The sequence below is a fragment of the Cynocephalus volans genome, chromosome 4 (assembly GCF_027409185.1).
Source record: "Cynocephalus volans isolate mCynVol1 chromosome 4, mCynVol1.pri, whole genome shotgun sequence".
Lineage (NCBI taxonomy): Eukaryota > Metazoa > Chordata > Mammalia > Dermoptera > Cynocephalidae > Cynocephalus > Cynocephalus volans.
The window spans coordinates 53,304,928-53,449,106 of record NC_084463.1 but is presented as its reverse complement, the minus strand read 5'-3'; the positions used below and the strand labels follow the sequence as shown (position 1 = coordinate 53,449,106).

At 39.9% G+C, this 144,179-nt stretch overlaps 2 protein-coding genes across 2 annotated transcripts; one reads left to right on the top strand and one right to left on the bottom strand.

The window, feature by feature from the left end:
- Nucleotides 1-44,564: 44,564 nt before the first annotated feature.
- On the top strand, nucleotides 44,565-96,176 carry LOC134374932 (zinc finger protein 420-like). Its single transcript, XM_063093090.1, has 5 exons — nucleotides 44,565-44,643; nucleotides 48,984-49,129; nucleotides 90,151-90,277; nucleotides 90,522-90,614; nucleotides 92,313-96,176. Exons 2-5 carry the CDS (start codon nucleotides 49,115-49,117, stop codon nucleotides 94,976-94,978), a joined length of 2,901 nt encoding a protein of 966 aa, XP_062949160.1. The 5' UTR covers nucleotides 44,565-44,643; nucleotides 48,984-49,114; the 3' UTR covers nucleotides 94,979-96,176.
- LOC134377118 (protein S100-A10) lies at nucleotides 52,313-52,956 on the bottom strand. The gene has a single exon (XM_063095734.1). The coding sequence runs from the start codon at nucleotides 52,855-52,857 to the stop codon at nucleotides 52,564-52,566; it is 294 nt and encodes a 97-aa protein (XP_062951804.1). The 5' UTR covers nucleotides 52,858-52,956; the 3' UTR covers nucleotides 52,313-52,563.
- Nucleotides 96,177-144,179: the final 48,003 nt, after the last annotated feature.

Below are 144,179 nucleotides of genomic sequence, written 5' to 3'. Positions count from 1 at the left end.
GAAGATACTGTAAGTTTAAAAATGCATGAAACACACCTCACATACCAAACACCACAGGTTAGCCTGGCCTACCTCAAACATGCTCAGAAATCTTATGTTAGCCTACAGTTAGGAAAAATCATATAACACCATGCCTATTTTATAACAAAGTGTTGAATAATTCACGTAATTTATTGAGTATTGCATTTAAAATAAAATACAGAATGGCTATATGGCTACTTCAAGCATACTTTCTACTCAACGTGTATCACTTTCTCAGCATCATAAAATAAAAATTAAAAAATTCAGTGTGAATTCAGTGTGAATTGTGACAGATCAATGTCACAATTTCCTCCCCAAGTTTTGCTGCCCCATTGAGTCTCCAGCAACTGTTGTCAGTCCATGCATCTGGGTGTTTTGTGAAATCCTCTTGGAAGGTGAATGAGAAAGGCAAAAAGCACGTTAAATGTTAAACCTCCTGCCAGGTGTGTGACTGTAAAGCCTTTACCCACTGGTCTTTATTTCTGCTCAGTACAGGAGGTTTTATGTCCCTCGAGTGTCACCGTCACTATACAGGGCCACTGCCCCCACTATAAAACAGTCTGATGAGCTGAAAATTTAATCTCATGCTGCTGGTGAAGTCGATTAACATTTTAAATCAATATACTAGCTAATTTGGTGAACTTAAAATTGAAAAGCTTCCTTAGCACACTGGTGGTCACAGTAGGTGCTTAAGAAAAGGGGCATTTATGAATATATCATTTTTTACTTAGCGTTTATTTTTAACTGAGGGCTGTCATTGAGTGCAACACCCTGCTCCAAGCAAGCTTTCTATGCTAAGCTTATTTCAGTATTCAAACGTTCATTTTGTAAAACCATTACAGAGCACCATTGTATACCAAGTGCATTACGTAGGAAGGTCTACAGGAAGCAGCCAACACATGTGTTGACTGTTGAATTTTAATGAAGGGGATAGATGAGCCAACGAGCATGGGTATGTGCAAATTCATTGTACAATTCTCTCCACTTTTGCTTTATTCTTGTAAATCCCCACAAAACACCCAGGAACATATTTTCTAAGAGTTGGATATGGACAGGAAAGAATTTTTTATTTTTCTTGTGTTCGAGCCTGCAATTTCCTGAACATCTGTGCAATAAAGCAGCTGCCTTTTCCCTCTTTTTCTGGTGTAAGATGGAGCCACCCCCCCCCTCCTCAGGTCAGGGTCCAGAAGAGATGACAGGGATCCTGGGGAGGGGTCTCGTGGAGGACAGATGGGTCCTCCTTGAAGCCTCTGGACCTTGTTTTTCAGGTTCCCATGACATCCAAAGGAAGAGGCAGAGCCTTTTGTGGTCACAGGTGTCATGGGACCTGCCTACTCTGCCTCTCCTTCTCCTTCTGTCCTCAGAATGGGCCCCTCACCTCTCCATCCTCCTCACTATCTTCTCACCCCAAATGCTTGCCTGTCTTGGACCTTTCCTAGTGTCTCTGCAGGGATGAGCCTTTCTGCAGATGTCCACCTGCCCTCATATCCTCTTCTTCTTTCGGTCTGTGTTACATGACACCTTCTCATGGGAACCTCCCTGACTACCTAATCCAGAGCAGCAGACCACTGCTCAGTCTTCCACCCTCACTTTAGGTTTCTCATGGGCACGGACTGTTCTCTAGCATGTTCTATACTTTATTATTATTTTCTGTGGGGTGGGGTGGTCTGTATTTCACACTAGAATGCATATTCAAAGATGAAAAAGTTCTTGCTGTTCTCTGTTTTGTCCCCAGCTCTAAATCTCAAAGAAACACCTAATAGACACTCAAAAACTTTGTTGAAGGCTTAATAAATACTTTTATAAACTTCAAATAGAGAACTTAAAAGAAAATCAGATAAGAACTGTGACATGAACATAAAAAGAGCTTCATATACTAGGCCATGTTCTCCAAGTCACCCATCCAAGTCTCAGGAATTTGCAGTTCTGCATTCTCACTCAGTTCTTTGCACCAAGGTTGGGACATGTGGCAAAATGATGACCAGACAGTTGGGACTGGTTAAGGGAGTGGTTTTTCATCTCTAATGTGTGCTCTGGAATCCACAAAGAGGGGTGTGTGTGGCTCAGCTGCCCTTTGCCTCTTTCCCCAGCTGGCTGAAGAGTCCAGCCCTGTGTTGTCACTTTATCTGCACTCCCATCATGTCATCATATTACATGGGCACTAAACCACAAAGGACATTCTCTGCAGTCAGGCAGTCAATATTGGAGGTAGTGGGGGAATGTCCAATCATGCATAACTATTCCAAGAATATCATATTCTCCAGTGAATCAGGCCTGAAACTTGTTCATTTTGCTGTTGTTGTTGCAAATAGCCCTTTATCCCTGGCTGGATTCTGCAGTGTGCTAGACACCAGCTTCAGATACCAGAATCACATTCCACCATCGCAGCTCCACCCCAGCCACTGTCACTGTGTCCACACTCTCTCAAATCTACCTACTTTTCTTCTCCAGTTTTCTAAAATTTTTATTCCAAAAAAGTCAATTTACCTGGCATTCTGAGGGTGAAAGATGATGTCAGCAAGCAAGCACGAGTGTGCTTTTGATGAAGAATGAAAGAGAGCCTAATATGGTACCACACAGGCAAGTTGAGTTTCAGCTTTCCTCATTCACATGTATGATCTGTGCAAGTTATTCAAAATTTCTGAGTGCTATTTCTGTCTTTAAAATGAGGATTGATATGTCAACTACTTGGAGGTTCATATGTTCACTCTTTGAGCTAAGGGAATGTAGATTGCCATGTTGGTCTGGGTGCAAACAACGTGTGTTGCATTGGTTCGAAAACATCACTTTGTCTCATCAAGAAAGACCCCTACAGTGGACAGTCACAGAAGGGTGTGGACACCTGGGCACACTCTCTCTGAGCCCCTCTTTTTATATTATAAAGCCTTAAGTTTTATATAGGGGAGAGTGTGGGTATTTTCCTGGTCACCCAAGCACAAATGTACAGGCACACCTCAAAGAAAATTGTAGTTTCAGTTCCAGACCACCGCAATAAAGTGAGTAATGCAATACTTGAGTCACACATTATGTTTACACTATACTACAGTCTATTAAGAATGCAGTAGCAGTATGTTTTTAAAATGCACATACTATAATTAAAAATACTTTATGACTAAAAAATAGTAACGATCACCTGAGTCTTTAGCAATTGTTAATCTCATTTCTAGGGGAGGGTCTTGGCTTGATGTTGAGGGCTGCTAACTAATCAGGGTGGTGGGTGCTGAAGTTTTGAGTGTCTGTGCAATTTCTTAAACTGATACAAAGATAACTTTGTATTTTGCCATCTCAATTGGGTCTTCCTTTCAATGATTTCCCCGCAGCTGGCGATGCTGTTCGATAGCAATATACTTAGAGTAGAACTTCTTTCAAATTTGGAGTCAGTTCTCTCAAACCCTGTCACTGCTTTAACAACTATTTTTATATAATATTCTAAATAATTTCTTTTGATTTCAGCAACATGAGCACATCACCTTCACCAGGAGTAGATTCTACCTCAAGCAATCACTTTCTATGCTCTTCCTTAAGAAGCTACATCACATCTTTGAAAGTTTTATCATGAGATTGCAGCAATTCAGTCACATCTTTAGGCTTTGTTTTTAATTTAAGTTCTCCTGTGATTTTCTCCACATCTGTAGTTATTTTCTCCACTGAAGTCTTGAACCACTCAAAGTAGTTCATGAGAATTAAAATCTAATTCTTCCAAATTTCTGTTTTTGTTTATATTGTCACCTTCTCCCATGAATCACAAATGTTCTTAATGGCATCTTGAATGGTGTATTTTTTTTCCAGAAAGTTTTCTATTTACTTTGCCCAGATCTGTCAGAGAAATCACTGTGTGTTGCATCTATAGCCTTACAAAATATATTTCTTAAAAAATAACATTGAAATTTGAGATGACTTCTTGATCCATGGGCTGCAGAATACATGTTGTGTTCGAAGGCATAAAAACAATACATATCTCTTCCTATCTCCATCAGAAGTCTTGGGTGATGAGGTGCATTGACAAAGACCAGTGATATTTTGAAAAAAAATCTTCTTTTATGAGCAGTAGGTCTTAATGGTGGGCTTAAAATATTCTGTAAACCTTGCTACAAACAGATGTTTTGTCATCAAGGATTTCCATTTGTAGAGTACAAGCAACATAGATTTAGCTTAATTTTAAGGGTCTTAGGATTTTCAGAATGGTATAATATCACTGCCTTCGATTTAAAGTCACCAGTTGCATTAACCCCTAACAAGAATGTCAGCCTGTTCTATGAAGCTTTGAAAACAGGCATGGAATTCTCTATGTGAGAGTCCAAGATAAAATATTCTTCCAATAGAAGGCCGTTTCATCCACATTGAAATTCTGTTGTTTAGTGTAGCCACCTTTATCAATTATCTTAGCTAGATCTTCTGGATAATTTGCAGTTGTTTCCACATCAGCACTTGCTGCTTCACGTTGCAGGTTTATTTACGGAGATAGCTTCTTTTTTAAAACCTCATGATACAGCTTCTGCTAGCTTCAAACTTTTCTTCTGCTGCTTCTTGACCTCTGTCAGTCTTCAGAGATTAGAAGAAAGTTAGGGACTTGTTCTGCATTAGGCTTTGTCTTAAGGAAATTTTGTGGCTGGTTTGATCTTTTATTCAGATCATTGAAACTTTCTCCATATAAGAAATAAATCTCCTTCATATTCTTATCATTTCCTTCTTCACAGGTGTAACACTTCTAATTTTCCTCAAGAACATTTTCTTTGCATTCACAACATCTGTAACTATTTGGCTAAAGAGGCTTAGGTTTGGCCTCTCTTGGCTTCTGACATGCCTTTCTCAAAGCTTAATCGTTTCTAGCATTAGATTTAAAGTGAGAGAAAAGCCTACTTCAATGATGGAGCTGCAGATCAATCCAGTGTCTCTCTTGGGAGTGCAGAGTATTGTTCATGATCCCAGAAATCTCACCTAAAGTGGCTCACTCTAGCTGAGGAACTGCAGAATGTCCCCATGTCTCTCTCTGAAGAACAATATCCCAGCAGTGTTCTCAACAACCTCACCCAGGGATACCAACTCTAGTTGAGGAGCCACAGAGTACACAAGTGCCTCTCCTGAAGGCACATGATCCTGCTTGAAGCCCCAGTGATCCCACCCAGAGTCACCAACTTCAGCTCAGGAGCTTCTACCCATCTTACCATATCTCTTGAAGTACAAGTTCCTTGCCATGGCACTCACAAGCCTGCCCATTGTCACCCACTCCAGCTGAGAAGACACTGAGTACTCCAGCACTTTTCTCAGGAACCCAAGATCTTTCCCATGATTTCAGGGATCCCACCCAGTGTTGTCTATTTTATCTGAGTAGGTGCACAGCATCCCAATGCCACTTGCAGAAGTCTGAAGTTCCAACTGCAACCCCAGTGACCTCAAATTAGGGTTGCCACTCCAGCTCAGGAGTTGCATAGTGCCCCACTGCTTCTCCCAAGGGTCTGCAGCCCCACCCATTACTTCTGCAACTCTATCCACTTTAGCAGTGGAACAGCCAAAAGCCACAGAACCTCTCTCAAAACCATGAAGCTCTGATGGTGCCCCAAATGACCCCATCCAGGGTTGCTCATTTAAGCTGAGGAAACACCAAGCACACCAGTGCATCTCCCAGTAGCTCAAAATTCTGCCTGTAGCCCCAGAAATTCTGCCTAGTATCAGCTCCTTCAGCCAGGAGATGTCAGGCACCCCAGATCCCAGGCCACAGAGACACTCACAGACAAGTATAACATTAAGTACAGCTGAAGAAATCACACAGAGACTACACTATTGCACTCACTCAGAAATAAACCTAAAACACTACACAACTGACAGTATAAAATACATCTACAGAAAAGAGTCTATCCCTTTAAAAGCCTCTCCAGAACATTAGAAGAAGTGACCGTTCCATCAGATGCTTAGATATCAATTAGGTATACAAGAGACATATTTTTAAAAAGATAGTATGACACCCTAAAGGAATACAAGAATTCTCCAGTGATAGACCAATGAATAAGAAATCTATGAAATGCCTGTAAAGAAACTCTAAATAATAATCTGAGGGAAACTCAGCAAGATGAAAGAAAATACAAATAAATAACATAACAAAACCAAAAAAGAATTCATAATCTAAAGAAGAAATTCAAAAAAGAGATCTGTGTGATTAAAAAGATCCAAGTAGAAGTCTTGGAACTGAAGAATTTATTAAATGAAATAAAAAAATACAATCAAGAGCTTAAGCAATAGCCTTATAAAGCAAAAGAAAGAATTTCTTTTTTTTTTTTTTTTTTTAAAAGATGACCGGTAAGGGGATCTTAACCCTTGACTTGGTGTTGTCAGCACCACGCTCAGCCAGTGAGCGAACCGGCCATCCCTGTATGGGATCCGAACCCGGGGCCTTGGTGTTGTCAGCACCGCACTCTCCCGAGTGAGCCACAGGCCGGCCCAAAAGAAAGAATTTCTTCATTTGAAGACAGGCCTTTTGAAATAACCCTGTGAAGCATAAATTCACACACACATACACACACACAACACACAGAGAGAGAGAGAGAGAGAGAGAGAGAGAGAGGAAAGCCTGTGCATTCAATGCTACCACTTTGTGTACTAACATTTGCATTATAGGTATTCCAGAGGAAAGGTAAGAGAGAAGTCATCGAAAACTTACTTAATGAAATAATAGTTAAAAACTTTCTAATATTGAGAGACATAAACTTCCTGATCCAATGGGCTCAAAGATCCCTAAACAGATATAACTCAAAAAGGTCCTCTCTGAGACACTTGGTAGTTAAAATATCAAAGGTCAAAGACAAAGAAAGAATTCTAAAGACAGCAAAGGGAAAGTGTCAAGTGACCTATAAGGGAATCCGGATCAGAAACCCTACAGGCCAGGAGAGAGTAAGGTGATGTATTTAAAGTGCTGAAACAAACAAGCAAAAAAAATCTCTTCTAGCTGAGAATAATATGCCCAGGAGAACTATCCTCAGAAATGAAGGAGAAATACTGCTATTCCCACTCAAACAAACAGTAAGAAAATTCATTACCACTAGACTGGCCCTACAAGCAATCCTAAATGGGGTTCTACATCTGGCAGAAAAGCACAACAACTGCTATTATGATGACACATGAAAGAACGAAACTCACTGGCAGAACACATTTGCAAATGAGAAAGATAAAGAAAATATATCTTATCACTACAGAAGGTGCAAAGACAAAGAATAATAAAGAAAGGTACAAAGGATATATAAAACTACCATAAAACAATTAATAAAATGTCATGAGTAAGGCAACACTACTCAAGAACAACCTTGAATGTAAATGGATTAAATTCCCCATTAAATAATATAGACTGCTGAATGACTTAAAAACAAGACTCAAGTCTATGCTTCCTACAACAGACGCACTTTACATGTAGAGACACATATAGACTAACAGTGAGTGGATGAAAAAAGATATTCCACCAAAATGAAAACCAAAAATGAGCAGGAGTTGCTATACTTAGATAAAATAGACTTTAAACCAAAATTTATAAAAACAGACAAAGAAGGATATTATATTATGATACAGTAATCAATTCAGCAAGAGGACACAACATTATAAATACGCATGCACCCAACTGTGGAGTACCCAGATATATAAAGCAAATATTATTAAATCTAAAGGAAGAGATCATCACCCCTTTCTAGGCATTGCAGAAATCATCTAGATAAAATGTTAAGAAAAAAGACATTGGATTTAAAATGCAGTATAAAGAAAACAGACTTGACATATATTTATAGAACTTTTTATTAAACCACTGCAGAATACACATTCTTCTCTTCAGCACATGGATTATTCTCCAGGATCAACCACGTTTGGCCACAAATCAGGGTCCAACAAATTTGAAAAATTTAAAATTATACCATGTATCTATTCAGAACACACTGATATAAAACTAGATATCAATGACAAGCAAAACTTTAGAAACTGCACATACACATGAAAACTAAATGACATGCTTGAGAACATCCAGTGAGTCAAAAAAGTTAGCAAGATATTAGAAAATATTTTTGAAACAAATAAAAAGTGAAGCACAATATACCAAAAGGTATGGGACACTTCAAACACAGCAAGAAGTAAGTTTATGGAAACAATTGCTTAAATCAAAAAAGTAGATCGATTTCATATAAACAAACTAAAAAAGAAAAAGCAATTCAATCTAAACATTAGGACATGTGAAGAAATAATAACTATTTGAGCAAAATTCAATGAAATAGAGATAGAAAATAATAGAAAAGATCAATGAAACAAAGAAGAAAAGAAAAAAATTGACAAACCGTTAGCCAGACTGAGAAAAAATAGAGAAGGCTCAAATCAGTTTAGGGATCTCAATCTTTGCCCATGAGTTTATTTTTATAATCTATTTTTTTTGTCAGGGCACTGTGGTATTATCTGTTTCAATGCCTGCTGTATCAGTCAGGGTTCTCCAGAGAGACAGAATAAATAAGATATGGTATAAATATATGAGAGAGGATTTATTAGGGGAATTAGCTCACATGATTGTGAATAAAAGTCCCACAATAGGCCATCTGCAAACTGGATCCTGATAGTGTGGCTCAGTCCAAGTCTGAAGGCCTCAAAACCAGGGAAGACGATGGTGTCTTGGTGTAAGTCCTGGACCCAAGAGCTGAAGAGTCTTGAGCTCTGATGTCCACAGACAGGAGAGAACAGTGTATCCCAGCTCCAGTGGATAGAAAGAAAGCTTTGCCTTTTTTCTCTACTTTTTATTCTGTCACAGCCTCCAGCTGATTGGATGACTCCTGCCCATATTGACAGCTAATCTTTCCCATCCAGCCCGCTCAGGCTGTCATGCTAATCTCTTCTGGAAACAGCCTCATCTAAAAAGATAGCTTTACCAGTTTGCTCGGCATTCCTTAACCTAATCAAGTTGACACCTAGAATTAACCTTCAGACTTGCTAATATTAGATTAGCTTTTAGATATATTGTCTTAAAATTAACAGATATAATTTGAGGCTTTAACAATGTTATTTACTTACAGAGAGAATTTGTTTTCTTCTGGCAGCTTAGAAAGCCTGCAATCTCTGATCACCTTAGTTGTTCAAAGACTGAGAGGGTTTGAAGCTGGGCTCAGTGCCTTTGGAGGCTGATTTATTTACAGTCACCCTTACTCCTAGGGTGTAACCCTGAGCATTTATCAGAGACCCCATTGTATGGCAGCCACTGAATCCTGTGTTTGTGTGCCGAGCCCTGTGAAACTGTTCACAGATCTGCTCAATTTCTGTCTCTTATCAGTGTTTTGTGTATGTTCTTATATTGAAACAGCAGATGCTTCTGCGGAAAGAGAGTCCCCACAGTTACTTGTTCCCTTGTTAGCACTACAACGCTTTCAACAGGTTCCTTTTATTTAATTCCATCATTACACAAGGTGAACATTTTTCTTGTCCTTTACCAATTTCTCCCTAATCCCCTCTTCCCCTCTCCCTTTCCCACCCCTGGTGGCCTCGCTTTTGTTCTCTCCTTCTGGATGTCAAACAGGTTCTTACATCAGTTTTATGTACATATTATACCTCATCTCAGCAGAAAGGATTGATCTGAATCACCTAGTCTATCATTGCCAAAAACATAAGAGGAGCAATCATTCTTTAATTTTTACAAAAAATTTTGTTCTGATCGCATCTTTTTATAACTACTTATTATTTTGCTTATACTCCTAAAATTCCGTCATATTTATCTGAAGACATTTACTTGAAATCTCTACGTTTTCTGAATGACCTCTTTTTCCTCTGTTGATTATCATGAGCTGCTAATATGAGATCTGTCTTCAGTTGCCCAGTTCTGTTTTTCAAGTATTCTCTAGTGAGACTGCAGACCCGGCTTCTGATGTGTTTAGTTGCACGGGGGGCCTCTCCCCATCAGTGTCACTCTGTAGGACTCATGTGGGGAACAGGACTTCCTGCCTGAGAGGCCCTCGGGACAAGCGGGGCTGTGTGTGAGGTGGAGACCGTCAGTCCAGCTCTCTCCAGGCAGAACCGCCCTTCCCCGCATCTGCCTTGAGTTAACGTGGAAGTTTCAGATTCCTTCAGCGGCTCCTGTCAGCTGCAACACTTCCAACGAGCCCGCTCTGCCAATGCGAGTGTAAGCTTTTAAAATGAACTTTTCTGCTTTACTCTGTGGGAAAATGCTGTTTTTAGTATAGAAGAGAAAACTCGTATAGTTCTGAACACGGTTCTTCAGGCAGCCCCTGTTGCGTCCACTGCCCCATCAAATTCCTGTGTCTCTCTTTCTCCACCCTCTTGTGCCTCGATGTTGTTAACTAGATGGCAGAGCTCCTGGCCCTGGCTTCCTTGCCCAGGACTTGTGTTCAGCTGTGTAGAGCGGTAGAAGCAAATACAACACTTTCCTCCTCTGACCCTATGCAACGTTGGGGTGGGGAGAAGGAGCATTGAGGGGCTTGTAGTAAAAAAAAAAAAATTCTTGACACTTGTGAGAGCGCAGTAGGACAGGCTTTATTCAGGACCATTATGAATGGATTCCTGCAGTGACACACAGAGACTGGGCTCAACTCCACATGCTACATTGACAAGTGAGAGTTTGTAGCCAGAAAGCAGGGTGGGAGTCAGTGGATGCAAAATTACTAAGAGGGCACTTCAGGGGTCAGGGGGAATCTCACTAAACTGACCTAAGGATAGTCTTTCTACAGACAGGCCAGGACAGTCAGACATCACCTGGGGGACCATAGAGGATTAGGAGCCTGAACAGATCTAGAGGGTGGTCAGATACTAAAGGTGGGGGCTTCTTGCTAAACTGAGTAAACATGGTTCTTGCTGAAGCTCTCTATTCCAAGAAAGTGCACAGATGGGCCCAGTATAAGCTTCAGAAGCCTGGCTAATGTGTGGTCAAGCAAAGAATCTTTGTCAGTTCTAAGTAAGAGAAAGTAAAAGCTGAGGGCCCATCCGCAGAGCTTCTGTGTATCTCCGCAGACTTTTAAGTATAATAGTTGTTGTCTTTTCACAACTTTCAGTCATTTGTCTCTGAAAGTTTTGTTGACCCAAAGCAGTGTGTGGTTAGAGACAAGCAGTCCTGAGTTATAATCCTGGCTCTGCACTGGATAGCCTCCATCAGGTTAACAATGTCTCTAAATCGCAGGTCCATCCTCTTAAAAATAAGAAGGTTAATACCTACCATATAGGGTTGTTCAGAGAATTTAATGCTAAGTCATATAAACAAATTTTAGCAGATTTCCTGTTACAAAATAGGTGTATTAAAAGCACATCTTTTCTTTCATTTGCAATAAATGTTCAGAATAATGGTTGCTGATAACATCTTAAATAGTCTTTTGAAGAGAGGATTTTCTAAATTATTATTTTCCAAGAAACTGTGTGAAGGTGAACAGACATTATTCCTGTCCCCACAGTTCTCATTAAACATCATGGGGAAAATTCAGGCATTAGCAGAGTCACCTCATAGTGAAAACAAAATTTATTTAAAATAAAGCCATCAGAAGTAATCTAAATAAAAAAGCTATGCAAGACATATAGGTAGAAAATTAACTATTAAAAGACATTTTAAAAACAATAAATGGAAAGATTTAATATGGTAGAAGAAGAATCAACACAGAGATAAAGAAAATCTCACATTAATGAATAAATTCACATAATGTATTCAATTTACATAAAAGTTCCAACTGTGTTTTTAATGAAACTTGAGAAGGAGATTCTTAAATTTATATAGAAGAGAAAAGGTATATAATTTTTTTAAAAGATCACTGTGATAATAAGTAAATGTCTTTGTCACATGTCATGATTGACTGGACAATAACGTTATTAAATAGCAGTGCTTCACACGTGGAGCAGAACAGAGAGACTAGAAGTAGCCGCAGAGATATAAATATGATTGAAAAACCTTAAAGTTAGCAGGAAAAAGACTGTTCAGTAAACCTTTCTTTAAAAGATGTAAAATTAGAGTTTCAAGATGGCGGCGGCTGCGGCGGCTGGCGCGGAGTAGCTGAGGTGGAAAAGGTGGCCACTGGGCCTCAGGCAGCCGGGAAACTTGTGGACCTTCCTCTGGCCATCTCTTAAGGGAGGACTGCTGCTGCTGGCCGGTCGTAGGGGCTCAACGCCACTTTGCCCCCGGCAGGAGAGGCTGCCTCATTTACAGGCAACAGCTTTGAAGTGTGGAGCAGGAAAAGAACTGATTCTTAGCTGCAAAAGTGAGTCTTGAAACAGGGAACACGGCGCCAGGGCTGCTGTGGATGCAGCCAGGTTCCCGGAGGCTGGGGCCGCGCTGAAGGCGGCCAGCTGCCCTATCCAGGATTCGAGGTTTCAGGCCGGCATTAAAGAAGACACCTGGGAGCGCCCGAGCGGCGCCACGACTGAACAGCCCGAGGCGGCAGAGCCGAGAACACGGAAGGCAACAAACCAGAGACAGAGCGAGCGCCCGACCTGGCACAGCACTGTGAGTGATCCCTGGCACAGCTCTGTTCGGGGGGTGGATGCCCACGCGGCTCCTGCCTGCACCACCAGGCCACTCATTGCCACTGTGCTGCCTCCATTTTCCCAGGTGCGGGCAGCTCCGCCCTGCTCGGCCATCACTGAGCCCATTTGCTTGGCCTGGCGCGGGGCTTTCCGGACCCTGCGGGCCGACCTCCTCTCCCACTCCCTCCGCGGTTCTCTGGCAGGGCTGGGGGTGTGGGGCGTCCTGACCAGTTTTGGGAGGGCTAGGAAGTACGGGCGGGCCGACTGTCACTCCACCACACCCTGGACTCCGGCCCCGGTAAACTTCCTGTTACTGGGAGGCAGATACCATCTCTGTGACCACCAGTTTGGAAAAAAGCCTAACGAATTTCTGGTTGGGAATAGTGTGGTAGGAGAGTTCCCAGGTGCGCTTGAACCTGCCGGAGAGCAGGCTGCAGGCGGGCACTAGACTCGGTTTATACCGGGGGGATACAAAGGTGAACAAGACCCGAGAAAGATCTACACAGTGCTACAAAGGCACCCAGAGAGACCGGTCGTCTGTGCCTAGCAGAAACCTGGTAGACTTCCTGGGCGAGGCGGTGCTGAGCAGGGTCTTGAAGGCCCAGCTGATAGATGAGGGGTGCAGAAGACACGCCCCAGCCCAGCACAGTGTGCACAGAGGGGGGAGACGTGCGGCCAGGGAGGCGGAGACTCGACAGAAACCACACACCCGGTGGGGTCGCCACTGCACGATCTAACAGCCTGGGCCAGAGCACACGGAACGGGGAGAAGTACTGTACAGAAAGTGAAAGCTCAACAGAGATCACACACCCTGTGGTACGTGATCCACCAGCCCAGCAGAGTACAAGCTGACTAGAAAGGTGGATCCCCGGAGAAGCCCAGGACCCGAGGCAACCACACACACAAGACACTAGAGGCCAACTGAGCAGTCACGGCGGGAGCCATACCAAATTGGCAACCACAGCAACATCCTAGTTAGTCATTAGTCTTAAACCGGTGGACTGTGAAACCCCCTGCCACAATGAATAAACACCAAAAAAAAGACACCAGAAATACAAAAAATCAAGAAAGTACACCACCAAAAGTTAATAAATCTCATACTCTAGATCCTATAGAACAAGAAGCCCTTGAAATAACTGACAAGGAATTTCGAGTGATAATTCTAAGGAAACTGAATGAGATACAAGAAAACTCAGCTAGACATCATGATGAAATGAGGAAAAGTATACAGGATCTGAAAGAGGAAATATACAAGGAAATCAATGTCCTGAAAAAAAATGTAGCAGAACTTGCTGAACTGAAGAAGTTATTCAGCGAAATAAAAAACACAACGGAGAGTTTAACCAGCAGGCTTGTCGAAGTTGAAGAGAGAACCTCTGAACTTGAAGATGGGCTGTTTGAAATAACACAAGCAGACAAAAAGAAAGAAAAAAGAATCAAGGACATGGAAGAAAATCTGAGAGAGATATCAGACAACCTCAAGCGCTCAAATATCCGAGTCATGGGTATTCCAGAAGGGGAGGAAAATGGAGATTCCATTGAAAACATATTCAAAAAAATAGTGGCAGAAAACTTCCCAGGTATAGGAAAAATCACAGATCTTCAGATCCAGGAAGCTCAACGATCTCCAAACGTATTCAACCCAAAAAGGCCTTCTCCAAGACATGTCATAGTCAAATTGGCAAAACTCAGAGACAAAGAGAGAATCTTAAAAGCTGCAAGAGAGAAGCGTCAAATCACCTATAAGGGAGCCCCAATCAGGTTAACATCAGACTTTTCATCACAAACCCTAAAAGCTAGAAAGGAATGGGATGATATTTTCAAAATACTAAAAGACAAAGATTGCCAGCCAAGAATACTCTACCCTGCAAGGCTATCCTTCCGTAATGAGGGGCAAATAGTATATTTCTCAGACAAACAAAAACTGCGGGAGTTCACTACCACAAGACCACCCTTACAAGAAATCCTCAAGGGAGTACTGGGTTTGGTTCCTGAAAAATAACTACCACTGCCATAAAAACCTAAGAAAAATCTAAACCCGCTAGTACAATAAAAATGGCATTCGTGAAGAGAAAACAAGCTAACAAAAACACTATCTACAACCTAAGGAACCAACAAACAAAGAAACCAAACAGTAAATCAGAAAGCAAGGAACAAAAGACACCTAAGACAACCAAACAACCAATAAAATGCTAGGAATAAATCAACACCTTTCAATAACAACTCTTAATGTTAAAGGCTTAAATTCCCCAATTAAAAGACACAGACTGGCTGACTGGATCAAAAAGCAGGACCCAACTATATGCTGCCTACAAGAGACCCACCTCACCCATAAAGATTCACACAGACTAAGAGTGAAAGGATGGAAAAAGATTTACCATGCAAACAGAAAAGAAAAACGAGCTGGAGTGGCTATTCTTATATCTGACAAAATAGACTTTAAACTAAAAACCATAAAAAGAGACAATGAGGGACACTACTTAATGATAAAAGGACTGATCCATCAAGAAGACATAACAATCATAAATATGTACGCACCCAATGTTGGAGCAGCCAGATTTATAAAACAAACTCTATTAGACCTAAAGAAGGAAATAGACACTAATACCATAATAGCAGGGGACCTGAACACCCCACTGTCAATATTAGACAGATCATCTAGGCAAAGAATCAGTAGAGAAACACAAGATCTAAACAAGACTCTAGACCAATTGGAATTGGCAGATATCTACAGAACATTCCACCCAACAACCTCAGAATATTCATTCTTCTCATCAGCACATGGATCATTCTCCAGGATAGATCACATATTAGGTCACAAATCAAGTCTCAATAAATTCAAAAAAATTGGAATTATCCCATGTATCTTCTCAGACCACAATGGATTAAAACTAGAAATTAATAACAAACGAAACTCTGGAAACTATACAAACACATGGAAATTAAACAGCATTCTACTTAATGACATATGGGTCCAAGAAGAAATCAAGCAGGAAATCAAAAAGTTTATTGAAACTAATGAAAACAATGATACATCATACCAAAACCTGTGGGATACTGCAAAAGCAGTATTGAGGGGAAAATGTATTGCATTAAATGCTCACTTCAGAAGAATGGAAAGATGGCAAGTGAACAACCTAACACTTCACCTTAAAGAACTAGAAAAACAAGAACAATCCAATCCTAAAGTTAGCAGACGGAAAGAAATCATTAAGATCAGAGCAGAACTGAATGAAATTGAAAACCAAAAAACAATTCAAAAGATCAACGAATCAAAAAGTTGGTTTTTTGAAAAGATAAATAAAATTGACAAACCATTAGCATGGCTAACAAAAAAAAGAAGAGAGAAGACTCAAATAACAAAAATTAGAAATGAAAAAGGCGATATTACAACTGATTCATCTGAAATACAAGGAATCGTTCGAGACTACTATAAACAACTATACGCCAACAAATTTGAAAATCTGGAGGAAATAGATAAATTTCTGGACACACACAAGCTCCCAAAACTGAACCGTGAAGACATAGAAAATTTGAACAGACCAATAACAATAAAGGAGATTGAAGCTGTTATCAGAAGGCTCCCAACAAAGAAAAGCCCAGGACCAGATGGATTCACAGCAGAATTTTACCAAACATTCAAACAGGAATTGACACCGATTCTTTACAAACTATTCCAAAAGATTGAAACGGACGCAAATCTCCCAAACTCATTCTATGAAGCAAACATCATCCTGATACCAAAACCAGGTAAAGATATAACCAAAAAAGAAAACTACAGGCCGATATCCTTGATGAATATAGATGCAAAAATCCTCACTAAAATACTAGCGAACAGAATACAGCAACACATACGTAAAATTATTCATCACGATCAAGTGGGATTCATCCCAGGGATGCAAGGTTGGTTCAACATACGCAAATCAATAAATGTGATACACCATATTAATAAACTCAAACACAAGGACCATATGATCATCTCTATAGATGCTGAAAAAGCATTTGATAAAGTTCAGCACTCATTCATGACAAAGACCCTCTATAAGTTAGGTATAGAGGGAAAGTATCTCAACATAATTAAAGCCATATATGACAAACCCACTGCCAATATCATCCTGAATGGGGAAAAGCTGAAAGCTTTTCCTTTAAGAACAGGCACTAGACAAGGATGCCCACTCTCACCACTCTTATTCAACATAGTGTTGGAAGTACTAGCCAGAGCAATCAGAGAAGAGAAGGAAATAAAGGGCATCCAGATTGGAAAAGATGAAGTCAAACTGTCCCTGTTTGCAGATGACATGATCCTATATATCGAACAGCCTAAAACCTCTACAAAAAAACTGTTGGAATTGATAAATGATTTCAGCAGAGTAGCAGGATACAAAATCAACACACAAAAATCAGTAGCATTTCTTTTCTCCAATAGTGAACATGCAGAAGGAGAAATCAAGAAAGCCTGCCCATTTACAATAGCCACCAAAAAAATAAAATACTTAGGAATTGAGTTAACCAAGGAGGTGAAAAATCTCTATAATGAGAACTACAAACCACTGCTGAGAGAAATTAGAGAGGATACAAGAAGATGGAAAGATATTCCATGCTCTTGGATTGGAAGAATCAACATAGTGAAAATGTCCATACTACCCAAAGTGATCTACAAATTCAATGCAATCCCCATCAAAATTCCAAAGACATTTTTCTCAGAAATGGAAAAAACTATTCAGACATTTATATGGAACAATAAAAGACCACGAATAGCCAAAGCAATGCTCAGCAAAAAAAATAAAGCTGGAGGCATAACACTACCTGACTTTAAGCTATACTACAAAGCTATAATAACCAAAACAGTATGGTACTGGCATAAAAACAGACACACTGACCAATGGAATAGAATAGAGAATCCAGAAATCAACCCACACACTTACTGCCATCTGATCTTTGACAAAGGCACCAAGCCTATTCACTGGGGAAGGGACTGCCTCTTCAGCAAGTGGTGCTGGGATAACTGGATATCCATATGCAGGAGAATGAAACTAGATCCATACCTCTCACCGTATACTAAAATCAACTCAAAATGGATTAAGGATTTAAATATACACCCTGAGACAATAAAACTTCTTAAAGAAAACATAGGGGAAACACTTCAGGAAATAGGACTGGGCACAGACTTCATGAATATGACCCCAAAAGCACGGGCAACCAAAGGAAAAATAAACAAATGGGATTATATCAAACTAAAAAGCTTCTGCACAGCAAAAGAAACAATTAAAAGAGTTAAAAGACAACCAACAGAGTGGGAGAAAATATTTGCAAAATATACATCTGACAAAGGATTAATATCCAGAATATATAAGGAACTCAAACAACTTTACAAGAAGAAAACAAGCAACCCAATTAAAAAATGGGCAAAAGAGCTAAGTAGGCATTTCTCTAAGGAAGATATACAAATGGCCAACAGACATATGAAAAAATGCTCAACATCACTCAGCATCCGGGAAATGCAAATCAAAACCACATTGAGATACCATCTAACCCCAGTTAGGATGGCTAAAATCCAAAAGACTATGAACGATAAATGCTGGCGAGGCTGCGGAGAAAAAGGAACTCTCATACATTGTTGGTGGGATTGCAAAATGGTGCAGCCTCTATGGAAAATGGTATGGAGGTTCCTTAAACAATTGCACATAGATCTACCATACGACCCAGTCATCCCACTGTTGGGAATATACCCAGAGGAATGGAAATCATCAAGTCGAAGGTATACCTGTTCCCCAATGTTCATCGCAGCACTCTTTACAATAGCCAAGAGTTGGAACCAGCCCAAATGCCCATCATCAGATGAGTGGATACGGAAAATGTGGTACATCTACACAATGGAATACTACTCAGCTATAAAAACGAATGAAATACTGCCATTTGCAACAACATGGATGGACCTCGAGAGAATTATATTAAGTGAAACAAGTCAGGCACAGAAAGAGAAATACCACATGTTCTCACTTATTGGAGGGAGCTAAAAATTAATATATAAATTCACACACACATACACAGATACACACACAAACCGGGGGGGGGGGGAAGAAGATATAACAACCACAATTATTTGAAGTCGATACAACAAACAAACAGAAAGGACATGGTTGGGGGGGAGAGGGGGAGGGAGAAGGGAGGGAGGTTTTGGTGATGGGGAGCATTAATCAGCTACAATGTATATCGACAAAATAAAATTTAAAAAAAAAATAAATAAATAAAAATAAAAAATAAAAAAATAAAAAAAATAAAAGATGTAAAATTAAATTCCTACCTCACATTATAAAAAAATATAGATTTCTTTAATAGTTAAGTGTAAGAAGCAAATTTTAATTTTTAATTTTTTCTTGATTATATAGATTTGTGGATTACAGAATCGAATATCAATACACGTGTACAATATGTGGTTTTCAAATCAGGATAATTAGTACACTCATGTTTACAAAATGTAATCAATCTTTGTGACCCTTAACTCATTCCTCACCAATCCCTCTCCTGCTCTTCCTTTCCCAACTCTAATAACCACATTTTTGTTCTCTTTTTTCTTTTGAAAGTTGAATTTATTATTGTGATTCTTTCTTTCTTTGTTTCTGTCTTTCTATCTGTCATTCTCTCTCTCTCTCTCTCTCTCTCTCTCTCTCTCTCTCTCTTTCTTTCTCTCTGCTCTCACGTATGAGTGAGGACATACAGAATTTCTCCTTCTGTGCCTGGTTTATTTCACTTACAATTTTCTCTTAATTCATCCAAGTTGCTGCAAATGGCAGAATCTCATTCTTTTTTCATGGCACAGTAGTATTCCATTGAGTCAACATGCCACATTTTCTTTATCCAGTCATCTGTCAGTGGACATTGAAATTGATTCCAATGCTTGGATATTGCAAATAGAGCTGCGACAAACATGGGAGTGCCAGGTATTCCTTCAACATGATGATTTCCATTCCTTTGGGTACATACCCAGCAACGGGATTGCTGGGTCATATGGCAGTTCTATCTGTACTGGTTTGAGAAACCTCCATACTATTTTCCATGATGGCTGCACTAATTTACAACCCCACCAACAGTGTAGGAGGGTTCCCGTTTCTGCACATCCACCCCAGCATTTGTTATTCTCGGTATTTTGATAATAGCCAGTCTAACTGGGGTGACGTGACATCTCAGTGTGGTTTTGATTTGAATTTCCATGATGTTGAGCATTTTTTCATGTGTCTGTTGACCATCTGTATATCTTCATATGAGAAGTGTTCTATTCAGCTCCTTTGCCCATTTTTAATTGGGTTACTTGTATTCCTACTGTTGAGCTGTTTGAATTCTTTGGGTATTAATCCCTTGCTGAATGCATAGTTTGCAAATATTTTCTCCCATTCTGTAGGTTGTATTTTCTCTGTGTTAATTGTTTCTTCTGCTGTCTGGAAGCTTTGTAGTTTGATATAATCCCATTTGTTTATTTTTTATTTTGTTGCCTGTGCTTTTGGTGTCTTGTTCATAAAGTCTTTGCCCAGTCCTATATTCTGAAGTGTTTCCCCTATGTTTTCCTTTAGGACTTTTATAGTTCCAGGTCTTGTATTTGAGCCTTTAATCCATTTTTAGTTGATTCTGGTATATGGTGAGAGGTACGGGTCTAGTTTCACTTTTCCACATGTGGATTTCTAGTTTCCCCAGCACCATTTACTGAAGCAGCAGTCTTTTCCCCAGTGTATGTTCTTGGTGTCTTTGTCAAAGATCAGTTGGCTGTAAGTATGTGGGTTGATTTCTGGGTTATCTACTCTGTTCCATTTGTTTGAGTGTCTGTTTTTATGCCAGTACAATGCTGTTGTGGTTCCTGTAGCCTTGCAGTATAGTTTCAAGTCAGATAGTGTTATGCCTCTGGATTTTGGGGCTTTTTGCTCAGGATCGCTTTGGCTATTTGGGTCTTTTGTTGTTCCATATGAATGTTAGTATCCTTTTTTCTATGTATGTGAGGTAAGTCATTGGTATTTTGAGGGGGATAGCATTGAACCTGTAAATCACTTTGGGGACTGTAGACATGTTCACAATGTTAATTCTTCCAATACAAAAGCATGGGATATCTTTCCATCTTTTTGTGTCCACTTGATTTTTTTCAACAGAGATTTATATTTCTCATTGTAGAGATCTTTCATCTCCCTGGTGAAGTTGATTCCTAGCTCTTTCATTTTTTTTTTTTTTTTTTTTTGGAGACTATTTTATATGGGCTTGTTTTCTTGATTTCTTTTTCTGCTAGTTCACTGTTGCAGTATAAAAATGCTACTGATTTTTGCATGTTGATTTTTTATGCGGCAAGTTTACTGAAATCATTTATCAGCTCTAAGAGTTTTTTTAGGATTTTGTATATATATATATATATATATATATATATATATATATATATATAGGATCATGTCATCTGCAGACAGGAACAATTTGACATCATCTTTTCCAATCTAGATGCCCTTTATTTATTTCTCTTTCCTGACTGATCTGGCTAGTACTTCCAATACTATGTTAAAAAGGACTGGTGAGAGTGGGCATCCTTGTCTTGTTCCTGTCCTTAAAGGAAAAGCTTTCATCCTGTAAGCGTTTCCCCATTCAGGATGATATTGGCAGTGGGTTTGTCCTATATGGCTTTTATTTTGTTGAAATACTTTCCTTCTATACCTAATTTTCTAAGAGGCTTTATCACGAAAGGAGGTTGAGTTGTGTCAAATGCTTTCTCTGTGTCTATTGAGTTTGGGTCCTTGGTTTGGTTGATGTGGGGTATCACGTTTATTGACTTGCATATGTTAAACCATTCTTGCATCCCTGGGATGAATCCCACTTGATCATGGGGTGTGTGTGTGTGTGTGTGTGTGTGTGTGTGTGTGTGTATTTTTTTTTTTTTTTTTTGCTGTGTTGCTGCATTCTGATTGCTAATATTTTGTGGAGGATTTTTGCATCTATGCTCATCAAAGATATTGATCTGTAGTTTTAATTTTTCTATTGAATCTTTGTCTGGTTTGTGTATCAGGGTGATGCTGGCCTCATAGTTTGGGAGAATTGCTTCTCTTTTAATTTTTTGGAATAGTTTGAAGAGAATTGGTATTAATTCCTCTTCAAAGGTGTGGTAGAATTCAGCAGTAAAGCCATCTGGTCCTGGGCTTTTCTTTGTTGGCAGACTGCTGATCACTGCTTCAATCTCATTACTTGCTATTGGTCTGTTTAGGTTTTCTGTGTCTTCATGGTTCAGTCTTGGTGATTTGTATGTGTCGAGAAATGTATCCATTTCTTCCAGGCTTTCAAATTTGTTTTCATATAGTTATTTGTAATAGTCTCTAATGATTCTTTCTATTTCTGTGGTATCAATTGTAATTTTTATTATTTGGTCTTTTCTTTTTTATTTAGCCTTCCTAACGGTTTGTCTATTTTGTTTATCTTCTGAAAAAGAACAACTTTTCCTTTCATTGAACTTTTGCATTTTTGGGGGGATCTCTATTTCATTTAGTTCTGCTATGATCTTAATTATTTCTTTCCATCTACTAATTTTGGGATTACATTGTTCTTGTTTTTCTAGTTTGTAGAGGTTTAGTGTTAGGCTGTTCATTTGAAAATTTTTATTCTTTTGATGTAAGCATTTATTGCAATAAACTTCCCTCTTAGTACTGCTTTTTCTGTGTCCCACAAGTTTTGATTTGATGTCTTTATTTTCATTAGTGTCATGAAGTATTTTTATTTCTTGGTTTATTCCTTCTTGGCCCCATGGTTCATTCAGGGGCATGCTGTTCAATTTCCATCTATTTGTATAGTTTCCAGAGTTTTGTTTGTTATTGATTTCTGCTTTCAATCCATTGTGGTTTGAAAAGATACTTGGAATGATTTGAATTATTGAAAATTTTTTGAGACTTCATTTGTGACCTAACATGTAGTCTATCCTGGAGAATGTTCCAGGTGCAGGTGAGAATAATGTATATTCTGTAGTGGCTAGATGAAACGTTCTGTGCTAGCTTACCTCTTTCTAGTGTTTCCATTTCTGACCCTTCTTGTATTAACGCATGGTGACAGTGGTGGGTCCTGCCCTCAGCCAGGCTGAGTGGTGTGGTGGTGGTGGTAATGGTGTGACTGTCAGCAGTGACAGTGGCAGAAGGAGGGGTGCAGTTGATAGCAGCTGGGGTCTTTTATGCAGCTAGTTTGGCTGCTTCTTCAGCATAGGCAGGGAGTCACGCCAACAGCCAGCCTGGCTGATACGGTGGCCTGGATGGGGGTTCTATACACATTTGATCTTGCTGGTGCATTGACTATGGTAGCAGCAGCCACACTGCATGCAACTGTGGCGTGGGTCCCACATACAGCAGGGTCAGCTGGTGAGGCTGCTTGGGTAAGAGTGCAGCTGGTCTGGCTGGTGTGGCAGTGTGGAGTGTCCCTGGCAATGGCTGATGTACTGTAGGTGGTGGCAGTGTGTCCAACATCCACACACGGTGGATACTGCTTCAGCATTAGTAGAGGGTCCCTCACCCAGTGGTCCTACTGGTACAATAGTGCGGACAGCAGCCACACTACATGCAAACTATGGGAAGGGGACCTGTAACAAGCTGAGCTGGCTGTTGAGGCTGCTTGGGTGGGGATCCCACACGTGGTTGCTCTGGCTAGTGCAAAGGCTGCAGCTCTGTAGATGGCTATAGCAGGGGTCCCACGCACAGCCATGCTGGCTGGTGCAGCAGTGCAGGCAGGGATCCTGTGCACAGCAGGCCTGGTCAGAGCTGTAAAGCCAGTTTGCATTGCTTCCAGTTACAGCGGTAGGTGGAGCCATGCATCAGGTGACAGCAACGTGAGATGGGGCAAAACTCACAGTGGGAAAGCAGGTGACAGTCCCAGGTCCTGACAATGTCAACAACGAGTGCAGCGCTGGTACTGGTGGGCCTGCTCTGGTTTTCTACTTTGGGAGAAATGCATCCTACGTCTCTCTAGTCCACCATCTTTTCAAAAATTTTAATTTTTTTACAATAATATACAGGGTAATATTTTAATGATGTCATTGTAGGAAAAATTCTTAAACAACATTTAAAAAGCATAAATATTTATTTAAAAGCATGGGTGAATGTTATTACAATAAGAGGAAAATTTTATGTATAATAATAGTTAACATACATTAGTCTGATTTCAATGGTGTTTAGAACTAATTTTTCACAAGCATTTACAAATTTCTCTGTCCTTTCTCCACTCACACTGCTTCCATTGACTAGCCTTTCGTGAAAAATGTTAACACAAAGGGAAAAGCCAAGCTACAGACCATGAAAATATAGCTGTACTGCCTACAACTGACAAATAATTAATAACTCAATTATATAAAACTGCAACCTTACTCAGGAAGTAAAAAAAAGAAGAGACAAAGGAGCAAAAGATTAAAACAAGGTATTTACAGAATAGAACAAGTGTATAGTCAAAAGGTGTATAGAAAGATATTCAGTCTAACTAAATAATGTCATACAATATTGACAGTTCATAATGCACCCATCAAATTAAATGAAAATTAAGCCTAAAAAAACCAAGTATTGGTAGAAACACAGGTGGCTGACTCATCCATAGTTGGGCCTGAAGAGACCCTACCACTAGAAGCCAGAGATTCAACAACCCCATGGACACAGTGTAAAATTTTGTTCATTCTGTGGGAGGGGCTAGAACTAGACTCCAGTGTAAAGAAAGTGTGTTTTACAACAATCAGAACTTCTCTCAACAAGCAGAATGAGTAACCACTGCCAAAGAGTCAAGGTGAGAAAATAGTGCAATCCCATACTTAGCTTTGGATGCAAAAATTTCACTGCTATTGGGGTGTGGTACTCCAAACTCAAAGAAAAAATGCACAAACACAAACCTTTATACAAGTGTTCATAGCACCATTATTCATAAGAGACTAAAAATCCAAACAACCCAAAGGTCTTCAACTCATAAATGGACACAGTGAGGCGGTATATCCATACAGTAGCCTATTATTAAGTCATAGAAAGAAATGAAGTACTGATTCATGTTATCACAAGCATAAACCTTGAAAACATTTTACCAAGTAAAAAAAGCCAGACCAAATGCCACAAATTGCATAAATATATTTAAATGATATGCCCAGAATAGTTAAATCCATAGAGATAAAAAGCAAATTAGTGCTTCACAAAATCAGGGTGGGTAGAATTGGAAGTAATTGCTAATGGCTACGGGGTTTCCATTTGGAGGTGAAAAAATATTTTGGAACTAGATAGAGGTGAGGGTTTTGCAATCTTGTACACATATTAAATGGCATTGAATAGTGTATTTAAAAGTTACTTTTATACTATGTGAATTAAATCTCAATAAAGCATATATATGTATATATATATAAACACACACACATATATAATCATTTATAATTTTCAAAAAATATCTAGATTAAACAGAATAGTCAATTGAGTAGACACAGTTGAGGAAAACAACTATGTATTGAAAGACAGATCTGAAGAAAATTATCCAAAATAAACAATAGAGAAATAAAATGAAAGAAAATGTGAGAGAAAGTTTATGAGGAAAGGAGACTAGAAAGACAAGTTTCAGCATAATGGTAAGAATTAAAAAATAATAGCATAAAAAGAGTGTAGAATAGAAAATATTTTGAAAGACTACATTTTTGTGATTTAAGTTTGTTTCAAAAGACAAAACTAAGCCTAATTTTCACTTGCATAATTCATCAATTTTTTTTTATCACTTTGTACTTCAGGTATAGGCTGCTTCTCATCTAATGTTCTTTGCAGTTGTCATATATTTATACATACAGTATGTAGCATTATTTTATATTTACTTACACCTTAAGTATCATCATATATATATATCTTCATTCAGTAAAATGGAAGTACTTTCTGCTCAACATTAATTATTGTATATTTATGGACAAATATCTGTCTTCTCTTTCAGTTTCATAGTAATTGTTTTGGTTCTATTTGTAACCTTTATAAGACATCACTTTGCTTGTCATACAAAAGGATGAGACGTACAATGTTTTGTAATTAGCTCTTGTGTATGTGGGTCTCACAAAATTTTATTCTTTCAGCAACTGCTGTGGTTCATCTTTTATCACCTTCTCCAGGTTTGCCATGGCTCTGGGTCCAGGCTCCTGTGAGGGTGTGAAGGGAGTTCCAGGGGTGAGTCTCAGCGTCCCTGATTACATAGTGTGAAAGCCAGTGAACCCTGAGCATCTATTTCAGATTTATCCCTTGGACCAGAGCTCTACACATTTGCTCAGAAACTTCACATCAGCTGTCTCCTGATTGCCAAAAAGTGCCATTCCTTTCAGAACGATTTCTGCAAAAGACACAGTGAATGTGTTGATTCAAAGGGTCAGAATAAAGCCCATTCCACTCAGAGTCATAATGCGTCACTTATTTTATCACCTAACAATTGATTCTGGGCTTTGTGGAAAGGGGCCCCCTTGTTAACTATTTGATTTTCTTGGTTTTAGGGCACAAATATGTTTATATTTCTCTCCTGTATCTTGAATGACAGTAAAGAGTTTTTGAACCCACACAGGTTCACTCTTAAGTCTTTTTTCAGTAAAAATAACAGCTTTAAGATGAGCCACTTCTTCATGTCCTTCTCAATCAGAAAGCAAATCTCCACTTTTCTGACCACCTATCAGTGTAATCAACTAAAATATAATCACATATCCATAAATTAAATATGTTTTAAAATCTCTTTAGTAATTGCTATTTTTATTCATCCCTGTGCTACATGGCAATCTAGAATTGCAACAGTTAAAAGAACAAAAATATCTCTACACACATGATGTTAATCTCCAGATTATGAAAAACACTGCCCTTCTAGCCTTTCCCCCTTTGATTGCTCCAGCTGAATGTGAAGTTTTAGAATACAACATTTAGCTGACTCCCCTCTGGTACTTGGAGATAATCACCTGGTTTCCTTTCTGTTCTGCTGGACCACATGACGACCACCTCAGTGTTGTCATCAAGCGCCCAGGCACAGCCATCCCTGGTGACTGAAAACCAGAACTCTGTATGTGATGAACACATTTTATTTCTTTTATCAACTTTAATAAAAATCAATTACTACTATGTTTTTCTTTCTGGAAAAAATAGGGATGTCTTCACAAACGTCTTGCTAGAATGAATATATTTTTATTCCTGAATACCATCCTACAGAGTTTTGCCTTAAAGCCTGTCATAGGTCCAAGGGAATTGAACACTGACACAACATTAAATGGATTTTTGAATATTCTTCAGCATTGTAACCCCTGCTTTATACCCAGATAAAACAAAAACAAACAAAAAAATCCATCAAAAAATATCTTTCTCTCATCCATTAAGGAGTCAGCCTAAGTAGTTTTTAAAAATCAATATATATTTGATTAATACACATTACCTCAACTTAATCAGAGATAGCACACAGTAGGAGTTCATTAAATATTAAGTAATTGAGGTTGTAAACAACTTCAATTTTATTTGTGTCAAAAGAAAACTTGGTATAAACCACATTCACAAGAATCTTCATAACATGGAAGATATTTTCAGGCATGGGAAAATTTTAACATGGGTAAATAGGGCACTGTGACTTCCACCTTCACCTTGGATACAGAAAACAAAGAGAGTGTTGTTCTAACAACAATGAAAACAACAAATACACAGGTAAACCACAAGTCAAATGGTTTTGGACATATCAGAATGCAGATGACATCAAAAAATCCAGAAGCCTGAAATCTCAGGAGGAGCAGACCTTTCTAAGGAGAAACTAGACAAGAAAATAGGCTCACATGTGGCAGAGAATGTGCAGATGTGGAGTTAGTCAAAGAAACAGGTAAAAAGATATCAGCAAAAATATTCATAAATTTTTGGAGGCCAATTTTGTCCTGATGTGTCAGTTATAACACCTGGGGACCCTGGACATGATGGAAAGAAAGTTTGCATTCATTTGCCAGATGCTTGAAAGAAAGCTGAGGGATGAACAGAAAAGGCAGAGATTGTCAAAAGTACAGGCAAGCAGCGGGGACTGAGATATGTGGGCCATGCATAACCCTCCTCATCCCCCCACCTAGACCCATCTCCCTCCCAATACAGAAACCTTAAGCCCAGGAGCAAGGGGCAGGCAAAGACCTGCTGCAGCTGGAAAAGGGTAGCTGGAAAAGAAGCAAAACCCGGAAAAGAAGCAAAGCCCTGTACCACTGAGGGGAGGGCAAGAAGCCATCCTGGGACCAGGATCGATTACTAAAAGCATGGAGAGTTCTGCTGCCCCTTGGGTGTAGAGGATAGGACAGGAATCTTCAGAACAGGTAGTGTTTGGGCACCAAGAGCATTTACAAGAACAAAGCTGGACCACGACAACTGAGAGTTCCCCGGCTCCTCACCTGGAGCCTAGAACAAAGTCACCAGCAACACCATCTACCCCTGGGGAGGGACAGGAGCATTGAAAAGATCTCATCTTTGGCCCAAATATCCAGCAAGAGTGTGGAGGGAACTAACATTAATAAAGCACATGTATTTCAAAGGGCCTTAACCTTTAGCCTAGTAGGACCAAAGTCCTTAGATTAGTAGGACCACAGTCCTTAGCTTTTAGAAGGGCCAAAGCCCTTTAGTTTAGGATGTACCATAGTGGGGCCACTGCCCTGTAGTTTTAGCAAGGCCAAAGCCTTGTAGCTTAGGAATAGACTAACCTTTTAGTATTGCACATAGAAATGCTAAGCTTAGGGGAAAAAAGAAAACTTTCATAGGACTAAAAAGTCTCTGGTTTGAATATGAAAATTGTAACACAGCAAAAGTACTTGCTCTAAGGGCAGATGTCCTTGGTGCAGCTAAACCTAATTATTGGAAAATATGTGTGCTAAAAGCTTCAAGCCTACTCTGCCAATTAGTGGTTGGTTCTACATTTCACCTTCAGCTGTTTCTTTAAGTTTCCTAGGAAACTCAGTGCGGCCTTGACAATTATCTCATTGATTCTTTTGTATGTCACATAGCTTAGTTTTATGACTCCTTTGATGGTAAATTGCTTAAATTATTTTTAAGTTGCACCTGCTTTATGAAAATTGTCATGTATCCAGTTTGTTTATGTTTTCACTATGACTGATTAACCACCTGTGTTCTTTGCTGTAACTTTCTTGCCTGGATAATAAGAATTGAGAGAAAACCTAGTTAAGGGTTATTTCCCAGGAATTCCTTCTCTCTTGAAGAAGTTGTCTCCTGGAATTAACCCCTTCTGGGCCTCTCACTGCTCTGGAAAAGTGGGCTTTGAGTAATCTTTTGCATCTCTGTCACCCTGGGGGAGATGTGACACAAGAGCTGAAAGCTGGGCATGGAGCCCTACATCTGAAGAAGACTTTCCCACAGCCCCACTCCTGTCCTACACTTGAGGCGATGGCAGACTGATGTGGAGGAACTGAAAGCCATGATAACAGCCACAAATCCCAAAATCAGCTTTTATCTTGTCTTGATTTTATCAACTCTTCACGTTAGTGGTCTCACAGTGTAAGAGGCATGCCCATTTCTAGAGATCATTACTATTTACCTCAGTTTATTTTTTCCCCAAATGATATTCAGCATTAAACAAAAAGTTTATGCACAAAAAAAGGAAAAAAAGAAAACAAAAAGAACCTACACTCAAGACACAAAGAAATCAATAGAACCAGATGACCCAGATCTTGAAAAGCTAAGGACATTAAAATCATTTTGAGTAATCTGGTGAAAAATCTAGACAAAAAGGCAGCCAGCATCCTCGAGCTCATGCACATTTTCAGCAGAGCGATGAAAGGCAGCCTCTGTGTCAGGTCGTCACCAGGCCCTGCTGCAGAACCGCTCATTTTCTCACATGTAAAGCTCGATGCTTCTGGCCATAGCTCCTTCAGGAACCCAAAATATTCCTCAAGATGGGAACGGGCACAGATGCGATGCCAGGCCTTCTACTGTGGTCATTTTCCTGCACAACTCCAGTGTTTCTGACATACAAACAATTCTTGCTTTTTTGTTCATGATCTAAAGGGGGATGAGATATCTCATTTAGGAACTGAGTAGAAGCAGTGTCAGCAACAACAATCATGTCACTTTATCAAAGGTGGGAGGCAACCTAGGACCACCAAGTGTGAAATGATCCCAATGAAAGTAGCAGATGCTGCAGGGAAGTCCAGTCAGTGAGGACAGGAAGATGTTGCTTTATCAGTGTGGGGACATCAGTGATCTTTGCCAGAGCAGGCTCAGTGGAGTAAAGGTGGTGACAGAATACAGTAGACCAAGGAACACATGGGGGTGAAGAAGAAACAGCCACTCTGGGCAGCTCTTTCACCAAGTTTTAGGAATAGAATAAAATAAAACTCTAGAAAATATATTTAACTGTCCCAGACATGACAGACACAGGTATAAATGGTACTTACTCTCCATATTTATATCCATGTAAAGAGAGAACTCATTTAAATGTACAATAAAAACACTCACCACCTCCTCTAACAAAAAGGCCAATGGTGTAAGAAAGGGAATCAGCACTCACATAAGTGGATCACCTGCCACATGTCAGAAGATGTATGTACACATCTCATTCTATCTTCATAAGATTGTCAAGTACAAGTGCTTATTTCTAATTTAGAAATGAGGAAAATGAGATTTCAATAACTAAGTGTGTTGCTCAGCATTAACAATTACTAATCCAAAGAGCTTGCCACCTCATTGCAGACATTGAGATCAGCTTTTTACCCCTGGGGATTTTGCCTCAATGGTGAAGGGTAGCATTTAGTGAGCAAGAATTATGCAAGAAGTGAAGTACAAATACTTTACATAACCCCAGCAGCAGATATTTATATACTACTTAAATAGATGTAAAATGAGGCACAACAGACAGCTACCTCCCTGGAGCTCAAAAATAACATCGGCCTCAGAATGGAATTCACAAATGGACCAGGAGCAATTTTGTTGTAATGTGGAATAGTCACTCCCAGGCCAGCAAGATTAAACTGCCATAGGATTCAAGGGATGTGTTTTGAAAACAAAGTGGTGGATGCTGAAATATGGGAATGTGTCAGAGGAAAATATCACACTGCCCATCCCTACACATTCCAGGGGAGAAGGTGGCTTGGCTCGGTGAGATCACTGTCAACTACCATGGCAGGCAAGGGTGCAGGAGGCAGCACCCCAGCCATTAAATACATTATTCCTCCATCTCTATATTTTCAAAATTGCAGGCACAGTCAATTCTGAAGAGCTTGATGATTTTTTTTCAATTGAAATAGAATATAATGTAAAATAATACATCACAGAGTATCACACCTCATTAAGATAAGCTTTTTCCCCTGCAAACGTGCTTCAATTTTTGAAGGTTGCATAGGTGTTTACTGGGCTGAATTTCAGAAATATCTTAAATGTACAATTACTCTTAGACACTCTTCTAACCTTTGAAATGTGTTCTCCAAGTTGAATCTTGTATAATTTGACCATCACACACCTCTTGTTACTGGCCCCAGGCTTGGCTTACCTTCTCACAGTAAACAAGTGACCCAAAAGTCCAAAAGTTGGTGATAGGATTGTAAGTTTTATTCCAATAACTGGAATCAGGGGGATGACCAGACTAAAATCATTCCACCTTCTGATGCCTGTTCTGGGGGTTATAAAGAGAAAGAAGCAGGAAGATGAGGTAAGGCTTTTGTCCTGCAGGCAAAGGAGGAGTCTGGTTATGGCAGCAGAATGTTTGAGTTAGATGTCATGGTCCCATGATGGACTCGGTGCTTTGGTGTCATGGAATCTGCATTTGGTGGACTGGTCATCTTCAAACTCTTGATGTTACCTTGAGGTCAAAGTCCTTTTGCCCAGGGACAACGCAAAGACAATAGCCTCAATCAAGAATCACTGGGACATAAAAATACCTGACTCGTATCTCTAACTAATGTGGATGCAATTTTTCTTTAAGCAAGAAGGTGAGTTAATAATCAGCCTTTCTCTTGGAATTCCTTTGTCTGCATTTGATTAGGAAGGTAAGAAAAACAAGAAAATTTAATTTCAATTCTTAATTTTAGGGGTGTAACATCTAAAGAAAATCAGCATGAGAGGGTGTAATGGGAGATAAACGGAAATAAAGTTTTGAGAAAGATTCTTCTGGGGCATGATTTCATTCTGGGCTGTCTCAGCCATATGGTCAGTTCCACAATTCCTCTGCTAACCACAAGGGATTGATGATTATCAATTAACGGCTAAATAAAATTTTCTGCTTGGTCTTAATTACCTCAAAGATGGCCATTTTCTGGATAAGGTCCCTTTCAATCTGCCTAGCAAAAGAGAAGGTCTCATTTTCTACTGTGCCTGTGCAGATTAATGCAGTACCCGCCCCCCACCCCACCCCCCCAGGAATTGCAAAGCCGTGCATGCATGCAAAGGGTAAAGACAGCAGTAACTCGGAAGATTCAGGTCTCCACAGGGTTTGAAAACATTCCAGGGGCCTAGCTGAAGACAGTGCTTCTGGGCGTGGCTCTCTCTGCTCAGCTCTGTCTGGGTTGGGTGGTCTACACGTTTTCTCTATTTGGGATGCTGGAGGCAGCGCACTCTGCTGTCCTCTCTCCATCTCTCTTCCTCACACAGAGAGTTCACATATCACACAGCATGCAATCTTTAAAATTATATCATTCCTAGAAGGCCTGGCAGGATGACAGTGTAAAGAGCTCCATGAAATTATTCCACTTCAAAACTAGTAACAAGTACCAAAAAATAAAAATAAAAAATAGAAAACCAAAAACAACTACTTAAAGTCACTGAAGGCTGGCTGATTAGCCAACTTGGTTAGAGCGTGGTGCTGATAACATCAAGGTCTAGAGTTCAAGCCCTGTACCGTCCAGCTGGGAAAAAAGCAAAAACCAAACCAAAACAAAAATAATCACTGAAAGTGGCCACAAGGACATACAGCTGATGAAATTTTACTTACATCCAGGATCTCAATGCAGTTCAAATAGGATAAACTCAAAGAGATACACAGACACATTATAGTGAAGGTGCTGGAAGCTAATGACATGAAAGAAGTCATGAAAGCAGGAGAGAGAGAAAGAAAAGGAACCCTGTGAACTTAAAAAGTATCCTTTTTATGCCTTAAATTGAAACCCCACTTAGGCTACCAGTTGAGTCCTCAGCAGAAACAACAGAGGCCAGGAAGAAGTGGAATAAAATAATGTGTCTACAGAATAAAACTGTCAACAAAGAATTCTATAGTCAGCACAGGTATGTTCTAAAATGAAGGTTTAATAAAGACATACCCAGGTCAACAAGAAAGAGAATTTGTTGCAGGAAGATCTGCCGCATAAGAAATATAAAAAGAATTTCTTCTGATTGGATGCAAGTGATCCCAGACAGTAGTTAAAGTTCACATACACAAAAGACAGGAAACCAGTAAAGATGAATATGAAACTATAAGACTACTTATAAAACTCTAAAAGGGTGGTGGTGGTGGGGTGTCTGCAGACAGCGTGAGAATAGGAGGTGTATGGTGAGGTCACATTCGAGCTCTGCCATAAAGGAGCCTGTTACTAACCTATGTGACATGCAGTTTACCCACGAGCAAGATAAGTATATTGACAATACTAGTGGAATGTCCCCAAATTCCCAGGGAAATAACTGTGAAGTGTGTGCAGACTGAGTGTTACTCTGTAGCAGTTGTGTTGTGAGGTTTCTTGGTGTGTCTTCAGCTCATCGAGTTTCTGTCACCTTCTACACTGTGCAGCCTGCCTACCACTCCTGGATTGAGTTTACAGAAGTTTATTCACAACCTTGTTTCCAGAAACAGTGACCAGGAGGGAGATTGGGGTACTGGATGAGGGTCTGGTTTTCTTTGGAGTGAAGGAGGTGTGACAATGTTTGAAGGAGAGTGCCCTATGAAGGGAAATCCTGCCTGAAAGAACACCCCTCTGGCCTGGTCCTCTCAGTAGTGCTACAGAGTAGAGGCAAAAGTGTCCAAGGACAGTGACGGTCCTAGATTTTCACAGCCCAGGCAGTTATCAATCCTATCCTACTGCCCAGAGTGCACAAGAGTTGGTGGATTGAATAAGGTGTTCTCATTCAAGAGCTATCAGAGACTGGGTGGTATTGGAAGGTTTGGATCAATTTTCAGGAGGGAGGGTAGAGACTGACTGAGAATAGGGAAGGGCCTCAGAAAAGTTACTTATTGGAAGGGGCTTGAAGGTGTGGTCTGGGGTGCAGGAATAACCTGTCATAGCTGAGGGGATCTGTCTCCAGTGCTCTCTAAACACACTCCCATTCCTACAATCTTCCCTCTTTGTTTCCAGTGGCTGAGCTCTCTCAAACCCAGCCTATGATGCAATTTGACATCTACAGACATGCTGATGCTCCTGCTATCCTGATAGATTTTCCTGGTAGTTCAGGAATGGTTTGCCAAGTTATTTCTACATTGTACCAAATAATGCACTTCTAGATCTTTTTCAATGGAGTCTTCGTTGGCCCTTACTGAGGCATAAAGGACTATTAACAGGAAAGCTTTTTCTTTTTCTTTCTTTCTCCTCCTTTTTTGGTCTCTTCCAGGTAATGTGTAGAGAGTTTTGGACAGGAGAATCTAAGCTCAAGCCAAACCAGTTCCCTTCTTAATCCACCTTCTTTCCCATCCATGTTGTCAGAGGGCTCTAAGTTTTTCCAAGAGCAACAAAAAGATGAATAAATCTTTGGTAAGTCATTCATTTATTTATACCTCATTTTGATTTACACTGTGTTTTATGAGATTTATGGGGTCCATGATTTAAAATGAAAAAGTAGAAATAAGTAAAACTCCACTTGTAGGAAATGGACATAAGTCAGATAACACTGACATGTAGATACAGGCAGGATGACCTTAGAGTCAACCAAGTTGAGGGCACATTTGTCTCTGGTCTCTCAGATGTCATGACAAAAGGCCAGTTACATCTGTCACATGACTATAATGAAACCCCTTTGGGCAGCGACTTCGGTTTGATTAGGGCCCAGTCTCAATCCCTGGGAAAGGTGCCTCCTGCCTCTTTCCACTGTCCTCTGGATCTCCCTGCTCTGTCAATACCCTTTTTCCTTCAGTGCCTGGTTTGACATTGAATAACCTTCTCTGCCTATTTCTTGCTTCTAGCAAGTTGGAGTTTATTGAGAGGCCCTTATTTCTTTGGTTTCCCCTTCTCTCCAAGGCTGGTATATAGAAGTCCTATTGTTTACTAGGTACTATATGTGTCAGGTGATAAGGTCTTTAAAATGCTGAAAATATTTTTAATCTTTTGTCTTTTTTTTTACAAAACACTGGGTTTGATTCTTGTCACAAACTGGTTTTTTTTTTTTTTTCTTAGAAAATATTTTGTTTGATAAACTGGGGTTGGATGATAGTTTTAGTTCAAGCCCATTGAGTCCTGGCTTGTTTATATTTTCTCTAAATTCTGTTTAAAAATTGAACGTTCTTCTTTATTTCATTGTTCTCCTCTCATATTGCCTTAACAACAGGGAGAGGAGGCCAGGTAGCACTTTCCCCCTTCTTCCCAAAAATCTCCTTAGGCAGACCCCTGTGTTTTCCCTGTTATGGCAGGGAACAGCGTGGCCCACGGTCCTCCAGTATATAATGCACATGCCTTTTTCTGCATTTTCCAATGACATTTTTCTCACTGTCCCTCAGCTCTCATCAAGAGTCTTGATGCCCCTCCAGCTGGCATGATGGTCTCCTTGAAGCTCAGTTTCTGCTGTCTCACAGCCAGTGCCACATGTTGTAGCTTTATATTACCACAGCATCCCATTTCATTATTTATTCTGCCTAAAAATCCACCCCTCAAACTGGGCAGATTAAAACAATTTATTATTATTGCTCCTGGTTCTCTGGCTTAACACATCAGATATAGAGGGTGGTCAGATATCCAGGGTGTGGGGACTTCTTGCTGAACTGACTTAACAAGGTTCTTCTAAATCTGGATTTTACAAGGAAGTGTTCACATGGGCCCAGAAGTTTCAGGACGCTGACTGAAGTTTGGCTGGCAAAGAGTCTCTGTCATCCCCATGATAAGATGTGCGCCACATGCTTGAGGATGTGTCTGTTGGTCTTGTTCCTCTCCACTGGGGACCCACTGCCCACCAAAGCCCTTGGAAAATGCTTTGTCCTTCCTGGAGCACCTTCTGAGAAGAGCAGCCTGGGGGGGGGGGCTTGTGGAACTGAAGAACTAGGGTGAGGCAGAACATGGCACAGAACCAGGATCTGGCCTGGATCCAGGGACAAGATCACCCGTGTTGGAGCTATGAGTTCCTCATATGTGAGTGTGGCTAGAGAAATTGCCCTGGATGCAGGGAGGCCCTGTGAGAGAACTGGTTACCCCAAGGCCAGTGGAGAAATAGAGGGGAGCATGGGAAGCTTCTGAGGTCCCTCTCATCGTCCCTGGAGTCTGCTGGACTGCCCTTTGCCCCACTACATTGGACTGAAAGCCCCACTACATTGAGGACCCCCAAAGGCAATTGTTTGGTCTTCTGTTTCCTCACAGGGGCTCCTGAGCTAGCACTGACCACTAGGGGGTGGCAGTTCGCAATGGAGCAATTGGAGCCAAGAGGGTCATTCTGGACACCCACACCCCAACACCATGTACTCCTATTACTAGCCTCCATCCCCGTAACGTGAGCTGCTCAGAGGCAGGGAGTGGGCTCCGAGATCCTCTCATTGATTCGTTCAGCGGCTGTGCCCAAGCACTCGCCCTGAGCAGGGGCCATGTGAGGCCTGGGTGTGGCTCTCTTCGGGGTCCCTGCCCCCAAGAGCTCCGTGTTCACAGGGGAGATGGACAGAAGTTAGAAAATGAATGTACCTGGAGGACAGGAGTCACATCACAGTTCCTCACCACGGCCTTCACCTGACAGCTTCCCCTTAATGCCCAGCAGGGGTGTCCCCACCTGCACATCCCACCACAGTGAGGAAGGCACAGTCTCAGACCCCACCCTGCATGCCCACCCTGCCCTCATGGGATCCCAGCAACAGAGCAGGGAGGACCTGGTCTATGTTCCTGTCTAAACTCCTGAGTAGGGGTGTCTGAGAGTCTCTGGTGGCCACTGCAGGAAGCTGGCAGGGCTTAAGGGCGGCCCTGAGACCCCAACCCCAGATGAGACAGAGGTGGGAGTGGAATTGGGAGAGGCTGCAGCCCCTCATTCTGTGAGCGGGGCCAGAGCCATGAAAGCCTGGTTTTGTCATTTGCCTGCAGCAGCATGACCTGGGACGGGTGGCTTTTCTCTCAGCCTCCACAGAAGTGCCTGCCAAATGGACCAAGAGCATTTTCATGGCCCAAGTTGTGGCTGGAGCAGTGGCTGGGCAAGCCCTGGGTGGTGCCATCAGCCCCATCTTACTCACCAGCCCTGCATCACCCTGTTTCCTCCCAGGCTCTGTTCTGTGGAGATACAGGGTCTGCCTGATGTGGAGCTGAAGGTTGCCTGTGGACGTCCCCCTGCAGGGTTCTAAGTCCTCCCACCTGGCTGCTGGGCACTGTGTGCAGAGCCCAACACAGGAGATGGGCGAGGACCTGGTGATGGGGTGTCAACTCCCTTTCCCCTGTGGGGGGGGACAGCAGTTGCCAGAGTGTGACAGCCCAGGCCCTGAGATGGCAGATAGCCAGGGGACAGAGGCTGCCCTTCCAGGGCCTTCCTGATGAGGGTCCAGCACTCCCACTCCCACAGGAATCCAGGCCATCCCACCCAGCACCCAGCCCCAGCCTTGGCCAGGGCACTGCCACTTTTCCTGTACTTGTGGGACTCTCAGTGTCTTTGCACTTTCACCTGACATTAGGTCACAGGCATCTTTGCGTTTGCTGCTGTTTTTGTATTTCCACCTGCAGGGTACCAAGCAGCTGTGGACCTGACTCTCTTTCCACATCTCATCACACTCAGGGTTTTGACACAAAAAAGGCGGGGGCTTATCCACGTGTCTCTGTGACTTCCTGTGTCATAGAACACATCACCTAGACCCTTCCACATCAGGGGAGGGGACCTGACCCTACCAAATCCATCGTATTTCAGGAGTGAGGCTGGTTACCATGGTGATGGTTGGGTGGGATTCCTTTCCTGAAGGCCTTATTAGTATCTTGAAACCCTTCCCTGGAAGACTCCCAGGATGAGATGGTTGGGCTGAAGGCAACACATTTTTTTTTTCTTTTTCCTTTTTTTGGTGGCTGCCCAGGACAGGGATCCAAACCTTTGAACTTGGTGTTATCATCACTGCACTCTAGCCAAGCTAATCAGCCAGCTCAAATCTAACATTTGAAACTACTTTCTACACACTGTCTCTACAGGACCTGCTTCCCTGCACCCCACCTGGCCCTCGGGGATACCCTTCTCTTTAACGTTTGCCGATCTGGTGTCAGGCAGGTGAATGAAATCTCACTGTTGCTCTGCTTTGGAGTCACCCCACTAGGCAGCTGGGCCCCTTCAGTTGTTGACTGGCTAATGGCTGTGCTCGCCTGACTCTGCTGCTCAGATCCTTGGCCCTGTGGGGTTTTTCTCCCACCTGGAACCTCCAGGCATTTAGTTCCTTCTTCATTGCACCTGTGACTACCTTAGTCTGAGGTTGTCAATACAACCTTTAAAGGGAAGATAAGCATCTTTTGAGACCAAAAGGACTCTCATCAGGTGTGTCTGTAAACTGTGACAAAACTGGGCACAATAGAGGGTTTCCAGGCCCCTCCCCAGGACAGGAGCAGAGGGAAGACCACACAAGCCTGGTGTTGGAAGGTTCTGGGTGTGAACTTGCATGACCTTGAGCTGCCTCTTGACATCACAAAGCTGTGTCTCCATCTCTCCCATGGGGATGTTCTGTGAGGACTTCTTGGGACGACGCTCTTAGACAGTGAGGTGCTATCATCACTCAGCTAACAAATGACTGGAAAGTACAAGTATTTTAGATTATTCTTCCATCTTAAATTCTACTTTTGACACAGAGCACCTTTCTGCTGGGGCACTAATGTCCCAAATCTAGCCAGTTACTGATGGACTGGTCTGAGCTCCAGCCCCAGCCCCTGCTGGCCCACGATGCTGCCCTGACCCACCCCTGAGAGAAACCTGCTACATAAGCTTGGCGCAGGCAGACACGCAGAACCTGCAGGAACACTGGGTGTGGGCACCTGGGCAGCGACCGCTCCCACACCCCCACCTTCCTGTGCTCCTGCTGAGCCCTCACCTCCACCCAACGGGTGCTAGACCTAATTTTGGGTGAGCCCCACCTCCATAGCACAGAGGTGACCTGGCACCAACTAGCTTGAGATTGTCACTTCACCCAGATGTTTGCTCCTCTGAAAAGTGGGGTGTCAAAGGGATCAAACCCAGAGGGTCAGGGAGGGACCACATGAGACAAGCCATGTAAAGTGCCTGCCCAGTTTCTGGCCCTGTGGAAAGGGCCCCTGGAAGGGCTGCGGTTGCTCATGCTGATTATTTCCCTCTCTCCCATGAAGCAGCCCCCACCTCCGCCCTCATTTGCCCCTGGGTTTGGGCAATGCTGTTTTTGCATTTGTAAGAGGTTTGAGATTCCATGTAGTGTTCCCTTGGGGCTGACAAAGGGACTCAGGCCCACTCAGGTATTTGGGGAGGTGCTGGTTCATTCATTCAACAGACATACATGAAGTGCTGACTCTTCAGTCACTTTTCTAGGCACTTAGCATAATCCATAAAACAGAATAAATTCCTGTCCTCCTGGGCTTCTACTCTAGTGGGGAATCAGCCAGTCCCAGTAGGGGTCACTGCAGGTTGTGTCCAGAGCACAGATGTGCCACCCTCCTGCAGATATGGATGCAGCCTCCCCTGTTGTGACAGGGATGGCAGACCCCAGAACCAGCTGCAAATGTGAGTGGACTGTGGGCCAAAAGTGAGAGTACCTGACCCAACATACCTTGTCATTCCCACTGGAGGGCTGAGGTCTGGAGCTCCCCCTGCAGGAAAAAAGGAGTCCCAGAGCTGAGGATGGGGTCATGGGCTTCTGGGGAAAGAGCCAGACCCTGTGAGAACCCATCCCCACTTGTTCCTATATGTGAGGCCCAAGACAGGGGGGTGGTGATCCACCTGCTCTCACATCATCCATGCCCCTCAGTCCCCTTGCCCAGCTGCATATGGGGCTGTGGTAGCTGCAGCCACCAGTCCTGAGAATCACCTCAGTGGGTAGAAGAGAATCCACAGAATAGGAAGCACATTAGTGCTTCAGCTATAGGTGAAGATGCCTTGGGGAGGGAATGCTTTTTTTCTCCTTCAGGGAGTGACAAAGTACCTACTGTGTGCAGCCAGTGTACGAAATAGAGCAGGCACCACCCCACCCTGCCCAGGAGACAGACAGGAACATGGCAGGCTTCCCTGATGATAGGGAGAGGTGGCCACTGACAGAGCGCTCCCTCAACAGAGGTTTTCTGCCAGCCCCTGGCCGGTGGCCAGCCCTGCCAATGCCAGGACAGCCCCCAAGCTAGGGTGGGGGGCTGGCCTTGGATAGTCATGGCAGGCTCAGACCTTGTATGGGTGTCATGGGGGGCTGCAAGAAGGAGAGCCCAGGCCAGTGACTCTGCCATCCACCCACCTCCCCCAGCACCAACTCCTCTGTCTTGGGTTCCTGGCTGAACCAGGACCTGGAAAGTGTCTGTCTGTTCCCAGCTCCCCTGCCTCCAGGTGCAGGTCACTACACTAGTTCAACATGCCCAGCATGGACCTGCAGCACCGTGCCCACCTTCTCCTTTCCTCACTGCAGCCTCAGGGCCCACGGAGGCAGAGCCAAATGGGCAGGAGGGCTGGGGAGGGTGCATGTGAGCATGTGATGAGGGGACAGGGCTGGGCCACACAAAGGAGCCTCCAGAGTCAGGCAGATTGGACCCTGTGGACTCAGGTGTCCTGGCCGTGACATGAGAGAAGATTGGCAGGGTCTAAAGAACCAGGTCTCAACACCACCACCCAGCTCCTGGTCCCCGACAGGTGTGCACTGGTCAAATGGACCAAAATGCTCCCACCTGGGCACCCTCTCAGTGGATCCAGAGTCTCTGTCCTTGCTGGGCCTCACCAAAGAACAGGGATCTGGAAAATGGCCATGGGTGGCCAGGACCCCATCAGGTCCCCACAGAAGGAGCCATCCCTTGGGATATCGAGGCCATGAGGCTGAGCACAGGAATGTCCCAGGTCACAGGGGTGAGGACCAGCTTCACTTCTGGATGGTGCCTGGAGCAGCGAGTCTGCCTTCTGGCTGGTGTCTTCAGGGTGCCCCATCTTTCTGCAGTGATAAATGGATGCTGTGAAGGCCTCCTCTTCCCACAGGAGCTCCTTTGGCCTCAGCAAGAAAGCACTGGGGCCTTGCTGGGTAGTGCCTTTGGTTAGAACGTGGTGTAACAAGGTCAAGGGCTCAAAACCAGTACATGCCAGCCACCAAATAAATAAAAAGAAAGCGCTGGTGTCCTCTCTCTGGATGTTGCGGTGCTCAATCACAGTTACCAGCACCTCTGTGCTGATGTCCAAAGCAGCCTGTTGGGAGCCCACTCCAGTCCTTACCCAGGATGAGGAGCCTCCCATCAGTGATGACCATGGGGAAATGGTAAAATTCTTCAAATTGATCCCTGAGTACAAACCATGATGACCTGGGCCACAGAGGAGATGCCAGTGAGCCACCAGGTGTTCACTGCATGGCAGGTTTCTGATGGCCAAGGACAGAGCCCAGGCTGCAAAGTGCCCCAACCACGGGTTACTCCGTGTGGATGAAGCTTGGTAGACCAGTAAGAGATAGGTACCAAGTGACCAAACGGCAACCAGAAGTGTCTGAGTCACATAGCCTGGAAGTCCCCACCTCCAGAAAAGGCAACTTGGCCCTGGTGACCTGCCCTGGCCCCCAAACTGATACCTCCACACACCAAATTGGTGACCATCCACAGCTCAGTCCTTACAGGCCACACCCTCCCTGAGACTGCAATTTCCCTGCCCCCACCTGCCCCAGCACTGGTGAGCCTCTCCCTTGCCTCCACCTGTGTCCCAGGCAGCTGACCCACCTGGCCGTGGTAGTGCCAGCTGGGCATGGAGCACCTCCCCTCGTCAACCTCCTGCTGCATGGCATGGAGCTCTTGCTGCAAGAAGTACCACATGTTGGCCAGGTTACAGCCATTGACTCAGTTATGGTTGATGATGGTGTCACCTGGAAGGGACAGGATGCAGGCTGGCCCAGGAGTCCACAGTGGGCACTGCCTCCTGCCCAATGTGCAAGCACCAACCAGGGCCTCATGTGCCAAGCCCAGTGCCCTCGGTGAGTGACATGGGACACGATATGGAACCCCTGCCCTCTCCCACCTCCTGACTGCGCCAGCTCAGCAGGGAAGAGGGTGCGAGGCTAGGGTCCTCACAGTCCACAGCTGACTCAGAGCATGTGGGCCCAGGAGAGAAACATGGCAGGGAGTGACACAGAGGGACTGGGCCTCAGCAATGCTGCAGGAAGTGTCTTCCCAGGCCTGCATCTCCCAGAGTGATGGTCAAGAGAGGAGCACTGCCCTCCTTCTGTAGGAGACAGGGATTGTGGACAATCAGGGGCCTGGGTGGCCTCAGGTGTGTCACAGGTGGAGTGTACCCACCTCACCAGGTTGTGGACTGAGCGGTACCACCCACTGGGCACCAAGACCATCTCTCAAGCCTCAGGAGTGACCTTCAAGGGACTGACCTCCAGTGGTGGGCTGCCATGAAGGCATAGTAGGTGCAGGCCGGTGTCAAGGAGAATGGGGGAGGCCATGTCATAGGGCAGGCAACCAGGACTATCTGCCTCTTCCTCCTGTGGATGTTGATGAACCAGCTGAAGAAGTGAAAGATGTCGGTGTGGAATGGCCACCAGTGGAAAGAGCTCCTGGTTCCTGCCTGGCAGGGGCCAGTGTGGGCGCTGCTGCTTCTGAGTGGGCCGATCAAGCTCAGTACCCCACAGTCCTGAGTGAAGGAGGCCCTTACTCACATAGGACAAGCCCCTAGCTCCAACAGTGCTGCCCAACAGCCTCTTTATCTGATGACCTGTGCATGACAGCCTGGGGAGCAGCCACACCTCCCACCCCTCCCAATTACCAGGCACCTGTGGGCCCCATGCAGACTGAGCAGTAGTCCTCCATGTCCAGGGCGTCCCAGAACACGTCCTCTGCTGAGAAGTCCCTGTGGAGTGACACAAGGCTATGGCAGGAGCGGCGGGAGCCACCTCCCTGCACCCCACCCTCACTGATGCCCCAGGTGAGATATCCAGCTTTGGAATGATGAGAATGTGGCCACTTTAAACCCCCAGTCCTTGTGGAGATAAACGATGATGCAGCCCTTCAAGGGATGCAAGCTGAGCCCCACCCAAATTGCTGATCACAGAATCGCAAGCAAACAAGACGACTTTGGGGTAGCTTGTGACAGCACAGATGAACCTTATGGGTGGTGGCACCCCTCACACTATCCCAGGGTTTGCTTCTGGTTGAGCTGGGGCCCTCAATACATTGTCGGCATCATCTTGGCTTCAAACTGTGGGCCTCTTTTCGGGCTGCAGACCCAGCCATGAGGGCCGCCCCTTACCCTCTCACCCCTCGTTCTCCGCAGCTCCATTTCTACAACCCCACTAATGGGCCCCCAAACACGGGAGCCTATTAAACCAGCCCCAGGGATGGCACAGCTCTGTCTTCCCTGGAAAAGCTTCTGGATTCAACCGCATATAACTGCTGGTCAGAGACAACGACAGGGGAGAGCCCCAGGGGCAACAAACCACTTTTTCCCCCACACACCGCGCCAACCCCTCTGCCTGGCAAGCCTTGTACACCCGGCAAACTTTTATTAGCCCATCGAAATTCTGCTCAGGTATAACCTGCCCTCTAGCCTCCACTGACTGCCTGACCCCAGGCTCCTCTGTCCTTATTTTATAAGATTGCCTGATAAAATACTGGACACCAGTCAAAATTCAAGTTTCAAATAAAGAAGGAACAATTTTCTAATATAAGTATGTCCCAAGCAATATTTGGAATATACTTATACCAAAAAAGCTGTTGTTACTAAAACCCAAATCCACAGTGCACGTCAGTGTTCGAGTCTCTGAGCATCTCTGCTAGTGGGACAGGAGGTCCCTGAGGGCCAGGACCAGTGTCTGGTCATTCCTGACCCACCATCTACCAGAGCCAGTGATCTGTGCCAAACAAGCGGCAGTGTGAGGAAGATGAGTCGTGGTGCTGGTGCTAGGTGCTTCTCATGCCCCTGGACTGCTCGCGGGAACCTCAGGGGCCTGAATTCCTTCTCCTACATTTTAGCTTTACTTTCCACACAGGTGAGAAAGGGACTGCACTGTTCACTCGTCCCCTCAGCACCCGCGCTGTGCCAACTGGTGGGTCTGACCGCGATGTTTCTGCTGTGAAAAGCTCACCCCTGGTGGGGAAACAGACAGAACACCGGAGAATCACCATGGGGAGGGGACACCGGACAGGAGGGGGCGGGTGTGCCTTCCAGGTGGGTATCATTGAGCTGGGTCTCTGGGGCAGGTGAATCTCCCGGGATCATGGGGTAGGTGAGGACAGACCGGGAGGGCTCTGGATGCCACGTTGAACACCTGAGATCTTAAACGTGAGGCGGGACACAGCCGTGCTCGGACGCTCATCTGGACGGCTGTAGAGACCTGGCAGGGGAGCAGGTGCTCCCGACCCCGCAGTCTGCAGCGGTCCCGGCACGGGAGGGTCAGGCGCGGCCTCTGCTGCGTCCTCCCCGCCGAGCTCCCGCAAACCTCCTGCAGACGGTCTCCAGGGGCCACTCCCACCCGACCCGCTCCGCAGCCCCTCTGCAGCCGCCCGGCCGGCGGCCTCATCTGCTTCCCGAGCAGCCCTGGGGGAGGCGCCGGAGCACACGGGGCGCGCGGGAACAGGTGGCCTTGGAAGAAGGCAGCGTGCGAGGCTGCGGCTCCTCCGTGAACGCCGCCCCGCCAACGCCGGGACGCCCAGGCCGCGTCCTCTCTTCAAGCCTGAGCGGAAACGGCCGCGCACAGGCCCGGAACCAGGACCCGGAGGGCGCCGCGTCCCCGCCGGACCCTATTGTTAGCGCGCAGGCCCTGCACGCATGCGCGCTCAGTGCGCACCGCCCCTCTTCCTCCCTCCCCTCGGCGCCCGAGCGCTGGACTTGCCTGTGACCCCTCCGGGTGGCGTCTGGCGTCTGCGCTTCTTTCCCCGCGTCCGTGTCTAGCCGTCCCGTAGCCTCTCCGGCGCCTCAGGTGAGCAGCCGCTGTCGCCTGTGCCCAGCCCTTCCCGCTGTGCCTTGGCACCGTTCGCCCGCCGAGGCCGAGGCGGGGATAAGCCGTACCCTCTCCAGACCCCGAGGGCTGGGGACGTGGGTGGGACGAGGGTGGGACGAGGGTGGGCTGAGGAAGGGGCAGGAGAACCAGAGCGGGATCCTTAGGGGACGGTGGGGTCTCTAAGGGCGGCTGGGAGCGGTGGGGTGTGGAGGGTATGGTGGGGGTGCCTAGAACTGTTGGTGGGAGGCATGTGGGGTTGATGAGTCCTAGAGGGGCTGGGGGCAGGCCTAGGGGAATGGCGGGGCTTGTGTGATAGAACAAAGCTTGGGTCCACTCACTCCACGAGCAGCAAAGTCCAAAACACTGACCCTGAGTTCCAGCCAGAGAAATTAAGCTTTACTTACAAGACCGAGTAATGGCCATCGGGTGGGGGATGCTCAGAGAAGCCCTGATCTCACTGAGGGCTGGCATGCAGGGGGTTAAAAGAAAAAGGTCGGGAGTTGGGAAGGGCCTGTGTGGGCAGCTGGTGGACAGTTCTGATGGACTGAGTCTCGAGGACAAAGAAGCAGGGGCGTGGAACAAAGAAGCAACTTTTGGTTCTTACCCTCACTCTTCACGCTCTACTTCTTCTGACCGTTTACCTCTGATCAGCACACTCCAAGGGCCGGGAAAATTCTGGGCTTTATCCTTGTATGGCAGGAGCCCCAAATCCGACAGGGCACTCGCGTAGTGTTTCCATGTTCCAAAGAACTCACCCAGGCCAATAGTAGAGACATCGGTTTAGTAGACTTAGGGGAGGTCGCCGGCCAGCTGGAAATCCGCGCTGCCACTGGGTGCACACAACAGTTATATAGTGAACAGATCAAACTTGAGGTGTAGATTATTTGCAAGCTTACGTGCCCCTCATCCAGCTCACATAACCCAAAGCAGGAGGAGATCTGGCTGAGCAGATTTGTTTCCTCCCTACTCTCTTGATGCCAGAGTACTTTAACAACAGCATGCTAATTTACTTAGGGTCCCTGCTTCCTCTGGTTTTCCATTTCTCTTAAATTGGACGTTTGTCTTAAAGGAGATGTTCTTTTCCTTGGATAACTACCTTGGCCAGGGGTAGTTTCCCAGGGGGAGGGCACTCGTGTTCAGGGGAAGGGATAATAGGTCTATGTCTACCATTTACACTACAGTCTTGTAAAGACTTCTCACAGATGCATATTGAGACAGTGTCTCTTATCCTGACAACTTAGTGACTGTTTTATGGTTATTTTCCCACTTAAGTAACATCCCGTTCTGCTCGGCTTTCTCCCTTTACTCTCTTCCTCAATTGCTGATTTAAAATCCTAACACGCTATTTGGATGGTCCTGTTCCCAGAGCCTAAATCAGTATCAGCTTGAGGGATCAAGGCCATGGCTCACTTTTATAAAACTGGGGGGGCGGTGGGTGGAGGGGCGGTTATTTGAAAGGTGTACCCACTCAGTTTCACTCAGTGGTGATAATGGAATTCCTGGAGGGCTGGTGGGGCCTAGAGGAGATGGTGGAGGGATTTGGGGGATGGTAAGGCCTAGAGGGGATAGTAAGAGAACTAGGAGGATAGTGGAGTTTTGAGGAGATGGTGCAGGCTTAGGGGAATGGTAGGGTTCAGACTAGATGGTGGGTGCATAAGTGTATGGCGAGGGTCATGGGGGATGGTGCGGGGCAAAGGGGGTTGGTGGGTCCTAGAGGAGATGGTGGGGGGCATAAGGTGATGGTGTTACTGAAGACAAATTTGTCTGCCTGCTGCTCAAACAGGAAAAAAACAACTCAAAAGTGAAATTGTTGGTGGGATAGGAAGGCAGTTTTATTTAGCCAAAGGAAATGATAGGCTATCCCATCTCAAAGACATAGATTTACTGAGGGGTTTTTACAGGTGGGGTTGAGGAAATGGAATGTGGGAAATAAAAAGCAAGAGAGAAAGGGACATGAGCTTTCAGGGCTTTGTGCAAGGAACCAGGTACAAAGCTTCACCATTCTTCATCAAGTTTCTGTTCTTATCCTTGCTGTTATCTCAGGGCCCTGCAGGACTTTGATGTGCTATGGAGTGGAATCAACTTCTTTGCAAAGTTTCCTACAGCTTTGCAGATCTCTGGCTGACTTGGCTGCTGCCCAGGGTCAGCTTCCACACATTTGACCTTGATCGCTTCTCAAAACATTGCAAGTCTCAAACAAGCACTGTTCGTTTTGCAAAGTACTGATTAGCTTTTCAACTGCCTTGTTTTTCTATTCAGCAAGATAAGAAGGTCAGGGGATGGGAAGAAAGAGAGGAGAAAAAAACTCCCTTTTAAAATCCCTCTGCCACCCCTGCAGTCCAGGTGGTATTAGGCCCAACATGGCTTCAGTCCCACTCCAACAGTGATGGGGGGCATAAGGGGATGGTGGGGGGCATAGAGGGATGGTGGCACCTACAGTGGATGTTGGGGGGCATAGTGGCATGGTGGGTGGCCAAGGGGATGGTGAGACCTAGAAGGGATTGTGGGAGGCATATGGGGATGGTGGGCAGCCTCGGGGTGGATGAGGTCACGTGATTTGCAGATGTCAAACATCAGGACATTTTGACTAGTGTTATCTGTTTGCCACAATCAAGTCAAAACTTATGTTTGTTTCTAAAATAAATGTGAGGAACAATTGCAGCCAACTTAGAACAAATGTTGTTTTAGAAAACTTGGCCTTGAACATGCCTATTTTTTTCTCCCAACATCATGTGGAGATTCTGTGAGCTCATGGGGATAATAATACAAGTTTTTTTCCCACCTAATGTCAGTAATATGTTCTTATGAATCATAAATTTTATAGCAAATTAATAGGAGCCTATTTCTGTTCCTTAAAATGGAAAAATTAGGGCTGGCTGGTTAGCTCACTTGGTTAGAGCATGGTGTTGATAACACCAGGGTCAAGGGTTAGGATCCCCATACCTGCTAGCTACCAAAAGAGAAAGCGAAAGTAAATGAAATGAGAAAATTAGACTGAATCACACTTTTACTCATAAATAGTTTCTAAAAGTATGAATAAAACACTACCATGCCTACGTATATGTAACAGATTCATAACAAAAACGTATAAAACATAGTCTTAGGATCTTAAGACAAATTTCTTTGTATAATTCACATGGACTCTGTCAGCGACCTTGCGGAAGTCCTTCTCATTGGCATTTATTTTCCTTCTGGAAACTTCTACGTATGATTTGAAGTTCTGTTCGTTGTGATTGGCACGTAGTTAATTATTTTTCAGTATGTTAAAAACATAATGAATTCTGGGGGATTAGAGGTATCAACAAAAATTTGAGGAATCAGCAAAAACTTCCTGGTTTAAGAAACAACCATAATATTTGTTCATGATTCTATGAGTCAGCTTTTCAGGCTGGTCTCAGCTGACCAGTACCTATGCTGGTGTCACCTGGGAGCACAGGTGAGGCTGTAGTCTTCTGGTGCCTTGACTGAATCTGGTTTCTTGAAGAGGACTTCACTCACATGTCTGGTGGGTTGTGCTGGCTCTTGGCTAGGTCCTGTGTATCCAATGGCAAGGCCCAGGCTTCTTCACAACATGACAGTCTTCCAGGAAGGCAAACTCTGTTGGGCCTATACTCTTAAAATCTATGTTTGTATACCATTTACTGATTTCCCGTTGGCCAAAGCAAGTGAAATGCAAAGCCCAGGGTCATTTTGAGAGGGAAGTATGTGAAGGCATGGATACAGGGAAGCGTGTCATTGGGAACCATTACTGGCAAAGTGTACTACAATCAACAGACATTATATACATTTTCCCCTATACATTGTCAGCAAAAGTGTTAGGTTGCAAGATGCATACTTTCCATGAGGTTTAGGTCTAAAAGTGAAGAGATGTTCTAGGGAAAATATTACTGTGGAGTCCTTTGTGGTGTGCCCGTACTAGTAGGAAAATATGACGACACCAAGGTCAAGGGCTCAGATTCCCGAATCAGCCAGCAACCAAAAAAAAAGAAAAAAAACAGGAAAATAGGAAAATAGTTAACACCACCTAAGCATTTCTCTAAATCTGATTTTAGTGAGGGTATAATCTTTCATTTTTTTAATTGTGATTTACTGAAACAACCATCCTTAAAATTTTAAATTATTTCTTCACAGTGACATTGTTACTGGATCACTAGCAAATAAATGGTGTTATCAACCAAAGGATAAATCATGGGTTTAATCTCTACCAATGAATAGAATTGTGAGTGCTCCTTCAACAACATCTTTCCTGCCCATTCTCTTATAAAGGACTACTGTCCCACAGGGAGGCTTGTTTTTTGTTGTTGTTTTGTTTTTTCCAGCTATTGTGTAGAGAGCTTTGCCCAGAAGAATCTAGGAGCAAGCCTCACCATTTCTCTCAAGACTGCCTCCATCTACCTTCTCTTCCAGCTATAATTCCAGAGTCCTGCTTGTGTTTCTAAGAGTAAAGAAAATGAATACCTCTCTGGTAAGTTGTTTATTTATTCCTCAGCTTATTTATTACATTGTATTTTGGAGCTTTATAAGGGTTCATTAATTAAAGTGGAGAAATAAAAATAAACAAAATTCAGCATCGGAGAAATATACATAAACGAGATAAAGTTGGCATGTTGATATAAGCACATTACAAGACCTTAGAGCCATCTAAGTTGAGTGCAAGTTGGTCTCTGGTCTTTCCATCACTACAGCAAAAAGACACACTGTTACATGATTCGAAGTGACCCTAAGAGGAGAATGTGCTGCATTCTCATGGGATATGAAGTCTGAAGCAGTCTTTTCTGGTGACATGCATGGTGTAGTGGACAGCGTTTCACTACCGACCTGGAAATACACTCAGCATTCTGCAGTGGTAATGGTTACCTAGGATTAAATCACACATCAGTTTCTCTGGAGTTACTAAAATAGTGTGGTTCCAGACAGACTGAAAGTCCCCACTTAATGCATGGATACAGCCTGGGATGTGTGGAGGACAGAATCTACTGCAGGTTCTTACATAACTCTCCACACCTTTCAGCTGGTCTGCATATGTGGGTTGTAGCACAATCTAAAGTTACACTTTCTGATGAACATTTTCATTGCTGATTTGCACTTTACCCCCCTCAATATAGTCTTAATTCAGTTCTTCATAAGTTCACTAATATCTTAAATTATCTCCCAGTCCAAAGGCTTTTTATTTGCTTTACCTCACTTGAATCTTCTGCCGCATTTGGAACTCCTGTCCATGATCTTCCTCTGGAAATTCTTCTTTGTTAGTTTCTTACGTGACCTTGCTGATGGTTTCTTCTCTTTATCCACTGAATTCCATTTTCTTTTTATCCTTAACACAGCTCATCCACGTGTCCCGTCCTGTTCCCCATTCCTCCCACTCCGCAGCTCAGCTGTCTGTGGTTTGACACTCCTGACTGTATGTCTCTAGCTTGGAGCTCTTTCCCAGCCTTGAGATAATAGTTGAATTATTCTTTGTATCTTCCAAAAGCCACCTCAAGCTCAACAAATCCAAAATGAAAACCACATTCTCTATTCTTCCACTATAATGAGAGTTCTTCAAACATTCAGGGAAAGATTTGTATTGTCTTTTAGTTCTATTTTTCCACAAACTTTTTGAGGTCTGCTCATATACGGTATTACTACTACACAGCGGCCTAGACCAAACAACCCAAAGGGGATCTTTCCTGGACTCCTCCTTCTCTCTCAGTTCTAGTCTCCTCTGGTGTCATGTCCTGGTGATTTTGTTTCTCTGTTTTTAAATTTTTATTCTAATGCCTACGTACATTGCTTATAAAGGGGGAGGAACTGTTGATGCTCACAAACAAATACAGTAACTTTCTTTTTACATTGGAAATGTCACTCAGCAAACACTGAAGAGCATGTCTGCTCAGTGATGAGGTTTGATCCCTCCTGATCTGTGTGTGCTAGCAGCCAGCAGCTGTGGTGACAGTCACAGGAGTCAGTGGGAGAAACGTGCAGGAGTTAGTGGGATACATTTGAACAAGAGTCAAGAGAAAGATACAGAACAAAAACAGGGAACACAGGTTTTAATCATTTGTACCTTTTACTGATATTTATTTCAGTGATTTTGTCAATAGTTTATACTAATAGGAAATGGTATGTTTCTAGCTCAGAAATGGCTTATCATGTTTTCAAACACTTTTAAAGATTGTATTTAATTCTATCAGATAATCACTTAAAATTAGGGAAATATAGATTTTAGCATTAATCATACTTATTATGTAATAAAACAGGTTAATGGTTAAAAACAAACTTTTAAAAATATGATAAAACATACATAACATACAATTTGACACTGTAATCATTTTTAAGGTTATCGTTTAGTGACATAAAGTATATTCTCACTAATTTGCAACCCTCACCACCATCCATCTACAGAATTTTTTATCATCTGCAAAGCAAACTCTACTCATGAAACACTGAATCCCTGTTCCCCTCTGATCCTGGACCTGGCAAGCATGATTCTGCTTTCTGTCTCTAAATTTGTCTATTCTAGGAACCTCATATAAGTGGAATCATACCATAGTTGTCTCCTTGTGACTGGCTTATTTCGTTTAGTATAATGTCTCCATAGATGGTCCATCTATGTTATAGCATTTGCCAATATATATTTTTTTAATTTTTAAAGCTCAGTGATATTTCATCATATGTATAGATCACATTTGTTTATCTAATTCACCCTTCTGTGGATGCTTGGGTTACTTCCTCATTTGGGCCACAATGAATAATCCTGTTGTGGACATCCAGGTGCTAAGGTCTGTTTTAATCCCTGCTTTCACTTCTTTTGGGTTCATACCTAGAGGTGGAATCGATGGATCATATGATAATTCTATGCTTATTAGACTTTTCAAGAATTTCTGTAACATCTTCCACACTTTATATTCCCCCCCCAGCAATGCGTTAGGGTTGCAGTTTCTCCACATCCTTGCCAACACCTGCTGTTTTTTTTCTTTATAATGGTGTGATGTGACATTTTATTGTGTTTTTGATATGCATTTCTTTAATAACTAGTGAAGTTGAGCCTTTTCATGTGTTTATCAGCAATTTGTATACACACACACACACACACAGGCATACATTCTGGATGTTTATCTCTCATGAGATACATGGTTTGCAAATATTTTCCCCAATTTGGTGGGTTATCTTTTCACCCTGTTGATAGTGTTATTTAAATTGGGAAAGATTTGAATTTTATACAGTTCATCTTATTTTTATTGTTATTCTTGTTTATGACTTTGGTGTCATATTAAATACTCTTGCCAACCCCAATGTTATACAGTTTCCCACTTGTTTTTTCTTAACTGAACATGTTAAGTTCTCCCTTATAGTTTTGTATAATAACATAAAATATGAGATGATTGTTATTCATTTATTTAGAAACTAATGTTCAATCTAAATTTCAACATTCCATGTTTCCAATTAATGTTCTATCTTGGATTGTAATGAGTTTATTAGTGTTCCAAATATGCCAGATTCTATTGGTTAAGAAAGTTGCTAAGACCAGCCTGCATTTGAGGGAATTAGTCTTCACCTCACAAGTGAGAGTGGGAAAGAATTTGTGGCTGCCTTTAATGTATCACAAGTGTCATTGTTACAATACTTTTGGATCAACATTTATTCTCTCTCTCTCTTTTTTTTTTTTTTTGGAACTAAAAAAGGACTTTATTTATTGAGAGCAGGAGGATGCAAACAATATAAAAATCAAAAGCTTATCTGGCATTTAGCTAACTTTTCTTTCTCTGCTTGTCAAATGGGAGCTGGATTTTATCTGTACATTTTCTAAGGATCCTGATCTACCCATGAAATCCTTATGCAGGGGAAGGTGTGGGCAGATTCCTTAAGCGACCCTTTCAAAGAACTCCTGTCAGGGCGGGAGTCACTGCTTGATTCTGCCTACTTCTTTCCCTTCTGCTTCATGTGTACTACAAAATAGTCGTTGCACGCAATGGTGAGGCCTGCAATTAGTGAAAAGAAGCTCTGGAAGCCCACTTTGCCATCTCGGCACTGGTCCAGGTCCTTCATTATTTTGTCCACTGCCAGAGGGTCTTTTTGATTTTCTAAAAATCCAGGGAACTCCTTTTCCATGAGTACTCTCAGATCCTCCTTTGTTAAGTAGCCTTTATCCCCGGCAAATTTATGAAACGTAAACATCATGGTTTCCATGGCATGTTCCATTTGAGAGGGCATTTTGGTGAAGTCTTGGCCGGAGGCGCGGCGCGGACGCTGGGCGAGCTGGACGCGGGGCGGTGAGGAGAGCTCTGCAGCCCGTGCGCCTTAGTACGTGGGGCGGCTGTGGAGAGCTCTCTCTTTTTTTTTTTTTACATTTTTTCTATACTCACAGATTATTTACAAAAGTATTCTTAGTTTTTTAAAAAATATATTTAAGGCTGTGTATTAGTTTGTTTTGTGTTACTATGAGAATACCTGAAACTGGGTGATTTCTAAAGAAGAGAGGATTATTTGGCTTATGATTCTGAGACAGCTGTATCTGGCATGGGCCTCAGGCTGCTTCTACTCATGGTGGAGAAGTGGCAGGCAGCTGGCAGGTACAAGAAGATCACATGGCAAGAGAGGAAGCAAGAGAGAGAGAGAGGAGGTGCCAGGGTCCTATAAACAACAAGTTCTCACAGGAGCTAATAGAGTGAGAACTCACTCATTACTCCCCCCTCACCCAGGGAGAACATTAATCCATTCATAAGGGATCTGCCCCCAAGACTCAATCAGTTTCCATCACTGCTACATTGGTGATCAAATTTCCACATGAGTTTTGGAGGAGACAACACATTCAAACTCCATCATTCCACCCCAGGCCCCCCCAAAACTCATGCTCCTCTCACGTACAAAATACAGTCATTCCGTCCCAACAGTCCCAAAAGTCTTAGCTTGTTCCAGCACCAACTTAAAAGTCCAAAGTCTCCTCTGAGACCAAGAGCAAAAGGCCTTCCAGCTTTGAACCTGTAAAAGTCAAAACCAAATTTATCTACTGCCAAGATACAGTGGTGGAACAGGCATTGGGTACACATTCCCATTCCAAAAGGGAGGAGTAGGCCAGAAGAAAGGAAAAACAGACCCCAAACAAATCTAAAACTGAGCAGGGCAGACATTACGTCTTAAAGCTCCAAAATAAAGTTCTTTGACTCCAAGTCCTGCATCCTGGGCACAATTGTGCATCTGGGCCCCCAAAGCATCAGGCAGCCTTGTTCCCACAGCTCTGCCAGGCACAACACAGTGGGCCACCCTGGTGCCTGTGGCTTTTCCAGGCCTGCATTGCACATTACCAGTGGCCCTGGAGTTCTGGGGTCCTGGCAGCAGCCCTGCTTCATTGACTATACTAGACATTTCTCTGGTGGGGGCTGTCTGTGGGGGCTCTGACCCCACTTTCCTGCTCAGCATTGCTGTAGTAGATGACCTCTGCAGTGGTTCTGCCCCTGAAGCAGGTCTCTGCATGGGCCCCCAGGCTTTTCCACACATCCTCTGGAATCTGGGTGGAGGCTGCTATGACTCCACTGCTCTCATGTCCTGCTGGCCTGCAGACTTAAGACGATGTGGACGTCACCAAGGTTTTGGGCCTCTACTCTCCAGGGCTGCTGCATGAGCCACACTTGGGGCCACTCCACTGGAGCAGATGGGATGCAGGGAGCAGGATCCTAAGGGCAGCTGCATCCCAGGTCTGTCCTCCAGGATAACTCAGTCCTTCTAGGCCTGAGGGTCTATGATGGGTTGGGCATCCTTCCAGACTTCTGAAATGCCTGCAGGGCTTTCCTCTCATTTTCTCTGCTATTAGCATCTGGCTGCCTCACTGCCAAGATAATGTCTTTAGCAACCAGTTTATCTGCTTCACCCTTGCATTCTTCTCCAGCTTTCTACTTCTTTACCACGTGGCCAGGCTGCAAATGTTCCAAATCTTTACACTTTGCTTCCCTTTTAAATTCTGGATTCACATGATTTTGTTGCCATAACTAAGAGTAGGCTCTTAAAAGCAACCATGCAGCTTCCTTAATGCTTTGCTGCTTAGAAATTTCTTTGGCCAAATGAGCTGGTTCACAACTCTTAATTCCAACTTCCATGAAGTCCAAGGGCATGGACACAATGCAGCCAGGTTCCTTGCTTTGGTGTATCAAGGGTTATCTTTTTTCTAATTCCCAATAAGTTCCTCATTTCTGTGTGAGACCTCATCATCCACATGGCCTTTACTGTCCACATTTCTATCAGCATTCTCACCACCACATAAGTTTCTAAAACATTCCAAACTTTCCCTCATCTTTTTCTCTTCTAAGGCCTCCAAACTCCTCCAACCTTTGCCCATTACCCAGTACCAAAGTGCATCCACATTTTCAAGTATCTATATAGCAACACCCCACTCCTCGGTACCAATTTTCTGTTTTAGTCCATTTTGTGTTGCTATAACAGAAATACCTGAGACTGGGTAATTTATAAAGGAAAAAGGTTTATTTGGCTAATGATTCTGGGACAGCTGCATCTGGCATGGGCCTCAGTCTGCTTCTACACATGGCAGAAAAGTGGCAGGCAGCTGGCAAGTACAAGAAGATCACATGGCAAGAGTGGAAGCAAGAGAGAGAGAGGAGGTGCCAGGGTCCTATAAGTAACAAGCTCTCATGGGAATAGAGCAAGAACTCACTCATTACTCCCCCCTCCCCCAGGGAGAGCATTAATCCATTCATAAGGGATCCACCCCCATGATTCAATCAATTTCCAACACTGCCACATTGGGGATCAAATTTCCAAGTGAGTTTTGCAGGGGACAGCACATCCAAACTCCATCAGGCTGTTATAGATTTCTTTTCTTTTTCTTGATTTCTCATTTAATTTTATTGTGGTCAGAGAACACACATTATAAGATTTCAGTCTTGAGACTTGTTTTATCAGTCAGCCTATGTTCTGTTTGGGTGAGTGTCCACACAGTGCTTTATAAATTTCAGTCAGGTTAGGAGAGTGTCATCCGTGTTTATATTCTTTTTGATGTATCTGTTTGTCCCATCTATTCATTAATTGCCCAACTGTAATTGTGGATTTTTGAGTTTCTTGTTTAGTTGTGTGGGTTTTGTTTTATATATTTTTAGGCACATATATATTTATAAATATTATAACATCCTGGTATATGATCCATTTATTGTTGTGAAAGGCCTTTCTTTATCTGTGGTAATACATTCTGTGTTGCATTTTATTTTGTCTAGTGTAAAACCTCCACCTGAGCTCTTTATTGTTAGAGTTTATGTACATCTTTTTTCTTTTTTTATCATTTTACTTTCAGTCAGTGTCTTTGTATTCAAAGTATGTCTCTGGATAGCATAGTGTTGAGTTTGTTTTTCTTCTTTTTTTTTTTTAAATGGATCTGACAATTTCTGCCTTTACATTAGTATTTATTCAATTTACATTAAACTATTAATATGGTTGGATTTAGAACACAAAGAGAAGCTCATGTTCAAAAACTTGGTGAATTCTACCAAACATTTGGAGAAGATATAGTATCAATTCTTCCCATACTCTCCAAAAAGTAGAAATAGATACACTTCTAAACTCGTTTAATGAGGTATTATTATGATAACAAAACCATACAAAGTCATCACAAGAAAAGAAACATTCTGACCAATGTATCTTGTGAATATAAATGCAAAAGTCTTCAACAAAATACAAGCAAACATAATCCAGCAACATATAAAAATAATCATACTGTATGACCAAGTTGGATTCATCTCAGTAATACAAGGTTAGTTAATAGCCAAAAATATTTAATATACCATATCAATACAATAACAAAACCACATGACCATCTCAATAGGTACAAAAAATGTTTTGACAAAATTCAACTTTCTTTCATGATGAAAACATTCAACGAAGTAGGAATAGAATGTATCAGGCTCAAACTGATAAACAGCATATGAAAAACCCACAGCTAACATCATCCTTAATGGTGAAAAGCTGTATACTTATTTACTGAGATCACTATCAAGATAAATATATCCATTCTCACCACATCTGTTCATTATTGTACTAGAGGTGTTAGCCAGGACTATTCAGCAACAGATATAAATAAAAGGCATCTTGATTGAAAAGAAAAAAGTTCAATTATTTTTGAGGCAAGATGGCTCTGGGAAGATCAAGGCTGAGTTCCCCGAATCTGCAGAATAATCACAGAGGGGCTGTTGTAGGATCAGAGAAGACACAGGAATTTGAACAAGGCAGGGCATATTTTAGGAAAAGAGAGAACCCAGCGATAGGTCTTGGTGAAGAGTCCAGCCTCTCCACCCACCCCCATACTCCCACCCCAAAACATAACATTTTTTTTTTGGCACAAAAAACACATTCTACACTTGAGTTCAAATCAATCTGAATGACTCAATTGAGGCATTTTCCTGTTTGGGGAGGAACAGTGGTGATAGTGGCAACTCTCAGAAGCCCCTGTGCTTTTGCCCCCAAAACTTAATCCCCATTGTAACTGTTGAGAGTGGGAAATCTGATTATGGTAATTGAAACTTGGGGTTTTGAAGAGGTGATTGTAGGACCATACCACAGTGAACTGATTAATAATGGTGGTCAGGAGCATGGTTCGGAGGGCTTTAAGAGAAGAGCACATGAGAGATTCTCTCTTTCTGCTCCACCATTTTCTGCCGTGTGAGACTCCTGCATTGACATAAAGCCAACACCAAAGAAGACCCTCACCAGATATGTTCCCTAGACTTTGGATTTCCCAGCCTCTGAAATTGTAAGCAATAATTTCATTTTCTTATGTTACCCAGTTCCAGGTATTTTGTTGTAAGTAATGCAAAAAACTGATACCAGGAGTAGGGTGTTGCTTAAAACAAATACTTCAAAATCTGGAAGCATATTTGGAACTGGTTGTTGAGGAGAGGCTGGAAGAATTTGAAGGAACAGCCTAGAAAAAGCCTAAGTTGGAGTTTAGAAGACAAAATCAGGGAAGGTTTGGAATGTTTTAGAGACTGGTTAAATGGTGGTGACCTAACCATTGTAAGGAGATCTCAGATAGAAATAAGAAGGGGTTTTTTTGGAAACAGGCAAAAATCAACCTTACTATGAACTGTCAAGGAATTTGGCTGCGTATTGTTTATGCCCCAAAGTTTTATGGAATGTGGAACTTCAAGGTGCTGAACTAGGGTATTTGGCAGAAGAAATTTCTAAGCAGAAAAGCCTTAAGGAAGCTGCATGGCTACTTGTAACAGCCTACACTGAGTTATGGTGGCAAAGTCATGACCTAAAGCCAGAATTTAAGAGAAGCACATCATGAAGATTTGGAAAATTTGCAGCCTAGCCCTGTGGTAGAGAAAACAGAGCATTTTCAAGAAAACAATGAAATGGTATAGCCCAGTGACTGTTTGCTAACGAGATTAGAACAGAAGAAAGGGATTATCAGAAGAAGGAAAAAAAAGACCTTGAAGGCATTTCTGAGATCTCAGAGGCTGCATGTTCCATTACAGGCCCAGAGAACTAGGAAGGCAGAATGGTATTGGGGAACAGGCCCAAGGTGCCCTCCTCAGGCTCACTGCCCAGGGCCATCTCAGGGTGCTGCTGTGGGAGACAGCTGCTTCTGCTGCTCCAAGCATGGCTAAATTGTCCCCAGGCATGGTTGGACCCACAACTTTGGAAGATACAAGCCAGAAGCCACATGGTGTTAGGTCTTCAGGTTCTTGGAATGCCAGAGTTGTGAGGGCTTCCATCCTGATTTCCAAGGATGTATGGAAAAGCCTGGGGGCTCAGGAAGAGATCTGTCATGGTGCAGACTCATTGCATAGAGCCTTTGGTAGAGCTATGCTGATGGAGTTTGGATGTGTTGTCCCCTCCAAAACTCATGTGAAAATTTGATCTCCAATGTGGCAGTGTTGGAAACTGATTTAGTCTTGGGGGAGGATCCCTCATAAATGGATTAATGCTCTCCCTGGGGGAGGAGGGGTAGTGAGTGAGTCCTTGCTCTATTAGTTCCCATGAGAGCTGATTGTTTAAAGGACCCTGACACCTCTCTCTCTCTCTCTCTTGCCATGTGATCTGCTTGTACCCACCAGCTGCCTGCTGCTTTTCCACCGTGAGTAGCCTGAGACCCATGCCAGAAGCACCTGTCCCAGAATCATAAGCCAAATAAACTTTTTTCCTTTATAAATTACCCAGTCTCAGGTATTTCTGTTATAGCAACACAAAACCAACTAATGCCAAGAGGAAATGTGAGGTCAGAGTAGCAGCAGCAGAGTCCCACCAAGGCCAACCCTACTGGAGCCATGGCACTGGGAATACCATGGAGACCCCAGACTTGTGAAGAGTTCAGCCTGCAGCCACAGCCTGTGAGAGCTGAAGCGTGGCCACAGACCAGGAACGTAATAGAAGAGGAGCGACTTGAGGACCCAGCCCTCACATCAGCATACAGGGGACGCTGAACATGGATTCAAGGTATGATTCACCAGCTCTAAGATTTAATGCCTACCCTGCTGGGTTTTGGACTTGCTTAGTACCTGTTACACCTTTCTTCTGGTCTGTTTCTCCGTTTTTGAATTTGAATATGTACCCTATGCCTGTCCCACTATTGTATCTTGACATTAGATAACTTGTTTTGATTTCACAGATGGGACCTTGAGACTTTGGACTTTTGGGTTGAACAAATTACAACTTTGGGGCTATGGGGATGAAATGAAGGTATTTGTATGTGAAGAGCACATGAGTTTTGGGAGCCAGGAGTGGAATGCCTTGGGTTGAGTGTCCCCCCAAACCTTAATCCCCACTGTAACTGTTGAGAGTGGAAAATCCAATTATGGTAATTGGAAGGTGGGGCATTGATGAGGTGGTTAGGTTGTCAGACCATGCTGTAGTGAATGGATTAATAATGGTGGTCAGAGACATGGTTTGAGGGCTTTAAAAGGAGAGCACATTAGAGACTCTCTGCTCCACCATTTTCTGCCATGTGAGACCCCTGCTTTGCTGTAAAGCCACCACCAAAGAAGGTCATCACAAAGATCAGAAACAAACTAATACACCCTGTGTGAAACTCCTTGCTTGGTTTGTGTCAGAAATTAGGGAAGAAAAAGCAAAGTTAATGTCTGTATTAGTCAGTTTGTGTTGCTTATAATAAAATACTTGGAACTGGGTAATGTATAAGAAAATGAAATTTATTGCTTACAGATTCAGAGGCTGGGAAGTCCAAAGTCCAGGGAACACAACTATTGAGGGTCTTGGTGGTGGCAACAGTGACACGGAGATCTCACATGGTAGAAAATGGTGGAGCAGAGAGAGACTAACCTCTCATGTGCTCTTCTTTTAAAGCCCTCAGAACAACACCCTTGACCACTTATTAATCCACTCACTGTGGCATGGATCCTATCGTCTAATCACATCTTTAAGGCCCCACCTTCAATTACCGTAATAGAATTTCCCACCCTCAACAGTTACAGTGGAAATTAAGCTTCTAATATATGAACATTGTGGGACACAATTCAATCAATCCACAGCATTCCACCCATGGCCCCCAAAGTTCATGTCTTTCTCACAGGTAAGTACATTCATTTCATCCCCAAAGTACTAACTTGTTTCAACTCAAAAGTCCAAAGATCAAAGTCCCACCTATGAATTCAAAACAAGTTATCTATTTCCAAGATACAATAGTGAAACAAACATAGGGTACATATTCCCATTCAAAAAGGGAGAAATAGACCCCCCAAAAGTGGGTAACTGATCCCAAACAAGTCTGTAATCTTGCAGGGCAGGCATTAAATCTCAAAGCTGGTGAATAACGTACCTTCACTCCATGTTCGACATCCTCTGCATTCTGGTGGGGGGGTTGGGTCCCTAAGTCCTCATGCAGCTCTGTGTCTATGGCTTTTCTGGTATGAGGCCATGCTTCAGCTTTCGCAGGGTGATATTGCACACTGGTAGCTCCACAATTCTGGGGTCTCCATAGTGATCCCACTCTCATGACTCCACTAGGCATGGCACTGATGGGGTTTCTCTGCTGCAACCCCATGTTTCCACTTGGCATTGCCCTAGCAAAGACTATGCAGTGACTCTGCCCCTGTGACAGATCTCTTCCTGGGCCCCCAGGCTTTTCCAGGCATCCTTTGAAATCTGGGTGTAAGCTCCTAAGCCTTCACAGTTATGGCATTCTGCAAGCTTGCAGATTAACACCACATGGATGCCACAAATGCTCTGGCTTGTGTTTTCTAAAGCTGCAGGTCCAACCACTCCAGGGGCCAATTTAGCCACAGCTGGAGCAGCCAAAGCAGCTGGGGTGCTGTTGTGGGGAGCGGCATCCTGAGGTGGTCCTTGGCAGTGAGCCCCTGGAGGGCCCTTGGGCCTGTTCTCCAAAACCATTCTGTCTCCTTAGGCCTTTAGGCCTTTAATGGAAGGGTTGGCTGCAGAGACTTCTGCAATGCCTTTAGGGCCTTTTTCTCCTCCTCTTGATAACCCCTTTCTTCTGTACTCATCTTTTTAGCAGAGGACCCGAGGACTATATGCTAGCTTTTCTGGCCAGGCTTAAAGTTTTCCAACTTCTCACCCTCTGCTTTCTTTTGAATTATAAATTCTGGCTTTACCTTATGCCTTTTCTGCCATAACTCAGGGGAGGGAGTTACAAGTAGCCATTCAGCTTCCTTAATGCTTTTCTGCTTACAAATTTCTGCCAAATACTCTGGCTCACAACTCTTCTGTTCCAACTTCCACAAATTCCTGGGGGTATAAACACAATCCAGCCAAGTTCCTCACCAGTTTATAGCAGGGGTGATCTTTACCCCAGTTTCCAAAAAGTCCCTTCTTATTTACATCTGAGACCTCCTTAGAATGGTCTTTATAGTCCATGTTTCCATAAGCATTCTGGTAGGTCACCACCATTTAAACAGTCTCTAAAACATTCCACACTTCCCTTGGTTTTCTTACCTTCATCTAAGTCTTCTAAACTCCAACCTTTGCCCAACTCCCAGTTCCAAAGCTGCTTTCACATTTTCAAGTATTTGTTGTAAGAAACACCCCACTTCTCTGTTACCAATTATCTGTATCATTCCATTTCTGTTGATTATAACAAAATACTTGGAACTGGGTAATTTATACAAAAATGAAATTTATTGCTTACAGTTTTGTAGGCTTGGAAATCTAAAGTCCAAACACATCTATTTAGGATCTTGGTGGTAGCAACAGTGACCAGGGGTTTCACATAGTGGAAAATGGTAAAGAAGAGAGAGTAACTTCTCGTGTGCTCTTCTTTTGAAGCCCTCAGAACAATGCCCCTGACCACCATTATTAGTCCATTCACTGTGGCATGGTCTTACAATCCAGTCACCTCTTCAGGGCCCCACCTTTCAATTACCATAATAGAATTTCCCACTTTCCACAGGTACTTTGGGAATTAAACTTTGAATATATGATCTCAGGAGGACACAATTCAATCAATACACAGCAATGTCTTATCTCACAAAAAAACAAGTAAGGATTTGATAGGTAGATGGATGAATGAATAGAACTTGGGACTTTGGGTAAATAGTTATTAGACACTGGCATGTAAATTAGAATAAAAATTATGGAATTCATCTACTGTATGCCCCTGCTATTTTATTCCAGTATACACTAGAGCAGTTTCCCTCTGAGTAATGTAATTCATTGAAGACTCACAAATTAGTTCACTGGGTGAGAACAAACATCTATTTAATAGATTTGAAGAGAGTTACTGTGTTTATTTTATTTATTTATCTCTTATTTTGTGGATGGCCTGTATGGGGATCTGAACCCTTGACTTTGGTTTTATAACATAGTGCTCTAACTACCTGAGCTACCTGGCCAGCGCCCATGTTAATTTCTTGATTGGTAACAAACTTAAAGTAAAACAGAGACTTGATTGTTCATGCTTTAGAATACTTCATAAAAAATATGTGTGGGTTCTATAACTACAACACTCTTTGTAAACTTAAAAGGTTAAGGCTAATTGTTAGTATCATCAACTGCTTCACCCACACTTGTATTTCCCCATTCATTCCAGATGTGTCAGCTCCTCAAACCAGGCTTTAATAGAGAAGCAGACTGTCACACACTGTCACATGGGTAGGGGCCAGTACTGGCCATCAGATCATTGTCTACAGGCAGCAGGACTGACTCGCTTGAAACAAAGGAAACTTCCTCAGTTGGTTCCTAGTGGACTTTGCAGAGGCTTGTGGGAAATGTAGGCTAGACCTCCAATGACATCATTTAGATTGTGAAGAATTTTTCACGTTCCTTCTGCATATGTGCCACTCCTCAGACTTCCTTCAGCTTCACCCAGAAATCTAGACACTGCTGGCTCTGCTGATGCTGCTCCAGACTCTGGGATTGGATTCTGCATCCTAGTAGTAATGCAGGGGGAAGGGAGGAGACTTGGGGGACAATGGAGGCAAGACAGGAGTCCCAGGACTTGATGGAGCAGAAACCCCAGTGGGTCTCAAGCAGGCAGGGCCTGATGTTAGACTAGGGCAGTGCTTTCCATGGCTGCTCTGTCAGGAGATGGTGAACTTTCTTGATGAAGCTCAGTCCCTACTGAGCTGTGCTTCTGGCCCACACATGTGGTGATGGCCTTAGGAGTCCAGGGAGAAAGCATTGGGAGAAAGCATTGGGAGAAAGTATTTGGGGCACATTTGAACAAGAGTTAATAGAAAGAGATGAATGCAAAGAATAAAAACAGTATAGATTATCATAATTTGTACATTTTGCTTCTTTAAACTATGTCACTGATTCTATCTCTAGTTTCCATTAATATGTAGTTGTACACAGTTTAAAAAGCCTATCATGTTTTTAACTATTTTTTATTGAAATGTAATTTGTGGGGTACACAGTTGAATGTCAGTACTGTGTACAGAATTGATTATCAATTCAGGGTAATTAGTATATCATTGTTACAAGACAAAATCGTTCTTCATGACCCTTAACCAATTCTCACTGATCCCCTCCCCCTCTCCCATGCATTATTTCTGTTTCTGTGCCTGGCTTATATCACTTAACATAGTTTTCTCCAAGCTCATTCATGTTGCTGTGAATGGCAGAATTCCATTCTCTTTTTTATGGCCGAATAGTAGTCAATTGTGTATATATACCACATTTTCCTTGTCCAGTGTCCATGTTTTGGCTATTATAAATAGAGCTGTGATAAACATGAGAGTTCAGGAGTTCCTTTGGTATGATGACTTTCATTCCTTTGGGTATATACTCAGTAGTGGGATTGCTGGATCGTATGACAATTTTATCTGTAGTTGTTTGAGGAACCTCCATACTGTTTTTCATAATGGCTGTGCTAATTTAAAGTCCCACCAACAGTATAGAAGAGTTCCCCTTTCTCTGCATTCTTGCCAGCATTTTTGTTTTCTGTCTTTTTGATAATAGCCATTCTAACTGGGGTGATATGATATCTCAGTGTGGTTTTGATTTGCATTTCCCTGATGGTAAGTGATGTGCAATAAAAGATGGGTAAATCTGTGGTGAGTTGTTTCTTAATTCCTCATTTTTTTCACTGTATTACTTGGATATTATGAGGAGCGTGAATTAAAATGGAAAAGTAGAAATGAGTAAACCTCAGTTTGAAGGAAATGTACATATTAAAAAAAAAGTCTGCATATAGATATAGCAAAATATAAGACTTCACAGTCATCTCAGTTGAGTAAAAATTTGTCTCTGGTCTTTCTGATGCCATGTCAAAAAGGCAGACACTTTCTTACATGATTGGAATGGAACCCAAGAAGAGAATATGCCAAATTCTCATGGGATAATGAGGATTTATGGGCACTAAATTCTGAAATACCCTCTCAGAAAGTTTTTGACTGCCAACCTGGAAATAAACACCTAGCTTTCCACAGTGGAAATCGTTAGCAAGTGCTAAGGCTCATGTTGCAGAATAAGCAGTCTGTAAGGTTTCATGTAATTTAAGACTTTCTCACCCACATAATTTGTTAAAAATATACTGAGTTCTGGGGTTTTACATGTATCATTTAGCATTTGATGTGTAAGAAGAAATCAAAACGCAATGGTTTAAAATATCAGGGCATTTTATTTTCTTGAAGTTCTGTGGATCCACATGTTGGGTGTACTCAGTTGGGCAGTTCTCCTGCTAGCATAGCCTGGATGCAGCTTTCATCACCTGGTGCTGTGATTGGAGCTGTTGGTTCAAAATGGCTTCACTCACATGCCCTATGGTTTGTGTACAGGTTTGGAGGACTGTTCTTGATTCATGGGTAAAATGTGAAATTATCACTTAAATTACAGTGAAATCCAGTGCCTATTCTCTAGTCTTTTTCTAACTTGAATCTTCTGCCACATTTGAAACTGCTGTTCGTGATCTTCTCCTGGAAATTCTTCTGTGTTAGGTAGTTTCTCTCATGCCCTTACTGATGGTTTTCTCTCTTTCCCCTGAATTCTTCTCCTTTCTTCTTCTTAACATAGCTCATCACAGTGCTTCATTCTGGGTGCTGTTCTTCTCACTGTGCTCTTCTTCTGGACTGATTCGTTCCTCTGTTGTTTGCACACTTGGTTCTCTTTAACTTCTTCCCTTTTCTCCTTCTTCCCTTTTCCTTGGATCACAGATTGAACTCACTGTTGACTGCTTTTTGTAGCTATTAAAAATGACCTTAAGGTCAATGAATCCAAAATGAGAATGACGTCTACTTCTTTTCTCTTACATGTGGTATCACTACCATCCAGGCAGTGACCCAAGCCAGTGAAATGGGATGTTTCCTGGACACTTCCCTGTTTCTTGTGTCTAATCCTTTGTGGTGTCCATTTTGTTTGCTTGTTCTTTTCATTTCATTCTAATTTCTATATACACTGCCTGTATAGGGGGAAGAGGTGTTGGTACTTATAAGGACAATAACTTTGTTCCATTGGAAATATTCTTGTAAAAACCTGAAGGGCGTATATCCTGGGTGATGAGGTTCAGTCCCTGGTGACCTGTGCTTCTAACCAGCACCTGTGGTGACATGCTTAAACCTCTGAGGTGAGAAAACCTTCCAGAGTCAGTGATCCCATGAAGAGCCAATAAAAAGACATGCAAAGAATAAAAACAAATTGCAGATTTACATAATTTGTACATTTTGCTTCTGTAAATTTATATCAGTGATTCTATGTATAGTTTCTCTACTGTACACTTGTCTTTCTAATTCAGGAAGACTTGTCATGTTTTTAAACTTTCTTACAGATTGTATTTTATACTCCTATTTCAGGTAATCACTTAGAAATGAATGAAAAAAATGATTATCTGTGGAAGTCATTAGTATTACACTAGGACCATAGCTAACACTTGGTTAAGAAATAAGTGACAAAGTAGTTATCTGAAAGTTGACATTCTCAATTAGAGTTTGAGATGTAACATAAGATGTGAAATGCTGGCTTTATTTATTTTGAACCTAACATTCAATGTGAACCTGCATACTTCCTGTTGCATATCAGAATACTATCTATGGTCTCTAATAACTTATTTGGTTTTCCAATGATCAGATGTGTAACAAAGTGGAACAAATCTTAGTTGCTTAGAATAAGAATTTCTTCCTTACTCCATATTGGAATGTTGTGGGTAAGCCTATAAAAGGGCAGTGTGGTTTGCCTGTTGCATGATGTATCTGGTCTCACATGGAAGAACACTAGTGGCTGGGAACATTGGGCAGACCTCTATCCCTCTATTTGTGGCCAGCTGGGCTTCCTCAGAATCTGGAAGCCTCAGAGTAGTCAATTCTGTCTGGCTTCTCCAAGGACAATTGTCCTAGAGGCTCAGGCAGAGGCTCTGAGGCTTCTGGTTATCACTACTCAGATCCAAACCATGTCTCCCACCACATTATCTTAGTCAAGCACATCACTAAAAGCATCCCTGATTCAAGAGGAAGGTAATTATATTACACCTCTCAATAAAAGGAATAGTAAGGCTTTGCAGTAGTCTTTAATAGACCACAGTTTTCTCTCTGGCCAGAAATTTCTACCACATGCAAAATATACTTTGCCCCTCTCAAGAGCCCTAGAAATCTACTGTTATACAGTTGGCTGAAAACCCAACTCAGTCATGTCCAGTGGCCTGTTATCTTCATCTCCTCAACATGTGGCCAGCTCAAAGTGAGGCAAATGGCATAAATGTGGGCACTTCCCTTTAGACAACATGGGTGGTAAGGGGTGGTACCCCATAGGCACTGGCCTGAGCAGTTAGTTATGCCCATTGGGCACCTGGTTTAGTTCTTTGATTAGGGCCCATGTTGGTCTCTGGGAAAAATTCCACCTGCTTCTGCACTGCATTTTTTTAAATGCCTGAGTGTACAGTGGAACAGTTTGCCTAATGTTAGATTATAGTACTTGAAAATGCAATGACCCTTTCAAAAATTTTTTCTAATTCTGCCCTTTTGATACAAGAAATTACCCTGTGTACATCTTTAAAAAGCATGGGCTTCCTTTGTACTATAATCCGTTATACCAATGCTACCTCTGTTTTAGGTCCTTTTTTCTGTGGCCTTCCCTTCTCTCTGAGGCAGCTATTTTAAGAAGTTTTATTGTTTATCTGGCACTGTCTATGTATCACTCTCTGTGGTACTTTGAATACTGGTAATATTTTTGGTTTTTTTGTTTTGTTTTATAAAACACTGTGATTTTGCCAGAAAGTAGTTTGTGTCTTTGAAAATATTTTGTTGGAAAAAATTTGGATTGAAAAGTAGTTTTATTTCCAACTCAGCAAGTTCTGGCTCCTTTACATTTTCTTTAAATTTTGTTTGGAAATTGAACATCTTTCTTTGTTTTATTGTTATTTACTTATTGATGGGTCTGTGTGGAGATCCAAACCCTTAATGTTGGTGTTATTAAAACCGTGCTCCAAGCATCTTAATGATCTGGCTAGCAAGCCATCTTTAATTTATCTCTCTTCTCATATTTTCTCAGTGACAGAGAGAGGAAAACAGGTAGCACTTTTCCCATTGTTCACAAAAGTCTCCTTCAGCAGACCCCTGAGAGGGTGAGATATCCTTTCCATTTACCATGCTATGGGAGGAAATAGTGTGGCCCACATCCTTCAGTGCTCCATTTATTTCTGGTAATATATTTTGTGCTGAAGCTTCTTTTGTCTAGTATTAATATTTCCATTTAAGCTTTTCATAATTAGTGTTGTGTAGTATTTTTAATACAATTTTATTTTTTAGCTTTCAGTCTGTTTGTGTCTTTGTATTTAAAGTGTATGTCTCTGGATAGCATATTGTTGGGTCTTACTTTCCTATCACATCTGATAGTTTTTGCCTTAAGTAGGATATTTTGACTAACTCCATTTCATCTAATTATTATGAAGGATAGATTCAGGTCTGCCATGTTGCTATTTTTAGTTGTAGTTGTTGTCTCATCTGCCTTTTAATCCTTTGCTTTTCCTCATATTCTCCTAAATTTTTTTCAGTTAACCAAATAATTTAAAGTATTTTAGCTTGTTCCATCTATTATTTTTTTAAGTAATTTATTTTAATTTTAGTTTTAGTAAATAAAAATACACATAACAAAAAATTTAGCATTTGAACCTTTTTTTACTTTTAAGTAGTGTTATGTATATTTCCAGTGTTCTGCAGGAGATGTCCAAAACTTTCTTATCTTGGAATACTGAAGCTCTATATCCATTAAATGACAACCCTCCATTTCCCCCTTTTTGTACCTTCTCTCATCTGACATCCTAATTTGGTTTCTCAGAATTTGACTCATATCAGTGGGACCATACAATACTTGTGATTTTGTGAGAGGCTTATTTCACTTTGCATAATGTCCTCGTCATTCCTTGTTATAGCATATGTCAAGATTTCAATTTTTTTTTATGGCTAAATAATATTCCTTTCTGAGTACATACTGCAGTTTATCCATTCATTCATGAACAGACATTTGGGTTGCTTGCATCACTTCACTATATGACTAATGCTGCTATGAACACTGGTGTGGAAATATATTTTGGAGATTCAACTATTAATTATTTTGGATATATACATTGAACTTGGACTTCTGAATCACATGATAATACCACTTTAATTTTTTGAGAAGCAAGTGGTTGTTTTTTTTTTTAAGTGGTACAGGGGCTGCACTATTTTACATTGCCACCCATAGCATACTAAATTCCAATTTCACTGAAACCTGTTATTCTCTATTGAGTGTGAAGCAATATTTCATTATGGTTTTTGCATTTTCTAATGTTTAATGATGTCACACATCTTATCATGTGTTTGTTAGACAATGGTATGTCATCTTTGGAGAAATGTCTATTCAGTTTCTTTGCTATTTTTTTGGTGGGGGTGGGGTCAGGGTGGCTTCCTGGTATTGGGAACTGAACCTTTGAACTTAGTGTTACAATGCTGCTCTCTAACCAGCTGAGCTAACCAGCTAGTCCCCTCCTTTTCTTGTTTTTTAAACAGGTTATTTGTTTTGTTATATATCCATGGAAGGTTTCTTTTGTTATATATTCTTGATGATAATTGCTATTGACATAGATGATTTTCAACTATTTTATTTTTTGAGGTTCTGACAAATAGTGTTGTGTTTTTTATTTTTGATTCCACTTGGTCATTGCTGGTGTGTTGAAATGTGATAAGATTTGGTTTATTAACCATGTGTCCTGCAATTCTGCTGCAATCATTAATTAATTCCAAAAGTTTTTTCATTTGTTTATTAGAATTTTTTACACACTCATGTCACCTGCAACCACAGGCAATTTTATTGATTTCTTTTTCCCAGTCTGTAATCTTTTATTTAATTTTCTTCTGTTATTGCAGTATAAAGTACTTTTAGTGCAATGTTGCAAGTGGCGAGAGGGTCCATTCTTGCTTTGTTCCTAATTTTCTGGAAAAACCTCAAATATTTCACCTTGAATACTAATGTTAACTACAGTTTCCTGTAGATAGTCTTTATCAAGTTGTGAAGTTTCCCTCTATTTCTATTTTACTGAGAGTTTTTAGGATGAATTGGTGCTGCATTTTGTCAAAGGCTTTTTCTGAATCTGTTGATAGGACCCTCTAGTTTATTTGGTTTTAGTGTTTTGATGTGAAGGATTAAATTGATTCATGGTCAAGTATTGAACAAACCTTGCCTGCTTGGGATAAATACCACTTGGTTGTGGTGCATAATTCTTTTTAAACATCGTTTGGCTAGGTTTTTGAATATATTCTTGAAGGTATTTGTATGTTCATGTGAGATAATTGTTTGTAGTTTTCTATTGTAATATCTTTGTCTGGTTTTGGTATTGACTTAATTCTGTCCTTGCAGAATGAGTTTGAGGTATCTTATCTTCTGTTCTCTGAAACAGAGAGTAGAGAGTTGGTATAATTTCTTCCTTTTAAATGCTTTGATGAATTCCCCAGTAAACATATTGCACCCAGGTGCTTTCTGTTTTGTATTTTTTTTTATACTCAATTTTCATAGTAGATATACTCCTATTCTAATACTACATTTTAGTGTGTGTGAGTATTGGGAAATTGTGTCTTTCAAGGAATTGGCCCATTTCATCTAGGTTATCAAATTTGTCCCCAGTGTTGTTCATGATATTTATTTTTTTAATGTCCACAGGCTCTGTAGTGATGTCCTCTTTTTCATTTCTGATATTAGTAGTTTCTGTTCTGTGTCATTATCATTTTAGTGCTTAGCTGTTGGTTTATCAATTTTACTGATCTTTTTGAAGATCAACTTTTTTGTTGAAAATTTCCTTTCTTAATTTTATTTTTCCTGTAATTTTTATTTTTCTGCTTCCTTTTAATTTAATTTGCTCTCTCTTTTTGTAGTTACCAAAGATAAAAACCTAGCTTATTGATTTCAGGTGTTTCTATTTTTTAAATATATGCATTCAATACTGTAAATTTTATAAAAGCATTACTATTTCTGCATCCCACAAATTTAGATATATCACCTTTTCTCTTTTATTTACTTCAGAATATTTTAAAGTTTTTTCCTGAGGTTTTTTGTTTTTTTATCTTTATATTTTGTACCCATATACAATTCCAACACTGAATTTTGCCAAAATGCCTACATGGAGACTACACTACTGCATCTACCTGAAACCAGTACTAAAATACCCATTCAGTCGTCAGTATAAAACACACCTACAAAAGGAAATTCTTCTCTGCAAAGCCCATTCTGGAGTATTAGGAAAAAACAACTGCTCTGTTGGGTGATTAGAGACCAATGTAGAGATACTAGAAATATGAAAAATAAAACTTATGACACTACCAAAGTAATATAATTCTCATGAACCATAGTACATATAGCAAGAAGTCCATGAAATGACTGAAAAGGAATTTCAAGCAACAATCCCAGGGAAACTCAGTGAGGTAGAAGATGACTCAAAAGTCACAACAAAATGAGAAAAGTATCCAGGATCTGAAGGATGAAATTTAGAAAGAGACTTTCCCTAAAAAAAGAATGTAGCAGAAGTCATGGAACTGTAAGTGTCATTAAATGAAATTTGAAACACAACTGAGAAATTTAATAGCACTTTCAAAATGACAGATGGATAAAAAAAGAAAAAAGAAAAGAAAAGGAGAAAGAAGAGAATTTTTTTAAAAAGAAGAAAGCCAAAGAACAAGCAGACAACCTGAAGCACACAAACATCCCAATGATAGGTTTTCCAGAAGGGGAGGTAAAAGGAAAAGGCATTGAATATATGTTCAGTTAAATAAAAACAGAAAACTTCCCAGATATATGGAGAGAATGGATTTTTAGGTCAAGGAGGCTCATAGATCCCAGAACTAATTCAATTCAAGAAGATCCCCTCCAAGGTACATTATAATCAAATTGAGAAAGCTCAGAGACAAAGAGAATCTTGTAAGCAATAAGGCAAAAACACTAAGTCACCTGTAAGGGAGCCACCATCAGACTAACAAGATATTTTTCATCAGAAACCCTAAAGGCAAGAAGAGAATAGGATGATATATTCAAACTACTGAAGGACAAAAATTGCCAGCAAATACTTCTGTACCCAGCAAGTCTATCCTTTAGAAATGAGGGAGAAAGAGTATATTTCCCACAAAAACAATGTTATGGGAGATCACCACCACATGACCAACTCTACAAGATATTCTCAAGTGAATGCTGCATCTCATATCTGAGCAACACTAATCATTACCATGAGCACAAAAGAAAGAATAAAACAAATTAATAGAACAAAGGTGCCAGTGTTAAAGAGAAAAAAACTTCTATCTAACCACCTCAAAAACAACAAACACAGAGCGCGTACAGAGCAGAGACACGTCCAGCAGGGGAGGCGAAACTCCATAGAGACCACACACTCTATGGGTTCATGCCATACGATCCAGCAGGTAGGCTTCATCACTGCCACCTGGCTCCATCCTCAGCCCGGCCCAGTGCACACGGAGCAGGGAGATGTACAGCAGGGGAAGTGAAAGCTCTGCAGAGACCACACACCCTGTGGTACCACCCCATTACCCAGCAGCCCGGCTGAGTGCATGCTGACCAGAGAGGTGGCTCTGCAGAGAGGCCCAAGACCCAAGCAAACACACACGTAAGGCACTAGTGGCCAACTGAGCAGACACTGAAATAGCCATACCAAATTGGCAACCCCAGCAACATCTTAGTCAGACAATAATGTCAAACCTGTGGACTGTGAAACCCACTGCCACACTGAATAAACATCAAGGAGAAGATATCAGAAATTTGAAAAATCAAGAAAGTACACCACCAGAGGGTAATAACTCTCAAGCTGTAGATCCTATAGAACAAGAAGCCCTTGAAATGTCTGAGAAAGAATTTTGAGTGATAACTCTAAGGAAACTGAATGACATACAGGAAAACTCAGCTAGACAACATGATGAAATGAGGAAAAGTATACAGGACCTGAAAAGAAGAAATGAATAAAGAAATCAATGCCCTGAAAAAGAATGTAGCAGAGCTTGCTGAACTGAAGAATTCATTCACTGAAATAAAAAACACAACGGAGAGTTTAACCAGCAGGCTTGCAGAAGTTGAAGAGAGAACCTCTGAACTTGAAGATGGGCTATTTGGAATAACAAAGGCAAACCAAAAAAAAAAAAAGAAAGAAAGAAAGAAAAGAAAAAAGAATCAAAGGCATTGAAGAAAATCTGAGAGAGATATCAGACAACATTAAGCACCCAAATATCCGAGTCATGGGTATTCCAGAAGGGGAGGAAGAAGGAGATTGCATTGAAAACATATTCAACAAAATAGTGGCAGAAAACTTCCCAGGTATAGGAAAAGCCACATATCTTCAGATTCAGTAAACTCACAGATACCCAAACGTATTCAACCAAAAATGGTCTACTCCAAGACATGCTGTAGTCAAATTGGCAAAACTCAAAGACAAAGAGAGAATCTTAAAAGCTGCAAGTGAGAAGCGTCATATCACCTATAAGGGAGCCCCAGTCAGGCTAACATCAGACTTTTCATCACAAACACTAAAAGCCAGAAAGGAATGGGATGATATATTCAAAATACTAAAAGACAGAGACTGCCAGCCAAGAATACTCTACCCTGCAAGGCTATCCTTCCGAAATGAAGGGCAAATAGTATATTTCTCAGACAAACAAAAACTATGGGAGTTCACCACCACACTAATACCATAATAGCAGGGGACCTGAACACTCCACCGTCAATATTGGACAGATCATCTAGTCAAAGAATCAGCAGAGAAAAACAAGATGTAAGCAATACTCTAGACCAATTATACTTGGCAGATATCTACAGAACATTCCATCCAACAACCTCAGAAGATTCATTCTTCTCATCAGCACATGGATCATTCTCCAGGATAGATCACATATTAGGTCACAAATCAAGTCTCAACAAATTGAAAAAAAAATGGAATTATCCCATGTATTTTCTCATACCACAATGGATAAAAATTAGAAATCAATAACAAATGAAATTCTGGAAACTATACAAACACATGGAAATTAAATAGCATTCTACTTAATGACATATGGGTCCAAGAAGAAATCAAGCAGGAAATCAAAAAATTTATTGAAACTAATGAAAATAATGAAACATCATACCAAAACCTGTGGAATACTGCAAAAGCAATACGAAGGGGGAAATTTATCACATTAAATGCCCACTTCAGAAGAAAGGAAAGATGGCAAGTGAACAACCTGATACTTCACCTTAAATAACTAGAAAAATAAGAACAATCTAAACCTAAAGTTAGCAGACGGAAAGAAATCATTAAGGTCAGAGTAGAACTTAATGAAACTGAAACCCAAAAAACAATACAAAAGATCAACGAATCAAAAAGTTGGTTTTTTGAAAAGATAAATAAAATTGACAACCCATTAGCATGGTTAACTAAAGAAAGAAGAGAGAATATTCAAATAACAAAAATTAGAAATGAAAAGTGATATTACAACTGATTCATCTGAAATACAAGGAATCATTCGAGACTACCATAAACAACTATATGCCAACAAATTTCAAAATGTGGAGGAAATGGATAAATTTCTGGACACACACAAGCTCCCACAACTGAGCCATGAAGACGTAGAAAATCTGAACTGACCAATAACAATAAAGGAGATTGAAGTTATTATCAGAAGGCTCTCAACAAAGAAAAGCCCAGGACCAGATGGATTCACAGCAGAATTTTACCAAACATTGAAAGAGGAATTGACACCAATTCTTTACAAACTATTCCAAAAGATTGAAACGGAAGCAAATCTCCCAAACTCATTCTATGAAGCAAACATCATCCTGATACCAAAACCAGGTAAAGATACAACGAAAGAAGAAAACTACAGGCTGATATCCTTGATGAATATAGATACAAAAATCCTCACTAAAATACTAGCAAACAGAATACAACACATATGTAAAATTATTCACCATGATCAAGTGGGATTCATCCCAGGGATGCAAGGTTGGTTCAACATCTGCAAATCAATAAATGTGATACACCATATTAATAAAATCAAACACAAGGACCATATGTTCAACTGCATAAATGCTGAAAAAGCATTTGATGAAATTCCACATTCATTCATGAAAAAGACCCTCTATAAGTTAGGTATAGAGGGAAATTATCTCAACATAATTAAAGCCATGTATGATAAACCCACTGCCAGTATCATCCTGAATGGGGGAAAAGCTGAAAGCTATTCCTTTAAGAACAGGAACTAGACAAGGATGCCCACTCTCACCACTCCTATTCAACATAGTGTTGGAAGTACTAGCCAGAGCAAACAGAGAAGAGAAGGAAATAAAGGGCATCCAAATTGGGAAGGATGAAGTCAAACTGTCTCTGTTTGCAGATGACATGATCCTATATATCGAACAGCCTAAAGCCTCTACAAATAACCTCTTGGAGTTGATAAAGGATTTCAGCAAAGTAGTAGGATACAAAATCAACACACAAAAATCAGTAGCATTTCTATTCTCCAATAGTGAACATGTAGAAAGAGAAATCAAGAAAGCTTACCTATTTACAATAGCCACCAAAAAAAATATATATATATTAGTAATTGAGTTAACCAAGGATGTGAAAAATCTCTATAATGAGAACTACAAACCACTGCTGAGAGAAATTAGAGAGGATACAACATGGAAAGATATCCCATGCTCTTGGATTGGAATCAACATAGTGAAAATGTCCATACTACCCAAAGTGATATACAAATTCAATGTGATCCCCATCAAAATTCCAAAGACATTTTTCTCAGAAATGGAAAGAACTATCCAGACATTTATATGGAATAACAAAAGACCACACATAGCCACAGCAATGCTGAGCAAAAAAAAAATGAAGCTGGAGGCATAACACCACCTGATTTTAAACTATATTACAAAGCTATAATAACCAAAACAGTATGGTCCTGGCATAAAAACAGACACACTGACCAATGGAATAGAATAGAGAATCCAGAAATCAAACCACACACCTACAGCCATCTGATCTTTGACAAAGGCACCAAGCCTATACACTGGGGAAGAGACTGCCTCTTCAGTAAATGGTGCTGGGAGAACTGGATATCAATGTGCAGGAGAATGAAACTAGACCCATACCTTTCACCCTACGCTAAAGTCAAATTAAATATACACCCTGAAACAATAAATCTTCTTCAAGAAAACATAGGAGAAACACTTCAGGAAGTAAGACTGGACACAGACTTCATGAATATGACCCCAAAAGCACAGGCAACCAAAGGAAAAATAAACAAATGTGATTATATCAAACTCAAAAGCTTCTGCACAGCATAAGAAACAATTAACAGTTAAAAGACAACCAACAGAAGGAGAAAATATTTACAAAATATACATCTGACAAAGGACTAATATCCAGAATAGACAAGGAACTCAATCAACTTTACAAGAGAAAAACAAGCAACCCAATTAAAAAATGGGCTAAAGAGCTAAATAGGCATTTCTCAAAGGAGGATATATGAATGGCCAAGAGACATATGAAAAAATGCTCAACATCACTCAGCATTCAGGAAATGCAAATCAAAACCACATCTCACCACAGTGAGGATGGCTAAAATCCAAAAGTCTCTGAATGATAAATGCTGGCAAGGTTGTCGAGGAAAAGATACTCTCATACATTGTTGGTGGGACTGCAAAATGGTGCAGTCTCTATGGAAAATGGTATGGAGGTTCCTCAAACAATTGCAGATAGATCTACCGTATGACCCAGCTATCCCACTGCTGGGAATATACCCAGAAGAATGGAAATCATCAAGCCGAACATATACCTGTTCCCCAGTGTTCATCACAGCACTCTTTACAATAGCCAAGAGTTGGAGCCAGCCCAAATGTCCATCATCAGATGAGTGGATACAGAAAATGTGGTATATCTACACAATGGAATACTACTCAGCTATAAAAAAGAATGAAATACTGCCATTTGCAATGACATGGATGGACCTAGAGGGAATTATATTAAGTGAAACAAGTCAGGCACAGAAAGAGAAATATCACATGTTCTCACCTATGTGTGCGAGCTAAAAATAAGTAAATACACATAAAAATAACCCCGGGGTGGGTTTAGAAGACAATAATTGCACTTCCTTGAGGTTGACGTGACAAGCAAACAGAAAGGACATTGTTGGGATGGAGGGGGCAAAGGGAGGAGGGAGGGAGGGTTCCATAATCGGCCACAATAATCAACCACATTCTATGTTGTGAAAATAAAATAAAATGTTTTTTTAAAAAGATAAAAATAATATCAAAGCACCAAAAACAGTAAAAAAAAAAAAAAAATAATGAAATAAAAAACAAACAGAAGAGAAAGTATAAAATGGAAATAAAGGAACAAACAGTATTTAAAACATTCAAGCAAAAGTCAAAATGACAGAAATCAACATATTTAAGTAGTAACTCAATGTAAATGGATAGGGAACAAAACGTGTTTAAAACATTCAAACAAAAATCAAAATGAGAAGGGTAAGTCAACATATTTAAATAGTAACAACGTAAATCCGTTAAATACCCCACTCAAAAGACACAGACTGACTGATTAGATTAATGATAAAGGAATTTGTTCAGTACGAAGATATACTAATCCTAAATGTATATTCACCCAACATTGGAGTACCCAGATAACTAAGACAAATGCTATTAGACCTAAAGAAAGAGATAGACTCTAGTACCATAATACTTGGGGACCTGAATTCCCATCTCTCATCATTGGACAGATCATCTAGGTGAAAAATCAACCAAAATACATGATTAAAACTGCACTTTAGACCAATTGGACTTGGCAAACATCTTCAGAACATTTTATCGAGCAAACACAGAATATATATATTTCTCATCAGGACAAGGAGCATGCTCAAGGACACACCACGTGTTAGGTCACAAATCAAGTCTCAAATTTTTATTAAATTGAAATTATTTCATTTATATTTTCTGATGACAATGGATTAAAACTAGAAATTAATAACAAAGAAAACTCTGGAAAGTTTACAAATGCATTAAAATTAAACAACATTCTTCTGTGTGATGTATGTGTCCAAGAAGAAATCAAACAGGAGATCAAAAAATTTCTTGAGAAATCATACACGTGGGATACAGGGAAAGCAGTACTGAGGGAAATTGTTTGTGATAAATGCTTATATTGGTACAATAGAAGGGCTGCAAATAAACCATTGAACACTACACCTCAAAGAACTAGAAAAAGGAAAACAACCAAACCCCAAAACTAGTAGATGGAAAAAAATTAAGATCAGATTAATACTAAATGAAGTAGAACCCTCCAAAATGATACAAATGATCAATGAAAGAAAAAGCTGTTTTTAAGATGATCAAAATAAACACACCTATAAATAGGCTAACTAAAGAAAGAATAGAGATGATACAAATAACAATTATCAGAAGTGAAGTGGAAGACATCAAAACCTATACCACAGAAACACAAACTGTCATTGGACAATATTATAAACAACTGCACACCAATAAATTTGAAAACCTGGAGGAAATAGAGAAATGTCTGGACACATACAAACTACAAAGACTGAATCAGGAAGACATAGAAAACTTGAACAGACCAATAACAAGCAATGAGATATAAGGAGTAATCAGCAATCTCCCAACAAAGAAAATGCTAGGACTAGATGGCTTCACTGCTTACTTTACTAAACCTTTAAAGAGGAATTAATGCCTATTCTTTTGAAACTATCCCAAAAAATTGAAACAGAGGTCATTCTCCCAAACTCATTCTATGAGGCAAACGTCACCTTGATCCCCAAAGCAGATAATGACACCACCGAAAAAGAAAACTGTAGGCCAATATGTTTGATGAATATAGATGGGAAAATCCTCAATAAGATATTAGCAAATAGAATACAGCAACACATCTAAAAAATTATACATCACAATCAAGTAGGGTGCATCCCAGGGATGCAAGCATCATTCAACATATGCAAGTCAATAAATTGATACACTACATCAACAAAATCGAGGAAAAAATCCATATGATTATCTCAACAGACTTTGAAGAAGCACTTGACAAAATTCAACATCACTTCATAGTACAGTGTCAGCAAATTAGGTATAGAAGGAAAGTATCTCAACATGATAAAAGCTATATGTGACAAACCTAATGTCATTGTCATCATGAATGGGGAAAAATTGAAAGCTTTCCCTTAAGAATGGGAACAAGACCTGGGTATCTCCCCTCAGTTGTTATTTAACATAGTATAGGAAGTTCTAACCAGAGCAATCAGGCAGGAGAAAGTAAGGGAATCCAGAATGGAAAAGAGAAAGTCAAATTGTCCGTGTTTACAGATGTCATAATCCTGTACACAAAGAAGCCTAAAAAGTCTCCAAAAACAATTTCAGTAAAGTAGCAAGATACATGAACATGCAAAAATCAGTAGTGTTTTTGAACTAGCAGAAAAAAATCAAGAAAGCTATATTCCATTTACCATAGTCACCTCAAAAATAAAATACCTTGGAATACAGTTAATGACTTATGTGAAAGATCTCTATAGTGGTATCTACAAATCCCTGTTGAAAGAAATTAAAGAAGACCAATAAAAGTTAGAAAGATATTCCATGCTCTTGGATTGGAAGAAATGGATTAAAAGCTTAAATATAAGATCTGAAAGTATAAAACTCCTAGAGGAAATACTTCAGAAAGTAGGACTGGGCAAAGACTTTATGAATATGACCCCCACAGGATAGGCAATAAAAGAAAAAACAAATGGGATTATATCAAATTAAAAAGCTTCTGCACAGCACAAGAAAGAACAGAGGAAAGAAAACCTACAGAGTGGGAGAAAATATTTGTAAACTATGCATCTGATGAAGGATTAATATCTAGAATGTACAAGTAACTCAAACAACTTAAAAGTAGAATAACAAATAGTCTGATTTTAAAAATGGGCAAAGGAGCTCAATAGGCATTTTCAAAAGGAAGATCTACAAATAACCAACAGATACAGGAGAAAATGCTCAACATCCCTCAGTATCCAAAAAGTATAAATCAAAGCCACATTGAAATATCATCTCATTCCAGTTAGACTGACTCCTATCAAAAAGGTAAAGAATAAAAAATGCTGGTGAAAATGCAGCGAAAGAGGAACCTTCCTATACTGTAGGTGGGACTGTAAATTGATGCAGCCATGATCTAAAATCATATGGAGGTTCCTCAAGCATCTACAGATAGAACTGCCATATGACTCAGCAGTCCCACTACAGGGTAAATATTCAAAGGATTGGAAATAATCATGTAGGAGGGACACCTGTACTCCCATGTTTATTGCAGGTTTATTTACAGTAGGCAAGAGTTGGAATCAATCTAAATGTCCATGATCAGATGACTGGATAAGGAAAACGTGGTGTATTTATAGAATGGGATAGTACTCTGCCTTTAAAGAGAATGAAATATTGCCATTCACAGCAAAATGGATGAACTTAGAAAAAGTTATGTTGAGTAAAATAAGCCAATCACAGAAAGAAAAATTTCACGTGTCCTCACTTATATGTGGCAGCTAAAAAAATAATTAAAATTAATAAGAGAAATATACAATAATCACAATATTGCATTGAACTTCAAGAGTAGAAAATAGAACTGAGGTTACTAGAGGAAGGGAATGCTTAGGGGGATTGTGGATGGGAGGTATTTGTAAGTGGCCAGAAAAATCGATTACACTGTATAATGAAGAATATATTAATTATCCTGGTTTGAACATCACATATTGCACACACATTGATATTCAACGCTTTACCTCAGATATGTACAGTCAACTTGGTTGCAATGAAAAAAACTTAATTAAAAAGATTTTTTATTGAACCTTCACTTATTTCTTTAGTTCTTTTTATGTATATCCAGATTCTAACCTATATCTTTTTTCTTCTGCTTTTTCTTTTTTTCCACATTGCTTCCAATACAAGTGTACAGGCAAAAAATTCTCTCAATTTTTGTTTACCTGAGAAAGGCTTTATTTTTTCTTTTTTACAGATTGTTTTGAAAGTGCACAGGACTCTAGGTTTGTACGATTCTTTAATCAACCATTTGAATATTTCAGTATACTCTCTCCTTACATGGATTCTCAGGAGATGATGGGTATAATTCCTATCTTGTTTCTTTTTAGGCAAGATGTTTTTTCTTCCCTCTAGGTTTAGTCAGACTTTTCATTATTTTTGATTTTTTTTTTTTTTTTTTTTGTCTTTTTCGTGACCGGCACTCAGCCAGTGAGTGCACCGGCCTTTCCTACATAGGATCCGAACCCGCGGCGGGAGCGTCGCTGTGCTCCCAGCACCGCACTCTCCCGAGTGCGCCACGGGCTCGGCCCTTATTTTTGATTTTTTGAAGTTTGACAACTACATGCCTAGATGTAGATTTTTGGCATGTAGATTTTTATCTGGTTCTGTGTTATCTTAACTCCCTTGAGCTTTAGTTTGGTGAATGATATTAATTTATGGAAGTTCTCAGACATTATTGTTTTAAGTGTTTCTTCTATTTTTTTTTCTCCTTCTCTCCTCTCCTGCTGGTTTTCTTATTACTCTATGTTACAACTTTTGACATTGTCCAAAACTCTTTAGATATTACATTCTCTTCTTTTTTGTCTTTTTCTTGTGTGTTTGTGCTTTTTGGTTCTTAATTTCTCATTCTATCTTCAAGCCCAGAGTTTTTTATATCAGCTGTGTTCAGTCTACCAAATTGGTGAAGGTGTGGTGCCAATAATGTCAAGGACCACAATTTGATCCGTATTCTGGCCATTTGACCACCCCCTCATGAATCTTTCTAACATCTATATAATTATTCAAGGGATTTTTACTCATTGAACTATGAATATATTGGATTTGAAAACAGACCATATATATTTGTATATGAGTTATATTGTTAGACTTCTTAATACTGAACTTTCCTTTAACTGCAATAAATTTAGAAAATTTCTTTCTGTTCTTCACATTCTACTTCTTTTCCTCTATCTTATGTTTAAAGAAAAGTGCTTCTGAAGACACTATCCTTGTTCTTTTTTTTTGTTTTGTTTTTACTTGAAATCTCTTAGGTTTGTTCAGTCATTCTTATGACTTCAGGTAACATTGAAATTTTGATGTTTCCCTGCCTTGGACTGACTGTCCCCTGAAAACTTGTCCCCCACTATGACAGTGTTAAGATGGTGGAAAATCCTATTATGGTATTTGAAAAATGGGACCTTGATGATGTGATTAGATTGTAGGACCATGCCATCATGAATGGGTTAATAATGGTGGCAGATCTGAGGTCTTTAAAAGAGGAACACAAGAGAAGTTGACCTCTCTCTGGCCTGCCATTTTCAGCTGTGTGAGACCCCTGGGTCTCCATCAAGGCCTTCCCCAGCTGTGTTCCCTGGACTTTTCACTCCCCAGCTTTTGAATGTGTAAGCAGTAAAATTCATTTTCTAACAAATCACCCAGTTCCAGGTATTTGGTATAAGCAACAGAAATTGACTAATACATTTCCACATGTTTATCTTCAGCTTAGATCTCTCTCTTGAACTCTGGAATCACATATCCAATTGCCATTTGTACATTCCCACAGATATTTCAAGTATAATGTTTTCAAATCTGTTTTATTTCTGCCCATTAGGTTTTTCTGTCATTCTTCAAACTACACTTTACAGTGCCAGTACCTAACTAGTTTTAATTATGGAGAGAGACTAAGAGTAAAACTATTTAATTTTCTGCACAGGAATTTGGTACTATGGTGTCTTCGTGCTTCTTATTTCTGTATTACTTTCCACTTTTCTATGCATCTTGCTGTTCTTTTTTTTCCCCCTATGGGTTGGTAAGTATGCGGTTCTGAATCTGCAACCTTAGTGTTACCAGAAGCACTCTCTCCCAAGCGAACTAGCTAACCAGCCTTGCTCTATGTTTTTTTTTTTTTTTAAGTTTTATTTTGTCGATATACATTGTGGCTGATTATTGCTCCCCATCACCAAAACCTCCCTCCCTTCTCCCTCCACCCTCCCCCCAACCCCCAACAATGTCCTTTCTGTTTGCTTGTCGTATCAACTTCAAGTAGTTGTGGTTGTTATATCTTCTTCCCCCCCCCCGGTTTGTGTGTGTGTGTGTGTGTGTGTGTGTGTGTGTGTGTGTGTGTGTGTGTGTGTGTGTGTCTGTGAATTTATATATTAATTTTTAGCTCCCACCAATAAGTGAGAACATGTGGTATTTCTCTTTCTGTGCCTGACTTGTTTCACTTAATATAATTCTCTCAAGGTCCATCCATGTTGTTGCAAATGGCAGTATTTCATTCATTTTTATAGCTGAGTAGTATTCCATTGTGTAGATGTACCACATTTTCCATATCCACTCCTCTGATGATGAACATTTGGGCTGGTTCCAACTCTTGGCTATTGTAAAGAGTGCTGCGATGAACATTGGGAAACAGGTATACATACGACTTGATGATTTCCATTCCTCTGGGTATATTCCCAACAGTGGGATAGCTGGGTCGTATGGTAGATCTATCTGCAATTGTTTGAGGAACCTCCATACCATTTTCCATAGAGGCTGCACCATTTTACAGTCCCACCAACAATGTATGAGAGTTCCTTTTTCTCCGCAGCCTCGCCAGCATTTATCGTTCATAGTCTTTTGGATTTTAGCCATCCTAACTGGGGTTAGATGGTATCTCAATGTAGTTTTGATTTGCATTTCCCGGATGCTGAGTGATGTTGAGCAGTTTTTCATATGTCTGTTGGCCATTTGTATATCTTCCTTAGAGAAATGCCTACTTAGCTCTTTTGCTGATTTTTTAATTGGGTTGCTTGTTTTCTTCTTGTAAAGTTGCTTGAGTTCCTTATATATTCTGGATATTAATCCTTTGTCAGATGTATATTTTGCAAATATTTTCTCCCACTCTGTTGGTTGTCTTTTAACTCTGTTAATTGTTTCTTTTGCTCTGCAGAGGCTTTTTAGTTTGATATAATCCCATTTGTTTATTTTTTCCTTTGGTTGCCCGTGCTTTTGGGGTCGTATTCATGAAGTCTGTGCACAGTCCATTTCCTGAAGTGTTTCTCCTATGTTTTCTTTAAGAAGTTTTATTGTTTCAGGGTGTATATTTAAATCCTTAATCCATTTTGAGTTGATTTTAGTATACGGTGAGAGGTATGGATCTAGTTTCATTCTCCTGCATATGGATATCCAGTTATCCCAGCACCATTTGCTGAAGAGGCAGTCCTTTCCCCAGTGAATAGGCCTCCTGCCTTTGTCAAAGATCAGATGGCAGAAAGTGTGTGGGTTGATTTCTGGATTCTCTATTTTATTCCATTGGTCAGTGTGTCTGTTTTTATGCCAGTACCATACTGTTTTGGTTATTATAGCGTTGTAGTATAGCTTAAAGGCAGGTAGTGTTATGCCTCCAGCTTTATTTTTTTTGCTCAGGATTGCTTTGGCTATGCGTAGTCTTTTATTGTTCCATATAAATGTCTGAATAGTTTTTTCCATTTCTGAGAAAAATGTCTTTGGAATTTTGATGGGGATTGTATTGAATTTGTATATCACTTTGGGTAGTATGGACATTTTCACTATGTTGATTCTTCCAATCCAAGAGCATGGGATATCTTTCCATCTTCTTGTATCCTAATTTCTCTCAGCAGTGGTTTGTAGTTCTCATTATAGAGATTTTTCACATCCTTGGTTAACTCAATTCCTAAGTATTTTATTTTTTTGGTGGCTATTGTAAATGGGCCGGCTTTCTTGATTTCTCGTTCTGCATGTTCACTATTGGAGAAAAGAAATGCTACTGATTTTTGTGTGTTGATTTTGTATCCTGCTACTGTGCTGAAATCATTTATCAATTCCAAGAGTTTTTTTGTAGGGGTTTTAGGCTGTTCGATATATAGGATCATGTCATCTGCAAACAGGGACAGTTTGACTTCCTCTTTTCCAATCTGGATGCCCTTTATTTCCTTCTCTTCTCTGATTGCTCTGGCTAGTACTTCCAACACTATGTTGAATAGGAGTGGTGAAAGTGGGCATCCTTGTCTAGTTCCTGTTCTTAAAGGAAAAGCTTTCAGCTTTTCCCCATTCAGGATGATATTGGCAGTGGGTTTGGCATATATGGCTTTAATTATGTTGAGATACTTTCCCTCTATACCTAACTTATAGAGGGTCTTTGTCATGAATGAGTACTGAACTTTATCAGATGCTTTTTCAGCATCCATAGATATGATCATATGGTCCTTGTGTTTCGGTTTATTAATATGGTGTATCAAATTTATTGATTTGCGTATGTTGAACCAACCTTGCATCCCTGGGATGAATCCCACTTGATCGTGATGAATAATTTTACGTATGTGTTGCTGTATTCTGTTTGCTAGTATTTTAGTGAGGATTTTTGCATCTATATTCATCAAGGATATTGGCCTGTAGTTTTCTTTTTTGGTTATATCTTTACCTGGTTTTGTTATCAGGATGATGTTTGCTTCATAGAATGAGTTTGGGAGATTTGCATCCGTTTCAATCTTTGGGAATAGTTTGTAAAGAATCGGTGTCAATTCCTCTTTGAATGTTTGGTAAAATTCTGCTGTGAATCCATCTGGTCCTGGGCTTTTCTTTGTTGGGAGCCTTCTGATAACAGCTTCAATCTCCTTTATTGTTATTGGTATGTTCAAATTTTCTACGTCTTCATGGTTCAGTTTTGGGAGCTTGTGTGTGTCCAGAAATTTATCCATTTCCTCCAGATTTTCAAATTTGTTGGAGTATAGTTGTTTATAGTAGTCTCGAATGATTCCTTGTATTTCAGATGAATCAGTTGTAATATCGCCTTTTTCATTTCTAATTTTTGTTATTTGAGTCTCCTCTCTTCTTTTTTTTGTTAGCCATGCTAATGGTTTGTCAATTTTATTTATCTTTTCAAAAAACCAACTTTTTGATTCGTTGATTTTTTGAATTTTTTTTTTGGTTTTCAATTTCATTCAGTTCTGCTCTGATCTTAATGATTTCTTTCCGTCTGCTAACTTTAGGTTTGGATTGTTCTTGTTTTTCTAGTTCTTTAAGGTGAAGTGTTAGGTTGTTCACTTGCCATCTTTCTATTCTTCTGAAGTAAGCGTTTAATGCAATAAATTTTCCCCTCAATACTGCTTTTGTAGTATCCCATAGGTTTTGGTATGATGTATCATTGTTTTCATTAGTTTCAATAAATTTTTTGATTTCCTGCTTGATTTCTTCTTGGACCCATATGTCATTAAGTAGAATGCTGTTTAATTTCCATGTGTTTGTATAGTTTCCAGAGTTTCATTTTTTATTAATTTCTAGTTTTAATCCATTGTGGTCTGAGAAGATACATGGGATAATTCCAATTTTTTTGAATTTATTGAGACTTGATTCTGACCAAATATGTGATCTATCCTGGAGAATGATCCATGTGCTGCTGAGAAGAATGAATATTCTGAGGTTGTTGGGTGGAATGTTCTGTAGATATCTGCCAATTCCAATTGGTCTAGAGTCTTGTTTAGATCTTGTGTTTCTCTACTGATTCTTTGCCTAGATGATCTGTCTAATATTGACAGTGGGGTGTTCAGGTCCCCTGCTATTATGGTATTAGTGTCTATTTCCTTCTTTAGGTCTAATAGAGTTTGTTTTATAAATCTGGCTGCTCCAACATTGGGTGCATACATATTTATGATTGTTAGGTCTTCTTGATGGATCAGTCCTTTTATCATTAAGCAGTGTCCCTCATTGTCTCTTTTTATGGTTTTTAGTTCAAAGTCTATTTTGTCAGATATAAGAATACCTACTCCAGCTCGTTTTTCTTTTCTGTTTGCATGGTAAATCTTAGTTTGTGTGAATCTTTAAGGTGAGGTGGGTCTCGTTTAGGCAGCATATAGTTGGGTCCTGCTTTTTGATCCAGTCAGCCAGTCTGTCTTTTAATTGCGGAATTTAAGCCTCTTACATTAAGAGTTGTTATTGAAAGGTGTTGATTTATTCCTAGCATTTTATTGGTTGTTTGGTTGTCTTAGGTGTCTTTTGTTCCTTCCTTTCTCATTTTCTGTTTGGTTTCTTTGTTTCTTGGTTCCTTAGGTTGTAGATAGTGTTTTTGTTAGCTTGTTTTCTCTTCATGGATGCCATTTTTATTATACTAGCGGGTTTAGATTTTTCTAGGGTTTTTATGGCAGTGGTAGTTATTTTTCAGGAACCAAACCCAGTACTCCCTTGAGGATTTCTTGTAAGGGTGGTCGTGTGGTAGTGAATTCCCACAGTTTTTGTTTGTCTGAGAAATATACTATTTGCCCCTCATTTCGGAAGGATAGCCTTGCAGGGTAGAGTATTCTTGGCTGGCAATCTTTGTCTTTTAGTATTTTGAAAATATCATCCCATTCCTTTCTAGCTTTTAGGGTTTGTGATGAGAAGTCTGATGTTAGCCTGATTGGGGCTCCCTTATAGGTGATTTGACGCCTCTCTCTTGCAGCTTTTAAGATTCTCTTTTTGTCTCTGAGTTTTGCCAATTTGACTATGACATGTCTTGGAGAAGGTCTTTTTGGGTTGAATACATTTGGAGATCGTTGAGCTTCCTGGATCTGAAGATCTGTGATTTTTCCTATACCTGGGAAGTTTTCTTCCACTATTTTGTTGAATATGTTTTCAATGGAATCTCCATTTTCCTCCCCTTCTGGAATACCCATGACTTGGATATTTGATTGCTTAAGGTTGTCTGATATCTCTCTCAGATTTTCTTCAATGTCCTTGATTCTTTTTTCTTTCTTTTTGTCTGCTTGTGTTATTTCAAACAGCCCATGTTCAAGTTCAGAGGTTCTCTCTTCAACTTCGACAAGCCTGCTGGTTAAATTCTCCATTGTGTTTTTTATTTCACTGAATAACTTCTTCAGTTCAGCAAGTTCTGCTACATTTTTTTTCAGGACATTGATTTCCTTGTACATTTCCTCTTTCAGGTCCTGTATACTTTTCCTCATTTCATCATGATGTCTAGCTGAGTTTTCTTGTATCTCATTCAGTTTCCTTAGAATTATCACTGGAAATTCCTTGTCAGTTATTTCAAGGGCTTCTTGTTCTATAGTATCTAGAGTTTGAGATTTATTAACTTTTGGTGGTGTACTTTCTTGATTTTTTGTATTTCTGGTATCTTTTTTTGGTGTCTATTCATTGTGGTAGGGGGTTTCACAGTCCACCGGTTTGAGACTAATGACTAACTAGGATGTTGCTGTGGTTGCCAATTTCGTATGGCTCCCTCCGTGACTGCTCAGTTGGCCTCTAGTGCCATGTGTGTGTGGTTGCCTTGGGTCTTGGGCTTCTCCGGGGAGCCACCTTTCTGGTCAGCTTGGACTCTGCTGGGCTGGTCGATCACGTACCACAGGGTGTGTGATCTCTGTTGAGCTTTCACTTCCTGTGCAGGACTTCTCCCTGTTCCGTGTGCTCTGGCCCAGGCTGTTAGATCGTGCAGTGGCGACCCCACCGGGTGTGTGGTTTCTGTCGAGTCTCTGCCTCCCATGTCGCACGTGTCCCCACTCTGTGTGCACTGTGCTGGGTTGGGGCGTTTCTTCTGTACCCCTCTTCTATCAGCTAGGCCTTCAAGACCCTGCTCGGCACCACCTTGCCCAGGAAGTCTACCAGGTTTCTGCTGGGCACAGACGACCGGTCTCTCTGGGTGCCTTTGTAGCACTGTGTAGATCTTTCTCGGGTCTTGTTCACCTTTGTATCCCCCTGGCATAGACCGAATCTAGCGCCCACCTGCAGCCTGCTCTCCGGCAGGTTCAAGTGGACCTGGGAACTCTCCTACCACACTGTTCCCAACCAGAAATTGGTTAGGCTTTTTTCCGACCTGGTGGCTGCAGAGATGGTATCTGCCTCCCAGTAACAGGAAGTTTACTGGGGGCTGGAGTCCAGGGTGTTGTGGAGTGACAGTCGGCCCACCCGTACTTCCTTGCCCTCCCAACACTGGCCGGGGATGCCCCCCGCCTTCAGCCCCACCAGAGAACCGCAGAGGGAGTGAGTGGGGAGGCTGGCCCGCAGGCTCCAGAAAGCCCTGCGCCTGGCCAAGCAAGTGGGAAGGCTCAGTGACGGCTGAGCCGGGCAGAGCTGCTAGCACCTGGGAAAATGGAGGCAGCCCCAGGGTGGTGAGTGGCCTGGTGATGCAAGCGGGAGCCGGGTGGGCGTAATCCCCCCGAACAGAGCTGGGCCAGGAGTCACTCACAGGGTTTTTCTAGGTCGGGTGTTCACTCTCTGTCTCTGGTTTGTCGCCTTCTCTGTTCTCGTCCGCTGCTGCCTCGGGCTGTTCAGTCGCTGTGTGGCTCTGGTGCTCCCAGGAATCTTCTTTAATGCCGGCCTGAAGCCTCGAATCCTGAATAGGGCAGCTGGCCGCCTTCAGCGCGGCCCCGGCCTCCAGGATCCTGGCTGCATCCACAGCAGCCCTGGCGCCGTGTTCCCTGTTTCGAGACTCGCTTTTGCAGCTAAGGAACAGTTCTTTTCCTGCTCCACACTTCAAAGCTGTTGCCTGTAAATGAGGTAGCCTCTCCTGCCGGGGGCATAGTGGCGGTCACCCCCCACAACCGGCCACCAGCAGCGGTCCTCCCTTAAGAGATGGCAAGAGGAAGGTCGACAAGTTTCCCGGCTGCCTGAGGCCCAGTGGCTGCCTTTTCCATCTCAGCTACTCTGCGCCAACTGCCGCAGCCACCGCCATCTTGAAACTCCTTGCTCTATGTTCTAATGGTCTTCCATCATCCTGTTTTCTTCTGCTCTGACTCTCTCTAAAGCTTTTTCCATTCTTCTTCTACTGAATGAATATTAAATTGTAAATGTAGTATGTGAGAGATTCACATTTACAAAACCACCTTATTTACACCCTGTGTTTTAGAAAGTGGCTGTGTTCACTCTCATGCAGACAGAAGTGATCCTTTGTCATTTGGGAAGGAAATTTTAGAGTGCCTTTTTATATGTTTTCAGTTTATAAGTAATTGAAAACAGCAATTGCATATAATTTCTTACTGTTTGAAATAGACAAATATTTAAATGTAGAATTGTTCCATAATGTGTTTCTTTAAGTGTGTGTATCTGTTATCACTACCCATGAACATTCATGTAAACATGGTGCCATGTGTAGTTCCATTAACATGGGGTTTTTTCCTTTGCTCTTGTGACTGCAGTTTTGTTTTTGCTTCATACTGAGGAGAACACGTGGTTCACACAGAAGAGCTTAAAATCTTTGGCATATAAGTGAAGTACAAACAGAATACAACATAGAATTATATTTCCTCTTTCTTAACTCATTCTCTGTTGAACTTGTGTCTAAAGTTGTTTATCTAACACCCTGGTTCGGGTATGTATTTATACTTGTCTTCACACATAATTATAAACTCATTGGAGAAGCAGCATTTCATTCATAGTTTTATCACTAGTAACAAGGATTGTTTTTAGCTATAAGGTAAGCTTTGCAATCATATTTCACTTATCAATATATCATTACAGTGACATGATATTCCTGCTTTTTTTTCCCTCCACCATATGGTTTACAAAGAAGCAGCACTTTATTTAACACATAAGACACTCACACTCACAGAAGTGTGAACTGTAAGATTCCTCTTTTGTGACCCAGGACTAATGGCCTGAGTTGAAATCAATGTGTCATTATAGGAGGTTGTGATATTTGAGGATGTGGCTGTGGACTTCACCTGGGAGGAGTGGCAGGACTTGAATGATGCTCAGAGGACTCTGTACAGGGATGTGATGCTGGAGACCTACAGTAGCCTGGTGTCATTGGGTGAGTGAAACTCCTTAGTAACATTGAGGAAAAATGTTTTGTTATTTTTATAAAAATATGAATGGTTGATAGAGTTTTATGCTCTTTCGCAAGATTACATTTCATGAAAAACATGTCATCCCTATGTAATAAAAGATCCAAATCGGCCTCTTTATTGTATAATTCCTGAAGCTAAGCTCTTGTTATTCTTCCAAGGATCTGACTTTACAGTTTTATAAAGTCCTATGTTTCTTGCCATTAACAGGGCACTGCATTAGTAAACCTGAGGTGATCCTCAAGTTGGAGAAAGGAACAGAGCCATGGATGATAGAAGAACACCCAAACCAGAGCCTTCCAGGTTGGTGAGCACATCCTGGGCATAGGCCAGGAAGAGTAAAAGCCAGCAGATCTTGGCTGTGTTCAGCTGTCTCTGGCAATTTTTCTACAGGTTTCTGAGCTGAGACTGGCTCATCTCCTTGCATCAAACACATGTATTGTATAACTTTTTTAATGGACTCACACATATATGTCTCAATGTTTTGTTTTGATATTTTTTAAAAATGTATTTTCCTAAAATTTAATCCCTACATTTCTCTTTTTTGATCTTTATTTTTGCTATTCACTTTTTCAGTATTCTCAATTGCCCTCATGTTTTCCACTCTCATGGACATGGTTTTTTCAGTCTCTATGCTTTTGATCTGTGTTACAGCAGAATATCTGAAACTGGGTAATTTACAAAGAAACAAACTCTATCTCTTACTGTTCTGTTGTGGAGACTGAGCATTCCAAGATCTAGAGGTGGCATGTGGTTCAGGCCTTGTTTCTGTTGGTGATTCTTGGCCGAATCCCAAAGTAGTGCAGTGTATCACATAGGAAGTTGATAAGAAGTCCAGGTATGAGCCTTCCATACCACCATGTCAGAAATTATGGAGATGAGGTAGTCCTAACATAGGGGAATGGAAAAGGGGAGTTCTGAACTTTATAGAAGAACCAGGAGACTCAGGGTATCAAGGCCAAGTGAACAAAGGGTTTCAAGTTTAGGGTTTGGGAATGCTGTTTGGAAGTGGAGTTTGAAGTTAATGCTTTCCTCATCTCTTTGTGGAAATAATTCTAAAACAATAAAGAAAATTACAAATGTATGGGAGACCCTATTTTTTCATAAGAATAGTAATCATCCAAAACTCCAGTGCATAATACTAAAGATTTCATCAGCAATGAATTACCAAGTGGGGGTGTATGTTCCAGAATCTGGGAAGAGAACATAAATAGGTATTAAAAGGAGTAAAAAAAAAAAAAAACTCCTTTTCAAAGATGGTGAGCACATCCTTTGTTGCAGAAACAAACATTTGAAACCAGCAGGAAAGGGGCGTCTGGAGCCGGGGACTGAAGTTTACTGTATAGTAATGGTTTTGATAAGCACAGGAAGTCTGGTTAAATGAATAATTTGTGGGAGGCTCTGTTTAGGGTGGAAAATAATTTTATTATTTGAAAAACTTCCACATGCTTATAGCCATTTCTTAGGGAAGAGTAAAAAGTATAGAAAAATGAAAAACATGAGTGCAAAATTCTTAACCAAAGTCATTTTCCTCCATATGCAATGAAAAATTAGATCATTCTGCACCTGAACGTAGCCAGTGAAGGAAAACCTATCCATATTCAAAGCAGAAGAATGAGAAAAAGAGCAACAGGATATAACCACTATTGTTATAAAACTAAAAAGAGTAAAATGTATGAACAAATGGAAAGTGATTAGAAATTATTCGAAATCTGCAATTAGGAAGAAGGTAAAAATTAGTAAATATGCATTATGATTTTAAAAAGAAAATTGTGAATAAGCATAGAACAATGTGACATAATGTTACAAAATATATTAATACAATATAACATTGTGTCAGTATGGAGAAAACCCATATATTCCTGAAACCAGTACTTATTACTGATTTTTATAGCATCTTTATCACTAGAATTGAGAGAAACTTCTCTACCTTTAGATAAGCATGCAAGAAAATAGTCTTATGTGTGGTTCATGGATATGGTTGCATTTTTGTCATTTCAGATGTCCAGACAGTCAATGACCTAATTGAGAGGAGCCAAGAAAGTCATGGCAGATACTTGTGGCAAGGTGTAATCATCAGTGGCAACCAATCAACTGAGGAGAGAGTGGAGTTAGGGAAATCATTTAATTTCAGTTCAAAGCATATTTTAAATCTGGTTATAAATAATGGAAACTATTCAGGAGTGGGGCATGAGGAGTTTAATCTATGTCACAATGCACTTCTTCCAGAGACTGATGCCATGTGTGCTGGAGAGAAATGTGATGAGCATAATATATCTGAGAAATCACAGAGACATCATGAGCATCTTAGTCAGCATCCCAAGATTCAAACTGGGCAACCTTTTCAATATACTGGAAAAGGACAATCCTCCAACACAGTGCCAATATTTACACATAAGATTCATATGTGTGAGGCCATCTGTAAATATAGTGAGTATGGGAAAGCCTGTAATAAGTCAGCTGTCATTGCCCAAGAGACAACTCAAGTAGGGAAGAAATGTTTTCAATGTGATGTATGTCAGAAAATGCTCTATAAAAAAGCTAAACTTACTGAACATCAGATTATACACACAGGAGAGAAACATGATAAATACAATGAATGTCAGAAATCTTTTATTACGGAATCATACCTTATCTCATATCAGGGAAAATCTACAGGGAAGAAGCCTTATCCATGTAATGAACAGGAGAAAATTTTCCATCAGAAGTCAGACCTTACTGTGCATCAGAGAATTCACACAGGGGAAATATACTGTGGATTTATTAACTGTGACAAAAAATTTCATGAGAATTCACTTCTCAACTGTCCTCAGGCAATTAACAAAAGTGAAAAGTCATGTAAATGTAATGGATGTATAAAATCTTTCAACCATAATTCTGACCTTACCCTATATCAGAGAATTCAAATGAGTGAGAATCCTTATGAATATGAAGAAAATCAAATTTTCTACAGTAAGCCAAAACTCAGTGAACATGACAGACTTCACATTGGTAAGAAAGCCTTTGACTGTAATACATGTGTGAAAACTTTTAAGCCAAATTCAAACTTCAGCAAGCATAAGGAAACTTATAAGGAGTTTGGAAAAGGTTTTAACCAAAAGTCAAACCTGAGGAGAATTCACACAGTTGAGTACCCATATGAATGTAGAGAATGTGGGAAAGCTTTTAAACAAAAGTCAGCCCTCAACAAGCATCAGACAATTCACACTGGTGAGAAACCCTATGAGTGTAAAGAATGTGGAAAAGCTTTTATCCGAAAGTCATACCTCAGCTATCATCAGAGAATTCACACAGGTGAGAAACCATATGAATGTAAAGAATGTGGAAAAGCTTTTAACCGAAAGCCAGCCCTCAACAGACATCAGAGAATTCACACAGGTGAGAAACCATATGAATGTAAAGAATGTGGAAAAGCTTATAAACGAAAGTCACACCTCAGCATGCATCAGAGAATTCACACAGGCGAGAAGCCATATGAATGTAAGGAATGTGGAAAAGCTTTTAATGAAAAATCAGCCCTCAACAAGCATCAGAGAATTCACACAGGTGAGAAACCATATAAATGTAAAGAATGTGGAAAAGCTTTTAACCAAAAGTCACACCTCAGAAAACATCAGAGAATTCATACAGGTGACAAACCATATGGATGTAAAGAATGTGGAAAAGCTTTTAATCAAAAGTCACACCTCAGCAATCATCAGACAATTCACACAGGTGAGAAACCATGTAAATTTAAAGAATGTAGGAAAGCTTTTAACAAGTCACACCACAGAAAGCGTCAGATAATTCACACAGGTGAGAAACGATTTGAATGTAAAGAACATGGAAAAGCTTTTATCCCAAAGTCACACCTCAGCATGTGTCAGAGAATTCAGACAGGTGAGAAGCCATGTGAATGTAAAGAATGTGGGAAAGATTTTAGCCGAAAGTCAGCCCTCAACAAGCATCAGAGAATTCATACAGGCGAGAAACCATATGAATGTAAAGAATGTGGGAAAGCTTTTAGCCGAAAGTCAACCCTCAGTGAGCATCAGAGAATTCACACAGGTGAGAAACCATATGAATGTAAAGAATGTGGAAAAGCTTTTAACCAAAAGTCACACCTCAGCAGGCATCAGAGAATTCACACAGGTGAGAAACCATATGTATGTAAGGAATGTGGAAAAGCTTTTAACCAAAAGTCATACCTCAGGAGTCATCAGACAATTCACACAGGTGAGAAACCATATGAATGTAAAGAATGTGGAAAAGCTTTTAACCGAAAGTCAGACCTCAGCAGTCATCAGATAATTCACACAGGTGAGAAACCATATAAATGTAAAGAATGTGAAAAAGCTTTTAACCAAAAGTCAGCCCTCAAGAAGCATCATAGAATTCACACAGGTGAGAAACCATATGAATGTAAAGAATGTGGCAAAGCTTTTCAGCAAAAGTCACACCTGAGCATGCATCAGAGAATTCACACAGGTGAGAAACCATATGAATGTATAGAGTGTGGGAAAGCTTTTAACCGAAAGCCAGCCCTCAACAGGCATCAGAGAATTCACAAAAGTGTGGAACCATGTGAATGTAAGGATTCTTCAGAAGCTTTTAACCAAATGCCAGCCTTCAGCATGCATCAGAGAACTCACCCAGGGGATAACCCCTGTGAATGTAATGGATGTTGAAAAACCTTTAACCAGAAGTCATACTTCAGGATGCATCATAGTACTCACGCAGGAAAAAAACATTATGAATATAAAGTATGTGGAAAATGTCTTAATTGAAAGTCAGACCACAGCATTTATCAGAGAATTTTCACAGATGGGAAACTATATGAGTGTAAAGAATGTAGAAACGCTTTTAACCAAAAGTCCACCCTCAGCATGGATCAGAGAACTCACACAGGTGAGAAACCATATGAATGTAAAGAATGTGGGAAAAGCTTTTTGTTTGTTTGTTTTTTACAAGGTTACAATTTAGAAGATGTTAGGATACTCAATCATGAAAAAACATGAGTGTAATATAAGCCTTTTACTGGAACTCCTCCTAAAAGATGAAAGAATTCATGCAAAGGAAAACCTCATTGAATCTAATTTCTATGGCAAAAGATTTTGGCAGAAGTCATATCTCAAGATATCAGAGAACTTACATGAAGAAGGAGACCTTTGTATATGTAATGGTTCTCAGGTATTGGACATTGTCTTGAGGATCCCCTATTGACATAAAAATTTGGTGATGCTCAAGTCCCTTCTATAAATGGTGTAGTGGTTCTGTATTACCAATTCACTTCCTGCTGTGTAATTTACCTCTTGTGTAGATTACTTATACTACTGGAAAAAATGTGAATACTATGTAAATAGTTATACTGTGTTGTTTTTCAGTTGTAGAATTGTTTCATTTAATGTTTTTATTTACTTTTGAGTATTTTTGATAAGTAGTTTGAATCACTTCAGATTTGGAAGGATGACTGTAATGAGTGTGGAAACATCTTTTTTTGAAAGTCTGAAGTTTGGCTATGGTTAGAGCATTGTTGCTTATAACATAACACAAAGGACCCCTATACCAGCCTCTCACCAAAAATAAATAAAAATTAAAAAGGAATCACATCATGGCAGACATTAGAGAATTTACACGGGAGAAATTCTGTATGGATTAGACTATGTTTTTTTTAAATCACTTTTCTCTTATATGCACAGCCTGATATTGGAGCATTCCATGATTGGGTGGATAACCATAAAATCTAACTCTGTTCAGGGGAACATAGATATGTGATGAACATTACTTCCACTTCAAGCATCAAAATTAAAAATTTTTCCTTGCAGTTGTTTCTGATTTCTCATGTTCTCTGGGATTTTATGAAGATGACTGTTGGGTGGAGTTGGGGGCCACAGGTGGGAGAAATACACCCTAATTTAAATTAGAAGGAATTAAAGAAACCAGAGATATTCTCACCACTATACCCAAACCTCCACTAACACATTATATAAGAAATTATTTCCTTGTTGAGCCATTGTTTGTGTGCTCTGTTTGCATTACAACACAACCAGCCCACTCCAGCTAAAGGATTTTATAAACTTTCTGAGAGAAGTTACCAGTACTTGTATATGGGAATAGAATTTTATATTGTCACCATTTATACCCAAAGCAGTTTATGGGAAAATCAGATTATGGGAGAAACTATAATAAATGTGAGATATCTCATCAGGACTTCTCATTGAACAGTGAAAGTAAAGTTAAATATCTTTGTAAATCTCTTTAATGTGTCAAATCTTTCAAGAAGACTTTCAACACTTTTTACGTGAGGATTTGAAATGCAGAGAAAACTAATAAATTAAATTTTCAAATAGAAATGATAAATGGAGTACTAGAAATATTCTTAACATTTTGAATGTTACCAATGTTTAAATATGACTGGTGACACTGCCTGCCAGGGGACATTTGGCTTTGTCTCAAGACATTTTTGGTTGTCATAACGGAAGGGGTGTTATTCCATTGAGTTGCAAAAAAGACATGTTGCTCAACAGCCTACAGTGTGCAAAAAAGCCTCCTCACATGCAACGTTTATGCATAAAACTGTTCTTTGTTAAAAATTTATCTTAGTGAAACCCAGCATAACTGTGGGTAGGTAATATGTACACTTAGTATAATAAATAGTTTGGTTTGACTTACTTCAGGATTTTTGGCATTAACTGCCATTAACTTCTGTATATTTTGTTAAATATATTGTCTAAATTACTGTACTGCATAGAGTTTTTCCTACTCTCCTATTTTAGATAAATTTGTATGAGCAGTATTACAAAACTAAGTAAAGGTAATTTTTCCCTAATGTTTGAAGCTAACACAGAGCCAATCAGTGGGTTGAATAGAAACATTTGGATGGGAGTGCACAAAATTGTAAACAACTTGTCTGAACTCATTTAAACAGCTGTAAACAGTGGGTTTTTTAAAAAAAATTCTCAGTGAAGAGCAGTGTCTGAAAGGAATATTTATCCTTTGTTGCTATTCCTCATATTTCTAAATGGGGCCAAATCACAGGTATGAGTGTGTACTACATGCCCTGTAGCTGAGAAATCTCTTGTGGTTCAATTTGCAATCATGGAGTGCTATTTTATACCTTGCCACTGACAGGTAAATCCTGGCTCCACTTGCGTATTGTCTTGTGCATGGCTCTGCTTGTGTATAGGCCTCCAGAACTAGAGATGGCCCCACAGCCTTTCACCTAAGGAGTCTTCTAGATTCTGGTGACTGCCTGTCTGCCCTCAGAGCCCTTGGTGTGGGGAGACTCAGGCCCAAAAGATGAGTATGAGCAAGTTAGATAAAAAAGTATCTATCATAGAACCTGAGAGGTGCGGTTGGAGGCAGGGATTATGGGGTCCTATTGAGCAGGGAGGTCGTTTCCATCTGCCACCAAATGCCTGGTAACAGTGGGTAGACAGTATAGCACCATCATTTATTTCCCATATTTTACTCTAATCTTTATTATTTTCTATCCATTTTGAGGGCTTTAATTTTTCAACTTTATCTAGGTTTTTAGTTTGAAGGTTACATTTTTGATTTCAGATCTTTTCTAAAATGTAGACATTTACACTATAAATTTTACTCAAAGCCCTTTTTTACTTTTGGTAAATTGTGTTGCTGTTCTCAATCTCAAAATGTTTTGAATTTTAGTGTCATTTTTATGGCTCACTTTCAATTTGGGAGTTCATTGTTTCATTTCCATGTAATTGTGACCTACTGAAATATTCAGTTAATAATGTTCTGTTTAAATTTATTGTGGTCAGAGAACATACATCATATGATATCAGTCCTCAAATTTATTGAAGATATTTTATGTCCTTGCAAATGTTCTTTTCTGGAGTATGGTACATGGGCTTGAATTGATTGGATATTCTGTTGTTGGGTTTGTGTCTATATATACACATATGTAAATTCAAGTTGTTTTATAATGTTGTCCAAGACTTCTATACCCTTGTCAGTGTTTTGCCTAGTTCTATCGATTATTGAAAGTTGCACCTGACATCTCTGAATATTTACATAGAATAGTCTATTTGACCCTTAATTTCTTCTCTAGTTATTTTTGTTTGACGTTGGACTTATTTGTTTGGTGCATCTATACCTATAATTTTATGGTTTCTTCCTGGCTGGCACTTTTGTCATAAATCACCCTCTTTATTTCTAGTAACATTTTTGTTTTAATTTGGCTTGTTTGTTATTAGTGTGGCCAGCTGGTATATCTGTGTTATGGTTCTCTTTACATTGTATATCTTTTCCTACCCATTAACTTTCAACCTGTTGGTATATTTGAATTTAATGTGTTTTTCTTGCGCCCAGTATATAGTTTGTTGTTGTTGTTGTTGTTGTTGTTGTTGTTGTTGTTATTGTTGTTGTTGTTTTTGGTCTTTTGTTGTTGTTGTTGGTTTTAATGCTATAGGACATGTCTTTTAAAAATTTTAAATTTTGTTTTATTTGACAGATTATAATGGTATATGCTTATGAGGTACAATTTAATATTTCTACACATCTATACATTGTGAAGTAATTAAGTCTGACTAATTCACATATTCATTACCTGACACACATTTCTTTGTGGTGAGAACATTTAAAATCCACTCTGTTAGCAACTTTGAAATATTCATTACTATTAACTCTACTCACCGTGCTGTGCGATAGATCACAAGAACTTATTCCTCCTGGAATTAAAACTTTGTTCTCTTGGACCAACACACCCCAATTGATCTTTTATACCATCTTGACCCTTAATTTTGATAAACTTCATTCTACTTTCTATTTTGATTACTTTGACTTTTTAATAGTCAACACATAAGTAAATTTAAGTGGTATTGGTCTTTCTGTACCTGGCTTATTTTACTTAACACAGAGTACTCTAGATCCATCTATGATGCCACAATTGACAGTTTGTTTCCTTTTATAAGTATGAGTAGAATTTTATTTTATATGTAAACATTTATTTTATCCACTTATTCATTGATGAGTGCTTCTGTAGTTTCAATATTTTCACTGTTGTAAATAATGGTGCAATAAACATGGGAGGGCTGACATATCCTTCTCGTACTGATGTCAGTTCCTTTGGACATATACCCAGAAGTGAGATTGCTGGATCATTTGGTAGTTTTATTTTTAGCTCTTTGTGACAACTTTATGCTACTTTCCAAATTGGTGTTCTAATTTACATTCCCACCTTGTGTATTCACACCCTCATGAACATGTTACCTTACCTTTTATCTTTTTGATAATACCTGTTTTAACAGATCTGATGTGATCTCATTGTAGTTTTCAGTTGCATTTCCCTGTGGATGAGTGATGTTGACAGTGTTTTCTTAAATCTGTTGGCCATTTCAAGTCATCTTTTGAGAAATGTTTGTTCAGGTTTTTGTTCACTTTTTCAGTAGGGTTTTTTCTTTGTTCTTATCGAGTATTTTGAGTTCTGTATATGCTTTAGATTTAGCCTATGTGAGATGTATGGCTTGCAAGGATTTTCTCTAAATCTGTGGGTTTGTATCCTCACTTTGATATTTGTTTTATTTTCTGTGCAGAAGCTTTGCAGGTTGATGGTGTAAATTCTAACTATGAGATTAGCTAAATTGAAGTTTTTACATGTGATGTCTGTACTTTATTCAGTGTCTTCCCTAATTTCCACTGGATGTAAAATTATTTTGTTTGTGTGTGAACATTTCATCTATACCACAGGTGTAGTTAACCCCATATCATAGTTAGAAAAGTGAGAGGTTGAGATTTAGGTTTGTAGCTTGAAGTCTCAGACTGGCTGTAAAGCTTTTCCACCATGCCACATTATTCTATTCTGTGGAAAGCATGCTCACCAGTCTGGAAGCCTAGATGGGCCTCTCTCTTCAGCCCCACCATGTTGCTGGCTTACCTGGTGTGGGAGCCTGTCAAGAGAAGAGATCTCTTTGTGCTTACATCAATGTGTTTGGACCCAGAAGATGCACACCTTGACTTCAGTCATTGTCCTTAATTGGGTTAACGAATATGAGTGGATTTGAAGCCTGCATGAAGGTATACACAATTTAAGACCATGTTGATTGACTATGTGCACACTGAATATATTAGATATATTCCTGTCAAAAAGCCAGTTATATATCTTATGTCTGTAAGAGGACAAACTACACACAGTCTCAAATTACATCGCTTTTTCTTCAGTAAATCAGTGGGAACTATAGCATGGAATTGACTGTCTTTGGATCCCAGTGCATTGATTTTTTTAAAATTTTGAGAGTCTGGTGGGTCCCAGATCCACTAGGCCTAGGTGAAGAGGGTCACAGTCCTATTCCCTTTACCTTGGGAGCCCTAAACATGTATCAAGTCCAATGTATCATCTTTCCAGGAACCCAGAGTTTGGGGACACTCTGGCCCAGGCTGAAGGCAGAGTGAGGCAAAGGAATCTGGGACTTGAGGGTGCTGGGCCAACCTCCATCAATCCCTCAGCACAAACTCTGCTGAAGTGGGTTGCACCAAAATAGTGTCTTCATTTCCCACAGTCTACTCAGAGAAGGTCATGGTGGGTTTTGTCCTCCGAGCCTGGAAGGGTATCGGGCCATGCTCAGTGGGCAGATGTGGGTCATTTTCCTCAAAGACTTCTAGGAACTTGGGACCTGTCTTAGGGAGGTCATGTCTGGGCTAGGGTGTCTCCATGATATCCTTCCTCATAACAAACTCTACCTTACCAACAGTGTGCCTTTGTAACTTTGCCTTTCCTGTGTCCTCATTGAGTGCCCTTTCTTGCAGACACGTCATAGGACTCCCAGGGTCCTCCTTGCCCTCAGTCCCCTAACCACATTTAGGTGCTCTCTTTGCTCCCTTCCACTGAATTTGAGGACTTTTCACCTTCCTTGAATTAACCTCTACATGAATGTTCAGGGCTTGAGCAGGATCCTGCACACCACACTTGTTAGCTCCTCCTTCAACTGGATGAAAGAAATGGGGTATAAATGTGCAATGGGGGGAGAAATGGGTTGAGTGGAGATACAAGAGGTAAAGAACAGAGAGAAGGTGAAGAGGACAGGAGAGAACCCCTCCAATACATGTGTTGGGTGTGACAGCTGCTCTATGCCCACCTTTGCTGCTAGTGCTGCAGGTGCTGGTGGTGCTGGATGGCAGCCTCCAGAAGCTCCTTGGCCTTCTTCTCTTGCAATAGCTGCCTGTGGGCTGGTGGTAAAGGGTAAGCAGCTCTTTCTCATCCTGCCCTCTCCATCTCCAACTATGCATCTTATCATGTGGTTACTGCCTCCTGGCTGTGAAGTAAGAACCCCTCAGTGATGGTGGATGGTCCCCTGTCCCACACAGGGAACATAGCTTCATCTTCAGAGCCTTCAGGTTTGTCTCCACCAGCATCAATGTAGAGAAAGGGCCAGATGAGCAAGTGAGGTCCAATAAGATCCATCCTCCTGCCCTGGCCTCGCCTCTACTGAACAGCTGCTATTTGCAAATCAACTACACCTCCCAGTTTCGCCCATGCCTCAGAGAAGACCACCCCGATGTGTTTACTTATACACTAATTCCTTGTTCCACCACCTGTACCGCTGACTGTATTTGTGGGCCTCCAATAGGGTTAAATGTTGTCTTTACCTTCAACTCCCATCCCCTGTCTTACCTACTCAAAACTGTTTTTGCTGAATTGGACCCTAGATATGTGCAATGGCTCATTCTCTTAAAACATAGATATATATTATATATTATGATATATATATATATATATATATATATATATATATATATATATATATATATATATATATATATAATGTTACTGAAACCAGTCCCTAAAGGAGGATTTATTAAGAATATAGTAATATAACTTAAGCCTGGTTTAATTCCTTTACGTACAATAATTCACAGATGAAAGAATCATCTGTGCTTGTACCAAGTACAATCATTTCTATAGGTGCAATGCTTCGACTTGGGCTTCCAGATGTTTAGACAGCTGGACAATCGGAGGCCAATGTGGACTGAGATATTTGACTTCTCTGTTATCAGCACATAATAGTTCTGAAACAGATCATTAGAATCATTATTGTACTACATCAAAGGGTCAAGCATGATTTGCCTGGTTAATTATGGAATTCTGTATTTGCTTCCTCTGGCAGATCTCTTGAACAAAGTATGTGTAGCCACTAATGAAGAAATGATAGGAAATTTTTTCTGCTATGCTAGGAATGTGTTTAGTCTCCACTTCAAAGACTGTTGCTGCACAACAACATATTAACATTTCTAGCCAGAGTAGTCTCAGATAATAGAATTGTTCTTGATTATGTATTAACTAAGGAAGGTGATGTCTTTTTATTGCTAATGCTGCATGATGTACCTGAATAAACTTCTCTGAGGAAATTGAAACTCAGTTGCATGAAATAAGAGAGCAAGCCACATGGCTACCATAAGCCTCATGTAATTCTATTGTCATTTGATATATGTAATTGAATGTCTTACCATAGGTTCTTGGCTTAAAACCATCACAAAACCTAGAATGTTCAAAAAGTTGTCTTCTTTCATTTATTCCTTCCTTTTGAAACTATGTACTTTTTATCTATTAAAGGTCTGCAGAAATGCAACTGCTGACAAAATAATTTTTGCCCAGTGCTCTGAGATAACAACCAATACCTGCAAAACAGATGAATTTAAAGATAACACCTAGGTAACCTAGGCACAAAAGCTCCTTTTTCTGGCCTCTTTGTTGCTAAAATTTTATTAAAATGTCTTGACACTGACTTGCAGTTGTTCATTTCCTTACCTGGTATTAGATCAGATCCAGTGAGTAGAATATGTTCATCCCAGCATCAACGACACATAAAATCTGACACTGGACTTATTTATCAGTGATGTTTTCAAAGAAAGATCTTGATCAAATGGGGGAAATATAAAAGTTCATGAAATCAATTTCTGTAAGATCAAGACAAAATAGAGCCAGGAAAGGCACTAGGGAGGGAGGCTCATGCTTGCCTGAGGTAAGAATGTTTTCCAGGGACCTTCTAAAAGCCCATCAAAAATCTCTTCACTTTTTTATTCATTTCCTGGTTTATATGAAACATATTTCTGTAATAAAGTTTATCATTAGACACTGTTTGCCATTGCAGTAATTCAGTTAAAATCCTCTAAAAAGAACCTCTCAGGTAATGGCATCTTAAGCAATGAACTGATGACACGTCTGACTCTGAGCCTCCATAACCAACAAACCCTGTTTCTGAGCAGCTTATGTGAACTTCTCCCTTTATGCCAATAAAAGCATTCTGTTAGTCTTCTTTCACTGAATGGATTTGTGGCTTGCCATGGTATGCATTCCAGATTTTAATCCAATTTTGTATTCTCAAAGAAACTCAGCATATTTGAAGATATTTTTCTTAATATATATTCTGGACCTTTAAAAATTTCAATAAATTATTACAAATATTCATGAGATACAAAGCTGATTGTCCGCCATCCTGGCCATGATGTGGGGAACAGATTCATACTGGGGACATACCCATTACCAGAAATTTCTTTTGTCCCTTTGCCCCCTCCAATTACCCCTCAACCTCCATCCCCTTCCCCCTCTCCCCTCAACCCCAATTTGTAGCCCTAGAAATGTTCCCTCCCTCAGTTGGATCACAGCACTACTGTGGTCTTTCTTTCCTGCCTTCCTTTCTCTTTTAGCTCCCACATATGAGTGAGCACATGAGATATTTATCCCTCTGTGCTTTGCTCGTTTCACTCAACATAAGTTTCTCCAGGTTCATCCATGTTGTTGCAAATGGGAGTATTTCATTCTTTTTTATGGCAGAGAAGTATTCCATAGTGTATATATACCACAGTTTCCTTATCCAATCATCTATTAATAGACATTTAGGTTGGTCCCATATCTTGGCTATTGTAAACAGAGCTGCAATAAACATGGGAATGCAGGTATCCCTTTGACATGATGATTTCCATTCCTCTGGATATATAAACAGAAGAGGGATTTCTGGATCATATGGAAGATCTATGTGTAGCTGTTTGAGAAACCTCCATACTATTTTCCAAAGTGGTTGTACTAATTTACATTTCCACCAACAGTGCAGTAGTGTTCCCTTCTCTCCACACCCTCACCAGCATTTGTTATTCACCATCTTTTTGATCATGGCCAGTTTAACTGGAGTGAGGTGGTAACTAAATGTGGTTTTAATTTGCATTTCCCTGATGACTAGTGATATTGAGCATTTTTTCATGTATTTGTTGGCCATTTGTATGTCTTCTTTTGAAAAATGTCTGTTCAGCTCCTTTGCCCATTTTTTATTTGGGTCATTTATTCTTTTACTGTATAATTGCTTGAGTTCTATGTATATTCTGGATATTAGTCCCTTTTCGGATGCATAGTTGGCAAAATTTTTCTCCCACTCTGTAGGTTGTCTTTTCAGTCTGTTGATTGTTTCTTTTGCTGTGCAGAAACTTTTTAGTTTGATATAGTCCCATGTGTTTATCTTTTCTTTTGTTGCTTGTGCTTTGAGGCTCATGTTCATAAAGCCTGTGCCCTGACCTAACTTCTGAACTGTTTCACCTATATTTTCTGTTAGTAATTTTACAGTTTGGAGTCTTATACCTAGGTCTTCAATCCATTTTGAGTTGACTTTAGTGTATGGTGAGAGATGCATATCTAGTTTCATTCTTCTGCATATGGATATCCAGTTTTCCCAGCACCACTTGTTGAGGAGGCAATCTTTTCCCCAATGTAGATTTTTGTTGCCTTTGTCAAATATCACATGGCTATAAGCCTGAGGAGTGATTTCTGGGTTCTCTATTTTACTCCACTGGTCTGAATGTCTATTTTTATACCAGTACCATGCTGTTTCGGTTACAAAAGCTCTGTAGTATAATTTGAAGTCAGGCAGTGTTATGCCTCTGGCTTTTTTTTCTTTTTTTTTTTTTTTTGCTAAGGATTGCCTTGGGTCTTTGGGGTCTTTTGTTTTTCCATATGAAAGGTAAGATTGTTTTTTCCATTTCTGTGAAGAATGTCATTGGTATTTTGAGGGGGATTGCATTGAATCTGTAGATCACTTTTGGTAGTATAGACATTTTCACAATGTTAATTCTTCCAATCTGAGAGCATGGAATATCTTTCCATCTTTTTGTGTCTTTAATTTCTTTCAGAAGTGGTTTGGGGCCGAGCCCGTGGTGCACTAGGGAGAGTGAGGCGCTGGGAGCGCGGCGATGCCCCCGCCGTGGGTTCAGATCCTATATAGGAATGGCCAGTGCACTCACTGGCTGAGTGCCGGTCACGAAAAAGACCAAAAAAAAAAAAAAAGTGGTTTGTAATTCTCATTGTAGAAGTCTTTCACCTCCTTGGTTAAATTGATCCCTAGGTATTGTATTTTTTGGTGGCAATTGTAAATTGGCTTACTTTCTATATTCTCTTTCTGTTAATTCATTATTTGAATATATAAATGTTACTGACTTGGGAGCATTTATTTTGTATCCTGCAGCATTACTGAAGTTGTTAATCAGCTCTAGGAGTTTTTTGATAGAGTTTTTAGTTTTTTCTACATGTAGTATCAAGTCATTTGCAAGTAGGGAAAGTTTGACTTCATCTTCTCCAAACTAGATTCCTTTTTTTCTTTCTCTTTCCTGATTTCTCTAGCTAATACCTCCAGTACTATGTTGAATAGAAGTGGTAAGAGTGGACATCCTTGTCTTGTTCCTGTCCTTAAGTGGAAGGCCTTCAATTTTTTTCCCCACTTAGAGTTATACTGGCAGTGGGCTTGTCATAAATGGTTTTTATTGTGTTAAGATATTTTCCTTCTATACCTAATTTGTTGAGAGTCTTTATCATGAAATAATGTTGAATTTTGTCAAATGCGTTTTCAGCATCTATTGAGATATTCATATGGTCTTTGTCCTTGAGCTTGTTGATGTGAAGTATAACATTTATGGACTTTCATATATTGAACCATCCTTACATCCTTGGGATGAATCCCACTTGATCATAGTGTATAAATTTTTAATATGTTGCTATATTCTAATTGCTAATATTTTCTTGAGGATTTTAGCATCTAGATTCATCAAGGATATTGGCTTGTAATTTTCTTTTTTTGTTGTGTCTTTATCGGGTTTTTGGTATCAGAGTTATGTTGGCCTCATAGTATGAGTTTGGGAGTGTAGCATCTGTTTCAATTGTTTGGAACAGTTTCATGAGAATTGGTATTGACTCCTCTTTAAAACGTTTATAGAATTCAGCTGTAAAAGCATCTGGACCCTGACTGTTTTTTGTTGGAAGATGGCTAACTACCACTTCAATCTCCTTGCTTGTTATTGGTCTGTTCAGGTTTTCTATCTATTCTTGGTTTAGTCTTGGTAATTTATATGTGTCTAGAAACTTATCCATATCTTTCAGATTTTCAAATTTGTTGTCATACAGTTATTATAACAGTCTCTAATGATTCTTTGTATTTCAGTGGTGTCAGTTGTAATGTCTCCCTTTTCATTTCTGTTTTTTGTTATTTGGGTCTTCTCTCTCCTTTTTTTTTTGTTGTTAATCTAGTTAATGGCGTGTCTGTTTTGTTTATCTTGTTGAAAAACCAACTTTTAGTTTTTTGATCTTTTCTATTGTTTTGGGGGTCTCTATTTCATTTAGTTCTGCTTTGATCTTAATTATTTCTTTCCATCTACTGCCTTTAGGTTTCGATTGTTGTTGTTTTTCAAGTTCTTTGAGGCATCGTGTTAGGTTGTTTATTTGGAGTCTTTCCATTTTTTTGATATAAGTATTTACTGCAATAAATTTGCCTCTAAGTACTGCTTTTGCAGTATCCCACAAGTTTTGGTATGATGTATCTTTATTTTCATTAGTTTCTAGAAATTTTTTGATTTCCTGTTTATTCTTGGACCCATAGGTCATTCAGGAGCCCATTAGTTATTTTCCATGTATTTGTATAGCTTCCAATGATTTGATTATTGTTTATCTCCAGTTTTAGTCCAGTGTGGTCTGAAAAGATTGTTGGAATGATTTCAGTTTTTAAAAATTTGCTGAGACTAGATTTGTGACCTAATATGTTGTCTATCCTGGAAAATGTACTGTGAACTGATGAGAAGAGAGTGTATTCTTTAGCTGTTGGGTGAAATATTCTGTATATATCAGCCAAGTCCAATTGATCTAGGGTGTAGATTAAATCCTGTGTCTCTTTGTTGACTTGTTGCCTGGAAGTCCTGTCCCATACTGAGATAGGGGTGTTCAGATCACCCTCTATTAATGTTTTAGGTCCTATCTCCTTCTTTAGGTCTAAGAGTGTTTACTTGATTTATCTGGGTGCTCCAGTATTGGGTTCATACATGTTTATGATTGTTACAACTTCTGGATGGGTAGTTCTCTTTTATATAATGGCCTTCTTTGTCTTTTTAAATGTTTTTTGGTTTAAGGTCTATTTTGTCTGATGTAAGACTAGCTACTCCTGCTCATTTTTGGCTTCCATTTGCATGGTTTATCTTTTTCCATCCCTTCACTTTTAGTCTGAGTGTCTTTATAGGTGAGGTGGGTCTCTTGAAGACAGCACATACTTGGGTCTAGATTTTTAATCTAGTCAGTTAGTCTGTGTCTTTTGGATGGGGAGTTTCGTCCAATCACATTTAGAGTAGTTATTGAGAAGTATTGTTTAATTCCTCTCATTTAATTGCTACTTGTTTAGGTGGTTTAAATATTTTTTGATCATTATTTCTCCTCTTAGTTCTCTTCAATGTGAGTTGGGAATTTAAGATGAAATGATTTAGCTTCTTTCTCTTTCTTGCTGGCATTTTTGTTTTAACTGTGGGTTTTGCTCAATAATTTATTCGTGATAAAGGTCACCATTATTCCAATTCCACATGAGTAACTATCTTGAGAATTTCTTGCAGGGGTAGTCATGGGGTGGTGAACTCCCACAACTGTTGTTTGTCAGGGAAATACACTATTTCTCCCTCATTTCTGAAGGAGAGCCTTGCTGGGTAAAGAATTCTTGGCTGGCATTTTTTTTTCTTTTAGTATTTTGAATATATCGTTCCACTTTCTTCTGGCCTGTAGGGTTTCATTTGAGAAGTCTGCTGTTAGTTTAATGGGGGTTCCCTTATAAGTGACCTGATGCTTTTCTCTTGCTGCTTGTAGAATTCTCTCTTTGTCTTTGAGATTTGCAAATTTAACTATAGTATGTCTTGGGGATGATCTTTTTGGGTTGAATCTGTTTGGGGAACTTTGAGCTTTCTGGATCTGAAGTTCTCTATCTTGCTCTACACCTGGGAAGTTTTCTGTTACTATTTCCTTGAGTAGGTTTTTGATAGCATTTCCCTTCTCCCGCCCTTCACGAATACCCACAAATCAGACGTTAGAGTGCTTGAGATTGTCTGCTATGTCTCTTAGGTTTTCCTCATTATCTTCTATTCTTTTTTTCCTTTTATTTGTCTGCCTGAGTTATTTCAAAAAGACCACCTTCAAGCTCTGAAATTCTTTCTTCTGCTTGCTCTACCCTTCTTCTCAAACTCTCAGTCATGTTTTTTATTTTGTTGAGTGAGTCTTTCATTTCTAGAAGTTCTGCTACACTCTTTTTTATGGTATTAATATCTTTGCAGATTTCCTCCTTCATATGCTGGATGTCTTTTCTTGTTTCATTGAGTTCTCTAATTGACTCTTCCTTTATTTCTTCAAGTTTTCTTAAGATCATTGCTCAAAATTCTTTTTCAGACATTTCAAGGATTCTCCGTTCCATGGAGTCTGACTTTGGGGCATTACTCTAGCCTTTTGGTGGTGTCATTTCTTCTTGATTGTTTGTACTACTAGTGGGGTTTTTTGTTTGTTTGTTTTGTTTTTTTTGCCTATGCTTGGTTATTTGGTAGGGGGTTTTCTTCTTCTATTAGACTGAGGCAGGCTGTGGAGTGGCCTTTGTTGCTACTGTGGGGGGGTCAACTGTCTTTGCTTCACAGTAGGGATGGTGGCAGTTATGTTAAACCAACTTGGATCCTGTTCAAGATTCTGTGGTCATAGAATGAGTCCCTAGTGTGTGGAGTTCTGCTGGGCCAAACTTGGTGGGTTAGTTCCATAGGCTGGTGCTCTCCCCTGGGTCTGAGGCATGATGAGGGGCCACATGGAGCCACACATTTCCACTGGCTAGCTGGTGCCAGTGGGCTCACCTGTGTGGTGATGGGTCAGGGTACCGAGGGGTCCTGGGGCTCCCCCCTGCCTGGGTCCAAGGCAGTGGGGTAAAGGGGCTGCATGAAGCTGAACAGTTCCACTGGCTGGCTGATGCTAGCAGGCTCACCTGCACGTTGCCAGTTCATGGTGCTGGGGCCAGGCCAAAGATATTTTTCTCTACTGTATTTTTTCTTGGTTAACAGAGGAAATGTACATTAGCTGAATAAATGCCATATATGACAAGCCAAAGCTAGGACCATCTTAAGCAGTGAAAATTTAAAACCTTTCCAGCCAGTAAAATTCGGGAAGGAATTTCTAAGCAGAGATAATTTGCAAGGAAAAGAAATGAAAGGCAAGCAAATAGAAAAAGAAAAAGTCGTGGTCTTTCACATAGAAAAGTGTAGTGGCTCCACCAAAAAACAAACGAACAAACAGAAAAAATCTTAGAACTCAAAGACAAATTTAGTGTAGTTGCAGAATACAAAACCAACATAGCAAAACTGGTATCATGTTTACACACTAACAACTATCTGAAGCAGAAATTACTAAGACAATCCCAATTACAGCAGCATATAATAAAATTAAAAGTGAATTTAATGAATGATGTGGACAATGTGTGCAGTAAACACTGTAAAGAATTGGTGAAAAAATTTTAAATGACATAAACAGTGGAAATATATCCCATGTTCATGGATTTGAATAGTCAGTTTTATTAAATGGTTTATACTACTTGAAACAATCTACATATTCAAAGCAATGCCAATGAAAATTTCAATGTCATTTTTTACACAGGTATCAAATAAAATTTCAAATATGTATAGAATCACAAAAGACCTCAGACAGCCAAGAATCATCTTGAGGAAAAAAAGCTTGAGGAATCACACTACTTAATTTCAAAATATACTACAGAGTTAGTAATCAAAACAGCGTGTTACTGGCATAAAAAATGACACATCGACTAATGAAATAGGATAAATAGCCCATAAATATACCCACACATCTACAGCCAACTGATTGTTAAGAAAAGTGCCAAGAACGCACAAAGGGGAAAGATCGTTCTGTTTAGTAAATGATGTGATAACACCCAGTCCAAATGTTAAAAAGACAATAAGACCCATATCTCAACCTTTGTACAAGAAACAAGTGAAAGTAAATTAAGGACTTAAACATGATATTCTAAAATTAGAAAACTACTAGAAGAAAAACTAATGGTAGTGGCGCATTTTATTGGTCTGAGCAATGATTTTTTAGCTATCACTTCAAAAGCACAGATAATTAAAGTAAAAATAGAACAGTGAGATTGCATACTTCTGAGAATTTTCTGCAGAGCAAAATGTACAAACAAAACAATCAAGAGACAACCCACAAACTTAGAGAAATGGTTCACAATTCATACATTTGTCAAAGGCATAATATCCAAAATGTATAAGATATTCAAATGATTCAATAATAGGAAAACTTGATATAAAATGGCCAATAGTCCTTAATAGATATTTTTCAAAAGAAGATAATCAAATCACAATAAGAGTACAGTATAGAATGAAGGGTACCAGAGGCTGATGAGCAGGACTGAAGTTCATGAGAAAAGGGAACCAGATGGCCAAAGAGTACAAAGTTTCAGTTAGGCAGGATGAAATATTTCTGGTGATATATTGCAGAGCATAGTGAATATACTTCACAAAAATTAATGTGTTGAATATTTCACAGTTGTTTTATAAAGTTTGTTTTAAATGTCTTACCTCAAAAATGATAAGAATGTGAAGTGATAGATATATTAATGAGTCTGATTTGCTCTTTCCACAATATATACATGTATGGAAACATCACACTGTACCCCCATCCCTGCATTTGTAACCTGGTGTCCCAGGAATGGCCCATACAATCTAGATGAAGTGGAAACCCACTAAGAGTTAAGCTTAATGTAAATCCAATCAGATTTCTGCAGGTATTTGTGGATGTGGAAAGAAAGTAGACATTGATTTTTAAAAAAAAAAACTAGGAATCAACATAAAAGTGATAATTAAAAAGAAAAGATTTACTGCACAGTACATTAAAATGAATGGAATGTTGGTAGAACATTAGACATCACATGTATGCAAAAGTATCTGCAAATACTTCAGTGAAAAGAAAAGAAAAAAAAGATAAGAATTGGGCCTGATAAATTTAGACAATTTAGGACTGAAATACAAATAGAAGTAATACACTTCCACAGAGTGTAAGCAAAATGAACCACAAAAAAAAATTAAAAAATGAAAAAATACCCTTGTCCAATAAACAATCACTGGAAGAGGAATGTGGTGAGCTCCTCAGAAGTGTCCAGCCTGTCTGGACTTGAGGACATGAGGATAGTCTGTTCACAGCAGAATGCATAAATTAATATCTTGCTATAGTTTGAACGTCCCCCAGAACTCAGATTGAAGCTTCATTCCCATTGTATCAATGTTAAGAAGGTGGAAAATTCAACTATGTTATTTGAAAAATGGACCTTTGCAACATAATTAGATAGGGAGGGCTATGCCACCAGAAATGAATTAATTGATTCATGGAATAATGAGTTAATGCTTTATTGGTTATCAGTAAGTAGACAATGGCTTAAAATGAGACAAAAAGCATGTGGACAGAGTTTTGCCACTTTCACCATGTGATTCCCTGCATCACTCTTGGACTCTGCAGAAAGCCCCCAAAGAAAGATGGCCCTCAGCAGATGCACCCCAATGATGTTAGACTTAGGCTACAGAATAATTGGAAATGAATTTTGTTTCTTAATTTGTTATGCAGTTTTAAGACTTTTAATGTTTTATAAGAAGTGACAGAAAATGAACTTACACAGCCTGATAAGAATGTGCATGCAAATGGAGGAAAAGAGGGTAATTGAGAAAATTGAGAGTGAATAGCAAAAATAAAGTCTGAGAAGAGGAAGGTAGGATTTAGAGTTTAGGTAAATATAAAAATAAATTCAGGACTATAAAAGGTGAGGGTATATGCATGAGAGCCAACCATACAGGTTACATCACGTATGTGTTTGATGCAGTCAGATCAGCTGTCCTCAGGTATAGGATCTGATAAAAAAAATTGGTTAAAAGCTGAACATGGCCAGCATCTAGGCTTTACACTTCCCAGCTCCCTTACCCAGTGTGTGGTGACTGTCCTGAGATGCTCTGGTTTGGAGATTCTTTAGCCATCCATTGGTCTGTTCCTTACTCCAACTTGAAGATCACCTCAGGTTTGCTAAAGTAGTGTCCTGTTAATGAAAAATAATGTAGAATTCTGTAAAACTACTAAGTCAGATCCTTGTGAATGTGACAAGATCTTGGCTTCAGAAGCTGTGCAATGAAGAGGCCAATTTGAACCTTTTGTAAGAGAGGGGTGACTGTCATAGTTTTCATGAAATAGAATCTTTGTGTATAGCACTAAACTTTATCAATGATTCCTGTAATCACCAAGGCATAAAGAAATGTGGCCGCTGGGATTTACTAAGGAGCTTCATTCACCAAACAACATGCTGTAGGTCTCCAGCATCACAAACCTGTACAGGGTTCTCTTAGCATAATCCAGGTCTTGTCACTCTTCTCAGGGGAAGTCCACAGCCACATTCTCAAATGACACCAATACCTGTCACAGCATGTTTCTTTGCAAATCAAGTCACCAATTCTTGGTTACAAAACAGGAATCTGAATTCACATTTTTGGGTGTGCATGTGTCTTATATATACCGTACATAAAGTGCAGCTTCTTTATACATCATATGCTGGGAGACAGAAAAATCACAGAATAAATATCCTACCACTGTAATAATTTATTAATTACCAAAAATGCTATCACAAAGTTTACCCTATACATCTAGAACCTTCATAGTTGCTAATGATGAAATAATGTATTTTGTATTCAGTTTGCACTTCTCTACAATGACATAGATGTTAAATTCTTCCACGTGAACAATGCGTTCTCAAGGTTACGGGGCAACATCAAAAGTTCAGTCAAAAGAGCACAAAGAATACAACCTGCGTTGATGAAACTACACACAGCATCGTGTGTAGGTCCTGTTCCAAAATAAGAGATAAACATAATGTTAAAGAAACTAAGTATGTAGTGGTTCTGCATTATAGTATTTGACTTAGTTAAAACAAGAAGGCATTTCAAGAGCATATTGTTGATTTTTAATTACTTATAAACTAAAAGAATTTACATAAACATCTGGAATTTTTTTCTACATGCCAGAAAATTGCTTGTGGCCATCCCAGGTTGAAAACCCTGCCACTTTTCAAACCACAGGATGTGAATTATGGGGTCATGCAAAAGCAGGTAAGCTACATGACCAGATTTGAATTTAAACACTTATCTCCCAGAATGAGAGTGGGAAGTGCAAGTCAGAGGGAAGAAGACAGGGAGACAGATGAGCACCTACACCAGGACACAGAGCAGCAACCATACACAATAGGAAAGAAATTCTTTAAGAGACAGATGAAAAGAAAGAACAAAATGTGGTACTAATTTGGTGAGCAGAATGTGAGGAGAGAAGTTTTATTTCCAGGCTATGTGCATGGTCACAGCTTCATAGATACTCGTATAGTAAAGTGAAATTTGTGAAATGAAAAAAGAATATGATGAGCAAAATTGGCACAGACTTGGACACATCATACTTGATATATCTGTGATCCAACATGCAGGATGTCCAGCTGGCAATAGGTATATAATTAAAAAGTTTACATAAATCTAAGCTAAAGATGAAAAATTTGGAAAGTAGCAGAATTTCGGTGGTGCTTGAAGTAATCTGAGTGAATAGAATGGCTTTAAGAGAACCTAAGTGATAGAAAAAAGAAAAAAAGCAATTAAAGAATCTAAAAATGTTTTTTTAATGTTTTTTCTTCTTACTCTTTTTAATTGACAAGTAATAATTTGACATATTTATGTTATACGGCCTGATATTTTGATACATGTACTCACATACCATGTGTAAGGATCAAATCAGGGCGATTAGTATATCCATAACCTGTAACATTTATTATGTTTTTGTGTTATGAACATTGAAAATCCTCTCTTCTAGCTATTTGAAAATATAAAATCAATTATTGTTATTTAATAGCCACCTAATAGTACTGTAGAACACTAGAATTTATTCTTCCTATCTTTATATAAGAAAAAACAAATATTTACTGATAGAGGATAGAGAGATCATAAAGACTGATAAGGAATTTTCTGAGTTTATTTCATGTATTTAAAAAAAGCTTAATGTTAAGAATGCTACTAATATAATTAATTATATTTACAATGCAGCAAAGAGAAAATATTTCATTAGTCACGTAGACATCAAGAAGATACTTTAGAAATCACCATCCACATTTCTAGTTCCACATGTAAGGAGGGTGAAAGTCATTTCTCTTTTTAAACAAAAAATAAAAGGCTAAAGAAATTTATAAAATTAAAAACTCTTCTTGGATTTGAAAGAGAGAAGATGACACAGGGAAATCTGCTGCCCTCAAGATTAGAAAAACAGACCGTTGAACATAGGCAGTCATGGCTCACAGGAGCAGAGACTCACCTGGGGAAAGCACCATGGGAACAGGTGCAGGGGAAGGAAAACCTGGTTTGAAATTGTGACTGACCAACTCCTGAACGTTCAGTGTGGACAATTCTGATAGTAAAAATCTCCGTGGCAGGCCACCACAATATTTTGAAATTTACCTTCAAGAGCTCACCAGGATCCCATAGTAAGTACTGAAGAAAACTGACCTCGTGATTCTAGCAGGGGAAGGAGAAAAAGCAAATCATTTTTAAATATGCCAAAGCGCTCTGGTAGTGTGCCTTAACCTGCTTGACATGACCATTATCCATTTGTAATAAACTCTGTGGTGAACAGAACCCCTCATGCATAGTCACCCATTGTAATGTACTACTCCAAAATTCAGTAGCTGTCCCAGAAGCTATAATGACTTTGATGTCTCAGTTTTCCTTCATGGAAGTTACAGAAGCTAAAAAAAAATCACTAAATTAATTAACAAGAGAATAAGGGAAGGTAGAGGGAAGAGCCTAAATATTCATCCCAGAAATGAGTAAAATTTTAAATAGTTATTAACAAATACTCATAAGATAAATTAAGAAATCATTGAGAGATGTGAAACTAACATGAAAACCAAAGGGGAGAGTCATGAGACTCATCCCAGGAGGATGGAAATCTTTAGATGACAGTTAAGAAATAAGGTCTATAAAATGGACATGAGTGTCATTTTAAAAAGTAGTTCTAATACTACGCTATCAAAGACTGGGCAGGCAAAAGGGACACCCTGTTGGTCTTCCAAAATTATAGGCCCTCAAACAAGTCCATTCTGTTTACCATAGCTGGAGAAATTTGAAAAAAATACCCCCCAAAATTATAACAAAAAATCTACTCTGAAATTAACTAAGGCAATAGTCAGGCAGAGTAATGATAAAGGTTGACAAAAGAGCCAGAGTTTTTTTACCCTGATCCTCACTCAGAACCCAAAGTCTTCTACAAAGTGTGAATAAAGTGGTGGAGGGGGAATACAGGCACAGAAGGACTGGCTCACACTCCCTTACTGTGTGTGCTCATACTCAATATCACACAAATGAAGAGAGTGTCTGACTAAATAGAGTTCTCTGTTTCTCTAAGTGAATATGTTGATGGGGGGTGGGAAATGATGCTGGCATAATTTTTGATGACTTTCCCTCATCACCTCAACTCTTTTGTTCCTACTTGATACTGTGGTCACAGGACCAGGGCTACAACTTCAAGTGCTGGAATCAGCAATGTTTCAAAGGAAGAAACTGTAATCATATATTTAAATCTTGTGTCATAATTCCTAAGGGCATGATAAAGCAGGTTGTGTTCTGAAACTATCTGGTAAAACTGGGGTTAACAGTAAATGCAGCTCTATTGCTAGGTAGAAAAGAGCCCACTGAATCTGTACCTATGTCAACATATCCTGTATGAATGCTAATGGATTGGTGGAGAGGGTGGGTACTTTAAAAGACTAAAACCACTGCCTCCGATCTGGACCAGCACAGTAAACAAACCTAATGCTGCATCCAATGTTGAATAAGTTTGTGTACAAATGAAAAAAGGAGAAATAGTAGCTGAAAGTGAAAGAATTGATAAATGAAATATGTAATGAGGGAAATTTAGTATTACCTTAACACCTTGAAAGAGACTCAGAGCACAAAATGATATTGTCTTTCAGCTCAATTATACCAAGTGCCTGAAAGGGTGAAGTCATATATTGCTGAGATCACTCCCACTTTTGGAACCTTACAAGATATAATAGAAGGCCAAAACCTGATTGGTTACTCCCTGTAAGGCTGAAGGTTGAATTCCATCACAAATGGTCAATGACTTAATTAATCATGCCTATGTAATAAAACCTCCTTAAGTATCCATAAGGATGGTGTCCAGGAAGTTTCTGGGCTGGTGAACGCATCAAAGTGCTGAGTGGTTACAGAGCTGGTGAGAGCACAGAGGTTCAGAGCTTGATTTATAGCAAATTCAATGGAAGTGTGGGTTTGCTGGGTAACCCATAAGAAAGATTATATAAAGATAAAAGGCTCAACTCACCAGAATTACATATGCACTAAACAACAAAGATCGTCCAAAAAAAAAAAAAAAAAACAATCAAAATAGTAGGAGATTTCAATAACCCACATACAATAATAAGTAGAACAACCAGTCAAAATAACAATAAGTAAATAGAGGATGTGAACAATATCAAACCATTACAACCCTAACAGACATGTAGAGAACACATCATACAACAACAGCAGAACACAATTTTCTCAAGTGCACATAGAACATTCTTTAATATAAATCACATGTTTGGACAGAAAAGAATCAAAGTTAAAAATATCAAAATCATAGAAAAAAACTTTTCTAATCACAGTACATTAAAAATAAAAATCAGTAGTAAAAGAAAAATCTCAAAACTCCACAAATATGTAAAAATTTATTAATGCACTAAAAGTGTTAGAGAGGTGAAATCAGAAGAGAAATCAGATATCTTCAGTAAGAGAAACAATCAGCAATATGAAAGGGCAATAACATGGAATGGATAAGAAATATAGACAAACTGTGTATTTGATAAAAGGATAATGTCAAAGAAAAATAACACAAAAAACAAAAACCTTTACAGGTCAATAGCAAAAGAAAAAACTACCCCAAAAGCAAAGAACAAATAACCCAATGTGGCTAAATTTTTGAGACTAGAAACTTCTCAAAAAAATAAATATGTGCAAAGGGCCAACAGATACCTCAAAATGTTCTCAACATCACTAATTTTCTGGAAAATGCAAATCAAAAACAAAATGTGATTATACCTGAAATCTATTGTGATGACTATTATCAAATAGACAGTAGATAACAAGTGATGGCCAGGGTGTGAAGAAAAGAGAACCCTTGCACTCTGCTGGTGGGAATGTTTATTGGTAAAGACAGTATAAACAACAGCATGGAGTTACCTCAAAAATTGGAAATACAAGTACTATATAATCTAGCATTTTTCCTTCTGGATATATCTCCAAAGAAATTGATTAGAATTCCTTTATTAGTTAGGATCTCCAGAAACTATCAGAATTATTTACAAAGGCCAAATATGGAAACAAACTAAATGTCCACCGACAGATGAGTAGGTAACATGTGGGATATACAGGCAAAGGAATATTATTCAGCCTTAAAAATAAAAATTATGGTATTTGTGACAACATGGATATAACAGAAGGACATAATGCTTAGTGAAGTAAGCCGGAGGTAGAGGACATACTACATAATCACACTTTACTGAAAACAATAAAAGCACACTTTGTGAGGACAAAAAATAAATCTTGAAACAGATGGAAATAAAAATACAACATGAAGAAACTCAAAGGATGCAGTGAAAGCAGTGCTAAGAGCAAAACCTGCATTAAAAGGAAGAAAGATCTGAAATCAACAACCTTATATTACACTTCAAAAAACTAGAACAACAGGAACAAACTAGTAAAAAAACAAGCAGAATAAAGATTACTACACAGATAATCAAAATAAGGACAATTGAAAATAAAAAAACAAAAACAAGCCAATAATGTTGAAATAGTTTGAGAAAAAAATTAATAAAATCGACAAATTCTTAGCTCCATAAACATAGAAAAGAAAGACTTTAATAGTAAAATAATAAATAAAATAGGCAATGTTACATCTGATGCCACAGAAATAAAAATGATTATAAGAAATGACATTAGTTTCATGCCCCAAATTGAATAACCTAGATAAAACTGATAAATTCTTAAGATTAAACAAACTATCATTCTGAATCTTAAAAATACAAGAAATATAAACAGAACTGTAATGAGGGTGGAGATTGAACCAGTAATCAACCCCTCCCCACAAAGAAAATCCCAGATTTAGATGACTTCACTGGAGAATTCTACCCAAAATTTCAAGAAGAATTAACACTAATACTTCTCAAAGTATTCAAAAAAAAAAATAAAAAGAAAGGAATGCTCAGAAGCCCATTATACCAGACAACATTACACTGATACCAAAGCCTGAAAAATACCTTTAAGAATTGTTTATCTATTGTCTTAACAGTTTATTGACAGTAGGCAGCTTACTGAGTTAGCAAGGTAGACATTAATTGGTACATTGACAATTTTAAGAACACGAGTCATTTGTTTAGAAACAGGATGTCTCATCCAAGTCATGGGCCCCCACTTCAAGGCTGTGAATATTTTTAGAGAACTGCTTATGTGTAGACAAGATATTATTCCCCCTTTTGGATCAAACCATTCTTCATTAGGTATTGGTGATCAGTTTTCTGATTGAAAAGGTCTTACTTTTCTTTGTATTGATCCCTCTGTGCTGAAAAAGCTCATTCTCAGGTTGTCATGTTCCACATTGTGGTGTGTGGGGGGGGGAGAGGGGTGGGATGAAATGGCAGTCAGACCAAATGAGGGCAACATGAAGTGGGGTCAGGAACTTAGAAGAGCCACGCTATTTTATACCTGATATTTCCAATTGTATATTGTTATAAAGAGAGGGGAAATATTTATTAAACCTATTTGTGTAAATAATCATTTTGCCACATAAATCACAAATATACTCACAGTTTTGGATTTTGCAGGAATCAAATATGTTTTTCTTTAAAAACCAGATGTTTCCATTTTTGTTCATAAAAGTATATTTTACCAACTTGCAGTAAGTTATTGATAACTTCAGAGAAACTTTCCTTAAATCTGAAAAACAAAACATTTCTGTAAAGAACCAACAACGGAAGTTAGAAAACATTGTCTTTATCATTTAATTTTCTGCAATTAATTTTTGCTTTGATTGATCTTAATTAGCAGTTTTTTAACCCATTAGATTTGTTATTAGAGTTTGGAAAAACTTTCATTTTGTCCATAGATCTTGAAGTTATTTGAAATCTGTATTTAAAAGTACTTGTTACAGTGGTTTAGATGAATCTGAGCGTAGATGCCTTATAGAGAAAAATCAGAACTTTTTCTAGTCTTACTATGAGCAGATCATTACATCAAGAAAACTACGTTCAAATATGTGGTAAAATTTAGTTCTACGTTGGTGTCCTGGTAATATCAAAGTTCAATCTTTAGAGAGATGTAGAAATAATTCCCTTCTAATTGCATCCAAGTTTATCATGCACAAATTTCTTTCATAAACTTGCCCTTCAGAATCCATTATTATAACTTACTGAGATATTTTCATAACATGCTTTGGACAGTCTTTTTTGTCCTGTATTTCCTATTTACTAAACAACCAGTCATTTAAAGACAAAAATTTATTATACAGGATGTGTCAGATGAAAGTATTCTCTTTTCTTTCTAACCTCCTAACAGAACTACATCTTCATGTCCATAGCTTTTTGCACATCTCTCTCTTCTCCTTCATAGTGATTCCTTTTCATCAAAAACACATCTTATTATTCTTTATACACATCCCTACAGAATTATACATACTAATTAGACTTTTAATTTTTAATAACCACAATTTTTATTGAAAATCTAGGAAGCAAGTGATTTTGACCTGTCTGCCATATATTAATAATATTTATGAAAATTTGTCCCATTCTTAAATTCAACATATGATTTAAACAATGACAACAAAACAAAACAAAACTAACTAACAAAATAAAACAAAAAACCATAAAGATGCACGTCCACAAAAAATAAAACAATAATTCTGGGTAGAACTATTTTAGTCATCAGATGGTACCGATAAATGGCTAAAAGCCCAAAAGGTGAAGAAAGGAAGTTCCAAAACAGCAAGTCCAGCAACTATTTCACTCACCAGAAGGTACCAACAAATTACTAAATCTCGAATAATGAGGAAAAGGAGTTTCCAGTGTGAGCACCAGAGCAAGCTGCTTTAAATTCCAAGACACAGCATGCAACATAATACATGTACATGTGCGTAAACACACCTAAACACATATTCAGATGCACAAAGACCTTAAAGCTTTCATTTCAGTCATGAGATAGTAATGCAAACTCAGTAGTTCATAACATAGAGTTGAATCCAAATCATACTTCAGAAAAAATGAGGCCGTTTCACGTGGTTAAACTATTTACTCCAGTAGGTAATCCAGTAAGTGCTGTGGACAAGACCTTAGGTAAAGCAATTTCCATAGCAGTCAGAATCAGAAATTTTTGCTCAATTTTTATCTTTCAGTTTCAAATGAGTTTTGGGTTCAATTCTCAAATATCACACTTAGTTAGGATTGGCTGAATTATATAAGAAAAATAAAATGTACAAGTAACATTACTTCTTTGTAATGAGGAGTTTCTCTTATTTCCTATTTTGGCTGGAATGCCACTAACAGTGAGTTTCTATTTTAAAACTTGCAGAAATTTGTACACAGACAAAATTTTGCCCAAAGGCACTTAGCCTATGTTAATTGTTTCTATTTCTCAAGGCAAGAGACACTCAGAAAAAACTTTTTCCTTTTTGTTGTCACATCTTTGCTAACCAAAAGGCACAAGCTTACTTGAACATAAACAGACAAAGCTCATAAACAGACTCCTTCAAGGAGAAAGCTGCTTATTAGTCCTTGAATAATTTTTCACATACAAACGGTACCTTTAAGTGCAGAATAGTCATTTCTCACACCCTCGTGGTACCTTTCACAAACAACCAGTGTAAAGGGAGGACCACAGGTGGGACTTGCCAGGTCACAACCCACCATCAATTAAATGCTGCTTTCCATTACAAAGCAAACAGTGGTAAATCAGTGGTTAACACCACTTCTAGAAGACCAGGGAAAGTCTCCCAAATCTCAGCCTCAGGGCTTGCCTATCACAAGCAGCTGATACCCACAGGTTGACTTCCACAGAGGTTGGGGACAGAACAACCCAGGACACACATCGTCTGGCTTTGTTTACCAAAACCAGTTCTTGGGGGACACTCAGCTACTGGATGAATGTTGCACAAACACCTTTTACCAAATCCAAATCCACTGCCTGCCCCCAAGTAAAAACAAAGGACCGAAAAGCCAAATGGCGGTGAAAATGGAAGTCAACTTTTATTCAGGAAGAGCACTGACCTGAGGACAGATGTTAGGTTAACACATGTGTCTGGTAAAACTGAAGAAGAATCGCCAGACAAAATCCATTTCAAAGACTCTGATTTAATGAGGGATATTTATTTATTTATTTATTTATATTTATTTATTTTTTTAATGAGGGATATTTAAAGAGAGGGTTGAGGGAATGGAATGTGGGAAATGAAAAGCAGGAGAAAGGGAGACGTGAGCTGTGCTGAAACACATGCAAGAAACCAGGTGCATGGTTTTGCCAAGTCTCTGTCCAGACTCTGTTCTTCTTCTTGACACTATCCTTGGGTCCTGCAGTATCTTGCTTTGGCTTGGGGTAGGATCAACACAGCTTTGCTGATGTCTTCCTTGGTTTCTCAGGGTCTGGATAGTACATGTCTGGTGGCAATTTTGCAGGTAGAGGCTAACTGTAAAACAACTTTACATTTATGTAAATAATGTCATCTTCAATCTTAACGGGAACTCAAAAATACCAGCTATCTGTGGGAAAAGAGGGAACTCAGAAAAATCCATGCTAAGATAGTAAAACAAAAACAAAAACCTGTGTCTTTTTAAGTATGCCTAGAGCCCATGCAATTTTTGCTCCCAATGTGGCTTCAATGCCTATTTACTCCAAAGCCTGTGACCATCCTGATAGAGAACCTCATGGAAAGACCATGAGCAGGTATGATCATTGACAGCCCCCAGGAGTCTCCAGCAGCACCCACTGCCAGCCTCTGGTGAGCCTTCTTGGACACAAGTCCAGTTGTGCTTCCAAACGATCTTTTTCCGATGCTTTCTGCTTAGTGCAAGTATGTGGGAGGTAAGCCAGCCTGCAAGATTTTCTAAGCCAGAGAACCAAAGGTTGTAATAATTTCATATAAATTTCCATGTCTCCTAGGTGGACTTTTAAGCACAGTAGGTAACTGAAATGAAATTTGGTACCTGGAAATGAGATGCTGCAGTAATAAGTAGCTACCACATGTGGCATTGGCTGTGAGACAGAGCAGGAGCTGGACCTCAAAGGAGACCTTTAGTACAAACTGGAAGTGCTTCAGGACACCTGGAGAGGGACTGAAGGGAAGTGAGAAAAATCTCATCGGAAACTGAAGAAAAAGGCATGTACATGACAGCATAGCAATATTCCAGTCGTGACATCGAGGACTCCATTTAGAGATGCTGACTTCATTGGCAATATTTATGAACCTTGAAACCCACAAAGAAATTAAGAGAAATCAAGTTGCTGCACTAGTGTCTGCACCCTCCGCAATGTAAGTGACCTAGTCTTTATAAATACTCTGTATATAGATTTCTCTTGCATGTGAAAGCAAATGCCCTATTTTACCAATGATTAAAGATTTCTTTCTTTAACTCACCAATGAAATGATCTTAGAAACAGTTTCTGAAATCTAAATAAATTTCCATAAATGTAAGCCCTCTTGAACCCCCCAAATGATGCAGTGCCTTAGTGCTACCTTGGTTGTAATCCCTGTTCCTGATTAGATGCTTTCTTTTGCCTCTAACCTGTTGATTTTATCATTTATGTTAACCTGGATCATGTCCTGCAGAAGAACTGGCAACACTACTGCCTGCAATAACACAACAACTTGAAAGCTCTTCTCACTATCTCACAGGTGTGTTTAAGGAGATTTGGGGGAAGAACACACAAAGTGCTATCTGGTCTTCTTTCTCTGCCTTTGAGACAATATGAGAGGAGAGAGATGAAATATGGAAAAAAATGTTCATTTTAAAAGAAAATTTAGAAAATCTATAAAGGACCCAGGACTTGTTTAGCTAACAAACAATCTAATCCACTTTTATTATCTGGTACCTTCTGTGACAAGAAATTTTTGTTGAGCAGCAATGCTTTGGACAGTATCTTCAGCTTTTTGGTCAATGATAGCATATGGGTTTCAAATTATATCTCTGTTGACACACACTTCTGCAATATACTTTTAACAACGTGATCATTATATCTTGCCAACATAGCCCTTTTGTTCCTTAGTTGATAATGAGATAAGGGTGGACCTGTAGTCGTTTTATGTAAGAATTAAAAGGATATTAAATGTCCCAATAGGCATAGCCCTTCCTTTTGCCAGCAATTAAGTCATTGATAAGCCCAACATTGTATTACGGAATTTCTACCAATGCGACATACAAAAATGCATTTTGAAGGGGCACATGTATTTCCTTAGAGGGTGTTTTCATTAAATGATTGGTTCAGGAGAAGGTTTGATAATACCAAATTTAACCATGGATCTTATCCTTTATGTGCTTTCCAAATCCATTTAGCTAGTAACCTACCGAATGAAGTAGTTGAGATAATAAGTATTTTTTGTTCATTTTCTTAATACATTTTTCTAATGAGAATAAGACTGGGGTGGCCCAGGTGTGAGGATTGGTTTAAAAGTAAGCCCTGGGGGAATATAGTTTATGGTTGCAAATAGATTGAAGCATGAAGTAAAAGTATTGAGGTGATTAAGTATTTGGACTCAGAAGGTCACTGCTGATTAGGGTTATTCCAGATAAATGGTAACATCAGGAACATCTGTAAAATTAGCGTCAGGTATCACTAGTGGCATATATTAGTCATGAATAGATCTAGGATATATGTGACATATCCAGCAATCAGTTAACTTTCTTCCCTCAGATACACACTGAGTTAGCCTGACCGATGTATTGTCTTGTTATACCAAACATTGGGGGAAAAAACCTGAGGATAGAAAAGTAAGTGAAGGTCTTTTTAGGGTCTTATCAAAGTGATGTGTCTTATAGTCTGGCAAAGACCTAAGACTACAAATATTCCCAAGTTAACACAAAATTCTAAAAACTACAAGGGCTGACATTTACATGGAACAAAATATCTAGAAGACAAAAAATTTCTAAACGTACAAAAATAACAATTATAAAATAAATGGAAGGATGTATTAAAACTAAGTTCTTACAGAGACGTGGTTGAGAATTTGGAGAAAAGCAGTATATGCAGAATTTTTCTGCTTCCTCTGGTTAAAAGAGAGACTTTTTTCTGAGTTATCTTTATCAGAAGATCTCCAGTGATGGAAGGAGTCCACTCAGGTGAATTTGGCTTTTTAAAATAAGAAAAATGAGTCCAAGAGGCAATGCCTTTCAGTTAGCTGCCCCCAAAATAGTTTTCAATACCTGACAAAATCCCTTCCAATGCAGATGTAGGGAATTATTTTTTTTATGTTATTTTCAATAAATAACATCTCCAGGTTGTAAATCATAATGTTTTTTATCTTTTTCTTCTGAGAATGCACGGTGAATGGACTTCCTGACTAACTTAATATTTCTTTTAATAAAAATTATTCAGCTTTCCTAGTAACATAAAAATTTCCCTTTTACATACTAGAATATTCTTGCTTGTTCTAAGTGCAGGAGTCTTTCATTTATTTTCTCAAAAGGAGGCAATTGATTTGTCCCAAACAAGGATAAAAATAAGTTTAGCAATACCAATGGAAGAGCTTTTGGCTTAGGAAGATTACAGACATAGTTATGGTATTTGTTTGTGGGCACCAAATCTCCTGTGTTAATATTGGCACTGTATATTAGACAGTAGAATAAAGACATTAGAATGAAATGAAAAGAACAGACAAAAGTACTAGACTTGATACTAGATGAGTAGAGCTGAACAAAGTAAAAAATAGTATTTCGGAAGAATATCTCCTTTTGGTAAATGCGTGGGAAGGGGATCAAAATATGGTGCCCTCCAAGTTGCGAATGTACTTTCAGACTGAAGAAGAAAGCAGGCAGATCTATTTGGTAACCAGACATATTTATTAATCAGGGTGACTTACAGACAAGGAAGCTGCACGCAGTGAAGAATCAGACATCAGCCAAAGAGCCCTCCCTACTCTTCAGGCAACACAATGTTAATACAGCAAAAGTCCCTGTTACTAAGAATAACTACAAAGAAACATCATAAGAAAAATAATTTAATGACACCATTCACTAGGTGTCTTGTAATGCATGTGGCATTGGGGGGGGGCTTGTGATGTCTGTGCTCAGATCACTGATGCCACTGGCTGGAATAAATCACTCACTCCCTGAAACCTATGATCCCTTTACTTTAGCCCTAAGGTTAAGGTGTGACTGGTCTGTGAAGCGAAGAAATGAGGTTAAACAGTCAAGGGGGCAAGTTGGGCACAAAATTTCATTGGTTTTGTTTACCCTCTGGCAGTGAGTTGGGGTCACTGGCTGAATGACAGTGATACTGCAAGTAAGGGAAGAGAGAATGTGGTTTTCCTTTTTTCATTTTTTATTTGTTGAGCTTTAAATGTCTTTTGGATAACTACAAGGAAGCATCCAACAGAGCGTTTAACCTAAGGTCTAAAGGCTGGAGAAGATGTGCAAGATGTAGACAAATAGAAGTGCAAACCAGAGAGGACTACATCAGCCAAGGAGAACTGCAAAGTGAATAGATGGGGCCCAGGATGGAGCTCTTGGTTGAGCTATGTTAAGTAGCAAAAAAGAAAAAAAGAATTCAGGGAAACAGAAAAGAAGAAAAAACATCCCACAGGCAGTGATGTAAACAAGCAGTAGAATTTCCAGGGGCAAATCATAGAGAGTCGTTTCAAATATGGCAGAAGATTCAAGTTAGGCAAAGACTAGAAAATAATATTTAGATTTAAAATTGTTCAGGTTGTTGGTGAGCTTTTGAAAAACTGAACTAATAACTACATTGAGTGGGTTAAAATTTAAATGAGCACTGGGAATATTTGCCAGAAAATAGAATGTTGATCAGTCTGCTGCACAGCCTGCATGTAGAGATCAGATAAGAGAAATGTGTGGAGAGTTACTTAAAGACCTGTGGTCAACTCAGTCCTCCAAACATTCCAGGTTTTATCTCTGAATCAAGTGCAGCCTTCCAAAAGCTGTCTGGGACCACAGTATTTTAACAACCCCAGAACTTTAAGGTGAGTTTGGCCTTAGTGCTAGGTAGCTGTGTCCAGTGCCTTATATTGAAAATGTTTATTTCCAGGCTGGTAGTGAAAAGCTTCCCACTATCATCTTCTGTACAATCAATGAAGACAGTGTTTCAGAGTTTGGTGTCAGCAAGTCTTGATGTCATATGTGATTTGAGCATGCTCTCTTCTCAGATTTCAATCTAATCATGTTAAGAATGGTGTGTGTCTTTTCATCAGGACATCAGAAAGACAAGAGACAAATTTGTACTCAACTTACATGATTCTGGGGTCTCATAGCCTGCCTATACACACATGCCAACTTTATCTTATTCATGTAAATTTCTCTGAAACTAACTAAGTTTTATTTATTTCTACTTTTCTTTTTAAATTTATGGACTCAGTAAAGCTCATAGAATACAATATAATAAAAAAAAAGTAAGTTATAATTAAGTAAATAATTCATTGAAATGTATTTATTTATTGTTGCTCTTGTATACACATAAGGTAATCTGAAAGCATAGCTGAAAGAGAAGGCAAAAAAAGTGGAGTTATGAGAGAATTCACATCGGTCCTATGTTCTCCTGATCAAAACATGCTACACATTTTGTAGACAAGACAAAAATAAACAAATAAACAAATAAATGTTTTAAAAGCTTCCTTGTGAAAGAAGAGTCTGATATTCAAGAAAGGGCTACAAAGACCTACTGAAAATGAACCCATAAGTGAGTTATTGGTAGAGACTAGAGAAAATTTATTACTGGAGTAAATAAAAACATATGTTTCCTACTGATTTAGCAACAATTATTGTTTTCTAAGGAATAATTAAATAATTTAAACTAGAGGAAGAAACATTAACATCTTCACTAATGTTAATGTTATAAAAATGCACTTGGGCTGTATGATCCATTTTCCTGTTAATTTGTGGATAGGGCACAGGATTCCATATGAGTGTTTCCTCTACAACACCTCTAGCTTCTATAGATCTGAATTTCCTACAAGATATGCAACTTGCAATTCAACATTTTCCACCAAAAATTACATAGGAAAAAATGTACATAATGTACATTTCTTGTGGTACAGTCTTCCAGAAATGGTTCCAAATGACAAGCCTCCAGGTATCCACACCCTTATATAGTCCCCTCTGACAATATCCTGAGCTTTGCCATTGGACTTACTTTGGCCCAGAGGACATCAGTAAATGTGATGCCAACATAGGTTTAAAAATTCCTTGCTGCTGGGGCTTGTCTTCTTGGACACAGTCATATTCGGATGAAACTTTGGAATATCCTGTTGGTGACATAGGATGTAGCCAAGTGTCACCACAAATCACAGGACATATTAGTGAATCCATCTTGAACCAACTAGCCTCAGTCAAAACACAAGGTGCCTACAGCCTCATCTGTAATCTGGGCAACACCAATAGAGGAATTTCCCAACTTAGCTCAACCCAAATGCTGATTCATAGAAATGTGATGAAACTAAAAATTTCTTCTAAAGCCAATACATTGTTGTTGATTTCTTTTCCTTTTACTTTGGTGTCTGGTCGAAATTTTTGTGATTTTTTACACAGCAAAGGCTGATATATCTAACCAACTGGAAATCAATGTCTTTACCCAGTTGGAGAGTGGGAGAGACACTCTTCAATTACATACCAAATACAATAAACAGAACTTTATAACCACATGTAAGAGTTTTGAAAAGCAGGATGAAATTTAACTGAATGAACTGTGGTGCAGTTGAACCAATGTGAAATAAACAAAAGCAATTTTCTTGAGATCAAGAGACTACGTTTTAAGTTTCTTACATCATTACGTAATTCTGTGACATATGCATGCACCGTACTGTGTTTTATTTACCTGTTGTTCGTTTTGAGAAGTGTGATGAAGTGTGATGTTCCCATTTCAATTGATGGAAAATAGGATTATTGTTATTTTTCTGCAGAATTTATGATTTTTAGAAACAGAGTACTGACATTAGGGAGAAACACTTGTGTTATTCACCCTTTAAGTTCACAGAATTTCCAAAGTGTTGCAATTAAAAAAGGGTAAGGTGTTTAAAATTAGGCATTTTAAAGCAATGTGTGTTCTAAGTGGACTTCAGTGTGACAAAAATTATCTCAAAAAGAAGCAAACATTGGTTTTCAGCTAATTGTGGCACAATGGGTAGCACTAATCAAAAGCAGAAAGACCTCAGAATACATGGAACATAAGAACATCTCTTGATGCCAAGTGGAACAATAGACAAAGTTCTAGAGAGCTCAGGATCTGGAAATAATCAATGAGGGGAGATTTAAAATATGAAAGTATATTTAGAGAGCACTGTGGAGAGATCCTTTCAAGTTTGACAGGTGTCCACAACCCCAATCCACACCATCAAGTCCACTTCAATAAGTACTATTTTCTAGGCTCTTGCCTATTACTCTCAGCCTAATCCACCTCTCCATTTTTAAAATTGTTTGAAACCTTCTAATAGCACCCAGTCATTGATACCTTTCAGAAAATGTAGTGCAGTCACCTCTTGTTCATGGTAAGCAGTACAATCAATACTTGCTTGTTAAATGCAAATCTAACATTTTCCACTTTCTGGGACTCTTTTGCCTCTGGCCCGAAGCACCAGTGAGAGGGTTGGGGCCATATGAGTGTTCTTTCATGTGAGATTTTTATTCATGGGCCATCCTCCTTCTAACTTTGTAACACCTCTGAATTGGTCTGCTTCAGTTGCTTATAACAAAATATGTGAAACTGGATACTTTGTAAAAAAATGAAATATTTATTGCTTATGGTTTCAGAGGCTGGGAAGTTCAAATTCCAAGGAACACATCTGTTGAGGGTCTTCTTTCGTGGTGACTTTATAGCAATACAGAGGTCTCATGTGACAGAAAATGGGAGAGCAGAGAAATAGGAAGACTCTCACGGGCTCTTCTTTTAAAGCCCTCAGAACCATGCCCGTGTCCACAATTGAACCATCAAAGTAATCATCTCTTCAAGGCCCCTTCCCTCAATTATCATAAAAGGATCTCCCACTCTCTTCATTTACAGTGGGGGCCAAGTTTCCAATACCTGGAACATTGTGGGACAAAAGTTAAGCATCAATGAGTTTGTGGGGGATGACAGTCTATCCACAGTATCCTCCATTCCTCCAAAACAAAACAAGCAGACCATCATATAGTACCCCGACCTCTATCCTAGAAATCACTGTCTCTGGAAACTGGGCTGTGTGAAAACTTCTGTAAATTTAAACCAGGTATCTAAGGCAGGCAGCTCAGTACAGGAGAGTAGCAAAACTTCATTTGATGAAGAGTCACCAAGAAACTCCACAAATGCAACTGCCACAGAGTAACACTGAGCCTGCACACATTTCACAATTATTTCAGTGGAACATTGTGGGCATTTCACAAGTATTGTCAATATGCCCAATTTACAGACAGGTGACTGAATGCTACAGAGGCTAGAAACATTGCCTGGATTCTTCAGTGTCAGAGTTGTCATTTGAACTTATACAACAGACCTCCCATATGTATGCTCTCTACAAAACCCCCTTACTTATTCATTCACTGTACTTCAGGAGCCAGCTTTCATACAGCTAGAGAAACACACCTGCTGTCCCATCAGTGTACTATCTTCTAATAAAGCAGTCACTGAAAGCACAGCACAGTCCTGTCTTTCCCAGCCCCAGATCTTTGGATCCCAGTGTTCATACTTTTCCATACCGATGGCTCCAACTTGCATTGGTGAATAATATCCACCAATGTTATTACTCCACCAAGTGCTGGGACACCAGTTCCACTCCCCAGGGCTTCCTGACATCTGCAGTGCTCCCCCTTTATTCTCACATTTACCTTCAGAGACAAAGAATCCAACCCCACAGCCTACAGAGCAGCCTCTGAGACCTGCAGGTTCTAAAATGTTCTTGCAGAAGATGGTAAGAATGGATGGAGTGGCACATGAGTAGAGGGAATACAAAAGATCTCTTTTTCAGGGTCTTCTGCTAGTAACCACATTGAAGGAAGAGACTACCTTTCCACAGGCCTCTGCTCCAGTCCCTTACAAAGCAAAAAAGAAGTAGTGTTTGTTTCCTGGACAGTGAATCCCACTGCCTGTGAACCAGGTCCTGATGGTCGCTATTAGTCTCTACTCACATGACAGCTGTGAAATTCTGCTTCTATATAAAGTCCTGGTTTGACAACCTGACACATTGTGGACTAAATGGGGGAATTTGAATGTGGGCAGTTGATGACATTAAAAATTAGCTTACATTTCCTTAGTTAAGTTGAAGGTATTGTGGTCATAAAACCCACGTGCATTTTGTACATTCTATTCTAAAGCATAACAAAAGAAGTCTTAATTTTCCTTAAATTTGTTAAAAATCAAGAAATTAATATCGTAAGTCTCTTTGAATCCATTACAAAAGTTTATTCTCACTAACTAAACTAAATTGTCCACCTTCAATGGATTACATTATTCAGGTTAAAAAAACTGCTCTAGAGCATGCTGCATATTAGAATAAAATACTAGGGTCATAGGGTAGGTGCACAAACTGGTCTTTGCTATGTGACTTGTTTTGGCCAGTGGCACATTAGAAAATGTCATGGAAACATAAATTTGATAAGCAATGGCCACTGGTGCTTGCCTTCTTAAACACATCATAGTGTGAAGAAGACCGGGGCTACACTTTTGGACAGACAGTTCTCAGCTAAGTGTCAGAAGAAACCACAGGACATGTTAGTAAAGCCATCTCGAACCAACCAGCCTCAGACAAGGCACCAGGTGACTGAAGCTGAAGTGGTAATCCAGGCAACACTAGCATGAGAGCTGCCCAGCTAAACACACCCAAAATGTGGATTCCTAGAACTTCAAGAAGATAAAATGGCTGGATTTTAAAGCCATTTGGGTTTTCATTTGTTCCTTACATGGCAATCACTAAATGATTCATCTAAGCCCCCAGAACTCAATATGTTTTGAACAATATTATGTGAGGGAGAAAGTTAAATTACATGTCAAATAAAATCAGTATTACTTCACATCCATAGGCAGAAGTTTTGAATGTTACAATGAACATCTACTAAAAGGACTTCACTGAGGTTCTTGTTGCTAACGCAAGCCATGTGAACCATAAAAAGCAATTGTTTTCATATCAGTAAACTATCGTGCAAGATTTTGTTTTTTAACAAATATATCATAGAGAAGTTGTCTACTTTAACAACATAAAAAAGGTCTATTTCTTATGAGTTTGTAGTGAACAGGTAGCAGGGTAGTTTCAAAAGTTCATGGAAAAATATAATTAAAAGTGAATAGGAATCTGTCCACCAAGTTTTTGAAGCACACTAGTATTGTAACTTTCCCATTTTAGTAATGTAAAATTGGCTTTTATAAATATCTGCAAACTTTGTGATTTTCAAGGATAGAATACTGACATTAAGTGCAAATACTTGTGTTACTTACTCTTTGTGGTGACACGATCCACAGAAAGCACTGGAGATTAAAATAAACAATGTTAAGGCAATGTATGTAAAAGTAATGTGTGCTCTAAGTAGACTTCAGCATTACAAAAGTAATCTCAACAATGAACAAACGCTTGTTTTGGCTGAAGCATGGGCAAAATGGAGAACAGCAGCCAAAAAGTCAGGGTGTCTAATGTCAACAAATCATGTGACCCTGGGCAACATGTGACTCACATTTCCTCATATCCGATTGTTTTCACTTTCCTTACAAGGTAGAAATAAGTGGTAAACCATTTCAGCATTACCAGAAAAAAAAACTATGAAGATAGAGAAAGACCATCATATCTTTAGATGCCAAAATTGGTGCTCGGCTGGATTTGAGAGAGCTCAGACACTGGGAACAATGAGGGAAGACTGAAGGAATGGGCGTGTGTTTAGAGAGCACTGCAGACAGATCCTCTCACCTAAGACAGGTTATTCCTGTACTACGCAGAACACCCCCAAATTCTCTTTAATTAGTACCATTTCCTAGGTCCTTGCCTATTCTCAAACTCACCTCTCCCTTTTGAAAGTTGGCTCAACCCAATACCACCCAGTCTCAGGAAGCTACTGAATGAGGTATTATCGGCCAACCCTTGTGCACAGTAAGCACTAGACTGAATAACTGCGTGGGCAGTGAAAGCTACGCCTTTCTTTGACTCTCTTGCCTCTGCCCTGAAGCAGCCCTGAGAGGGTTCAGGCCACAGTGATGCTCCACTAGGTGGGATACCTATACATAAACAACCTCATTCAAACTCTTTCACAGCTGATTTACCCCAAAGAAAATGAGAATATGGCGTTTCAAGATGGCGGTGGCTGCGGCGGTTGGCGTGGAGTAGCTGAGGTGGAAAAGGTGGCCACTGAGCCTCAGGCAGCCGGGAAACTTGTGGACATTCCTCTCGCCATCTCTTAAGGGAGCAACGCCGCTGCTGGCCGGTCGTGGGGGGTGACCGCCACTTTGCCCCCGGCAGGAGAGGCTGCCTCACTTACAGGCAACAGCTTTGAAGTGTGGAGCAGGAAAGAACTGTTTCTTAGCTGCAAAAGCAAGTCTCGAAACAGGGAACATGGCGCCAGGGCTGCTGTGGATGCAGCCAGGATCCCGGAGGCCGGGGCCGCGCTGAAGGCGGCCAGCTGCCCTATTCAGGATTCGAGGTTTCAGGCCGGCATTAAAGAAGATTCCTGGGAGTGCCCTAGCCACGCCGTGACTGAACAGCCCGAGGTGGCAGCGGCCGAGAATGGGGAAGGCGGCAAACCAGAGACAGAGTGAGCCCCCGACCTGGCACAGCACTGTGAGTGACCCCTGGCACAGCTCTGTTCAGGGGCTGGATGCCCTCCAAGATACCACCTGCACCACCAGGCCACTCACCGCCCCGGGGCTGCCTCCATTTTCCCAGGTGCAGGCAGCCCCTCCCAGCTCGGCCATCACTGAGCCCTCCCAGTTACTTGGCCTGGCGCGGGGCTTTCTGGAGCCTGCCGACCAGCCTCCCCTCCCACTCCCTCCATGGTTCTCTGGCGTCGCTGGTGGCGAGGGGCGTCCCAGGCCAGTGTTGGGAGGGCAAGGAAGTACGGGCGGGCCGACTGTCACTCCACCACAACCTGGACTCCGGCCCCAGGTAAACTCCCTGTTACTGGGAGGCAGATACCATCTCTGCGGCCACCAGTTTGGAAAAAAGCCTAACAAATTTCTGGTTGGGAATAGTGTGGTAGGAGAGTTCCCAGGTCCGCTTGAACCTGCTGGAGAGCAGGCTGCAGGTGGGCACTAGACTCGGCTTATACCAGGCGTGATACAAAGGTGAACAAGACCCGAAAAAGATCTACATAGTGCTACAAAGGCACCCAGAGAGACCGGTCATCTGTGCCGAACAGAAACCTGGTAGACTTCCTGGGCAAGGTGGTGCCGAGCAGGGTCTTGAAGGCCCAGCTGATAGACGAGGGATGCAGAAGACACGCCCCAGCCCAGCACAGTGCGCACAGAGTGGGGAGACGTGCGGCCAGGGAGGCGGAAACTCGACAGAAAGCACACACCCGGTGGGGTCGCCACTGCACGATCTAACAGCCTGGGCCAGAGCACACGGAACAGGGAGAAGTCCTGCACAGGAAGTGAAAGCTCAACAGAGATTACACACCCTGTGTTACATGATCCACCACCCCAGCAGAGTCCAAGCTGACCAGAAAGGCGGCTCCCCAGAGAAGCCCAAGACCCAAGGCAACCACACACACAAGGCACTAGAGGCCAACTGAGCAGTCACGGAGGTAGCCATACAAAATTGGCAACCACAGCAACATCCTAGTTAGTCATTAGTCTCAAACCGGTGGACTGTGAAACCCCCTGCCACAATGAATAAACACCAAAAAAAAGACACCAGAAATACAAAAAATCAAGAAAGTACACCACCAAAAGTTAATAAATCTCAAACTCTAGATACTATTGAACAAGAAGCCCTTGAAATGACTGACAAGGAATTTCGAGTGATAATTCTAAGGAAACTGAATGAGATAAAAGAAAACTCAGCTAGACATCATGATGAAATGAGGAAAAGTATACAGGATCTGAAAGAGGAAATGTACAAGGAAATCAATGTCCTGAAAAAAAATGTAGCAGAACTTGCTGAACTGAAGAAGTTATTCAATGAAATAAAAAACACTATGGAGAGTTTAACCAGCAGGCTTGTCGAAGTTGAAGAGAGAACCTCTGAACTTGAAGTTGGGCTGTTTGAAATAACACAAGCAGACAAAAAGAAAGAAAAAAGAATCAAGGACATTGAAGAAAATCTGAGAGAGATATCAGACAACCATAAGCGATCAAATATCCGAGTCATGGGTATTCCAGAAGGGGAGGAAAATGGGATTCCACTGAAAACATATTCAACAAAATAGTGGAAGAAAACTTCACAGGTATAGGAAAAATCACAGATCTTCAGATCCAGGAAGCTCAACGATCTCCAAAGGTATTCAACCCAAAAAGACCTTCTCCAAGACATGTCATAGTCAAATTGGCAAAACTCAGAGACAAAGAGAGAATCTTAAAAGCTGCAAGAGAGAAGCGTCAAATCACCTATAAGGGAGCCCCAATCAGGTTAACATCAGACTTTTCATCACAAACCCTAAAACCTAGAAAAAAATGGGATGATATTTTCAAACTACTAAAAGACAAAGATTGCCAGCCAAGAATACTCTACCCTGCAAGGCTATCCTTCTGAAATGAGGGGCAAATAGTATATTTCTCAGACAAACAAAAACTGTGAGAGTTCACTACCACACGACCACCCTTACAAGAAATTCTCAAGGGAGTACTGGGTTTGGTTCCTGAAAAATAACTACCACTGCCATAAAAACCCAAGAAAAATCTAAACCCGCTAGTATAATAAAAATGGCATTCATGAAGAGAAAACAAGCAAACAAAAACACTATCTACAACCTAAGGAACCAACAAACACAAAAACAAACAGTAAATCAGAAAGCAAGGAACAAAAGACACCTAAGACAACCAAACAACCAATAAAATGCTAGGAATAAATTAACACCTTTCAATAACAACTCTTAATGTAAAAGGCTTACGTTCCCCAATCAAAAGACACAGACTGGCTGACTGGATCAAAAAGAAGGACCCAACTATTTGCTGCCTACAAGAGACCCACCTCACCCATAAAGATTCACACAGACTAAGAGTGAAAGGATGGAACAAGATTTACCATGCAAACAGAAAAGAAAAACGAGCTGGAGTAGCTATTCTTATATCTGACAAAATAGACTTTAAACTAAAAACCATAAAAAGAGACAATGAGGGACACTACTTAATGATAAAAGGACTGATCCATCAAGAAGACATAACAATCATAAATATGTATGCACCCAATGGTGGAGCAGCCAGATGTATAAAACAAACGCTATTAGACCTAAAGAAGGAAATAGACACTAATACCATAATAGCAGGGGACGTGAACAACCCACTGTCAATATTAGACAGATCATCTAGGCAAAGAATCAGTAGAGAAACACAAGATCAAAACAAGACTCTAGACCAATTGGAATTGGCAGATATCTACAGAACATTCCACCCAACAACCTCAGAATATTCATTCTTCTCATCAGCACATGGATCATTCTCCAGGATAGATCACATATTAGGTCACAAAGCAAGTCTCAATAAATTTTAAAAAATTGGAATTATCCCATGTATCTTCTCAGACCACAATGGATTAAAACTAGAAATTAATAACAAGTGAAACTCTGGAAACTATACACACACATGGAAATTAAACAGCATTCTACTTAATGACATATGGGTCCAAGAAGAAATCAAGCAGGAAATCAAAAAATTTATTGAAACTAATGAAAACAATGATACATCATACCAAAACCTGTGGGATACTGCAAAAGCGGTATTGAGGGGGAAATTTATTGCATTAAATGCTCACTTCAGAAGAATGGAAAGGTGGCAAGTGAACAACCTAACACTTCACCTTAAAGAACTAGAAAAACAAGAACAATCCAAACCTAAAGTTAGCAGACGGAAAGAAATCATTAAGATCAGAGCAGAACTGAATGAAATTGAAAACCAAAGAACAATTCAAAATATCAACGAATCAAAAAGTTGGTTTTTTGAAAAGATAAATAAAATTGACAAACCATTAGCATGGCTAACAAAAAAAAAGAAGAGAGAAGACTCAAATAACAAAAATTAGAAATGAAAAAGGCGATATTACAACTGATTCTTCTGAAATACAAGGAATCATTCGAGACTACTATAAACAACTATACACCAACAAATTTGAAAATCTGGAGGAAATGGATAAATTTCTGGACACACACAAGCTCCCAAAACTGAACCATGAAGACGTAGAAAATTTGAACATACCAATAACAATAAAGGAGATTGAAGCTGTTATCAGAAGGCTCCCAACAAAGAAAAGCCCAGGACCAGATGGATTCACAGCAGAATATTACCAAACATTCAAAGAGGAATTGACACCGATTCTTTATAAACTATTCCAAAAGATTGAAACGGACGCAAATCTCCCAAACTCATTCTATGAAGCAAACATCATCCTGATACCAAAACCAGGTAAAGATATAACCAAAAAAGAAAACTACAGGCCGATATCCTTGGTGAATATAGATGCAAAAATCCTCACTAAAATACTAGCAAACAGAATACAGCAACACATACGAAAAATTATTCATCACGATCAAGTGGGATTCATCCCAGGGATGCAAGGTTGGTTCCACATACACAAATCAATAAATGTGATACACCACATTAATAAACTCAAACACAAGGACCATATGATCATATCTATAGATGCTGAAAAAGCATTTGATAAAGTTCAGCACTCATTCGTGACAACGACCCTCTATAAGTTAGGTATAGAGGGAAAGTATCTCAACATAATTAAAGCCATATATGCCAAACCCACTGCCAATATCATCCTGAATGGGGAAAAGCTGAAAGCTTTTCCTTTAAGAACAGGAACTAGACAAGGATGCCCACTCTCACCACTCCTATTCAACATAGTGTTGGAAGTACTAGCCAGAGCAATCAGAGAAGAGAAGGAAATAAAGGGCATCCAGATTGGAAAAGATGAAGTCAAACTGTCCCTGTTTGCAGATGACATGATCCTATATATCGAACAGCCTAAAACCTCTACAAAAAAACTGTTGGAACTGATAAATGATTTCAGCACAGTAGCAGGATAAAAAATCAACACACAAAAATCAGTAGCATTTCTTTTCTCCAATAGAACGAGATATCAAGAAAGCCTGCCCATTTACAATAGCCACCAAAAAATTAAAATACTTAGGAATTGAGTTAACCAAGGAGGTGAAAAATCTCTATAACGAGAACTACAAACCACTGCTGAGAGAAATTAGAGAGGATACAAGAAGATGGAAAGATATCCCATGCTCTTGGATTGGAAGAATCAACATAGTGAAAATGTCCATACTACCCAAAGTGATATACAAATTCAATGCAATCCCCATCAAAATTCCAAAAACATTTTTCTCAGAAATGGAAAAAACTATTCAGACATTTATATGGAACAATAAAAGACCACGCATAGCCAAAGCAATGCTGAGCAAAAAAAATAAAGCTGGAGGCATAACACTACCTGACTTTAAGCTATACTACAAAGCTATAATAACCAAAACAGTATGGTACTGGCATAAAAACAGACACACTGAGCAATGGAATAGAATAGAGAATCCAGAAATCAACCCACACACTTACTGCCAGCTGATCTTTGACAAAGGCACCAAGCCTATTCACTGGGGAAGGGACTGCCTCTTCAGCAAATGGTGCTGGGATAACTGGATATCCATATGCAGGAGAATTAAACTAGATCCATACCTCTCACCATATAGTAAAATCAACTCAAAATGGATTAAGGATTTAAATATACACCTTGAAACAACAAAACTTCTTAAAGAAAACATAGGAGAAACACTTCAGGAAATAGGACTGGGCACAGACTTCATGAATACGACCCCAAAAGCACGGGCAACCAAAGGAAAAATAAACAAATGGGATTATATCAAACTAAAAAGCTTCTGCACAGCAAAAGAAACAATTAACAGAGTTAAAAGACAACCAACAGAGTGGGAGAAAATATTTGCAAAATATACATCTGACAAAGAATTAATATCCAGAATATATAAGGAACTCAAACAACTTTACAAGAAGAAAACAAGCAACCCGATTAAAAAATGGGCAAAAGAGCTAAGTAGGCATTTCTCTAAGGAAGATATACAAATGGCCAACAGACATATGAGAAAATGCTCAACATCACTCAGCATCCGGGAAATGCAAATGAAAACCACATTGAGATACCATCTAACCCCAGTTAGGATGGCTAAAATCCAAAAGACTATGAACGATAAATGCTGGCGAGGCTGCGGAGAAAAGGGAACTCTCATACATTGTTGGTGGGACTCCAAAATGGTGCAGCCTATATGGAAAATGGTATGGAGGTTCCTCAAACAATTGCAGATAGATCTACCATACAACCCAGCTATCCCACTGTTGGGAATATACCCAGAGGAATGGAAATCATCAAGTCGAAGGTATACCTGTTCCCCAATGTTTATCGCAGCACTCTTTACAATAGCCAAGAGTTGGAACCAGCCCAAATGTCCATCATCAGATGAGTGGATACGGAAAATGTGGTACATCTACACAATGGAATACTACTCAGCTATAAAAACGAATGAAATACTGCCATTTGCAACAACATGGATGGACCTTGAGAGAATTATATTAAGTGAAACAAGTCAGGCACAGAAAGAGAAATACCACATGTTCTCACTTATTGGTGGGAACTAAAAATTAATATATAAATTCACACACACACACACACACACACACACACAAAACCGGGGGGGGGGGAAGAAGATATAACAACCACAACTACTTGAAGTTAATAGGACAAGCAAACAGAAAGGGCATTGTTGGGGGAAGGGGGGAGGGAGAACGGAGGGAGGTTTTGGTGATGGGGAGCAATAATCAGCCACAATGTATATCGACAAAATAAAAATTAAAAAAAAAAAGAAAAAGAAAACCAGAATATCATACTTAGCCCCAATGTCCTTCCTAGAAGTCATTGTCACTGAAAACTAGGTAATGTATCAACTTCTGTAAATTCAAACCAGGAGTGCTCGGCAGGATGCACAGTGTGTGTGTTTGTGGGGGGGGGGACCTTCTGAAGAGAAACCAAGAAACCCCACAAACCCAACTGTCATAGAAGAACTCTCAGACCGCACACACCTCACCCGTCCCACTCCCCAGGACCCTCGAGTCACACGAGGCTCCTCTTTCACCCACCCACCCACTTTCACAGATGCAGATGTGAGGAGCAGCGTGGGGACAGCAGTAGAGCGGAAAGAACCAGGAAAAAGATGGCGCACAGGCCGGGCGGCGCATGCACAGAAGAAACCCGGAGTAGCCCTTCTAGTCCTGTGCTGGGGATGTTATTGAAAGGCAAAAATTCATTTCTCAGATGGTGCAGAGAGTGAGGCTGCACATGCGCAGAAGAAACATGAAACAGCTTTTTTATAATCCTGTGCCTGTGATGTCAATGGTCAGCGAGACTACATTCCCAGAAGCCTCTGGGGCCATACTTGTGGAACCAAATGAGGAAATTTTGTTTATTTTCATAGCTGTAAGTCCTGTGACTGGGCAGCCAGGCCTTGTTGAATCAAGACTTGTCTCTACCCACGTAACAGTGATGGAGAATTCTCATTTTTTTCTTAAATTTTGGTGTTGGGTTAGAGCCATAGATGTGCTAATTGTCTGGTTGGGGTTTGTAGGGCGAGTGAAGGAAAATGGTCAGGGCCCCTTAGGGGTTCAGAATCCTGCTGAGCACTTGATGTAAATATGCATGTGTGCCCAGGTGTTTCTTGGTTATTGTCTGATGTAAATATGCATGAGCACCCAGGTGTCCTGGGTTATGGACTTAAGTATAAAGGGTGAGTGGTTCTGATCCACAGGGCTCTCTGCCCCCAGAATGCCCCTGGGGGGCCACGGGGAGACTGCCACCGCTGTTGGAGGCTGTTGCTGCAGGTTGTTGCTGCCAGCGCCCCCAGGAAGCCCTGAGAGGCCACCGCCACTGCTGCTTCTGCTGTTGCTGCTGCTTTTACTGCTGAATTCTGAGGTTGTGTAACCTGCCAATGGCTCCCAGGATCTTTCCCAATTATGTAGCATGGACCTGCATATGAGGGGTGTGGTAAGCCAGTCTGTACAATGGGTTTGAAAGGTCTGAGCCATAGCTCAGACAATACAAATAGAAAACTTAGTGTAACTAAACTAATGAAATATTTTGGCTTTAGTTATGAATTGCCAAGCAATACAATTGGTGTAGTCCCATAGCTTTACAAATGGCTATGTTGGCAGGAGCCTGGCAATAACCAAAGCCAGACAATTAGCTTTGGCCCTAACCCAACAGGGTTGTCAGAGTCCTGACAATGAAGCCAATTGTACTGCCACATGACTACACCAATTGTATGGCTAGGCAATTCATAACTGTAAGTCAAAATGTTTCATTATTTTAATTACACTGTTTTCCATTCGTATTGTCCAGGCTATGGGTTAAGTCCCACAGACCCTTCAATCCCATTGTGTAGACTGAGTCACAGACCCCTCCTATGCCAGGCTGGGTCACCAGACACCTCACATGCAGGTCCACGCTAGGTAATTGGGAAAAATCCCAGGAACCATTGGCAGATGACATGAGTTCAGTCCTCAGTCCTCAGCTTCCTTAGGAGTGATGGCAGTGGTGGCCTCCCTGTGGCCCCCCAGGAACATCCCAGGGGCCAGGGGCCCTGTGGATCAGAGACACTCATCCTTTATACTTAAGTCCATAACCCAGGACACTTGGGGGCACACGCACAATAACATTAGACAATAACCAGGGAACACCTGGGCACACTGCATATTTACATCAAGTGCTTGGCAGGATTCTGAACATCTGAGGAGCCCTGACCATTTTCCTTCACTTTCCCTACACTTTGTCTGACAACCTGAGACATTGTGGCAAGAATGGAGAAATTTAAATGGCAGCCAGGTATAGCTGTTATAGAACCCGTGTCCATTTCTTAAAGATGCATTTTAAAGTATGAAAAAATCATATCTCTATTTTATTTTAAATGTGTTACCAAACAAGAAATTGACATAGCAATTTTCTTTCAAACCATTAAAAGATGTTTGTTCTCATCCAATAAACTAATTTGTGAGTTTCAATGCATTGTAGTACACAGAAAAACTGCTCTAGTGTGTACAGTGAAATAAAATAGCAGGGTCATAGGGTAGGTGCATTTCTTAATACTTGTGCCAATTTACACTTGCAGTGTCTGCTAATTAATTCCCCAGACGTTCCCATGTTCCATTAACGTATCCATCCATCTATTAAGTCAAATATTAGTAATCTGAGGAGGGTGTGTGGTGGGCATGAACTTTGCCTTTTCTTCTCTGGTTTCTGCAGCAAACTAGGCAAGTTGTTCTGTATATGAACAACGTTTCTGCTACATTGAAGTCCCTCTAAAACAAGGAAATAGAGCTGGCTGGTTTGCTCACTTGGGCCAATGTGGTGCTGTTAACACAAAGATCAGGAGTGCATATCCCAGAATTGGCCAGATGCCAAACAAACAAAAAAGCACACACAAAAAAATGGGGGAAATGCCCAGCTTGAATAATTAGGGTTGATGTGAGCCTCAGTGTTAGAATGTGGGGCAGAGAGAAAGAAGGGCAAAGATTGGGGAAGTGTGGATGGGATGTGTGAGAGGCTGCAGTTGTGCCTAAAACCTATTTTCTCTTTTTCTTATGTATTTCTTGCCTTGTTCAAATTCTTGTGCTTTCTCAGCTTCTAAAATTTCCCTTCACTGATTCTATTTGCAGATCCAAAGAACTCAGCCTTGATCTTTCTACAGTCTTCTTCTGTCAGACTTTAGAATCTATAAACTGCCATCCTTGGACTCGTAAATCCTATGCCTCTCTCAAACACTTACTTGTATGATATGTGGGTTCCTTTAAACACAGGATGATTGGCAAGTATTGGTAGTGGGAGTCAGTGCTTGGTCTTTCACAGTCTAGATACAGATTGTCATTTCCTCTCTTTTTATGTCTGTCTCCAATCTATACAATGGAGACAGTAATACACATTTGGATGTGCAGACCTCACCCTGAGCCCACCTTTAATAATGTGAAGGTCAAGAATACAACCCCTTTTCTCCTCCTTTGAAAGTAAAGTTCTCAGAGCAAAGGGCAGGAGGCTCATGGATGATACTAAGTGTTATACGGTAGCCGGGTATTGTAGCTTTCCGTGTTCAAGTATACACTTCTATTGTTAAACTTATTTATAAGGACCTTATTTGATTCTGTTGTAACTAGAATTGTTTCCTCAGTTTCATATTTGTGTTATTTATTTTTGTGTATAGAAATACAATTGATTTTTGTATATTGATCTTTTCTTTTGTTATTTTTCTGAACTCTAACAGTTTTTATTAATTCCTTATGATTTTCTAAATACAAAAACATGTCAACTGAAAATAAAAGATATTGTACTTCTTTCTTTCCAATCTAGATGCCTTTTATTTACTTCTGTTGACAATTATCCTGCCTAGTACAATGTTGAAGAGATGTGTTGACAGCGGATTGTTTATCTTGTTCCTGATCTTAGAAAATTAAGAGTACGGTCTTTCACCACTAAGGATAGTGTGACCATTGGGTTTTTTCATATTCCCTTTATCAGTTTGAGAATGTTCCCTTCTGTTCATACTTTGCTGAATGTTTTCTTCATAGAAGGATGTTAGATTTTGTGAAATTTTTTTTGTCTATCTCTTGAGATGTCATGTGGTTTTGTTTATTATTTTTTGATATAGTGTATTATAATATGTAATTTTTGGCTATTAACTAAACATGTAGTCCTGGGATGTATTCAACTTCAGCCTGGGGTACAATTATTTTTTTTATGTTACTTGATTCTATTTACTTTTATATTTTTACAGAATTTTGCACCTGCAGTCATAAGATACATTCTTCTGATTTTTCTTTTCTTGTAATGTCTTTGTAGAGTCTCAGTATCATGGTAATACTAACTCAGGGAGTGAGTTGAAAAGTATCTCTACAACGTTTATTTTTGGGAGAATTTGGGAACAGTTTGTTTTAAATATACAAATGTTTGATAGAATTTATCATTAAAGTTTCTGCATATGATATTTTCTTGGTGTGTACTTGTTTTTAATCATTAAAACAATCACTCTACCTGAAATAGGTATATTCATGTGATTTATATTTTTTCTTGCCTCACTTTTGCACTTTGTGTTGGGCTAGATCACAAAC

Bases quoted from the DNA above. Each gene is read 5' to 3' on its own strand.
- LOC134374932 (XM_063093090.1), top strand. The intron at 90,278-90,521 runs GTGAGTGAAACT...TGCCATTAACAG, and splicing joins CAGTAGCCTGGTGTCATTGG to GGCACTGCATTAGTAAACCT. The intron at 90,615-92,312 runs GTTGGTGAGCAC...TTGTCATTTCAG, and splicing joins CCCAAACCAGAGCCTTCCAG to ATGTCCAGACAGTCAATGAC.
- LOC134377118 (XM_063095734.1), bottom strand. From the start codon at position 52,857: ATGCCCTCTCAAATGGAACATGCCATGGAAACCATGATGTTTACGTTT.